The 132707-nt window shown below is 39.7% G+C and overlaps 8 protein-coding genes across 9 annotated transcripts in view; 3 read left to right on the forward strand and 5 right to left on the reverse strand.

Annotated features, from left to right (window-relative positions):
• Positions 1–45797: 45797 nt before the first annotated feature.
• suclg1 (succinate-CoA ligase GDP/ADP-forming subunit alph) lies at positions 45798–60710 on the reverse strand. Its single transcript, XM_053677583.1, has 9 exons — positions 60555–60710; positions 58696–58802; positions 57424–57540; positions 57081–57293; positions 56623–56680; positions 56053–56136; positions 55816–55967; positions 49572–49760; positions 45798–46879 (listed from the first exon to the last, which is right to left on the reverse strand). The coding sequence occupies exons 1-9, from the start codon at positions 60586–60588 to the stop codon at positions 46853–46855; spliced, it is 981 nt and encodes a 326-aa protein (XP_053533558.1). The 5' UTR covers positions 60589–60710; the 3' UTR covers positions 45798–46852.
• A 1163-nt stretch (positions 60711–61873) lies between these two features.
• cisd2 (CDGSH iron sulfur domain 2) lies at positions 61874–65205 on the forward strand. Its single transcript, XM_017460914.3, has 3 exons — positions 61874–62063; positions 63390–63604; positions 64682–65205. Exons 1-3 carry the CDS (start codon positions 61961–61963, stop codon positions 64769–64771), a joined length of 408 nt encoding a protein of 135 aa, XP_017316403.1. The 5' UTR covers positions 61874–61960; the 3' UTR covers positions 64772–65205.
• A 2115-nt stretch (positions 65206–67320) lies between these two features.
• LOC128629436 (hepatocyte cell adhesion molecule) lies at positions 67321–77762 on the reverse strand. Its single transcript, XM_053677584.1, has 6 exons — positions 77687–77762; positions 77011–77346; positions 68158–68451; positions 67929–68041; positions 67758–67832; positions 67321–67610 (listed from the first exon to the last, which is right to left on the reverse strand). Exons 1-6 carry the CDS (start codon positions 77745–77747, stop codon positions 67545–67547), a joined length of 945 nt encoding a protein of 314 aa, XP_053533559.1. The 5' UTR covers positions 77748–77762; the 3' UTR covers positions 67321–67544.
• Positions 77763–78945: 1183 nt separating this feature from the next.
• Positions 78946–80719, reverse strand: LOC108261625 (natural killer cell receptor 2B4; the record flags this gene model as incomplete). The annotated part of the gene is made up of 5 exons (XM_053677588.1): positions 78946–79239; positions 79387–79461; positions 79558–79670; positions 79787–80080; positions 80371–80719. Coding segments are annotated over 5 exons (909 nt in total), but the record flags the coding sequence as incomplete, so codon positions are not given.
• A 2161-nt stretch (positions 80720–82880) lies between these two features.
• Positions 82881–98424, forward strand: LOC108260515 (uncharacterized). Its single transcript, XM_053677363.1, has 10 exons — positions 82881–83098; positions 83549–83884; positions 84354–84631; positions 85640–85775; positions 88104–88247; positions 93108–93443; positions 95323–95616; positions 95933–96046; positions 96132–96202; positions 96344–98424. Exons 1-10 carry the CDS (start codon positions 83011–83013, stop codon positions 96413–96415), a joined length of 1869 nt encoding a protein of 622 aa, XP_053533338.1. The 5' UTR covers positions 82881–83010; the 3' UTR covers positions 96416–98424.
• Positions 98425–103763: 5339 nt separating this feature from the next.
• Positions 103764–106824, forward strand: LOC128629438 (putative C-type lectin domain family 20 member A). Its single transcript, XM_053677586.1, has 4 exons — positions 103764–104568; positions 104701–105042; positions 105761–105852; positions 106024–106824. The coding sequence occupies exons 1-4, from the start codon at positions 104232–104234 to the stop codon at positions 106108–106110; spliced, it is 858 nt and encodes a 285-aa protein (XP_053533561.1). The 5' UTR covers positions 103764–104231; the 3' UTR covers positions 106111–106824.
• A 4070-nt stretch (positions 106825–110894) lies between these two features.
• On the reverse strand, positions 110895–113729 carry LOC124626561 (C-type mannose receptor 2). Its single transcript, XM_053677585.1, has 4 exons — positions 112957–113729; positions 112483–112824; positions 111770–111861; positions 110895–111598 (listed from the first exon to the last, which is right to left on the reverse strand). The coding sequence occupies exons 1-4, from the start codon at positions 113291–113293 to the stop codon at positions 111494–111496; spliced, it is 876 nt and encodes a 291-aa protein (XP_053533560.1). The 5' UTR covers positions 113294–113729; the 3' UTR covers positions 110895–111493.
• A 13997-nt stretch (positions 113730–127726) lies between these two features.
• LOC108260516 (macrophage mannose receptor 1) overlaps positions 127727–132707 on the reverse strand; it is a 7443-nt gene continuing 2462 nt past the window's right edge. The window contains exons 6-11 of one of the 2 annotated variants that reach the window (XM_053677582.1): positions 132565–132677; positions 131542–131588; positions 129813–130217; positions 129339–129680; positions 128532–128623; positions 127727–128360 (exon numbers count right to left, since the gene is read on the reverse strand). In XM_053677582.1, coding sequence (XP_053533557.1) covers positions 128256–128360; positions 128532–128623; positions 129339–129680; positions 129813–130217; positions 131542–131588; positions 132565–132581 — 1008 coding nt within the window. In that variant the 5' untranslated portion in view covers positions 132582–132677 and the 3' untranslated portion in view covers positions 127727–128255. Of the gene's footprint in view, positions 128361–128531; positions 128624–129338; positions 129681–129812; positions 130218–131536; positions 131589–132564; positions 132678–132707 lie in introns of those variants that run through there. The other variant, XR_008393786.1, reaches the window with a different exon arrangement.

A 132707-nucleotide genomic window follows, 5' to 3' on the forward strand; every position in this document is an offset into this window, starting at 1 on the left:
TCTATAAAGCATCACTGACTTCGGTTTCCGTATTTTGTCTCGAAAACAGGAAAGAATCTTCCTTTGCATGCAAAACGTGAATTCTTCTCCGTCTTCTTTTTAAAGTTTTCTCCCCGCCTTTTGCCCTTTCCAGACTGAAAGATCAATCTCATTTGAATTCCGGGCATTTATTTATTTAAAAACACTCGTCAAAAAGTGCTGGCTTTCTGTCAGGTTTGTAATTAAAACAATTTTACAGCAGGTTGCTTTTAACACGCCTGCGAAAACGCAGGCAAGCGAGCGAACACTGCCGGGGTGACATTTACAAAGCGTAATGGAGAGAGATTTTTATCTGTTATATATCTCAGCACTATGGCAAAATCTGAAGCCCAGCAAACAGATGTGAGGAAGAGGCCAAGGGCATTTTAATGCTATGACAGAGTTAATTCCTCTGGCAGGCTTTGGTGAGGAAAGAAATTATCTGATGTGTGAAAAATCTGAAGTTTCGATCAAACACACAATACGCCGTCTACTACGTTTAATGCGATGTAATGATTTGATGTGTAACATTTGTCTAAAATACAATATGTGCGAATAGAAAATGTACAAATAAGTCTGTAGCATTCTTGCCTAGAATCGCTGTGAAAAAGAAAATTCTACTCAATACTAATTGGGCATTTAATACGGAGTTAAAATGTCTGTTCTCTGAGGATCCATATGCATTTGTGCCAAAACAATTAGGATGCATTTCTCAGTGTTTGTTATTGATTAGAAATTGGAACAAGACATACAGCCTGTTTCTCCATCTGTCAAAAAGCTTCTGAATAAATGCATTTTTCACTCTGAGGGTGAACGTTTTCTTATTTAACAGCAACTTTTCTTATTCGACATTCTTTTTTTGCCCAGGATTCAGTTTTGTTTATTTGTTAAAGAACAACACAAACGTGTCATCCATTTAAAATGACCCTCTAATATCCGCAAAGTTACTACCTGTTTCCACTTACGTTATAGCAGTTATACGCAGCTGATACTGGAGACTCCTTCCATAAGTGTTAAATAAACATCTCCTTACACATCTTCACCATACCAATGATTACAAACGATCAAGGCTAGCTCCAGACTATACGGATATTTAAAACAAGGGATTTAAACAGTGAATAAGACTGAGAAAGGAAAACATGTCAACAGAAACAAAGACATTATATGTGTACATTAATTCCTGTGTACCTTCAAGTTTTTTGGGGGTTTTTTCCATGCAAGCTTTGCTTCACTAGTTTTAAAAGCTGAAGAGAACCAGATCTTAGTCTTGATAAACTAATCACGTTCTGTGGGAATATAAAAAAATGGCTTTGGCTCAGATTCAGACCTCCAATTCTCACCTGACACCTGTGAAGAGATGAAAATGATGGCAATATCTCTGCTATTCCAGTCTGTTGCTTTATCTCTAACAGTGCAGTAGATTAAGATGGTGCTTTTTGGCAGGTAGGTAATTGGTCTCGTTATTGGTATCAAAGTAGAAAGCATGACCAATGTGGATTTGCCAGGTGTTGAGCAATGGGCCGGTCATCTTACACACTAGTTACAACTTCACAGAAAGTTGGACAATCGTGGAAAATCAGAGCTTCTCCTATAGTTTTGGACAAAGGCGAGCCAAGACCAGTTGGGCAAGATCAAATCAAGTATAAGGCCAACAGTGCGCCAAGACAGGGGCAAGACTGAGTCCAAAACAAGACCACAGAGGGGTAAGACCAAGTAAAGACTAAAACCAACAAAGGTCAGGACCAAGTCAAGACTAAAAGGAATGATTGGCAAGACTGTCAAGACTAAGACTAAAGGGGAAGGACTAAATCAAGACTAAGACTAAAGGGGGCATGACAAAGACCAAATGAGGCAAGCCTGAATCAAGACTAAGATCAAAGGGGGCAAGACAGAGACCAAAGAGGGCAGGACTGAATCAAGACTAAGATCACATGGGGCAAGACCAAGACCAGGTCAAGACCTGATCTGAGCAGAATCTATAAATAAATAATATCCTGTGTATTCTGAACCTGACTTAGTGGCCCAGCTCACTTCCATTACAAGATAATAAGAAATGTCCACGCTACTTTTCATTTCATTGTGCTTCCCTATTTCCCTTTCTTGCTTACCTTCCTTGCACAAGAAAGTGTATCAAATGAGACATCAAATAAGACATTACATGAGCTGCTGTTACTCACTTATTGATGGTCCATCGCAAAGCTGCACTGCGTACATTTCTCGAACGTGCGTCAGTGCGTAATTTAGTTGTACCCATTCCTCTCTCAGTGTTTGTGAGTACCACTGGCTGTACAAACATTAAATGTCACTTTGAAAGTGGAAGCGAAGAAAAAGCACAAACCCGGAAGTATGAAATTGCCTGTTGCGTTTATAAAAGAACTGTAACTTCCTTACAGCTTGTGAAAACACTTAATAGCATGTAAAGGGAAAGGATTGATGGCCAAACTTTCAGCCTACATAAGATTCTTCTCTATCAAAGTCTCTTTGATAAACGTTTAACCATAGCTTTTAAATTACTAATTTATTTTTTTTAATGTATCATTTGTTATACTTTATTGGTGGGGAATTTAGACCGTATGCTTACATCATGCAACACAACAAAACGACTTTCACATATCCGCCTGTATATCCTTACTCCAGCCTCCAATCTCTTCAACATCGTTGAAGTGTGTGTAAGGGCGTGCTACACCCGTAAAGCTGGAGTGTATATTGAAGCACCACAGATAATCATAATTATCATATCATAATTGTCCTTAATAATCATAAATTACTGGAAAAAGAGCATCTTGTGGAACTTTTGAAAAACTGGCGGACATTTTCATCCAACCCATTTACGAACCCCTAGGGCTTGTTGCGAAAAAAAATTTTTTTAAATTGTAAAAAGGCACAATTGTTGAACTTCCATTCCCCCAAAACCATTTATATAATTATAACATCCTTCAAGATGGATTGATGGAGTTCTTGGTTCTGCCGTGATGGACAGGGTATATATTTGTGGTTCTCCACTTATATACGTATATGTATAAATATGGTTCTCCTGCATTGCTCTTAAAAGTAGTGAATTATACAGTGTATGAAAGACAGAAGGAATGACGTGGAACACATTTTCTAAACATTATTTTGTGCTTGTGTGTGTGTGATTGCATGCATGTATATGTGTATGTATGTGTGGGCTTTTTTTTTATTTAAATAGCAGAAGTGCAGCTCCACCAAGTGGCTGTGCTCTACATAGACATTAGCAGAATGCTTCAGATTAAAATACACAAATCACATTCCCAAAACTGCTATTAAGGCCAGAGAGGTGCTTTAGTTACATTATTGCCTTGGCTGTTATCCAGAGCTCCATCCGTAACCATGTTTCATTTTTTTAATCATGTTTGCTTTTGAAGAAAAAAAAAAAAAAAAGCAAAACCCACAGGGTTGGGAATCCTAGCCTGCACTCTCAAGTCTCCATTCTCCTCACAGATCCTACACATAAACAGTACAACCATGATGAAGTGCCATATTGAAGGTTTTCATCCTGAGCCTCTCAATTCACTTCATAACAGACGATCAATCGATATCTCGCTTCCATCCGTCTCTCGGATTTCAATCCTGGAGCAAGCTGCAGCTCACAAAAACATTTTTCTCTTTGTTTGTTTGTTTTGTAAAAAAAAAAAAAAAAAAAAAAAAAAAAAATGATCAGTTGCTTTAGAAAAGGTGCCAAGTAACAAGAATGGATCTTTAATGTATTTCCAAATCATTATCTTCAATTGTAGTGATGTAGTGCTCAAGAACTCATTTATGGTCTTGGGTGAAGTTGCACTCGATTTTGACTCAACCGGAAGCATTAGTGAAGTGAGGTTTTCTAAGACAGCTCGTGTTAATTTAGCTGATCATTTGAGTCAGATTCTCTGTCTTGAACTTGAACTCGAATTGTTATGGTCTTGGTCTTGTATCAGTCTTCCTCCCATTGGTATTAACTTGGTCTTGACTCTCTTTTGGCCTTTCCCGAGTCTTGCATCACCCTCCTTTGGTTTTATACTTGTGTCAGTTTTGGTTTTGGTCTTCACTCACTCTTGCCACTGGTGGTCTAGGTCTTCAATCATTTACACCCTTTATTATTCTTGATCCTGACCCTATATTGGGCTTAATTCAATCTTGCCTTTTTTTCAAGGTCTGTATTCTTGACTCGATCTTCCACCCATGTTGGTCTTGGTCTTGATATGGTCTTGCCCATCATTGGCCTTATTCACGATTCTGTTAAAATACTAAACTATTTGTTTTGACTCGGTCTTGGACTTGTTGGTCTTGACAAATTTTTGACCTTTGTCTAACCTGATCTCAACTCTGTCTGGTCCTTTATTGACCCAGGCCCCCCCGAATCCCCGACTGCTCTGAAACAGCCCTTCTGTATTCAGTGTTGTTTGTCTTAATCTTTACTCAGTTTTGTTCTTGTTTCAGTCTTGCCCCTGTTGTTCTTACGCATAACTCGGTTATGGCCTTGACTTAGTCTTGCCTCATTATTTGTCCTGGTTTGACTCTTTCTTCCCGTACTGTTGGTCTTGACGCCCTCCTTTCCCACATTCATTTTAGTATTGACCCAGACTTGCACTTCTGCTGGTCCTGACTCGTTCCTTTCCTCCATCGGTTTTGGTTTTGACTCAGACTCGACTGGTTGATCTCGACTCTGCCTCGCCTCAGGCGGTCTTGAAATCAGCACAAATTTTGATCCATTGTAGAACCTCCTCTGTTGGCCAGAGAATGGTAGAGTATACATTTCCCTCAACAAACTGTGTATGCCTCTCGTCAATATTACCGAATACCCTGCTATTATTATTTCTCTGTTTAATTTCTCTGTCTTTGGCTTTATCGTAGCATCAAGGCAACCCACCTTGCTGAAAATGCAGAACATTATAAACATCAGTTTGGTTCTGAAAATGTATTTGCTTCAAAATCTTAAGGGAAATAAATAAAGTAACGAAAATAAAATAATAAAGATGAGGCATTATGTTGCAGCTGTGTGGGTTTTCCCATGGCAGAATCGAGCACAACGGGACAATAAGCACTAATATACATTCCATTAAAAGGCATATACTGAATACATAATTCAACAAGCCGCAGCAATATGTCTGTCCTTGACTCTACATTGAACACAGAAGGGAAATATTTTCTATTTCCCACGGCATCACATGAGACTCGAGACGTCCCTGCTTTACAAAACAACAGCAATATAAATTCGAATGGTTTCCACTACAAATACCATTACAAACCATCACCTAATGATTAAAACCATTACCATTATTGGTCCTTAATAGAATCCACTAGACATAATACGCCAACAATAGAAGTCAACAAATTACCAGTAGAGACCCACAGGGACCATTACAGTTTCCATTAAAACCAATAAAACTCCTATTATAAACCGTTACAAATTCTATAAGAGTTTCTGTTGTTGTTTTTAGCAGGGATGACACGCTAATCAGCAAATGTAGATCATTGGCAATATCAAAACAACCTAATATCCTTTTCCCCGTCTAACATCTGTATAAATATGTCTCGGCATTGTCTTAACAGTTGCGATGTTTTGATAACAGTGTGTCCTTTTATGTTGTCATCAAATCGCTGATTCGACTCAAGAGAGAGTTCGACGTGTCTCTGAGAAGTGACAAAAAATCAATTGGGAAAATTGTCAGTTTCAGCTAAAAAGGACTGACAAATACAGCGCCCTCCACTAATATTGGCACCCTTGGTAAATTTGAGCAAAGAAGGTTGTGAAAAAAATGTTTTCATTGTTTAACCTTTTGATCTTTTGTTCAAATAATTCACAAAAATACTCTGCTCTGTTGGATATCAAACAATTACAAACCCAACACAGGTTGTGTTTTTCACAGCCTTCTTTGCTCATATTTACCAAGGCTGCCAATATTAGTGGAGGGCGATGTAGTTTCGCAGCAGGTACAAGTGTTTTTTTTTTGTTTTGTTTAGTTTTTTTAGCTTTTGGATAAGGGGATGTGTTGGAAAGGTTTATTTCGACCAATTTAAAGTAAATATGTCATGCTGGGTAGTGTTACCTCACGTCTTTCTCATCGTCTAAAATACTACTAACACTGCCGAGCATTTCATACCGTGAAATTGTCGATGATAACAAAAACATTGAAGCAAACGGGATAAACACTGTTAATTATTCACGAAATGTGCCATAAAAGAGAAAATATCGTGACTCGGATCCCATTTGAATCATTTAGCGCCGTTAAAGTGGAATAGCTTTAGCGCTAATCAGTGATCCATGGGGCTGTAAATGCTGGGAATCGAAGAGATGAGTGCCAAAGTTAAGATTAGCTAAATCTCAGGGATGTTAGCTTTCCACCAAGACTGGACAAAGCATTTGCTCCATTACAGCAGTAATTGTGTTTAATAGCGTGTAATAAAACTGCATTTTAGTGCTTTAATTGAGATTAGAGCTGCATGGGAATATAGGACTACCCTGGATGTTGATTAGCTTAATTCCCATATTTCATATTCATCATTAAAATAAAAAAAAAAATAAAAAAGCAAATTGGCTAGAAATGGTAAGCAGTCCACCTCAGCTATCTTCTCTCTGAACGTAGGACGGGAATAAAAGTATTTATAATTATAGCGCTATAATCTCAATATAGCTACAATCTCTCTATGAGACGAGAAGTAGAAGAGAAAAACAAAAACAAAAAACCATGGTCAGCTGTTTGGAGATAAATGAGGAGAAAACATCTAATCCAATAATGGCCTTTATTAGAATGTTGCTATATTAGAATTGTTTATGCATTATTTAGGCTACAAAGCAATTTCAGCTCATTTAACACGCATGGAAAGGGACCTTAATTTGATTAGGCTTGCGAAACTTTTATTTTGTTTTTGTTTTTAGCAAAGCCTGTTTTAAAAGTGGATATGCTTGGAAAAGCAGTTTGTACACTTTCCTTCAATAAACATTTCAAATAAAACTCCTCCAATTTACGGCTCAGTTGTTGCAAGACTGTTTAAAACGATTACACCTCTCATAAGTAAAAGGAAAAAGATCCGCGTAGTAAACTACAGTGGCATCTATACGAACTATAAGGAAATGATTTATGGCCGTCTCCGTCTCTGTATCGTGACTTCAAATTCTTCTCCGTTTTAGCGAACCGATTTTAGGTCAGAAGAACATTTTCTGTCTAAGGGAACTTGCTAGTTTTCTGGATGTTTCGAGGAGATTTATTAACTTCAACACAAAAGTTTCGGTCTAATTAGGGATGCTTCCCCAGCAGCCTTCCAGGAACGTTATGAAACAGATGCTACGCTCAGATGGGGTTGTGTTTTCTGTAAGATGTTTATTCAACATTTATGGAAGGAGTCTCCGGTGGCAGCTGCTATAATGTAAAAGATCCACAGCATTAAATGTAACTACGAATACTAAAAAAAAAAAAAAAAAGTATGATCTGTCATTCCTAAATAAATAAATAAAGTTGTATAAAATGCTTTGAGGCAGTAACAGTAACTGCACTTTATCACACCACTCCTTTAGATGGAAAATGTCACCTCAGCTATACAAGGAGTTGATTTTTAAACAAATCGTTACTTCCTGTACCTTGCTCTATTTCAGACTCGCAGGAACAGCTTGTGCTGTCAATATTACAGGAAAAGGCTGAGAAACTGACAACTTCTCCACAAAGGAAAGTTTCTTCTACAATCGCATTAAAAACAATATGGTGGAGCTCGGTGAGTTCTGTGTAGCCTGAAAGACTTCGACAGTGGAAAGGGGAAATAAATATATATATATATATCGTTTTTTAATAAATAGGAAAGTTTTTGGATTTTTCCATCTCCAGAAGTCAGCAGAGTTCATCAGCTGGCACTCAATCGCTGTCCTCTTCTGAATCCCCGTCCAAACTTGTCTCAGAAAAACACGAAGCACTTCTCCAAGAAGCCATTTTCCCCAACTCACAAAGCAACAGAAGAAACCAATTCTCCTCCAGTCCAATGCTTTCAGAAAATACACCAAACTTTATCAAGTGTGAAGTTTTTCCATCTTCCAGAAAGCCAAAAAAAAAAAAGTGGAATACTGGGACCCAACAGGCGCAGGAGAGAGGGAGATGGATTAGTTTTGCATGGCACTGAAATGAGAGTCTTGTTTCTCGTGTCAGTCGTTTTATTTTCTCCCTCGGCAGCCTCCGCACGCCACAGCCTGTCCGAACAGAACTCTCTCGCTCTCTCTCCTGCCAGGCTGAGAAATGTGGCGTCATTCACAAATCCATAAAAATCTTCTTTTCGGAGGTCAGTGTCTTTTGATGTACGGAAGCTGTGTGCTGCCATGCATGAAATAAAATAAAAATCCCATCGATATCACGTTATTATGAGAAAAAAAAAACATCACTTTATGTTGCCAAATATTGTGTTAGAACAAGTGGAAATTCATAACCGCATATTAAATGTCTACAGGCTGGGTATGTTGTTACGGAAAATGCTGTCTTGATTCTGTTAAATACTTTGGCTCAGTGTGGAGTTGAGCTGGGAAGCAGGAACCGCCTTTGGCCGTACAGGAACCCTTCATGCCCATCAATCATAATTACGCACTATTTCCTCCAAGCAATGCAATAACTGTCAAACTTACGCAGCATTTCTTGTAGTAACGTGATCCAGGGGTACATGTTCTGTCAGGAAGGTATTACAGCAAAGCGAGATCTCCATCACTTCCATGTAAGAGTAAGAGAAAAACTCCGGTGACAGTTTAAAAATGTCCATGCTGACACTGTGTTGCATAAGTATTCACACCCCTTGAACTTTCCCACATTTTATAGTGTTACAACTCGGAATTAATTGGGATTATATCCCTTGACTCGACATAACGGAGCCCGTTTTATTGAAGTGTCAGGAAAAATCAATATGGCTTGCAAAATTTGTTACAAATGCAAAGCATACAAATTGCATAGCAGAAATATCTTGAATGTGGGCAAATTGATCAATTTTTTTTTACTATGAGATTATTATAAATTAAATATAAGATTATTCAGACTATTTGTAGATGCTTTTCACTCTTTCTTCAGTCTGTTAGCAGATAGTTTTGCTTCTTTCTAGAAATAAATGCTTAACATTAGAAATTGAATTCATCTGGACATTAAACAAGACTATTTCAAGATTGGCGTTAGTACGAAATGTCTAGAAATAGGTTTTAATAAACATATACAGTGCTGTGAAAACTTTTCTAACAACTCCATCAATATCTAACTTTGTTTGCTAGGAACTGTGCATTTGCTTACCTACAGTATACACCTACCTAGAAGAGCCTAAACGTTAGGATTTGTCCAGAGAGAAAAGAGGAAAAGAGGCTTCCTGGAGCAAATGCACGAAAACTCTTTTCCTTTATACGCAATCTTTACCAACGGGTCGACTTGGTGCCAAAGGAAAACTGCTCATTCTGTTCCTTGTAATATTATAGACATGGAGACATGCACTATATTAAAAATAATACTTACATAACAGACCCAAAGTCACAGAGATACTGCAGTAATAAATATATTGCCCCACTTCTCCTTACAAAACTAATCCCATCCCGGTAGGGCTTTGAGGGCTTATTTAAATTAAACCAAAAGTAACAGATTCCCACGACATTATATTCGGAGAGATATTAGGAGCGAGTGAGAGAATAAGGTTTTTTTTCTTCCTCATTTCATGTGCTAAATTATTCAAATTTACATCATTCAGACATTTAAATCATTGATTGAATCTGATCGAGTACCCTACTTCTAATAAAAAGCGCACACCCTTGCTGCACGATCTGACTCGTACTGCTAAAATACAAACAACAAAACCAAAAAAACCCCACTTTGCGTTTTTGCATTTCATCCCCATTCTCTATCCACTGCGCATTTCGAAAGAATTCATGCCTTAAAAGCAGTAATGATGCTCAGATCATGAGCTGCAGCAGATGAGAAAGCTGTGTCGTGTTGATAAGCTTTAGCAGACGCTTTAGTCTCGCTACAGCTGCTATCTGCTAGGAAACATGCTGAGGAAACACACTGCTGCATCCACACGAGGACCTGCACTGGGGTTTATATATATATGAAGCTAGTGGAATGGATAGTACGCATAGATATGGATAGAGGTTTCTACATTGATGTATAGTATATATTATAAGTTCAGAAGGGTGCTATAAAGAAGCTCCATCCAACATGTGCTGTGTATGAAATAAATAAACAACAACCCAACAACCAAAAGAAGAAGAAAGGGATATTCTTCAAGTATACTGCACTGAAGATTTTCATGAGCTGGATGTTCTCCAGAGCCATGGGCAGTTCAGGTCTCAGAGGAACTCGTGGAAAAATACAAATGAAACTGAACCTTGTGCTAGATATATATACTGTAATTGTGTCTAGAGTATAACCTAGGTTTAAAGCACAGATTATAGACATGTTGGAATGTAAAATAAACGTCAGAATTCATTTGAAAGGGTAAATGTGTTGTTTTTTTGTTTTTTTTAAATCTGTTAGCATTCAACATACAATAGATATTTTACTGACACAATCTTGTGAGAATATGACATTTGTATGACATTAATAAAATAATGTCTTCAACTAGCGAAAACAGGTTTCTGTAAATTTAATACCTGCCCTTCAGTCTTATTAAACATGCAATCGCCGTTCCCAAAGTGACTTTCAGGACGCCGTAATGACTTCACTGTTATCTGAGAATCATGGGTGTCACGGCTAATCAGCATCGGGACATTCAGTGAATCTGAAATAGCTTGAAAGGCTTGAAATAATGGCTTTGCCCCCATGTAGAGGTCAGTATATATTAAGTAGGGTGCCAATAAATATAATAACCAAAGTGTCCTTTTGATCAAATCTTGTTTAAGACAATTGTGTCTTTTTCAGAAGATTCGCCTAACAGACGTGAATAGAGGAACATTTAGCTATTGCTGATTTTTTTTTTTTTTTTGGGGGGGGGGGGGGGGGGGGGGGGCTCTGGATGAAACCACGACCTTCATCTCATAACTATATGGAGTTGAACATTAAAAAAATGAATATAAAATATATAAAATTATAACAGTATCAAGGCCGGCTGCATTGCTGTCATGACGGAAGTCGCTACTGAAACTGCAGTAATTGAAATGTCAGAGCTCTACAATGCAAAAAATGCTGTTTCATACACGGCCTACAGAGAATCCTCCAGGCATAAAGCCTGAGAAGAAGAAACGAGGGCCCCTCTCTCTCTCTCTCTCTCTCTCTCTCTCTCTCTCTCTCTCTCTCTCTCTCTCTCTCTCTCTCTCGCTCTCTCTCTCTCTCTCAGCTTGTTGTTTCATCGTTGTCGTTCTCTTTGTTGTTTGCTCACTCAGAAAAGAGCTCTAACTTTACGGCACAGAAGAAAATTCCCTCAGCGCAAAGAAATGGAAAAGGAAAAAAGAGAGAGATCAGATCTTACTCTTCTTTAATAACAGCTGAAAGCAGGAAGAGATGGTTGGCTTGAGAAGAGACACTAAGAGAAAAGAGAACTTATTAAAAAAAAAAAAAAAAAAGATGATGGAGGCTAACCAGAGCTTCCCAACATGCACAGTACGACATCGGATAGATCCAGCTTGACCCTAACGTTTAAACCCTCGACAGTAGTCTGGGATTGACTCGTCAGGCCCGGTGAGCGCCGCACGTTCATCATCGCCGCGTTGAGACGTTTAATCTGTTTCACTCGGTGCTCCGCAAAGCCGAGAGAACACGCTGCGCTTTCCCTACCATTTCACACATTAGAGCTGAGGCCATGCAGATCTGTGTGCCTTCTGTGACGAGAATCAACAACAGAGCACCAGAGAGGAACGTAATTAAACACAGAACCACGCTAAAACTCACTCAACCTCACACTATTGAAGGATTTCTTATAGAGGACAGAGAAATGCATTACAGCACTGCTAACCAACATGACTCTAGATGCCTTCAGATGTCCATCAGGAGAGTGATTCTCTATATGTAGACGTCTTCTTGGAAGCTAAGAACCCTTAATTATCCCTTTTGTCTAAGAGTGTGTGTATTAACTGAGTAAGTGTGTGGCACAAACTCCAAATTATGTTCTTCTGAGTACCTAGAACCCACCAGGATTCAACATTTAGCTGTTGGTACTTGGTACGCTGTTAGGAAAAGGGTTCTATAAGAGCTTTGTGACGGTTCTCCAAGGGTACCAATCACGAAGACTAGCTTAGTGATCGCAGAAAGGAACGCAAAATCAAGCAAACGCTCAATATTCTGAGGAGCTTGCAGCTTTCGTTTTTTTTTCTTCTTCTTCAAAATAACCGCAGATTTGGGCCAAGACGCGTCATGTGACGTCATCATAACACGCATTCAACCAAAGACTCCTTCGCTTCACGTGCATCGAACGGGAGTACAACTAAAAGGTCTCATTTACTAACAAGCATCATTGCGAAACTCCGCAAATTGCGTCGCAAGTTTTGAAAAAATCTGCAGCAAAATCAAGCTTTTCTGGCCACAACGTTCACAAACTACACTCTGTGAAATCCTGTATTGACTGATCAGTTGCTGTAAATGCCTGAAAGGATGTGAAAAGCTACATGAAGTTTCCTGTCCGGAGTTAGAAGGCAAAGTTAGATTTTGTACTTTTCTCCCAACTTAATTCCAGTGGAATAGAACAAAATCTGAACCACATTATAATCACTCAGGAATATAATCTGAATTTATAATAAAGCAAACGGTCCAACAACAACGACAAGAACAGCTAAACAACTCGGCCTGGCTCGGTGTTTAATAATGCATTGTTGAGTTGAGGTCGATTTCGTATCGAGGTCTCCATGACTGATTAAATAAAAACCCTTTTGGATTTTGGACACTGATGTAAATCCCAAAGCCACAAAATACACTCCAGACTGTTCAGAACAATGAGTAAGAACATGTTTCACACACCACACTATTACTCCACCCTGGACACATTTACTACATGGTGTTACTCGACACGCCACAAACAGGATGAATGACAGCTGAAATATTGCGGACAGTCTTGTGCCACGTTATCAGGCACAGACAAACAGCCGCTGTCAAAACTTTAGCAGCTAAACGTAAATATCTGCCAGGTGACAGATCTACAGAGGCACACAGGTTAAACAGTGTTTTTAGCAGAAAGGGTCGTTTCAGTCTGGACACTGCGCGGATGAATCTTCTTTATGTCACTAGAAACAAGAACAATTAATAGGACGACTTGCAGATTTGAAGAGGAGCACCGTCCGATAACTCACACGTGTTACCCTTTAAAAAAAAAAACAAAACAGCTCATAAAACAAGACCCAGTGGGAACCTTCAGCTCGACTCGGCGCCGCTCAGGTTGAACCCTTTTCATTTTGTTGTTACTGAAATTATTTACGACTTATTGACCAGTCAATAGGGACGAATAAAAGCTAAACTCCAGTTGTCAGTTATTGACGTCTTGTAGAAGGAGAAGGGTATTTTAGTTTTGTTATGAATCGGTAATCATGCATTCAGTCGAAGTAAAATGAAACGGAAAAAAAAAAAAAGCTTCTATAATCAAAGTCCTTCGGAAAATAGAGCAAGCTGAGTTCATAATTGGAATTAGAAGGATTTTCTACAGTACGTCAGACCATGGGGTTTAATAGCACAATCTTCTAACCTTCATCCAAGGACTAATTTACAATCCTGGATGGCATAGTTCGAGCTTCCCGGTTATAAGGACATCCTCCATTTTCTACCAGCAGCGCTGGTCAATAACGTACACACGCACGCGTTATCGTTCAAAACCTCACGCAGTGGGAATCCTCAGCTCGATCAGCGGGGACGCATTTCGTTTTATTATTTTTGAATTTATTCATGACTTACTGATGAGTCAGTGGGGCGGGGGAAAGGTTAAATTCCAGCTGTCAGTTATTGATGTCTCACAGACGGAGAAGAGATTTTTTATTTTTTATTTTTTATGAATCAGTAATCATGCATTCAGTCGAATCGAGAGTTTCTGATATCTACGGGGAATACTGCTGAGTTCATAGGATTCTGTGGATGTGGGCTGGTCGGGGGTTTTGTTAGCGCAATGTCCTAAACTTATCAACGGACCAGTGCCTGCCTTTAAAATTTACAGGAGTGATTTAAGTCCAAAAGTCATATCAGTATTCACAGAAAGAAAAGTTGGGGGTATTCAGAGTCGGGTTACGTAGCCCAGAAAATTATTACGTGGATTTCCTGAGCTCCACATTCAGATTAGGGTCATTCCATCTCACGTCACCCAATGCTCTGCTGTTTTTCATTTTCCCCAAATAAATTTAAGTGATTATTTATATGTATCGGCATTGTACTGTAAAAATTGCACTTTCGAGCCCCGATAAAAAAATATTAATAAGATAAGTCTCAAACCTGAAATGTTCTGCGTGCACACTATACTTACCCAGGTACCCCCTAAAAAATTACGACTGAGCCTTCACCCCTTCCTATTATAAACTGACCCTAAAAGTAGAACTGTGAGCAATCTTGAGCATTACATTTGGACTTAAGTTCTAAGTCTAAGGAACAATAACGTGCAGTGTTTATATATGTCCGTGTACCTTGTAATGAGCTCTAGAGATCAGTTTTCTTCTACCCTATTCGTCCTCTCTTCTAATTTCATACCGATATAACTGACACCTGAGTAAAATTCACAGGCCTTTTCTTTTGTTGTTGTTTTATTTTTATACATATTGGTTTGGAAACACAATTTCAAGTCAATTATGACGGTTTTACACAAAAACATTGCTCTAACCTTAAAAACATGGCCTCTGAAGTACATTTAAAGTATTTGCTTTATTACAAGATGACAGCATGGTCAGACAAAGCAATTCATTCTATAACTATTCTATTAGCTACTTATTTTTTATTTATGGATACTATTTTGTTTTTGTTTTGTTTTTTTTTTGTTTTTTTACTCGGATTAAAAACCTATGATTGGAGTCTGAGCATCAGAGAGTGGTAAGTGGGCAAGGCCAGCCAGCTGAGGTCTGTACAGTCAGGTACAGTGGGTGGGCAAACTGGTATTGTTGGACGAGAACAACACTGGAAAACGGTAGTGACTCATTTTCCATTAGCCGTGTCTGTTGTTCTCCTCCAGCACCAAGAGCACTTCTGTTTTTCCGAGGCTAAAAGTTCTGATGACTCAATAACACAGTTGAGGAGGTGGCAGCAGTAGAGGACTCTCACAATACGAGAAAAACACACGTGAGGTGTGATGATTTTCTCTTTTCAGGAATCGGTAATGTAATCAAATTGCAAATTGAAAGTAGTAATTATTCATCTGTAGTGGATTACTTTTTTTTTTTTTTTTTTTTTTGAGCAACTTACCCAACACTGGTTATAACAATGCCATGGCACTAATAACATGGCTATGTACAGTATATTATCTTCTATGTAAAAGTCCTCTTTTTTATTTTTATTTTTTTAGGACTAAAGAGAGCATTGCAGATAACATCAGACAAGCTATAACATCAGTAGTCGTAACTTCAGTCACCTAGACAGCAGCTGTTACCTGATCATTTAAAATGGTTTGTATAGGGTTATATTATTTTTTGCTTATGAACAGCGTATGGACGTGTAATGTAGTCTTATGAACACTGCTACAGAAAAGTTCTTCTAGTAGAACTTCAAGTAGAGTGAATATACGGCAGATTTGCTTCGGTCATGCTACAATTTATCATGGTAGTGCTGAGGCAAGTGCAGAAAAAATTGTGTGTGTGTGTGTGTGTGTGTGTGTGTGTGTATACGTGACTATGATGCATAATAACCCGACTATTACATTCAACTTAGTTTTGATTGTTTCAAATAGGGCCTGAAATTGCAACACTTGGTGTCGGCGACGAGCTCATTTCAGAGACTTTATATTTGGTGTCGCAGTCAATGCTGAGGTGTTATTTTTTGTTTTGTTTTTAATAAAGATGCAGTAATTGATGTGTGTGTTAGTGAGTGTGTATGCCAGGCACGAAGCGAGGCTGTCTCCGTTGTCAAAAAAGGGAGTTAACGTCCGTTTGGAGGATGAGTGTGTCTGAGAGAGAGGAGTGGCGGTGCTGGTGGTGGCGGGGGAGGGGGGAGTGGAGGGAGGGGGGGTGATCAGTGAGAGAGGAGACTGCTAAAATGGCAGCGATGGTGTGGAGATGAAAATTGATTTATTGCTGCGGTGATGAGGAGCGGCATGCCTGACGCTCTGGGGAAGTGGACTGCAGCAACATAAAACAGTGCTTTTGATAGTAATTGCTGTGGGGATCTCGCAAGACCCGCTAACATCACGTCACGCTGAAATTTATGCATCTCAGACGCAGAAAACCAGTCTCATTTTTTTCGCCTCTGTCGAGTCATTTGGGGATCTGTGCTGGGGAGCATGTAGCAGGCCGCAACAAGCCGACGAGCTCGTTGTGAATTCTGCAGGAAAGAAAAATTCATCTGAATCTCTGTATCTTTTTGTGATTTACAGATGAACCTATTGAACTGTCACAATTGTACACAATCTTTTTCCTTCAGAAGAGTGCCGGTCCATCTTGGGAGTAACATCCTAAAGTTTTCCCATCCGGGCCGTAGATCACAGATCCAGCACAACCCTGACCAGGATAAAGTGGTTAATAATGAAGTGAGTGCTCATGTCCTGAACTTTTTACACCAAGAGTGTATTCCTGCCTTGTTCCCAAAAGCTCCAGATAAAGTGCCACTGACCCATCACCATCACTGACCCATCACTAAGGGTGTATTCCAGATTTGTGCCCAAAGTTCCAGGGATAGGCTCCAGATCCACCCTCCAGCACCACAATAAAGCACTTACTGAAGAAGTGGGTACTGAAATCCTGAACTTTTCCTTTCTGTGGTTTCTCATGTCCGGTGTTCGTAGAACAAACCTCAGATCCACCACAACCACAACCAGGATAAAGTGCTTACTGAAGAAGCAGTGACTCAGATCCTGAACCTTTCACATCAAGGGTGCATTTCCAGCTGGTACCCAGCTTTCCCAGGGTAGACTCCAGATCCGCCACATCCCTGTCCAGGATTTGCAGTTACTGAAGAAGAGGTTACTCAGGTCCTGAACGGTTTCATATGAAGGGCATATTCCTGTCTGGCGCCCAACATTCCTGAGACAGACTCCGGATCCAACCACCATCACCGTCACAGTGTTCGTGGAATACACCCAAGATGTACTACAACCCCAACCAGGATAAAGCATTTACTGAAGAAGTAGCTTCTGAATTCTTGAACTTTTCCCATCCGGGGTGTAGTCCTGTCTCTGGATACACTGACCCTGACCAGCATAAAGCATTTTCTCAACACAGCCTGGTGAATTTCCCAGAAGATTTCCAAAATCTTTAAGGTGCATGTAGACATTCTAGAGATCTTCACAACTTCGCCATAAATGTTCAATGACGGTCATTTGAACCTTTTATGTAAAGTCTCCACACTTGCACACACTTTTGTGATTTGGAAATATATAAGAAGTGTATCATGTCCAAACCACTCCAACGTTTTAAACACCATTATCCGGATCTTTTTTACTCCATTAAGTGTTGCTCGTCTCAATCCAACATGGCTGACGGTGACAGACGTTGCAGACGTCCGTCTACACTTTCTACAAATAAACAGGTCAGTCCGTCAGACTGTAACACACATTAGCCTTTATTTCTACCGATAAGACATACTTTAGCAGATAAAAACCCGACTGCACACTAAGGCCAGAGGTCAGTGTGTCTATGCGAACACATTGGAACGGTGGTTCTATGTGTCATGAACACTACTTATAATACATTATAGGCACGGTGATAAACTATAACGCACTTGATAAGGACTTCATTAATAAGTGTACAGTGTGTTAGACCATTGTCTTAAAACTCCTAAAATGTCTGCCGGTGTTGCTGAAGTGATTTAAGAGTTATTTTATGGGGCGATGTTTCTGACTCCAGAGTAAATTACAGAGTGCGCACTGTAGCCGTGCAGGACAGCAGTCGATATCACTGATTCAGCTGTGGCGTCTGCCCAGAAAGTCAGAAACACACACACACACACACACACACACACACACACACACACACACACACACCGTATATATTATATTATAGAATATAAAATAATACACTAGAAAACTCCAAACAGCAGTAGGATTGTTCTTTGCCAGATTTACCTTTAAATAGATTTGTAAAATGGGATGCAAAGCGGTTTTGGGCTGTATTATAATTTCTTTACATAAATAAAGAGTCGAATAGGATTAAACAGAGTAGAAAGAAAATCCAATAAATAAATAAAATGTCAAATGGAAATAAATAGAAAGAAAAGAATATTTGTAAAAATCTGCTAAATACAAATTAATTGATTAATTAATTAATCTACAATAGAAATAAATAGCGCGAATATTTTTAAAAATGTGCTAAATAAACACAGATAAATCAATAAAAAATGTTAAATATAATTAAAGTAATATATGATGTAAACATTATAATTTCTGATGAATAAATAAACAATTTGAGTGTTTTAAAAGTTTAATAAACATTTTATTTAAAAAAAAACTCCTTTAAGTGAATGCCTTTTCAATTTGCATAATATTTGCATATTGAAACAATTTTTTTTTTTTTAATCGACATATTTAGGACTCAAGTCGCCTGAATATCAATGTATGTTATTTTTGGCAGAATTTATTTTCACATATAAATAAATTCAGATCAATGAACGTTTTAATTAGTTCATTTTCACTACGCGTTGCAGAAACATGTCAGATGTGCAAGCAAAAGTGATTACAGTTCAAACAAACCTCACAGTCGGTCCCTGGTCATTTATCATGAGGATGCTTGGCCTTAAAACTGATTCGGAGAATTGAGTGTGTGAAATAAAAACTTTGAAATATTGTCGATTATTGCGACTCAGTGTGGAGAATCGCTGGAAACGCTTGCTTGGTGAAGAGAAACAAAAAGAAACCTTAAGCATTGTGAGTAAAAGAAATAGAAACAAGACTGGGGATTTGGGAATGCATTAATGCGAGTCTTCAAGTCTGAAATAAAATCAAATCAGACTGAGAATGTGCAGCAGCAACGCTGGTCTGATTCCCAGTGAGCACTTTAATCTCGCACCATTCCCGGCTCAGATCTAATCTTCCTGTAGAAGCTCTGGATAACGGAGATTACACCAAAAACAAACAAACAGCCAATTAGCACGTGTTGTACCACGTTTACCTCCAAGATTTGTTTCATAATAAAACTCTGGGTTTATTTCTTCAGTTTAAACTTCTGTCATCGACACCGCTGTCTGTTTTCACTTTGGTTGCGCACTTGCTGATAGTGGTGCATTCGTTTCCTCTCTACCCGAAACAGAGTAATGCAGCGGCGCTTTAGTCCTGTAGACTATCCAGCTCTGGGAGTCAAAAAACAATAAAGAACATTCTTGTTCTTTTTGCTATTTTTTAAATGTTTTTTTCTAGCACCTGTTGGTCTTTCATATGGAAAATATTTCTCTTTGTGAGACTGAGGTAGGCTGCTCCACTGGAGTGGGCATTTTTCCTCATTAGGTTACACAAGCAGTCTATATCTATATATATATATATCTATATATCTATATATATCTATATATATATATATATATATATATATATATATATATATATATATATATATATATATATATATATATATAGAAGAAAGCAGGAGACTTTATTTTATCCCCAACGCTACCATGAACATCTTCACAACCAAGCTTGTGATTGCCCCAACCAATTCATTCTAAGCATCGGATACGTTTCACTAGCATGCTAATCTCATCACCCTCAACTCTCGATCGATTTAATTGCCTCAAATAACAACAAGGAAGAAGAGAAACTAGCTCATATTTTGTCTCGGGTTCTGATCGTTTACCTACTTCGCCATAGTGTATGCACTGGGACTTTTCAGCATGCAATCTTCTTCCTGTTGTCGTGAAAACTAGCTTACCATCTTAACAGCGCCACCTGCTGGACTGGAGCATTCGTACACAACTGCCAGAAAAGGTGCTTCTGTTTTCGCACAACCTTCACAGAGACTTTTAGACTTTAGACTTTAGACGGTATCCGGTGTTCCTCACAAGAGAACGAGTGACCCATTGAGTCCTTGACAGGTTCTTTCCTCGCCTCTGTCGCCTCTGGCTAAACCTTAATCTATAGCCGGATTTCTGATAAGCCGCTTGCTCTCTGGTGGCAAACACTGGTGGTCACTCCGAGTTGTCGGAGGCACGTTTGACCACTCGATGTACAATCGATCTGCGGATGTGTAATTAATAGAACGTGAGGCTGCTGAGAAATGCCTTATTAAACCAAACTTCATTTCAGTGTGTAGAACCTAATGAAAATTTACAGCAGCAGGACTCAGCACTAGGAAGCAAATCGATTTCCATTTGTAAATGTTAAACATGTTCGAAATTTATGACTTACGGCCGTCTTTAAAGCAGAGTCTTACTGACTTCTGTATTCTGATTTTCCAAGAAGGTTAAAAAAAAAAAAAAAATTATTTAAGGATATATTTATTGAACATGGAGTTACTGTTACCACGCTGAAGCTGATTATTTTCCTATAATAACACATCTCTAAATATTTTATTTCTCTTATACCACAGCAGTTTGCCAACAATTATGTTTTATTAAAGAACGACAGCTCATAGTTTATATCCGTTTATCGTTACATATAACACCGTGGAACGTCTGAGAAACCAGTTCCTGTTCTCGATTACATTATAGCAGCTATAAACTGTTGTTCCTTCACCAGTCTGTCTTTTTCCTCTCTCTTTTGATGTTAATAAGACGGGGGGTGACACACGCAGCTTGTCATGTTAAGGAGAAGCCGTAAAGCGTAAACTTCTTGTCTTTTTTTTTTTAATATATATTCTAACAGGCAAACAAAGTAAAAACAAACAAACAAAACAATGTTCAGAACATGTCATGAAGCACAAAGAACCAAAACAAAGAACCAGCAGGACTCAAATACGAACACTAATCAAAAGCCTAACACAGAGCATGTGGGTGTAATCAGAAGAGCAATAGCATGTGACAGGGTCATGTGATTTGGATGCAGTCTGTGCTGTGAGGCTGATGGGAAATGAAGTCCAAAGTGGCCATATTGTGAAACCTCTGTGGTGAAAAGTTACAGCTTTATCTCTGACTGTTACAAAGTGCTGACACCGTGGACTCCTTGTTCAATAAACGTCTCTCTTTACTTCAAGAAAACCTCTCTGTGCTTCCATAGAAACGATAACGTATTTGAACGAGTGCATCCGAGCAGAACGTATTAGCTCAAGCACAAGCTACATCGCTTTCCTCAAACTATTCTTGAATTGTGAATATGTTTGTCCTTTGTTCTCTTTGTTTTGATCAGATTTTATTTTTATTTTTTTTTAAAAAGAAAAAAAGAAAGAAAAATAAGTTGTGTAAAGCATGCCAAGCGAGGCAGAGCTGGAGGAGAAAGTCCACAGTTGCCAAGCAACAGCAGCCCTAACGAACTAGGCGGTGACAGTGCAGCGGCTGAGTTAATACGAACGTGCAACGAGATGAACTTCCATTTTGCCCATCTAGTAAAGGGTCTTTGCGAAGATTGTTCATTTCTTCGTAACCCTCCCCCCACGTCGCATCTCACAAAACCACGAACGAGGACGCAAATGTTCTCAGTTCTGTCTTGATCACGGTCATGAGACAATCGCTTCAAATTCTTGATTAACATTATGATGTTTAATGTTCTGGATGGATTTTGCACTGCGTCATGATGTCTGCGCATCATTAGTTTCACTCCTCCACCCCACCCGTCCTGTCTTTAGATTAATGTCTCCATCTAGTGCCAGCTCCTCGGAGCAGCCCTCAGAGGCCTTCAGGGAACCGGGATGAAGTGCAGAGCTCAGGTTTATGTCCCTACTGTAACCCCCCCAGCCCCCGCCCCCTTCCCGCCCCTTTTTTTTTGGTGGGGGAAATCAGACGCAACAGGAAGCTGCACTTTTCAAAACAGATAAAGGGCATGTGTGACATGAACATGGCATATTTACAGAAAAACAGAGCGAGAAATCTGGGATTTATATTCACACTACCTCTTAAGTGTCCTTCTCTGGCCTTTTCACGCTCAGGTCAGACTCTAGAGCCGCTTGCAAATTCAGGTCTCGTTGTCGACAGCTCATCGTCTCTCCCTAAAGGCGACTTGATCTCTACTGACATTTTCAGTGGCTTATCTCCGCACTTTACCTTCACCGCAGCCAGGAGCCCAGCTTAATTATACATTTACTTCAACTCAGTTTGGACCTGGAGTTTGCTGAAACTTGTATAACACAAGAGAACTGACTCTTTTTGAGAAACATACCTCAGGTATTTAGAAAATAAATTGAGACCGATGTTTAGAAAGAGATCAATCCTTTAATTAAAAAATCAGTAAAAGAGAGACTTCCTGTCTGGTTATGATCCCTATAAGAGCAGCTATAGATGACTCAAATGACTTCCATAAAAGCAGGCCATCTCTGGCTGAAGCTGCTGTTCTTCTCCACCACTTATAACGATTTACTGCTCTCCTATATCTTATTAGTCTTAGAGGTGCATTGTAAAGCCATGTGCGAATATGAAAGTGCCGATTCCGACGCAGCGACATCGTTCCGCAGGAGTCACGTCGCGGGGCGGTTAATCTATTTTGCTGGGAAATTGATCGACGAGGGCATTTTTGGTAAGTGCCCTTTTTAATGTCCTCCATTAGGGTGGATCAGGGAGATATGTCTTTATCTGGCGGCTCCGGAGAGACAGACTCGATGCCGATGACCTTGAGGAGACAGGAACACGTCACTCGTTCGAGTCGTCTCCCCGGAGGCCTCGGATCTCCGGAGCTGCCTCGCTCTGACACGCCAATGAGTATTGATCTGAGGGAGCGACTCAGCTTAATGATGCAGAATTATAATTGAACCAGCTGTCCTTTTTCCTGTGTAGCATCTTCTAACGTATGCTAACGCTACACCGGGGCATGTTCACACGTCCTGCAAGGCCACGTGGACGTCAGAGCTGATACTACTGAACAGTTTGCAGAAGTAGACGTAGAGGTAATTAATGATAATAACGCCGCGACTGTGCTCTATGCCATATTTTAATAACTCTTAGCTCAATGTGCATCACTGAGCACTAATTTCTTATCAAATACAGCAATTATTCAGCACTAATTTCACTTATCAGTATGGTTTCATGCAAAAATTATTATTATTATTATTTATTTTTTTACTTTAAACCACAGGATACACAAGTGGCAGAACTAAACAAAGCAAAGACAGTGAAGTCCAACTTAGCATTTATCAAGATTCTATTTTTACGTATTAAGTATTAAGTTTTGACTGTAGTAACTAAGAAATACACACTAAATAAATAAATAAATAATCTTACCTTAGCATTTATTGTCAATGTGACCTGTACACCACCGAAAGCTCCTACAATGGGCACGTGAGCATCAGAACTGGACCATGGAGCGATGGAAGAACTTGGCCTGGACTGATGAATCACGTTTTCTTTTACATCACGTGGAGGCCGGGTGTGTGTGCGTCGTTTACCCTGGGTAGAAATGGCACCAGGATGCACTATGGGAAGAAGGCGAGCTGGCGGAGGCAGTGTGATGCTCTGGGGAACTTAACGCTGGGAAACCTCGGGTCCTGGCATTCATGTGGATGTTACTTTGACACGTACCTCCTACCTAAACACTGCTGCAGACCACGTACACCCCAACAGGACTTGAAAATGATCTGCTGCTGACGTCTTGGTGCCAGATACCACAGTAGACCTTCAGAGGTTTTGTGGAGTCCAGGCCTCGACAGGTCAGAGCTGTTTTGGTGGCACAAGGAGAGGAGGACCTGCACAATATTAGGCAGTTGGTGTTAATGTCACGACTGATCGGTGTATATCTGTATAAAATAAATTGAAATATATTCTATAAATGCTGTAAATTGCTCTAATAAATACAAGCTGATGGGAAACAATATTGAACCCTGTGCTACATTGTGAAAAGGTGATCTACAATTCCTCAGTACATTCAATAGGAGTATTTGTAATCAGCGGCTGTCTCGGTTAGAAATGATGATACATGGGTTACATCCAATCATTACTCCACAAATCCTGCTGTCCACTGATGAAATATGAAGAGGGTGATGTGCGCATTAAACTCAGCCTTCAATTTCCAAATCATTACATAATGAGCTGCAGTGGGCACCGAGGATGACAAGCACGGCTTATTATTATTGATCTGCCAAGTGTGTGTGTGAGGGGTGGTTTGTGATCCATCAGAATTTCAAACCCTTTCATCTAATGTACCTGCGGGGGCAATTATCAAAAACAAGCCCACTTTGATCCAGCGCAGTCAGCTGCAACCCGTGAAGGGTTGGGATGAAGTACTGGAAAGGATGCAGAGATAGGAAAGAATAGAGTGAAAGATGGATGGAGTGACGGGAAGGATGGATGGAGCATTAGGGAATAGTATAGTGTAGGGAAAGATGGATGGAGTGATGGGAATGAGGGACAGAGTTATGAGAAAGATGGATGTAGGAATGAGAAGGAAGGATGGAGAGATGGGAAGGATGGAGGAAGTGATGGGAAGGATGGATGAAGTGATGAGAAAGATGGATGGAGCAATGAGAAGGATGTTTGGAGAGACGGGAAGGATGGATGTAGTGATAAAAAGAATGGATGGAGTGATAAAGACTGATGGAGTGATGGAAGGAAGGTTGGAGTGAAGAGAAAGATGGACGGAGTGATGAGAAGTATGAATGGAGAGATAGGAAAGAGGGAGCATTGGGAAAGAATAAATTTGAGACAGACAGATGGAGCGATGAGAAGGATGTCTGGAGTGATGGGAAGGATAGATGGAGCGATAAGAAGAACGGATGGAGTGAGGGAAAGTATGGAGCATTAGGAAAGTATGAAGACATGGGATGGATGGATGTAGTGATGGCAAGGATGGAGGACGGTCCAAACAAAAATAATAACGAGCCATAATTCGTACACCATACCGACTCCGCTGACATCCCGGTTTAGGCCACGCCCACTGCGGGTTTAAATCTGAATACAGATACACACAGTGGCGCACATTTCCATCCACTTCCCAACACCTCACTATGTTTCTCCTTTAAATACACCATGTATTCCTTAATCCAGTCTAGTTTCGTTTTTCTATCTCCAAACTCCACAGAGAGACGATAGCGGATTCGTACGGTTCAGGATAAGTCCACCAAAAAGGATTAAATGGGAAAATTGGGACTCTTGCTATAAATACTACACTCTCAGAATGCTCAAGTGTGCTAACTGTAGAAGAAGCTAGCAGCGTAAAGGCCACAAAGAGCAGGAGAGACGTGTCTGTGCTGCTAATTGTCTCATTTTCCTCTCATGTCTCATGGTCAGGATGATAAATGAGTGGCGCGGGGTTCATGGGGTTTTGTGCAGGCAGAGAAAGGGATTATCCTGGCTTCTGGGAAAAGGAAAAGAAGCAGCAAGCTGGACGGGTGGAAAAAGAGAGAAAAGGCTAACGATGTCTCAGTCAGTGCTGCCAGTCACAAAGACGGACACCTGCTTAATGTCTGAGTCGGCGAGGAATGCAAAAAATATGGTACAGCTCAAAGCTCATTGATGCAAGGATTACCATTTTCAATTCCCTTCAGGGTGGAGGTGTAACGATGGCACGTGGCATGGACATGAGTTAAAGCCGGTCATCTTATTAAACCGGATTGTGCTGCTTCGAGTAAAAAAAAAAAACAACCTCTGGATCTAACAAGCTCTACATTCACAGAATGAGATATCTGAGATCATTTACTTGTTTTTCTCTTTTTCAGTGTTACATTATATATATATATATATATATATATATATATATATATATATATATATATATATATATATATATATATATATATATATATATACATACACAGTCATGTCAATAAGTACTTGGACAGCTATACAATTTTCGTAATGTCCAGAACCCATGGACATCACCGAATGCTGAGTTTCCTCCCTTGAGATGCTTCGCCAGGTCTTTACTGCAGACTCCTGCAGCTGTTGCTTGTTTGTGGGTGTTTCTGCCTTCAGTTTTGTCTTCAGTAAGTGAAAATCATGCTCAATTGGGTTGAGGTCAGGTGACATTTAATTACGTTTAATTTCTTTGCCTGAAGAAGCTCTTGGGTTGTTTTCGCGGTACGTTTTGGGTCGTTATTCATCGGTACTGTGAAGCGCTGGTCTATCAGTTTTGCAGCGTTTGACTGAATCGGAGCAGAAAGTGAAGCCCTAAACACCTCAGAATACATCCTGCTCCTTCTATCAGCAGTCACTAGATCAGTAAACACCAGTGATCCAGTTCCACTGGCAGCCGTACACGCCCTTGCCATAACACTGCCTCCACCATGTCGGACAGATGATGTGGCTCACGAGCCTTTCCTTTCCATCTCCATGCTCTTCTCTTCCCATACATCTAGTACAAGTTCATCTGGCATCAGAACTGGTCAGGCTTTGTTAGATTTTTATTTATTTATTTGTTTATTTATTTTAGCAAAGTCTAATCTGTCCATTCTGTTCTCGAGTGGTACCGGTGGTTTGCATATCTTGACGCAAACCATCTGTATTTATATTCATCATGAATATCGGGTACATCGTGGTATCAAGTATCGTGATGTGATATTTTGGTCCGTCTCATCCAGCCCTAGTTTACAAGACAGATGAAAGAATTTTGCGCCGATGACGCTAGCGCAGCCGTGAGGTTGTTTCCTCGAAAGACTCATCAGCGTGGGCTGAGCGCGCGGCAAGAAGAGCAGCTCCTTCAGCGTGAGGAGAGAAAGACGAGAAGGTCAAAAAGACCGAGCACAAAGGGTCAAGAGCATAATCAGTCATGAAGAAGGAGCATGTAATGGGAAAGGAACATGTTTTACACGTACACACACACACACACACACACACACACACACACGGTGCTTTGCTAATTCAGAAGATATGGCTTTGATTATAGTATCATAACAACGCACTAAGCGTTTCTTATCTTACTGGGGCATATATAATACTGTACATTTCACTCATAAACGCACCCAAAGTGTTTTTTTATTTTTTAAAAATGCATCAGAGCAGATAAAATGGCAGGTGAGTCATCCTCGTGCTTTACAGCCGCACTTCACAGATTGAGGTCGCAGTTTCATGCTGACAAACACGGATCTTAATCTCATAACGATAATGGAAGTGAACAGGATGGTGGAATAGAGCGCTTAGTGGAGGGGTGTGTGTGTGTGTGTGTGTGTGTGTGTGTGTGTGTGTGTGTGTGTGTGTGTGTGTGTGTGTGTGTGTGTATTCTCACACGAAGCCACAAGTTAAAACCCCACACGAAAGCAGTTGAAGCCGAAGCTGTGTCCTCATAAACACAGCACACATTTCCACAACCTCGGATTTCAAGTGCAGAGCCCGTAATGTTTTATTATTTTATTAATGACTTTGTCGGATTTTAAATGAGTTGAAAATGACAGGAAAGTCATGTCTGGCGTAGACGGAAAGGCGAGAACGGATTAGAAAAGGAGAAGTTTCGCCGTATTAGTGTGGAATCTGAACTCTAATGCAGAGTCGCGTCCATTATCTGGCAGGCGATGCTAACATTCGTATTATTCTTTTCCCAGTTCGGGTCTTGGATCTTGTCGTTTGCCTTTTCCGAAATCAACACAGCTTTCAAAGAGTTGTGCTCTTGGTTGATGATGCAAATTTCCATATATAACAGGTTTAGTGTGTAGTACACACATCAGGTTTGGGGAAATCCTATAGCTGTTCATTTGTAATATCCAGTGAACTTGGTATTTGGGCAGGTTTATTGATGAAAAGTGCCAGAATCTCGAGCAGCAGCTAAACGCTCTAGCAGCTCTGATCTAATTTATAGAAAGCCGACCGTGTTTCCTCGCTCTACCCTCAGCGCCGCTTTATCAAACACGGCTAACAATGCGTAACACTTAACCACACAACCAACCGCAATTCTTCAGCTTCCTGTTTATTACGGGAAAAAATGATAAAGGAAAAGATAGTCACGTAATCTACTTAGGAGTCTGAACTTTCCATAATCCGTAATCCTTCCTCGTACCGGTTCCTGCAGTCGATCCTGTTATTGCGTATTCCTGACAAAAGCCAAACATCCAAGGTTGTCTCGTCAAAACGAGTTATAAAACCCGTCAGAACTTCAGGTTTTTTTTTTTTGGTTTTTTTTTAGCCACAGCAGATGGTGAGAAAGTGCAAATCAGGACAAGTCGAGGAGACAGAAAACCTTGAAGTTTTACGACCCAGCATCCATCATTTTAACATAGCAAATACGGCAGAGAGCACCAAATAACGGGATGGAGAATTTACGGGGCTGTGGGAAAATGTTTGGAATCCATTGGGAGAATTAGAGCACTCGCTTTGGGTCCTCGAGCTGGAACGTGCTGGGTCAGCTCAGGTCAGGTCGACTCGGGTTGAGTCAGGTTATCTCTAACCCTCCAAAACATCCTTGTTTCCAAATGATGTCACACACACACTCATGAGCTGTGTGTCTAAACCTTTCCTCTGCCATCGTGATTGGTGTCATGAACTGCGTCTCAAATAGAAAAGCATTTTTACTAACCTAGAAAATCCAGGCTACAGCGTTTAATCACATGGTGCTATACTGCCCCCACTGTTTACATTAGTATTGCATCACATTGATGTTTTACATATGTTTCTGAGTACACGCCAAGGCAAAACTCCAAATGACTGTGTGCATGTACCTTTAACCCCTAGCTACAATGTCGTACCAAGTCGGTACAGGATTTCACAGAGTGCTAGTCGAATTGGCGAAATCGCAGACTTTCGCAGTGATGTTTGTTGGTAAATGCGACCTTTCAGCTGTACTCATGTTCGAGTTCTTCGGCTGAATGCGTCTCGACCCAAATCTGCGGAAAATCTGCGGTAATTTTGTCAAATCGCAAGCTCTTCTGAATACCGTGCCGTCTCCTCGAATTTCGTGTTAAAAGGGACTGAAAAATCTTTGATTTTCTTAGAACGTCTTCCTGAGAATGTCTGTTCGTGATTTCCAGGCTGAATTCGAGCTCAGCCCTACGTTCATTCTTCACATTAGTATTCCTCATCTTCCTCAGTACTCCAGCTTTCTGTCTTTTCCTTAACCTTGTGTTGGAAATCGCACCGCTCAAGCCCTGCTCCAGAACTTTCACCATAATCTCAGAGCCGTGATAAGGTGTTTCCTGTAAATAAGCGTGAGCATCTCTAATGGCTGGCTTTATGAGCGTCCCTTCTCCATTCCCTTCCTCCCTTAAAGAGCGATCGGCTTTGAGAGATCGAAACGATAATGCTGGGGAATATAAATGGGGGCTTGGAGAAATCTCATTTAAAGTCGCAAAGGGGGAACCGTAGCCGTGTAAACAAAATTCTATTTCACATTGTTAAAAGGTAATTTGTCTCCATCACAGCGGGCAGGGCTTTCATAAATAAAACAGTGGATCTTTCAGGTGTGTGCTCTGTTTATCCGCTGGTCCTCGCTTCTCTTTTTATTTATTTTTCTTTTCTTCTTTTTACTTTCTGCTCTTCAGAGTTCTGAGGCAGAGTACGTGAAAAAACAGCTAAAGGGGTTCTGGGAGTACTGGACTGAATTAAAATCTCATCTCTTAACCCCTTCATGCTAGCAAGACAAAGCTGAGGGAAAACAGCCAGATGTGACGCGCGTGGATTTCGTCGACACATGACCTTATTATAGAGTTCAGAAACAAGTCTCTTTATAGACACCAAGGCTTTTTGGAGGCTCATCGGGAATCGGGAAAAGACTGTAAGCTGACAGGAGAAAGAGTCACAACTACAGCCATTTCCATACCCGAGACGGGACAAAAGACTGTCATTTTGGAGATGTTTTTGATCAAATTTAGCCAACATTGGTACAGCATTTGGTACATTAGTGCTCCTCGAGCAGCAGTACTAGTTGAGAGAGAGAGAGAAGGTTAAGAAGTCATAAAGAAAGACATCCACCATGACAGAACATCTTATCCTCTGAAGTGCGTGTGAGTCATTGTTATAATCACAATCGGAAGGTTGCTCAGGAACGTTAGCGTATTTCACCGCGCCTCACGCGCCGGTCGTCTCCGGCCGGACGCTACTCTGATTTAACGCACGCATTCAGAGTTAATGTTACTCTACGTGTCTCTGTAGACAATCAGAGCTCCGGGATTGTCACACTAAATCAAGTCAGGTGTCTACATGCAAAACCAATTATGAAGATCTACGTCGATTACGTCGAGCGGGCGAGGGCGATGCGAGAACACGGCGAGGTTTTATCGTCCAGATTCGGTACGACCGAGGAATAAGACGCGTACGGCTCGGCGTTCATCGCTAATCATCATTTTGTGACTTGATTTCACCGCCAGTGGCGTTAAACTTCATTTAAATCTGAAGCCTCGATGTTTCTGCGGCTTTTATTGTTTATTTATTTATTTTTTTAAAAAATCTCAATCGCACGAAATTGTTCCACACGCTCTTTGGCCGTGGATGTTGGTCGGTAAATGAGACCGGTAAATGAGCTGTACTGGTGTTCGACGCAAGTGAATCGAAGACGGCTTTGTCCGAATGCGCGTTGCTATTGCGTCACATGACATGTCTTTGTCCAAATCTGTGGTAAATTTAGAAAAATCGCAAGCTCCTCCGAACATTGTGGAGTTCGCTTGATTTTGCGTAAATTTCCGTGATCACGAAATCACGGAGGGACTGTGTAATGGGGGATCAGCCCAATTATTCGTCTAATAAATACCGAATTCTGGCAATCAGCCAAAAAAAGTCAATATATTTTATTGAAATGAGATGAAAAAGTTTTTCTGTCGATCTTTGCTCCATTTGGGTAAAGCACTAAACGCCATTGTCTGGTTTATAAATATGTACAAGCTGTGAGATTTTTATAGAAAGGTATTTTTCCAGAATTAAAGTTAAAAGTGAAATCGTTTACACTTAGTCTTTATGATATTAGCCTCGCTTGTGATACACAGCAGCATAAAGCCTAAAGTGCTAGCTTTATCTCCTAAATGCAGTAGCGGCTTTGGCTGCCATTTTTATCCATCCAGGATGTCACTGCACAAACGGAGATAAAAAAAAAAAATTTAAAAAGAGAATGAACGACAGATTAAAGATGAAATGTGAACTGATTTCAAAAGTAACTCAGAAGTGATTGTTTTCTCTCCATTTTTTTTCCCATGGCCAAGAGCTCCTCTTATCTCCAAAATAAAGGCGCCCCGATGCAGACTCACTCAGGCGCACCTCAGAGAGCCGCCAATCACGCTAACTTTCCGCGTTCGGTTGGATTTCTGCAGCCGTCAATCCGAGTTTCCGTGTGGAAGTGCGCTAACGTTCTCTACAGGATTAAACTCCGAGTTAAATTGGCTGCTTGGCTCGAAATGAGCTGAAATGATGTAGGTCTGTAGAAAAGGAGGAAGAGAGATAGAGAGAGAATTACATCTCCAGCTCAATGGGATGGCAGCAAACTTGGGGGAATTATTTATTGTGGGATAATTAAATGCACTGCGAAGCTTTAAATCAGCTAAATAAATTGCTTTTCTCAATTATTCCCACTCCATTTTACATCCTCCTGCAAATCGCTTTACTTACACGTGACTTCATCTTTAGTATTTCAGAGTTTTTTCCCCCCCTTGGGATTTCACCGAGAGAAAGAAAAAAACATCAACCAGAGTTTCTTAGCAAAAAAAAAAAGAAAAGAAGGAACGCATTAGTCATATCAAGTACCTCGGAGAAGATCGCAGAACTTCAGAGAGGTGCGGGAGTTTCTCAGAACACGCGAGTCATGATGTGACTGAACTTACGGTGTCTAAGTCAGTAATGAAACTTAAAGCTACAGCGGTACCTCTGGCACTGGAGACTCCTTCCAGAAACGTTAAATAACATCTCCTTACTCCAACTAGTGTTTTATTCCTTACTACTAGACACGTTTGATGCTTTTCACCAGGAATTCTAAGGAATTTAAGGCACAAGCTGTTTGCCTGGAAAGAAAAAAAAAACATATATATATATATATATATATATATATATATATATATATATATATATATATATATATATATATATATATATATATATATACATATATATATAATTTAGTGGCATGTCTTCCATTCTCTCCGTTAAAATCTTCTGGATCTGTAACGAAATCAATAATTTAAAGAACGTTGAAATGAATAGAACTGTAAAAAAAAAAAAAAAAAAAATACATAAAAATCATTAGATCCTAGTGGAGGAAATAATTAGAACCAATTATCATTAGAAGGTGAAAGCTGGCTCTCTGAAATTTAAAAAAAATATTAAGATACATACAACCTGGAAGTTTACTTTAGCGGTGTGGTGCTTGTAAACCGATTTTCCCGATTCAGATGGAACACTATTTGAGTGTGATATGCTATAAATCTTAAATATGAGAAGAAGGAAAAAAAAAAAGAAAAAAAAAACGAAACATTTTTCTGCTCAAAAATTAGATTTAAGCAGCCCACCGGAGGTCATGTGACTGTTCCGCTGCGCACAAAGCGTGAATCCTAATCAGTTTAGAAATGCAATTTTACCGAGATATCAAACAACGTCATATCGGATCAAACCTCGTGACGTGAGATGGATCGTTTCTAACTACAAATCTGCAGTGGACGATAAATCCATCGATCACCGGCTCATAATCTTTCTCGTGTGATGTATTGAATCACGTCCTGTCGCGTTTGTCACGTGAACGTTCCACCAAGCAGAAAGAAATCCAATCATTTCTTTTAATTCACTTCTGGATGTCAGCAGATGAGCAGCCTAAAGCCGGCTGGTGTTTAGTGACTCGCTGGAGCACAGCACAGTAGACCAGAAGCTTCGACGCTCTTCAGTTTGACCCTTTGGCTAATAAACACAACAGAATTCATCAGGCAACAGCGTACCTACATTTTTTCACTGTCAGTGAAGTAGCACACGTTATGAAAGCTGATAGCATTGCTTAAGGAAAGTAGAGCAGTGAGTGGTTTCTCTCTCTCTCTCTCTCTCTCTCTCTCTCTCTCTCTCTCTCTCTCTCTCTCTCTCTCTCTCTCTAAGTCCTAGACCTTTATCATGGTCCAGTAGTCGCAGGTGCTGCTTCGGCAAGGATTTGTTTACTCTGATTTTGCAGAAAGTTGTCGACCAACAACTCTGTGCTTTTTTTTAAACAAGTGCAATGTAATTCAGTTTGTTTTCCTGTAGCTTCAAAATACTAAATCAGCGCTGGTGAAAGCGGTAAATGACCGTCTGCTTGCTTCAGATCATAGATATGTTTCTGCTGTTGGTGCATCTCATTTCTTTAACTGTGCCCATTCATTTCCTTTCCTTTCCCTCCAAGGGAGTCAGGAATAGACGAGAGGAACGGAATCGAGCAAAAACGTATTTTCCGGATGAGACGTTCCAGATGCTCACGTTAAAGCGACGTGGGTGAATTCATATAATCTGCATTAGCTACACCGTTTATTCAGAACACACACTAAATTATCCTTAACATGACTACGCCACTACATAACATGCTTAAAACGTTTATCTCAAACGAGATTTTTCTACTTTTTTGGTTGAAAATAATACTTAAGAAAGCGTTATTTATTTATCAGTGATGTAAAAAAAAAAAAAAAAAACAATCGAAATCATCATGTTCCTGAAGTTCATGTTTGACACACCAGCTCAGATCAATCCCACATCACCACACTTAACAGTAGTACAGCCAAAGACACGCCCACAAGTTTCAGAAGAGCTGCAAGCATCAAATAGAAGAATTATTTTACCTTTAACGATAATCGGCTGCACTGACACACCGAGCCCTGGTGACCCCAGCACTTACATCAGACAAGATCGTATTAAAGGAGAGTTTCGCTCTTTCACCTGCTTCACGGTAAGTGTGACCACGACATTCATATATTTAATGAAGCCCGTGGCGGATTTCTCCTTCGAGAGAATACAGATGGAGGCAGTGTGGTGTTGGGCGTGACCCGCATGTCCATGAATTCACCTTTTTTTTCCCTTAAAGGACGGAGAAAATATATTTGAAAAGAAATCCCAATATTTGCTTCATCAAGAGGTCATTTTCTCCGAAGCTGTTATTTTATACGTATTATTATGAACAAACTACTGAGTCGAAGGCACACCGGGTAGTAAGAGTTCCCTCACCCAAAACACCGGCTTTAAACAAATGAAAATAGATGAATCGCCAAAGGGGAAAAACAGTAGTCAGGAAGCAAAAAAAAAAAAAAGAAAGAAAAGAAAAGAAAAGAAAGAAAACCCAGGAATTACCATTCTGACATTTTTTCACACAGACAGGAAGTTATTTAATATAATTTACCAGTGCAATGTTCCCCAGGGACATGAGGTTATATATAAATGTATAAAAGTTTCAGTGAACTTTTGTTTCAAAGAGTTTCTTGAGAAAGTTTCAAGTCTGTTTTATGCTGTTTATTTATGTATAAGTATATATTTAATCCTGAATTTATTGCAGCGTGCTTGGGGGATCTGTAAGGCGTGCTGACCTGTTTTACACAAGGACACAGGGGTAGACAAATCCAGAGATTAGAAAATATCGATTTCCTACTGTTCTTGTTCTCAGGAGTTCATTATGTTTGAAGGCATCTTCTCCATGTAGTTCAGTTCATGTTCTGAAGACTTTTGCCCTGTCTGCTATTTTAAATTGAAAGTCAAACAAATCAGAAAGTAGGATATGACAGCATGAAACCCATCCATCCATCCGTCCGTCCATCCGTCCATCTTCTACCGCTTACTCCTCCTTCAGGGTCGCGAGGAACCTGGAGTCTATCCCAGGGAGAGCATGAAACCCAACTGTTTTAAATATAATGTATATGAATATATACTTTTCAGCCCTATACAGAAATAAATCTATAACTCTTTTTTACTTAATAAATATTTACCCATTTCTAATGCATATATATATATATATAGGTAGATAGAGAGAGAGATACAGCGAATGCAGCGAGAGAAAGAGGGACAGAGAGAGAGAGAGAGAGGGGGGGGGGGGGGACAGAGAGAGAGAGAGAGAGAGAGAGAGAGAGAGAGAGAGAGAGAGGGACACAGTGGAAGCAGAGGGAGAGAGAGAGAGGGACAGAGAGAGAGAGAGAGAGCGAGAGAGAGAGAGACACAGTGAAAGCAGAGCGAGAAAGAGGGACAGAGAGAGAGAGAGAGAGAGAGAGAGAGAGAGAGAGAGAGAGATACAGTGGAAGCAGAGAGAGAGAAAGAGGGACAGAGAGAGAGAGAGAGAGAGAGAGAGAGAGAGAGACACAGTGAAAGCAGAGCGAGAAAGAGGGACAGAGAGAGAGAGAGAGAGAGAGAGAGAGAGAGAGAGAGATACAGTGGAAGCAGAGAGAGAGAAAGAGGGACAGAGAGAGAGAGAGAGAGAGAGAGAGAGAGAGAGATACAGCGGAAGCAGAGAGAGAGAAAGAGGGACAGAGAGAGAGAGAGAGAGAGAGAGAGAGAGAGAGAGAGAGATACAGTGGAAGCAGAGAGAGAGAAAGAGGGACAGAGAGAGAGAGAGAGAGAGAGAGAGAGAGAGAGAGAGAGAGATACAGTGGAAGCAGAGAGAGAAAGAGGGACAGAGAGAGAGAGAGAGATACAGTGGAAGCAGAGAGAGAAAGAGGGACAGAGAGAGAGAGAGAGATACAGTGGAAGCAGAGAGAGAGAAAGAGGGACAGAGAGAGAGAGAGAGAGAGAGAGAGAGAGAGAGAGAGATACAGCGGAAGCAGAGAGCGAGAAAGAGGGACAGAGAGAGAGAGAGAGAGAGAGAGAGAGAGAGAGAGAGAGTATTGATTGGAGAATTACAGGTCTGCGTGATGGAGCGTCCAGTTGAGAGCCAGAGAGAAGGCATGATTAACGTCAGCCCAAAGTTCTCCTGGATCAATCTGGAGCCTGAGTGCAGGAAGAAAACGCATTAGTAATGTTTCTCAGCAGTCTGTAGTGAAGTTTAGACTTCGGGCGAGAGGCCACTCGGAAGGGAACTCGAGATAAACGCCCACGCTGAAAACCGGCTCTTCACGACGGCCGAGCGACGTTGACATGCAGTTGATCCGGCAGTACAGCAGCGACTGACACCTCCTGTGTGAATAAACACACCTACACGGCCTTCACGACCACCACCACGCGCCGTGTGCGCAGCTCACGCACACACTGCGGTGAGGAAACAATAACACGAAGACCAGTCTGTCCTTAACATGATGTCCATTTATCTTTAAACATTTTACACAGATGCACTCAAGCACCGCTGCACCACACAAAAAGTAGAGTAAAAGTTCCAGAAGTTACTTATAAATCCCCGGGACTGGAGACTCCTTCCATAAAGGTTAAATAAACGACTCCTTAGCTCATGAAAGCGTTACCGTACCAACCACAACAAATCCTGGAAGTCCCTATGAATGAGCTGTTACTATAGAAAGTATAGAAATACTATAGAAATACTACAGTTCCTGTAGTATTAATTCGCTGATGAATCGATTAATGCATGAATTAAGAATAATTGAATTTAATCGGATTGGACCACGGAGCAGAACGGGGGAATTAAAGTGTTGGTTCGTTTCAGGTATTACCGAATTGCTCATCGTTTACGTGTTATTACTTTAACATTACATCTATTTCATTTTCAGCTGAAAAGTTGATGTCTCAGTCGATGATGAAATGAGTGAAAGACTTTTCTATTCTTTTATCTTTTAAAAAAAATTTTTTTTTTTAGAGAAATGTTAAATGATTCTAGGCCATTTGAGCCTCTGGATTCCTGCGATGCCGAATGTGCACCTTCAAAAACAGCCAAAAATTACAGCAAGTTGCTTTTCAGCTCTGACAAAGTGAAGGGTTTTTTTTTTTTTTTTTCCTTCTTTCAATTTTAAAGTTACTGTGTCCTTGGGTAGAACAGAACAGAATCATTTTCTATCTCTGGATGTCACGCTGGCGAGTAAACAGAAGCAAAAAACAAACGATTCGAGGGCATATCTCGAAGTCCAGGCTCGGAGATTGATGTGAAACTGGAGTTTTTTAAGTAGCGTTAAAAGAAAACGTTACGCCGCGAACGGTCGTGCAATGCATCTTTTCTTTTTGATTTTATTATTATTATTTTTTTTTTTTCCGCAGACAGGAGCCCGGTGCGGAGCCGAGCGAACATTAGGCTACACAAACAGACCGGTCCGGTGTCTTCGGGAAAGATTGCAGTGCTGATTGCGCTGTGAGTAAATCACCACGTGTCCTTGTCAGGGAAGTGGAGGGAAGCCGCGGACGACCGTTAAGCCAGCGGGAGCAAAACGAAAAAGCCCGATTGGTGCTCGCTTTCCTCGCGGACGCGCTCGTTCATAATCATAGCCAGTCGTCTCGGCCTCCTCGATTTTTAATCGTCGTCCCTCTTCTCTCTCACGCTTTTTTTTTTTTTTTTTTTTTGATTAACAGACACTTTTAAAGATTGCTCTGGAAGATGCGCCAAAACTGCTTATGATAAATGACGTACTCACAAAACACCAAAGGAGACATAAAGCAAAGCCACAGTGTGAACCTGTGATGACTCTTTCTGGGGTCTCGTTTATTCATCCAACAGCAGGCAATCAGGACCGGGCCGGGCCGGACCGGACCGGACCGGACAAGGTGCTGGTTTTATTATTATTTTCCCTGCATGAAGTGATCAGAAGCTGGTTTGCTGGTTGGCGAAATATTCTCGTGACATCAATCACCTGGCACGTCTTTCCGAGGCATTTCCAGATTAGTTTCCTCTCCCATAAAAACGACCATCTATTTCCATCAGGATGACGGAGTGAGCGCTATAATTACGGTTTACAAACCTGTAACGTCGTTATTATGACACTTCTGATGCATTAACATCCCGCCCGCACGCCTCGGGGCCAAACCTGTTTAACTGCGTAAAAACCAACAGGCGCAGCGAGAGCGTTATCACCAGCATTAATTCTACATTAGCGCCTCGTGTCTCGTCTGCTTCCCGACTCGCCAGGCTAATTGAAGATCCCCCAGCGAGCACTTACACTCCTGTTTAGAAAATAGATCTGCAGCAGGGTTCATAACTGCACCAAGCTGCAGCTCCAGATCTATGTGCAGATATGAACTCTGAACGTCAGGAAAACATAAATAAGACCCGAGAACTTTTTTTTTTTTTTTTTTTTTAATCCATCGATCGTTCTCCAGAGTCTCGCACGTCCAAGGAGGAAGAGGAGCGCGACGAAGATCTACGGCGACTCGGCTCTCGGGTTGAGACGGGACTTCTGATTGCAGCAGGAGTCATTAAGCGATATAAATCCTGCATTCCTGGGTTTTAGAAGTACAAAATGTCACGAGGGCAACCCCTGCAAATATTTATGTACCTATTCACACTTGGCAACAGTCTGGCGGAATTAATGCAGGTCCGGATCCTGCCACGGCGTGATAAATCAGGCTTTGCTCCTGCAGAAGCTCTTCTCTCAGACTAATTTACCAAGTTAATGCCCTAAAAATGATCCGCAGATCCTCCTGATTGGTGCCGCCACAGTTCAGCTCAGCTCTGTCGGGACGAATGATTCGTCTGTGCTCGGGATGTTCTCGTAATTTTATTGACTGAAAGCCTCTAGATTCAGATTTGATCGATAGCCGCAGTGTTGCTCAGTTCCTCGGATAAGCAGCGACTTTTTTCGGTCTTTTCTTTACTGGGTTATTGGGGTTTTGTTTTTAGTGACTAATTTCATATTCCTACTAAATACTAAATTATATTTAGCTACATGCTACATTAGCTAGCTTAACTGTCGCATATTCTATACATGCTGAATAACTAAACATTGTCGCGATAAAGCCTGGTGTGGTAGTACGCCTGCGTACACACTGAATCCGGTTTTGAATCGAATAACTAGGAAAATATTGGACGTTTGCGCTGGAGCTGCTCTGATCTCTCACATGAACACGGAGCTGTTAGCGAAATTAAAACGAAAGGCTTCGTGTTTAATCCTGTCCCGTACCGACTCGTAACTCGTGTAACGGTAACGTTATTTAGCATTTACGGATGCACACGGCCTGATGTGTTTATGATGCGATTACAGCGGCTTTTCTCTGCAGCAGATATTTTATTCATAATTCATGTTCAGCGAGCGACTCGTCCAGAGTCCTAAAGCTTTTCCGCCGCTTCTGAAGCTCCTGAAATTCTTTACTAAAAACTCTGAAAAACATGAAAATTCTGTTTTCAGAAGCCAGCGGATGGATTTAAAGAAAACTCACAGGAAGAGACTGTATACTTCACGCGTTTTCCCTCTTTCTTCACCGCCGCTGCATTCAACGCCACGAAACGTATCTGCTGTTTTCATTCGGATCTCCACGTTTCATAGAAATTCCAGTCGTCATAAAAACAGCTGGAAACGAATATTCAGTGACATAACCTCGCACAACATCTGTATTGCCAAACTTTATGCACAAACGAAGACGTAGGAAACTGATGACCACTAAACCGGTAGGAACCGTAGGAAGCTGATGATATATATATATATATATTAATATAAAAACAATTCTGCATTGAATCTCAGAATCCTAAACATTTCTTTAATACTTAGTTGTTATTTTTATTAAATGAAAAAAACCTGCAAAAAGTAAACACAATTTCAAAAATAAAGTAAATAAGCAAAACTAAGAAGATAGAAAACCATTTTAATAAAGAATAATTCCAACTCTCTCTCTCTCTCTATATATATATATATATATATTAAAATTATCATGAATACTCAAGAGTAAACATTTCTTTATTACTAGTTAAAAAGCAAAAAATTATAAATAAAAGGCAAAAATTTATATTTTCTATATAAATTTAACTTTCCATGCGTCCTCCAGGGAGCCTGGCGCCTATCTCAGGAGACTCTGGGCGCGAGGCGGGGTACACCCTGGACGGGGTGCCAATCCATCGCAGGGCACAATCACACACCCATTCATACACTACGGACACTTTAGACACGCCAATCAGCGTACCATGCACGTCTTTGGACTGGGGGAGGAAACCGGAGTACCCGGGGTTTCCTCCCTGAAGCACAGGAAGAACATGCAAACTCCTCACACACAGGGCAGAGGTGGGAATCAAACCCCCAACCCCAGAGGTAACCACTAAGCCACCGTGCCTGCCCACAGCTGTATGTCGAGTCAGATATAAACATCTGTAGACTCTTGTTTCTTGTAAGAATTTAATGATTTCAATTGGAAAACTTTTCAATTTCGTTGACCCTCTCGAGACCAGTACTGTAATACTATGGTCTTGTAATTAATGCTTATAAAGGAAATAGTTCTTCAAACAGGAAGTAGTTCGGGAGGAGAATAATACCCGACTGTCCTCATAAGAAGTTACACAGAGTAGTTGGAGGAAAATAATATGAGGACAGTGCGGTCATGAATGAAACAGGAAGTACTCTAACGCGGCTCCAAACTCTGAACTTGGTGCGGAATTTAGTATCAATTGTTAAGAATTTGCAGGGCCATGTTGGCTCGGGAGATATCGCATGAAGACGGTAGGATATTCTTCCTAAATTTTTGTTGGTGAAGCTCGACTGAGACAAATCCTCCGGTTTGACCACCGAGCTGCAAGACGAAACTCCTGCATCGGGAGATCTGTGATGGACGGGCATGTCTCGATCGACGACCGCGCTCCAAAGTCTCCAAAGAAAAAAGGTAGAAGAAGATCATCGAGGCAGGATGACGGAACGCCTCGTACGCTTTCTTTTAATTGATCAATCTCCTTTGCGTCACATTAAGTTGAATCCCGTCCGTTTTTGCCGCTTGATGAAATCACCCTCGGTTAAATTGCATTAGCGATCGATAGTGCTCGACCTCGGCCGCGCCGTACTGGCGTGTGATACGCTCGGCTGCTTCAATACCTTTTTGATGTTTCCTGGCAGTGCAAACGTGTAATGGTGTAATCACAGAACGAGTACAGAGAGCAGCCAAGGGAGCTCGGGTGCATCCATCCGAGGTGTAAAATCTCAGCAGATATATCGCGTGCTATCATAACAGACACCGGAGAGGAGCCAGGAGCACTCATTCTGTATTAGCGCTGCGTCTCGGACCTTTCACAGTTAGTCTGTCTCATTAATTCCAGAAGCTATGAAATAAAAATGACCAGGGGAACAAGCCAAAAAAGTTTGAGTGAGAGATCACGTAAACGCCTTACTTCTGCATTCGGCTTGTCTCCATCCGAGTGGAGGTGATTAGGTGGAGAGAGAGAGAGAGAGAGAGAGAGAGAGAGAGAGAGAGAGAGAGAGAGAGATGTAAGATCAGATTGGTGATAAAGAGGAGCGCAATGCGACGATGATGCGATCGATAGACCTCGGTTATCGCTCTGCGTTTGTGTAAATCGTTCATGAGATCATTTACACATGAAACGTGGTGTCCATGAAAATCCAGTTAATCGGGAAAAAACGCTTCACTCGACTTTGTGTAAATTAAGACGGCCTTGAAAAATGTAATGTTTCATGTAGGGAAACATTTCGTTTCAGAGTTCCTTGTAGAACCTTGAAGCGTTCCTCCACAGGGAACCAACTGAAGAACCTTCCTGGGTTCAATCTGTGAGCGTTAAACCAGGCAGGAGAAAAGTAATTCCTTTCAATTTCGTAGAATTTCTCTTGGCGTACGGCAAGAACGTGATCTAGGAGTTTTTCCCGGATGTTCAGATTGAGAAAGTCTATATAAATTAAACATATTGTTATTATTACTTTTATGTTCATGCAGCGGAACAATGTCCTCATCATGGTCATCGAATTGCTCCTTAAGCTTTGGTCATTTTGTGCCTAAACTCAGATTCCAAATCTAAATGCAGGCAAAGTTTTCACCCTCGTAGCAGATCTTCTACATCATGGAGACATACAGCTGATGTTCAGGGAACTATTTTGAAGAAGGCACTTAAACCCACAGTTCTCATGATCGTACGCTGCAGAACATGGGTCAGGTTCGTCAAGGTTTTTTCTGTAAAACGTCTCAAAACTGGTTTTATGTCAGCACCGCTGCATTCGATTTACTCGTGATGGGTCAAGGTCTGAAATACACACACACACACACACACACACACACACACACACACACACACACACACACACACACCAAACAAAACCTGAACTGAAAAGTAAGAAGCAATTAAAGGTTCTGAGGGAAAAAACCCATACAGTAGATCAGATGTGTGATGAACCGGTCTCACCGACAACTACAACGCAATCAGGCTTGTAAAAGGAATCAATAATTATTCCTAACATTTTCCTCAAACATGGTAATATTAATAACTTATGAGGAAGCGTACTGTAGCCAGAACGGTCAATGTTTCATCCTTTATCACCACTGTGCTAATTTAAACTCGATCTATTTTACACATTCAGTGGTGCTCCATTAAAAACTGGAAGGAGAACAGCAATTACGGCCCAAATGAGTCTAATTTCTACTGTAGTTACATTCCTCCAATGTCTTAGGTTTAATGCTTCCAAAAAAAAAACTCGGACCAAAGTAGCAGGAAAGAGAAAAGAAAGTTTTCAGTAATGTAGGTATAATGACCCTTATTCTTCAAAGCTGTAGAGAAACCAGTGTTAATTTAAGCATCAGGAATGACACAGGAAATGTTCCAGGTCTTAAACAGCTTGGAATTAAACAGTAATGTGAGAGCAGCGGTGCGGACTAACACCAGAGTGAGTCATGTTCAAAGGCCACTTCTGTAAAATGAAAATAAAAGACATTTAAAAATGAAAACAAGCGATATTCAAACACTTCAAATGAGTTTCCTTTTTTATACAACGGCCTAAAATACAGAGGACTAGATCTAACAAAAGTTAAAACTTAACTTTAATAAGAAATAAATGTCACATTACATTATTAACTTAAAATTGACTAACATTAAAACAGTCATAATATTGTGTACGTCCTCCTCCCCTTGTTCCACCAGAACAGCCCGGACCCGTCGAGGCCTGGACTCCACGAGACCTCCGAAGGTGTGCTGTGGGATCTGGGACCAAGACGTCTGCAGCAGATCCTTTAAATCCTGTAAGTTGCGAGGTGGGGCTTCCGTGGATCGGACTTGTTCGTCCAGAAAATCTCAGACACTAGATCGGATTGAGATCTGGGGAATTCGGAGGCTGAGTCAACACCGTGAACTCTTTGTCATGTTCCTCAGACATGTTCCTTTGTCATGTGTGTCAGGGAGCGTTATCCTGCTGAAAGACGTCACTGTCATTAGGGAACTCGGTCTGGAGCAGTGTTTAGGCAGGTGGGACGTGTCAAAGTAACATCCACATGAATACCAGGACCCAAGATTTCCCAGCAGAACATCGCCCAGAGCGTCACATTGCTGCTGCCAGCTCGCCTACTTCCCATAGTGCATCCTGGTGCCGTATCTTCCCCAGGTAAGCAACGCACACACACCCAGTCGTCCACGTGATGTGAAAGAAAACGTGATTCATCAGACCAGGCCGCCTTCTTCCATCGCTCCATGGACAGTTCTGATGTTCATGTGCCCATTGTTGGAGATTTCAGTGGTGCACAGGGGGTCAGCATGGACATAATAATACAGGAATTCTGCAATTCATTCATACAAGTCTTTTTTATTTTTCTGTCATCTATTTAATCTCATTTTACGTGCAATTTTATTTATTTCTGTATTATCTTGTCTCACAGCTATTTTGAGGTGGAAAGGTTAAACACATTAGATTTACCCTAACATCACCCTGCGTTATTAATATGAAACTCTGCACCACACTGTACTCTGTAAACTCTTCCTACAGGAAACAGCCGGAGAATAATTTGGGACTCTTTGTTCCGACTCTTTTGTGTGTCGAGGCTTTGGCTGACATTAATCCAGTTTGTAGCTGTATCTGTGCCAGGACTTTTTGACGTTATGAACTTCTGGTTGCTGTGGTGCTTAAAACCACAAGAGACAGGAAGGTATCTCTAGCCGACGCGGTACAGTGGAGCCCTCTGAGCTGGAAAACAAATAAAGCCTCACATTCCACTGGCAAAGTTAATTATGCTAATTCCTCAAACGCTGATTAGGAAGTCAGTGGCAGTGCCGGCTGCAGGAAAAACACAGATAACGCCGAGATGTGAGGAGGAAGAGAACCGAGAACGCACTCGCGCTCCGTACCAAACAGCTTTACACAAGGGGTTTTAAACAGTATTGTCGTGAAGAAGACGCCATTTTGGTGGCATTACGGTTTAGCCATTGGTTAAATCCCGGTTCCTGTCCTTACACACTTCTCGATCAGGGCATGTGAGGTTTGTTGGATGAATTCTTTAACAGAAGAAAGGGTCGAGTTCAACCTTCCTGAAGGAGAATCAGTATAGTATGATCTAGCTCATCCGGCTAAAGTGCGTCTAAAGATAACGTCCTTAAACGCTTAAAGCTAGCTCATATCAATGCAATATGCTAATCAACGCTAACGTCAGATTCCACACTAACTCTAAACATTGATCAACTTCACTTTAAAGTCTTTAACCAATCATGTTACAGCTGAGGAGACATCAAATATCCATGAGACACCAATTCATAAATTATGAACGGAAACGTTGGACGAGAGTATTTGTTGAATGTAATGAAGAAACCCAAAGTACTAAATGTATTATGGATAAAAAGTTGCACTCACCAGTTGGGTCTAAAGACGTCCTTTGTTTTTTTTTAAAATGGACAGATTGACACGTCATTTGTGTTGCATATAAATTATATAAACGATCCATTTCAAGAGAGGCCGCAGGAACCACGGCTCTAGAACAAACCCGAGATCCAACACGGTGGAGACGTGAAAGAGATCGGAATTCTCACGTCTGATCACAACTTCCGCATTTTCCCTAAACAACACTACATTTCACCACCGAAAGCAAAGTGTACAGAGCGATTCACTGGGTAATGACTGAAAAAGAATTCTTCTACATCTATTTTTAAATTTCACCCCTTCTTAAAAAGGTTTCTCCTCTTCTTTAACACTCTTTATGATCAGCGGCTCTACAGTACAATTCATTCCTAGAAATGTTACAAATAAATTTGCACCACAAAGAAATTAGTAAATTATTATTATTTTACGTATTATTTATATCAGTGATGTACGGGTTCCTCGAGGGCGCTTTGGAGAGTTCACGGTTCCTGCTTGGTGTTAACTGGTTCCTCCTGAAGGACACGCTGAAGAACACGTTACAGCGATACAGTCAGTAATCTCTGAGCCCCTGCACAAAACTTACCTGGGAGAAAAAGCCTCAGAACTCTCCTGATCTCTCATTTCACTTTAGTAGGTGATGATTTAAACAGCAGGTTTGAATGATTTTAATGGTTTATTCCAACAGTTGCAGCTGTGGAGATTCCTCCTATAGAGCTACAATTTCAGTTTTAACGCCATGTTTGATCAGAATCTGATCTTTTGTTTGTTTGTTTAACCTTCTTTAGTTCAATAATAATTGAAATGACTGAATGTTTTTGTTTTTTTCTTTTGGACCATGTTTTTGAATCGTCCCTGTCCGTGGGTCTCGTCCACATCAACCACAATGACTTACCTGTTTTTTGGCTGTCGTTGTTTTTTTTAACATCCATATTATCTTTTTTTTTTTCAGAAAACACTCCGTTCATTTGAGATTTCTCCATCAAGCACAATTAGCTAGGTTTTTTTTGTTTTTAAATCACTTTAATCAGATTTTTGGATACCGTGGAATGACAGGGTTCTTTGCACACTTCCACTACAATTAAAGCATGGTGGAGTCGGGGTTCCTGCTTCCACCACAATCAGCCTTTTAATCACTTTCTTCCTTGGACAAAAGGACAGAAAACCAACACCCCCCCCCCCCCCCCCCAATCTTACACTCGTATTAAAATGCCACATCACATCATTATTACAGGCCATTATTTATCCGTTCTCTATAAATCAAAGCCCGTGTCTTTCGGCGCAGAGAGGAGACAATAACACCCCGTGAATATTGTGGACGTCTGATTGTTATCGTAGTTCGGCAAATTTGATTTTCAGATGTTCTGAATTTTTTTTTTTTCCCGTTGACATTTTGATGAGTGGTTTTCGAAAACGCGCCTGGCAAAGATCGAACCGGCGCATTCATTCCTCCGCGGAGGAACAGAAAAGAAAAAAGAAAGAAAGGGAAGGGAAAAAAAAGAAAAGAATGGTGAACGCATGTCATTAAGAGGGAAAGATACAATCTGTGGCAGTGCGGCGTGTCAGAATTAATAAACACGTACGTGAGAGCGCAGAGGCGTTCTAAAAGCCTCTAACACACGGGGCACGAGGCGGCCATTTTCAATAACACACTCCAAATTGGTTGGAATTGAGAGCGAGCGCGAGTGACGCTGCTGAATGGCCTCGTGAGCTGACGAATACGTTCAGAGACGGCTGTGGAATTGGATAAATATACAGACGGTACGGCAGAGCGTCCCGGAGCGATCAAAGCGAGAGCTGGTGTGTTCTCCGGCGATTTAAATTCGAGCTTCAAGCTTTTCTCAACTGTATCGAACTGTTTTCTGACTCGTGTGGTGAGGAAACAGGAACGGAGACGGATTCACGTGAAAACTAGTGGTGCCTCGACACGTCCGCACAAGTGAAAGAACAAAACCCGTCACACTGAGGAGGAAGTGCAGGAAATTGAGTTATATTATATATTTCTGCAGTAATGAGACTGATGATGGACGAGGTGGAGGTGGAGGTAGAGATGGAGATGGAGGTAACGCACACCGCCCCTTCGCTCACCTGCGACGTTAACCTTAACGCTAACGGTTATAACTTCACGTTACCGTTGGATATCTCACTGCGATAAAAGAACAATCTGGTTCTGGAAAATTCTCCAGAAGATGGAGATTCAAGACTGGAGGAAAAAAAAACAACAACAAAAAAAAAAACACATAAACACTGCTGTGGCACCGACAAGACTCGTCCACGTTACAGCATCTTCCTCTTCTCGAATTCCTGCGCGGGACAGAAAAACAAAACAAAAAACATTCTTGAAGTTTCCTTGCTCACACAGTCACCGCAAATCACAGGTTTATATTAACGCACAGGTTCTCATGCGGTACGGTTTCTATAGCAACAGCCCGCTCGCAGCGAGTCGCACGGCGGGCGCGCCACATCCGCTTAGACTTCTTTCAAAATGAAATGTATTATTTAATATTTATGGAAGGAGTTTGCAGTCAAAGCTGTAACTAAGTGTAACTAAGGGAACGACTGTTTATAGCTGCTATAACACACACACACACACACACACACACAAACTTTTGACTGTTTAATGCAAGCAAGAACTTCTTTCGCTGACGTTCCACAACATTAACCAGATTAAAAAGTACGACGTGACGTTCTTTAATAAACAAATATACGGTAATCGTCCGTAAACTGCTGTAGCGTAAGAGGATTAGAACACTTCCGGGACGCGCTTCATGTCCGGAGCCTCACGCGTCTGCGTCATGGATTATTCTCCTACAGAAGGACAATCCTGCAGTCAGCTTTTCCAATTTTCCGCTGGCTGGGTTTTAGTTTTGTTTGGAAATGTCCGGTTTTTCAGGGTCTCTCCACATTTCAGCGTGATAACGGCGAAAAAAAAATCTCTACAGCTGTACGGTAAGTTTTGGCACCTCTGGATAGGCAGAGCGGTGTTTAATGCAGAAAATCAGACTTTGGTGTGATTTGAGGGTTTTAAGGGACGAGTCGTATAGGTTTAGAGTTGTCCATTTTTTTCCACCAAGAACACAAAATAAAAAAAGAAAGAAAGAAAGAAAGAAAGAAAAAAAAAAGTGGCGTTCTGATGCAACATAAAACTGAACATCGATCCCTGAGGTACACACGGGATAAAAGTGAGACTCTTCTGGTGTAATGCTTTAGATTCCCGAGCACGAGTGAAGACACAGAAAAAGACAGAGAGAGAGAGAGAGAGAGAGAGAGAGAGAGAGAGAGAGAGAGAGAGAGAGAGATATGACTGGAGACCATTACGCTGCAGTGCAGTTATTTACATAGTCAATTTAGTAAGAGTAACAGCTGCGGGGCGAGCCGAGACGCTTCCGAAAACACATTTTCCCCCAACTGGCTCGGGTGGAATTGTGCATTTCGGTCGAGAATTCCCTTATGCAAATGGCATTTATCAGGACAAGAGAGTATGGTGCATAGAAAATGGAGAGGATCTGAGAACGTGCGAGGTTCTACTGCCATCTAGGGGACATCAGAGGAACAACCGGGGCGACGATGGACGGGTTTTGATGCCGAATTTGTAGCTGAAGTGTGGGTACATGGGTTACGGTTTATAGAAGTGTGTGTGTGTGTGTGTGTGTGTGTGGAAAGGTCAGAGATAAAGGGCGTCATTACTGCAAGCACATAATCAGAGAGAGGTCAAGAGAAACTCCAAAAGGGAATTACAGCAAGTCGATGCTGGTGTGTGTGTGTGTGTGTGTGTGGTGAATGTGTGTGTGAGAGAGAGAGAGAGACAAACACATAATTAAGATGAATCTAACTGAATGCGTTGGTAATGCGTTCCCGTTATTAGCACACGGCGCTGTTTTGCGGAGATTAACCCGGCCAATGAGATTAGGAGAGATGTACGAGGACGAGGAGCCGCCGAATAAATAACGGGGAAAGCCGTTTTCATCATCCTCGCTATGTTTACCGATCAGACGCCGGAGAGGAGTGGAGAAATTGAGCGAGACGCTATCGATGCACTGGAACTCGCAGCGTTCACAGCCGCTCATAACGAAGGAGCGGAATGATGAATGGGTTTAATACACGCCGTCTCTTTTTTATCCTTCCTGTTAAAAAACTAGAAGATGAGATAAAGATGTTTCTCGTTTCCTGTTTCCTCAAAACTCGCTTTCACTCACCATCAAAAAAGCCACCATGGATTAGCTACAGGTGACGTTTTTAATTGCCTTATATAATTATTTATTTATTTTTCTAATAATAAAAAAAATCTTTAAATTTTTTTTTTTTTAAACTGTATGATGACTTCTGATCATAGTTTCTAACTCTGAACATAAAGAAAGAAAGAAAAATAAATAAATTGCTAGGTAAATAAATAAATAAACAAACAAATGTAGATAAATTGATAAGTGAGTAAATAAATTAATTAATAAATAACTAGATAAATAAAAAAAAAGAAAGAAAGAAAGAAAGAAAGAAGGAAAAAACAAACAAATTAATAAAACAATCTTGGTGCTTTTATAAATATAATAATAATAATAATAATAATAATAATAACAACAATAAAAAATAATATTAAAATAACTAAATAAATAAATGTTTTAATAATAATAATAATAATAATAATAATAATAATAATATTATAATGCAAAAAGTGGAAAATTAGGTCGCTTTCAAAATATAAATAAGAAGTATGTAACTATATATTTATTTGTAGCGTATGTAACTATTAGGTAAGCTTAAGTACCGAGTCTTTCTACGCGTTCGGGATCGATGTTGTTCTCGATAAGGAGCTCCGGAGTTGATAGCGGAGTCTGCAGGTGGGTGAGTGACTGCTGCTGATGTTCATGTTGTAACGGTTCGTTATATTAAAGGTGAAGGTTATTAGAGTTTTAATCATAATTCACGCAGAATAAATACAGCGAGGTCGGATGTAAAAATCTAGTGGAATCCTAAGTGATGTAGCGCGTTCCAGTCTCACCTTCAGCATGGTACTCCCCAGCTGGGCGGGGGACATGCTGACCACCACGCCGGCGGACTGCAGGGCGGCGATCTTCTCTTTAGCCCCGCCCTTTCCTCCTGCGATGATGGCACCGGCGTGACCCATCCTCCTGCCGGGGGGCGCCGTGAGCCCGGCGATAAACGACACCACCGGTTTAATGTTAGCACCCTACACACACACACACACACACACACACACACACACACACAATTAAGCACAATACCGAAGATATTACTTTAACTAAAGCGTGTTCGTGCGTTACAGAACTGAGATCAGCTCCGAGGGGAAACTGGAACGGAATATTTTAATATTCAGCGGTAAGTGGCTGAGAAAACTCGGATCCTCAGCAGCGTTTCTTCTTTTACTTCCTTTATTTATTTTTATATATAAACACACAGCATTCCACCACTGTTTATACAAGAGGCCATTGCGCATAATACCTCTCCAGGCACTCAAGATCCAATCTAAGTGCAGTAAATCCGCACAGAAACCTTAATTGATTGCCGTACGAGGCCAAATTACTTTTTCCCGCCATTCTAAAACTCATCGGATTTTTTTTTTCTTCTTTGCTCAAAAAATAAATTCCATCCCCGGTGTAAAAATACGAGCGTGAACAATGCGTGGTGATGAGCGTGAGCCGATCGAGGCTTCTCTACACCACCACACACGACCCCCGCTTCAGCTCGGGGTAATCGGTCACGTCCGAGCTGATTAGCTGCTGGGCCGGGCTTGTGCCGACTGATGGATCGATACGTTTGGCGGTTGGAGACATCCACTGTTTTTTCTGCCCTCGTCGAACGGTCAGCGTTTCACTCTGAATAACAGTGGTGTTAAATCAGTCCCTACAGGATTTCTGCAATCTCAGAAATCAATGCAAAACCAAGCAAACGCTGCAATATTCGAAGGAGCTTGCAATTTTTCAAAGTCACCACAGATTTGGGCTGAGGTGAGTCATGTGACATCATCACGACGCACATCCAGCCAAAACCCTCAAAGATTCACGTGCATCGAACATGAGTACGGCTAAAAGATCTCATTTACCAACAAACATCACTGCTGCTTTTCTAGCTCCGCCCACACACCCCTGTTCGGTTCGCTCGCTAGTCCCTCGGTGTCAAGCGGAATATAAGCAGACGCAGGTACATAGTAACCTTCTACCGAAATCTCAACTCGTCCTCAACTCAGACGAAGTCTGGAGTTCACTTCCCGTGCAGTTCTCCAGCACGTCAATCTAAACAAGTGGAGCATTAATTAGACCCCCAGCGGTGGATCCTCAGCGCACAGAGAGAGCTCAATTAGCATTAATACTCCAGCCTTTTGTTCTCCTTCACAGCTAATCAGAATTGCTTTAATAATAATAATAATACACAGAGTGGAGGTGTTCTCCTCCACCTCCACCTCGCCACCGGAGGACCGCGCTCGCCGCCTCGCTTTAATCTGCCCAAGATTAACATCGCAACCAATTACGGGGCCCGAGCGCCGAGGGAAACGTCTGCAACAAAACACCGCTGCGTGTTATTTCTCCTTTCTTCTTTTAAACAACGTCTGTTGTTCAAGTCGCTCCAGTCAACCGAGTCTTGTTTGGAAAATGAATTACAACAGGTTGAAGGGGAGCAACTGGGAGTGTGAAGGTGCAGGATTAAAGGAGACTTGTTTTGAGCCGACAATAATAACGCTACAGGGCCTCCCACAGACTTCCTTAAAAAGACCCAGACACGTTACATCAACAAAGCTTTATTTAGACTGGGGACACAAGAGCCTCCTGGCAAGAGGGGAAAATATCGTACTGCATACTGACAAAGAAGAGAGACGTCATACAGAGAGACAGAGAGAGAGAGAGAGAGAGAGAGAGAGAGAGAGAGAGAGAGAGAGAGAGAGACAGAGAGAGAGAGAGAGAGAGAGAGAGAGAGAGACAGAGAGACAGAGAGAGAGACAGAGAGACAGAGAGAGAGAGAGAGACAGAGAGAGACAGAGAGAGAGACAGAGAGAGAGAGAGAGTGACAGAGAGAGAGACAGAGAGAGAGACAGAGAGAGAGAGAGAGAGACAGAGAGAGAGAGTGACAGAGAGAGAGACAGAGAGAGAGACAGAGAGAGAGAGACAGAGACAGAAAGAGAGAGAGACAGACAGAGAGAGAGAGAGACAGAGAGAGTGACAGAGAGAGAGAGAGACAGAGAGAGAGAGAGAGTGACAGAGAGAGAGACAGAAAGAGAGACAGAGAGAGAGAGACAGAGACAGAAAGAGAGAGAGACAGACAGAGAGAGAGAGAGAGACAGAGAGAGTGACAGAGAGAGAGAGAGACAGAGAGAGAGAGAGAGTGACAGAGAGAGAGACAGAGAGAGAGACAGAGAGAGAGAGAGAGAGAGACAGAGAGAGAGAGTGACAGAGAGAGAGACAGAGACAGAGAGAGAGACAGAGAGAGAGAGAGAGAGAGAGAGAGAGAGAGACAGAAAGAGAGAGAGACAGACAGAGAGAGAGAGAGACAGAGAGAGTGACAGAGAGAGAGTGAGAGAGAGAGACAGAGAGACAGAGAGAGAGACAGAGAGAGAGAGAGAGAGAGACAGAGAGAGAGAGTGACAGAGAGAGAGAGGGAGACAGAGAGAGAGACAGAGAGAGAGACAGAGAGAGAGAGAGAGAGAGACAGAGAGAGAGAGAGAGGGAGAGAGAGTGACAGAGAGAGAGAGAGAGGGAGAGAGAGAGAGGGAGAGAGAGAGAGAGACAGAGAGGGAGAGAGAGTGACAGAGAGAGAGAGAGAGAGAGGGAGAGAGAGAGAGGGAGAGAGCGCAACAACAAACACGTCTTTGTTAAGTTTTGTTGTTAACCTGTCAGCAAAACCGCTTCTCCCATCACACCTCACGGATAATAAAATAAATAAATAAATAGATAAATAAATAAATAAATCCAGAGCAGTTTCATTTGTGAAGTCTTAAGAAAAGCTTCAACTGCTGGCTTTTTTTCAGTCTGTTCTAACTTTATGAACATATATGTGGAATCGTTAAAAGGGGAAACAAGAGGTCGTTGTACCGTTAAAACCTCCTGCAAGTTCCATAGCTTAATACGTCCTCCTCTGTACAAAAAAAAAGAAAGATGATTTCTTTAACCGAGCTCCAAAGACGGCTGTGGACGGGACAGGATCTGTGACGTCACATGGGCAAACACATTTGCACATGACTGCCCCTACAGCAACACCGCCGGCCCCGCCCACTGGCGCTCAGCCGCTGAAAAGAGTTGATAATTAATTCATAGTCAAAGATATTAGCCAATCACAGCAGTGGGTGGTGACGCATTAAAGTCTTAAAGGTACAGGGCACAAAAACTGATCGTTTCAGTCACAGGGTGGAAAAAGGTCATAAATTACTGAAGTTTATGGGGTTTTTTTATGTATAAATGGCAATGAAATCGACAGGTTTTGTTTCTCCTTTAGAACAAAAATCCATCATGGCTGCCACTCGAGCGTCCAATTGGATCTGTACTGAGTTTCGGCACTTATTTCTTCTCCTCCGCTTAGTCAGACGATCTCTGCAATCTTCCATCTTTCCATTAGAAAGCCCAGAAAGCCATTTTTCTTTGGCACAATCAATGGAGGTTAACATTAATGAGCACATGTCAAACCCGATAATGATCACGTGACCGCCGATCGCTCTTCACTTCCTCCACATTGTTCCCGAGCGGGCCACCAATAACGAGCTCGGTAACTAAATGACACGTAGGTGTGAAAGGGCTCTGAGTGCTCCGAGTGGAGTCTGTAGGTTTTCGGTTCCAGGACGTCATTCTCCCGCTCGGGTGTTCGACAGACTCGATAATTAACGACAAAGAATGACTGCTGCACTTTCCTCCATTTACTTTCCCCATGAAAGCCAAAAGGTATAACGGTTGAAGCTGTCACTCAATCACCCGTGGACATGTTCTTTATATGTTAAAAGCCTCCTTGTAGAACCCTGACAGATTCTGGGAACTGAGAGCTTTTAAAAGTTCTTCTGAAAGAAAAGTTGATGCAAAAGATCAGGAAATTTTTTAAAGTTTTATTTAAAAATGTTTAAATAACCCAAAGGCCTACACTCTTAACAAGCGTTCTATTTAAAGATGGAAAGGAAGATGGAAATTAAGGTGGAAAGAAAGCAAAAAGAATGCTGGAAAGAAAGCAAGCAAGCAAGAAAGAAAGGACGGAAGAAAGAAAAATGGAAAGAAACAATTAAAAGAAAGATCGAGGAAAGGAGGAAGGAAAGAAAAGGGAGAAAAATATGGGAAACAGAGAGAGAGACAGAAAGAAAGAGAGAAAGAAAGAGAGAGAGAGAGACAGAGAGAGAGACAGAGAAAGAGAGAGAGGGAGAGAGAGAGGGAGAGAGCGAAAGAGAGAGAGAGACAGAGAGAAAGAGAGAGAGGGAGAGAGGGAGACAGAGAGAGAGACAGAGAGAGAGACAGAGAGAGAGTGTGAGAGAGAGAGAGAGAGGGAAAGTGAGAGAGACAGAGAGAGAGAGAGAGAGACAGAGAGGGAGAGAGAGAGAGTGAGACAGAGAGAGAGAGAGACAGAGAGAGAGAGAGAGAGAGAGAGTAAGAGAGAGAGAGAGGGAGAGAGAGAGACAGAGAGAGAGAGAGGGAGAGAGAGAGAGAGAGAGAAAGAGAGAGAGAGAGAGAGAGAGAGAGAGAGAGAGAGAGAGAGAGACAGAGAGGGAGAGAGAGAGAGAGAGAGAGACAGAGAGAGTGAGAGAGAGTGAGAGAGAGAGTGAGAGAGAAAGAGAGAGAGAGAGAGAGAGAGAGAGAGAGAGAGAGAGAGAGAGAGACAGAGAGGGAGAGAGAGAGAGAGAGAGAGAGAGACAGAGAGGGAGAGAGAGAGAGAGAGAGAGAGAACATGCCGCAGTGGGAAGTGAATCGTTGGTTTTATTAATTCACGGCTCTGATAGAAACGTTGCTCTGACGGAGCCGTTGTGTTTCTGGAACTGAGAGAAAGTTGGAGATGAAAGTGAAAGATCTTCCAGCGGAATAAACAGCGGAGATTTAATAACTCACACTGACGCCCTCCTCGAGTCAGATCTCAGGACTGGAATCTACGAGCTCTCTGCTCCGCATTATAAGTGGAGTAAAGATCACATCTCGGGAGCGGAGAGGTTCCTCGGCGGTTTAACAGAGGTCAGGGGTCAAGCCGAGGCTCGAGGCGGCTCTAACACACACACACTGACCTCTTAATCCCCAGAAATCCTGAAGTGAAGCAGTGGGCTACGTTTCAGAGACTTTCTGGCCTTCAGAACAATAAAGTATCCCGTGGTGGATCTGGTCTGGTTCTGGAGCGGGTCTTCGGTTCGGTCCGCTGTGACCGCGCGGTGTTTAAATTCACACTGAACTCTTTTCCTTTGTTTTGTCCAGCGATCGATTTAAAGGTCAAACTGCAGCCGCTGAATAAAACATCAGAGCGGTTTATTTCATCAGTTATTAATCCTTTATTCATCTTCGATATTCTCCAGAATAACGCTTCAGACAGAGAGAAGTGATTTTAACCTGCTTTCTACCTCAACGTCCCCGTCACACATCTCTAACTTTACCTTTAACTTATAATCACTCCATTTATATCATTTAAACCTCGCCGCCTTCACACCGCCATCTCTCTGCACTTTCTAACCCTGATTTCTTTCATCTTTCTTTCATCTTTCTCTTTATTTATTTCATCTTTCTCCGTTTCATCTCTTTCTTTTTTTTCTTTTTCTCTTTCATCTTTCTTTCTTCAATCGTCTAGCCATCACAATTTGGCCCTTCTAATTATTATTATTATTAGATTATTATAATATTATTATTCTCAAAGTCACTCAGGTCCTCACTCTTGCCCATTTTTCCTGCTTCCAACGCATCGACTTTGAGAACTGACTGTTCACCTGCTGATTAATAAACCCCTCCCCCTCGCCAGGTGCCACGGTAATGAGATCAACGTTATTCACGTCACCTGTCGGTGGTTTATGTTGTGGCTGATCGGCGTATGTTAATATTCACGTTGTAGTTTGTGAAAGTCCGGGGAAGAGAGACACCTGCACGTGGTACTTAAACCCTGATGGATTTCTTTCCTCCGTGTAGTGAAGCGTCTGCGTTCCGCCATTTTACATTCTCGTTATGAGAGAAGAATCTCAGTGTGAATGAGCGTCTCGCCTGCGTACGTGTGTAGTAATGAATAATTAAGAGTTTTGAGCTAATACGAACACACGCGTGCGGCGCGCTGGGGGACGTGTTCCTGAGACTCACCGTGTTGTGCTGCTTCAGAAACTCGGCTGCGTTCTCCTCGGCGTCGCCCCCGATCTCTCCGATCAGGATGATGCCCTCCGTTTTCGGGTCCTGCAGGAACACCTCGAGACAGTCGATGAAGTTTGTGCCGTTAAACGGATCTCCGCCGATTCCTGAAATTGAACAGCGCCGACTTTAAACACAACACAGATGAGGTGGAGAATAACCCGTCGTGAAGGAGTGCGAGCTGCTGCGTACCGACACACAGAGACTGGCCCAGTCCCACCTGCGTAGTCTGGTGCACCGCTTCGTACGTCAGGGTGCCCGACCTCGACACGATGCCTGAACAAACACATCCACACGGTTACGTTAAAATAAACAATAAACAAATATACACTTCCTTTGTTTTGTCCAGCGATCGATTTAAACTGCAGACGCTGAATAAAACATCAAACTCGATTACAAGAGCGGTTTATTTCATCAGTTATTAATCCTTTATTCATCTTTGTTATTCTCCAGAATAACGCTTCAGACAGAGAGAAGTGATTTTAACCTGCTTTCTACCTCAACGTCCCCGTCACACATCTCTAACTTACCTTTAACTCATAATCACTCCATTTATATCATTTAAACCTCGCCGCCTTCACACCGCCATCTCTCTGCACTTTCTAACCCTGATTTCTTTCTCTTGGTTTCTTTCATCTTTGTTTCTTAGCTTCTTCTTTCTTTCTTTCTTTGATTCATCTTCCATTCTTTCTTTCACCCTATAACTGGACAGTGTGAGGTCAGTTTGTGTTAAAATCCGTTGTGCGTAGCGTTAAAACTCACCGATTCTTCCTTTCTTGTGAATGTGTCCGGGCATGATCCCGATTTTACACTCTCCGGGCTGGGAATAAAGTCATAAAGTCATTAATCACATTCTGGAATTACAATACAATTCGATAACTCGGTTTAAACGTGGTCAAAAGAATCAGACCGTAAAAGTGAGTGAACGTTAACGACGTCACAGAGCGTCATACAGAGAGAACCGTCGGAGACGATACACAGCAGAAAAACCAAAACTCACGGGTGCATCGCAAACTACAAGAGTTCAAACGTATTCTAACTCGTTCTTACAAAGAGAGAGACAGAGAGAGAGAGAGAGAGAGAGAGAGAGAGAGAAAAAGAACCCTGTTATGTAATCACGTGTGCGTGTAAATCATTTAGACGTATAAACTCTATAGCTAATGGAAGCTGAGAAGTTGTGGGTTGTTAGTTGGTCCACTGGGCGGCGCTGTAGCTCTTACGTTGATGACGCCGGGGCAGTTGGGCCCGATGAGGCGGGTGACGTTCTGGCGGAGGAGCCTGTGTTTGACCCGCACCATGTCCTGCTGTGGGATTCCCTCCGTGATACACACCGCCAGCGGTATCTCGGCGTCGATGGCTTCTATGATGGCCGCCGCGGCGAACGGAGGGGGGACGTAGATCACCGTGGCGTCGGCGCCTGTCCCCTCCTTCGCCTGGAAACAACAGGCACAGAACAAATTGGAGCGAAACGTCAAGCACGCGCTAACCCATGCTAATCCACGCTAACCTGCTGCTAGTCATATTAACATTGTAGTCACGGTTACAATAAACACACGTCATTACCTCCTTCACAGAGTTGAACACCGGCAAACCCAGGTGAGTTTTCCCGCCTTTTCCAGGAGACACGCCTCCGACTAACTTGGAGCCATAATCCAGAGACTGCTGACTGTGGAACGTTCCCTGCACGCAGGACGGAAACAGACCGCTAACAAATGCTAACAGAGGAAGTGTGTCGACGTACCTTATCGGAAACAATTAAATGATCATTAAATCCAGAACACTTTTACTCTTTTACAGCAAAGACACCGGCACGATTAAGTGCAAAAGTTTGTACACCCTTACGGCAAGATGCAGAGGATTTATTACGGCTAACGAAAAATGGTTCAACGGTTTCTAAATTAAGCGCTTAGTTATTTTTACTCTGTGCACACCAAGTGTGGGAATCGTAGCACGTAATTCGATCCTAGTTTTTAATTTCGCTTCTCCGAGTGGATTACGGCCTCGAGTGGATTATAAAGCCGTAGCTTGGCTAATCTTTAACTTTCCTCCTTTGTGGGCGTGTTAATCATTACAAGTTCAGTCAGGTGAAGTGTGGAGCTCGTAACCCTACAGCCGTAATTGCTCGTCCCCAAGGACGAAAAATTAATTAATTAAATAAATAAATGGGGGGGGGGGGGGGGGGGGGGTAAGTGTGTGGGAAGTCATCACTTCTCATCCTCCCTCATTTAGAGCGACACCACCGACACTCGAATCGTCACTCATCTGCCTACTAATTATCCTGAGTGCTCGTTAGAGCTTCATCTAATAACCTTGTATAATAGAGAGAGAGAGAGAGAGAGAGAGAGAGAGATTTTTGAGGTGTGTGTATACACAGCGGTTGTGCAGCACCACCTTGTGGTCACTTTGTGTAAACACTTCACTCGGAGTCCAAAAAACTGATTTATTAAAAAATTTACCGGATGGAGCTGGTTAATGTGATTTAAATATATTATACAGTTCAGACTGTAGAGATTCTGCACCTCCTGAACAACAATACATGAACGAGTGAGTGAATAAATAAACACGGCAGCTGCGTCCTGATCGACTGCATCACGCAGAAACGTTTACGTTGATATAGTAACGGTGTTTGATGCTCGTGATTGTTACATTCACAATAATATTAACGTTAGATTTAATTCAGAAAGTACAGCATGTTGATACACACAGCACTCCACTGCAGAGTTAATTAAATCATAATACACGCAGCTCCGGTGCTTGGCCCAATATTAATGAAATAGTAATTAGCAGTGAGTCAGGCTGCTGTTGTTGTTGTTGACCGTGTTGTTGTTTACGAACCTGTTTTCCTGTGAAGCCCTGACAGATGACTTTAGTGTCCTTGCTGATGTAGAGACTCTTCCGTGTGGCCGTGTAACAGTGTCTCACTCCCACCTGCTGCTGCTGCACTGTACACACACACACACACACACACACACACACACACACTTTATTATATTTGCTTAAGTTTACAGAGCTGGTTAAATAAAACTAAAACTAACCCTAGAGATCCTGTAATAACACACAGAATATCAGAACATTAACAACACAATAAGAAAAAGGTTCAGAGCGGAGTCTTAAATCACGTACTGTGACAACACTGACCGCGTTCGACTCCTAAATGGCAGTATGTTGAAACGAGAACCCCAAACGTACCCGGATGGTCTACTGTTTCCGGTGTTTATCCGTGGACACTTTCTCAGCTGATATTACCCACAACCCCTTGTGCGAGGGAGGGGGAGGAGGACTTTTGTGATGGTTTGATAGCTTAGAGACTTAGTTAAAACAAAATTCGACTAAAAATAACTAAAAAAATAAAGAAAGTAATTTCAGTTTTTTTTAATTATTTTAAAAACAAGTTGATTTAATAATTGAGCTATATTTATAAATTAAACAAAATAAATAAAACGCAAATTAATTCATTAATAAGCGTCTCGTACGTCAGTTTGGAGACCTGGTTGATTCTTTTTTTTAATTATTATTACCTTTTATTACATTTATACGAAATATAAAACAAATACTAAACACAAACAACAATTTTCATCATTTTAATTGAATAAATAAATTCAACTAAATATACAAATACATCCATTAATTAGTTAATTAATTAATTATTAACCTGTTATAAGTCGATAATTAAATATCGTTATAGCAATAATTATTTCCAAATAATTAATCTGCTTCTTGACTGAAGTTTGGGAACCGTGACGTTCTATCAGCATTAAATGCAACACTAAACGGATAAAGAGTACTCAGTGAAGTCGGCGGCTTGCTGAGGTGGAAGAGGAATAAAACACTGGGGAGGAAAATAATCCACTCCGAGGAGGCGATAAGAGAAAACTAAACCAAAGTCCAAAGTCTGAGCGTCTCACAGACACGAGAATTCATTTCCAAACTCGTTTATTTCATAATCCTTTATAAATATATTTATTAATGCTGTTTTCCTTTATTTAGTTAGTCATTGTTTACTTTTTAACTTATATAGCTTAATTTACTTATCTAATTTAATTAAAATATATATTTATAGTTAAATACACAAATATATTACAAAAAAAAGATATTCCTTTCCATATATTTTCCATCAACTCACATGAATTTAATTGAAATGAACTTTAAATAATTAAAACTGTCATTCAGGTTGTACAGAAGTGTAATGGAAGTGGGCTCGATCCTAAATCCCTGCCTCCTCCCTACACTAGTGCACGAGACCGTCTTTACTAGCGCTACATTTCTGAGCCCTATCTAGTGCCCTAGCTTTCACACAGCGGTGCCGTTTGGGATTCTGCCTTTAAAAACTAGCAAATAAATACAGTAAATCTATAGCTAGAAACGGGTTAGCTGGCTAATTACTGAAAATACGAATTTAAAAATATTTTTTTATATATATATATATATACATATATTATGCGTACGTCAAAAATGTGCATTTGTAATCACTTGAAAACACAAATGAGCAAAATACAAAACTCGACAGTAAAGGTGAAAGTTCATCAGTTCACCGTGGCCTCAGTAGCGCTGCTTAGCCGGTTAGCAGGTCAAGCTAATAGTCATGCTAATCCTGTAGCCGCGAGGGATTCAGGGACAAAATGGCGACGAGGTTTAGAAATAAAACGTAAAGCTGAAATGCAGTGGGAAGTGTAGTAAAGAGCTTATAAACTTACAGAGGAGCCGCGCTAGCAATCTGCAGTGAGACATCCTGGGTCACTCAGCAATGACACACGCGCACGCGCACACACGCACACACGCGCACGCACAGACGCACTAATACACGCACGCACAAGTGTCTTCTCATGCGCCTGATTCGCGTGCGGTTTCTTTTCCCACCTGTTTCTCGAGAAAACTCCGCCCTTCCATTTGGGTTGCCAAGTGCACGAACAACGTTTATATTTGTGTTATAGTCCAAATTACAGTTTTTATCTTATTATTTTGTTATTATTATTATTATTATTGTTATTATTATTATAGTAATATTATATATAATTATATAGTTATATATGTAGTTATATTCTCTCAGCCAATAATAGCACAGGAGGCGGGGTTTGTCGGAATACGGGTATTAAGTAACAAATATAATATTAACTTTCCACGTAAAGACGTGTTGGATGTTTACATTTTGCTTCATTTCTTTATTAAATATTAATCTATTTATTCAATAAATCAGAGTAAATTGTAAATAAAATGATAGATTAGCGATACAGGAGATCTGGAAAAGACCCAAAATGCGCAAGGGATTGTGGGTAATAAAGTCCAATGACGTTGAATATGTTTTCTTTTAAAATTATGAAAAATGGGAACATTCAGGAGAAATCATGGAGTGAGTGATCTCATTTGATTTGCGGAAAGTAGGAAGAAAATTAAAAAGTCACTTAAACAGCAATATCTATATATGTTTTATAACCAAGGGTTGCCAGATATGCGTGACAAAATTTCTTCAAAAATAGCTACACACACACACACACACACACACACACACACACACACACACACACAAAATATATATTAAAAATATATATATTTGCTTCGAATTTAAATAGATCATGATTATCATATAAAACGTATTTATAAGTGATTTACTAAATAATGAATTAAATTAAAGATATGACTAAAACGTAAGTTGGACTAAATTAGTTATTTAGATGTTATCGTCCATATTAAATAATTTATCCCCAGTATTTTCAGGTAAAATATGAAAAATAAAACAAATATTATTTTATTGTGAGAATGTTAAGAGATGTAAAAACAGTTCGATAGAGGTCTGAATTTTGCGCACCTGGCAACCAGAGCATCGCGTTTGGGAAAAAAAATAGGTGGGCCGTGCCTGAAAATCTGAACCAATCAGAATCGACCAGCTCTGTAGACGCTGATTGGTTGGTAGTTTTCCTTCGCGTCTTCCTCCGTCTCTGATTCTCCATCTCGGTTTACGTTCTTGCGCCGCGTCCCTGTGCTCCGAGTTACGTAAAGAGCGCGGGAAGCGCGGCGGAAGTGACGACATGCCATAGAAAGTGACAGGAAGCATCTCGCTTCAGTGTGAATTTAAACCTGGACGCAGAAAAAGGAGTCACTCAAGATGGTGTTAGAGACGATTTCGAAGATTATTAAATTTCAGCTTCCGGCGTATCTGAAGAAGTTACCGCTTCCGGACACCATCGGAGGGTTCACGAAACTGACAGGTGAGCGGCTGTGTGTTTTCTTTTCACTTCTACTGTACTTTCAACACAGCGACAGGAAATAAAGCGCATTTTTACTCTCTCTCCTCTGCATGCGTTTCATTTGCAGCATTAACATCCTGACTTTTCTTTATTTTGTTACACATTACAATGAAACTTCACGTCTGCAAGCTTAGAAATATGCAAATGAGGCGATGGCCTACGTATTAAATATGCATCGCGTATTTGCATATCACGACAGTATTTTTAAGAACTTTTATTACATTTTATTTTATTTTATTTTAAAGGTGCACTAGACATTTATTATTATTATTATTTTCTTATTTGTGAAAATGACCTGGAAAATGTGAAGAACATGACACAAAAATAATGATTTAAGCCATGAGCTCAGCACAAGTGTATTAATTCTGAGAAAACTCGTTTAGGAAATGACTTCCGGTCCGGAATGTTGTTTATGTTTGGATTGGAGTCCTGTCAGTTATTTTAGAGATCCTGATACTCAGTGAGCCCCTGTAGATCCTGCGGATGGTGAATACGGGGTGTGATTAAACACCCAAGGTTTATAAATGTGCAATGCAGAAGTAAAATTATAATGTTTTGCCTGTTTTTAAATCCATTGTCTTAAAGATGAGGAATAATTATAACATGTAACCGATAAGCAATACATTGATGTAACGGGGGACGATATGGCTGCATGATACATCATCACGAGTGTAACGTTCGATAATATTCAACACCAATAGCAAAGGAAATTACAATATGTAAATGAGGTTAATGCAAATGAAGGCAGGGTTTTGGGGGTGATTTTTAGTATTTTTTAGTGTTAGTATCGTTTATAGTTAATGCTGTTATAGTTAATGCTGTGGAACGTCCATGAAACGAGTTCGATCCTGTCTAAACTTGCGTTATTGCAGCTGTAAACAGTCGCCCTTTCATCAGTGTTTCTTTTTTTCTCTCTTGTATTCATTGTAGCTTGTCATGTTACTGAGACACTGTAAAGTTGTGCCAGGTTTTGTGGAACGTGTGAATGTCCACGTCCAGTGCGCAGAGAGAGTTAATACTGAACATGCGAATGTTTGTTATGGCTTCATTAAATATAAGAACCAATCATGTTCCGGTATGCAAATGAAGGCTGTGTAATGCTGGTTTACTAAAGGAAAATGGGCGGGGCTTGTGTAGAATCTGGATTTTATTTTTAAAAATGAGTGTAAAACAGTCAAATTGACTTGACCGTGGCATGTTTCTGAGGAAATTTGATTCGAGACTGCTTTTCTGGTTTAACCCCCGTGTATCTTTTCTCTGTGTGTGTGTGTGTGTGTGTGTGTGCAGTTTCAGAGTGGCTCCGCCTCCTCCCCCTGCTCGGGATCCTGGCTCTTCTCGGTTACCTGACCATCAGGCCTTTCCTGCCCAAAAGGAAGAAGCCGAGAGACTGCCTCATCAACCTGAAGATCCAGAAGGAGAACCCGAAAGTGGTGAACGAGATCGACATCGAAGACCTGAGGAGCACCAACGTCTGCTACTGCCGCTGCTGGAGATCCAAAACGGTGGGAGAACGTCCGAGCAGTAGCGATCCGAGGAGCGCGTAACTTCCTTTCTTTAACCTCGTGTATAATCTCGTTAATACATTATCAATTCACTTCATAAAGATTTGCGCGTTTTTGAGTAACATTTTATTTTCCTTTTCGCTATGTAATAAATCTGATTCGGGGCGGAGCTACGTAAGAGCGATGTCACGAAACAATCTCCAACACTTTGAACCAATCACATTCGCTATGCAAATTATTCGAATGTGGCCGCGTGGTGCGTGAGTACTTATAGCGACAGACACTGCGCGCTCAAGTAGCTGCACAACTTCGCTAATTTTAACGATAAACAGTTGGTGGTTGTCATGGTAATGTTTACAGATAGAGATTTCTGTCTGAAAATGCAAAAACGATCCGACGTTGTCTGTTAATGCTGGGCGACACGACGGTACTGCGGCGTCGATACTGTGATCATTTCTGCTAAAGTACACAGAAATATCGCAGCTTTCCTTAGTGTTCTTATTACCGTTACAAATTCCGATTAAATATCGTATGTGCTCACTACACAGGGTGTACCAGCAATGTTTTACACCGGTTTTTATTTATTTATTTATTTATTTATTTTTATATATATCGTATTTTCCCCCCATGCTAACGAAAATGAAAGTATTGGCACCCCCGATATTTATTATACAAATTATTTAACGATTATACAATTATGAACAGTTGTAATTTTGTTATGTGATTAATGTGTTGTATTTGTTTAAAAGTGCATTTGACGGTAATGGAATTTGATTCGTTCTTACTGTTTCACGCCGTCACTTTCAGGAATGTGTTTCGAGGGAAATCCTAAATGAGGAAGTTGTGTTTATTTGCATATCACAGCGCAGCGGGCTGTTAGAGTTCAGTTTCCTGTTCTACATTACAGTCTGCGACAGAAAAATAAATACAAATAAATCCCCTTTGCACCGGGTTTGGGTTTATCATCTGAAAAAGAAAAAAATAAGTCTATAATTACATTTAAAAAAGAGCACAGAGTTTATTATCAGCTGTGAAATGTTTCATATAGCCTACTTTTGTCTTCTTTTTTTTTTTCAGTTTCCTGTTTGCGATAAATCACACATAAAGCACAACGAGCTGACCGGGGACAACGTCGGGCCGCTGATCCTGAAGAAGAAAATTCTATAATTTTATTTAAAAAGGAGCTTTTTGCTTCTTTTCCATTTTTTTGTTTAAGTTTGTAGAAATGATTGGCGTCTCTACAGTGAGCCTGCTGTACTGTGTTCTGTGTGTGTGTGTATGTGCGTGATCAGACGTCTTTCTTTTTGCCAACGTCTCTGTATTGTGTTTACAATCCGGAGACAAAAATACTAATAATTTGTGCCTTAGATGTTTTTTTCTTGTACTGCTTTCAAATATTTCTTTCTTTCTAAAGTGCTGAAAAAGTGCAATATGAAATAACTGGACCACAACTTTCATTCGAATAACATGACCATGTGAACCGTGTCGATCGTCGTGAAACAATCAGTAGTGTGCTGTTAGCGTACCGAAACCACTTTGGAAAAAAAATTAATAAATTTTCAAAATTGTGTAAAAAATAATAATAAATACTATACAGTGTTGTTTTTGTTTGCTTTCTTGCTACACAATTGTCCTGGTTTAAAAATGAAACTATTAATATATATCTGCTTCAATATCATCCATGTTCTATCTATCTATTCTTATACTTCATGCAGATGTTAAACAGCCAAATGCAAATTATTGGCACCCTTCTTTAAAGAAGCGTTGTGGTTGGGAGACTCGACAAACGGTCTAATAGGTGTGAAAATCTCTCAATGCTACACAACGACATTCTAGACAAGTGTGTGTGTGTGTGTGTGTGTGTGTGTGTGTGTGTGTGTGTGTGTTTTCTGCGTTGTGGTGAAAGTTTAGAGAAGGACTTTATATGACTGAAGGTCAGATATCCTCATTCTTTTGGCCATATGCGTAGGCTATCTTTCTTTCCCTTTCCTTGCTCTTTATTTCTTTCTCTTTCACTTTCGATTTTGTATTAAACCCCGTGTAAAAGTTTGAAAGGCAGCTCAGATAAAACGTGTTTGGGTTTTGAGAGAGAGAGAGAGAGAGAGAGGCACGTCCACGTTATTGCTCCGCATGTAAAAGAGGGAACAGTAACACTGCAGTGGTGGAGAAGGTAAAATACAGCTCCTCATTTGACTCTGATTTACATTCTGTGATGACTTTTAAATATCAAAAAGAGGTTTTATGTGTCTCTACTGCACGGACGGTGTTTTTTCAGAACAATAAACACACACACACACGTTGATCTGTTCTGTCTGGGGTTATTTATTTATTTATTTATGCCTGATAGCCGTTTTTCACTCTGTAGTATGTAAGTCCCAATTGACTCTGTGTTGGACATGTAGTGCACTATGTAGGGTGTGATTAGTGAGAATGTTCCAGAAGCAGCCGTGCGAGCCCAAGCCATGACGCTACCTCCACCATGTTTCACAGATGAGCTTGTATGTTTTAGATCACGAGCAGATCCTTTCTTTCTCCACACTTTGCTCTTTCCATCACTTTGGTAGAGGTTCAGTTTGGTTCCAGACCTTTTGTGGATCATCTCTGTATTTCTTTAAGAATTCCAATCTGACTTTCTGATCTTACTGCTGATGAGTGGTTTGCATCTTGTGGTACGGCCTCTATATTTCTGCTCTCGAAGTCTTCTTCGAACGGTGGATTGTGAGACCTTCACTCTGCCCTGTGGAGGTTGATGGTGATGACACTGACCGTTGTTTTGGGGTTTTTCTTCACAGCTCACAATGTTTGTCATCAACTGTTGTTTTCCTTGGCTGACCCGTTCCATGTCTGTTGTTAGTACACCAGTGATTTCTTTCTTTTATAAGACATTACAAATTGTTGTATGGGTTATGCCCAATGCTTGTGCAATGCCTCTGATTGATTTTTCTCAGCTTCAAACTGCCTTGCTTTTCTCCCATAAACAGCTCTCTGATCTTCATTATGGTTTATCCTTTTTCTTTTTAAAAACAAATGCACAGGTGACACCTAGGGCTCAAACCTAGAGTAGATGTTCACAGCTATTAATTCTTTAAACAATCAACCTGGGCTGCAAGAAACACCTGTCAGTCACCTCTTCCAATATTTTTGAGCACTTGAAAAAAAAACGAGTGGGTTCAAACAAAAGGTTGTGTGTTTTAAGTTGTAAACACATCTAGATGTAAATATGAGGAAATTAAATCAGAAATTGTGAACAATCATCTCATATTTATCTTGATAATATGTGGGGAAAAAATCCCTTGCTGTTCCGTACTTTCTGAATGTTCTGCCTGGAGCACAATCCTTCACACCCAGGTCATGATTAACTTTGTGCTCTGCTGCCACTTTGTGGTCAAAGTTTGTATTGCACATAAAACATGAAAATGGTGGATCTGTTTTTACCACAGACTGGAGCACACTTCCTGAGTAAAGTAATTACATCACTCCAACAATAATTGCGAATAAACTTTTTTTTTTTTTTTTTTTTGGGGGGGGGGGGGGGGGGGGGGGGCGTTGTTTAAAATAGTACACATATACAGAATATTAGCTTCTGGCACACAATAATAACAAGAGTGACATTAATAAATGAACTCAATATGATTGATTAGTCTACTGCACTAAACAAACTTCAATTTATATGTATTTTTTTATTATTATTTTTTTTTTTTTTAAAACTGAAACTTCAAATGATAATGTGAATATAAAGAAGCATTTTTTATTTGATTATTTTAACCACCAACAATATTAGCTCAGACAGGAATCAGTCAATAGAGTCTGAAATCTTCTTCCTCTAATATCAAACTCCCTAATGTCTACATGTTATAAACATGGAAGAGGCTTACATATCACAGAGTCCATTTCTGACTAAATTAATTCAACTATTCAAGATAAAAAATTACGAGAGCCTCTACACCCCTGAATACAGCACGAAGGTGTTCTGCTCTCGATCGTCCGTTGTTCTGGGGTTTTCTTCCTGTAAGACACAGCGGTATATTTCAGGATCTGAATCAGGGCGAGACTTTATCACTCCTGTGGAACAAACCTGATTTTTCTTCCCTGCTAAACCCACTAATGCATTTCACATCATGATCACGCTCAACAGTTTTATTTAGATGTTTACCTTTTTAACTCCCTCTGCACTGGGAGCTGTAAATTTCACCTCAGTGTAAGTCAGTTCCTCAAGTTTTATTAGAAGCTGAAGACACACAAAAAAATCAGATTCATTCTACTAAACATGGCAAACAAAAAGACTATATTAGATACAAAAACAGAAAGAAGAAGCTTTTCTTGCCTTGTTGTTTTTTCTTTTTGGCCAAACGCACACAGGTATGGATATTATTAATAACAGGAAAACTCCAGCAGATATCAGGACAGGAAGCAGTGAACGGGAACGATCAGTTTGTCCTGTAAACATTATAATATAAACATAAATGTTGGGAAATTATTTGCTCCAACATGAATATTCATTATTCTATTAATTACCAGAGCAAAGTGATGATAGTGTAGACTCTCTGACGTACCTGAGTGATGATCACAGAGCTGTGCGATGTTGAGAGAAGATGATTTATTACTGACAGGGTTTGCAGACACACAGATATAAGTGTTGGTGTTATTATCATGGTGTTGTATTTGAAGTGAGAGATTGAGGGGAACACTGAGATCTGTGTTATTGGTGATGGAGATTCTCTCGTTCTCTCTGTACCAGGATAACGTCACATCTTCTCCATTCTCCACAGTGCACAGGGGGGAACACGCCTCTGTGGAAACCACACTTTGATTTTCTCTTTTTATTATTACTGGAGTCGATACTGGAGCTAAGAAACAGAAGCACAGATTAAACACTTTAGTCTGTAAAACAAAATGGACGCTACTGTTTGATTATACAACAGAAACAACAGCTTCATCTAAAGAGCATGTTTACCAAACTCTTTACTCATTCCCACTCAGTGTAGAAAATCATATTCCAAGAAAATTCCACAGCCGAATTCCCAGATGTTTATACGTCGTGACTCCTAGGTGTCTGAGCTCTGATTGGCCTTCGTGTATTGATGAAGTTATGAGACTGAACATGGACAGGAAGGAGACATGAAACACTTTTACTCACCATAAACTCTGACACTGAAAGTCCTGGATGAGAGATGTTCAGTGATGACCTGTAATAAATAAACTCCAGAATGGTTTCTGCTGATGTTCCTGATGGTTAAAGCTCCACTGATTCTGTCCAGCTGCAGTCGCTCTTTAAATCTCTCACTGATTTCTGTAACAGTTTCTCCTTTAAACACCTGACTAAACAATATATTTTCCTCTGCTTTCTCAGGTCCATAAAACCACAGAATCCGACCATCACTCTGAATTCCAGTTATTCCAGTATGGAGAGTTATAGTGGTTCCTTCCACTTCCTGCAGTGTGACCGTCTCGTCTCCAGCTGCACACAGTAAACCTGCACCACAGCTTCAGCTTCAGATTAATCATTTCACTCACAATCATAATCACAGACAGTCCATTAAAACTATACCGTGCTCCAGATTTGTGATTTCAGATGATGTGATTTGTGGTTTTGTGAAATCAAAATCTCATCATTTTTCATACAGTGGGTTTTTATTTTATAATGTGTAGCTAATCTTTACCACTCTGAATACACTGGACAGTATACTCAAAAATACTCTGCATTTTACATTATACAGCAGTGCTATAGTACCTAATAATGTGTGTGTTACAGAACATATCAGATTCTGTGGTTTTATGGACCTGAGAAAGCAGAGGAAAAGATATTGAACAGTCAGGTGTTTAAAGGAGAAACTGTTACAGAAATCAGTGAGAGATTTAAAGAGCGACTGCAGCTGGACAGAATCAGTGGAGCTTTAACCATCAGGAACATCAGCAGAAACCATTCTGGAGTTTATTTATTACACGTCATCACTGAACATCTCTCATCTAGGACTTTCAGTGTCAGTGTTTATGGTGAGTAAAAGTGTTTCATGTCTCCTTCCTGTCCATGTTCAGTCTCATAACTTCATCAATACACAAAGGCCAATCAGAGCTGAGTGTAGTCAAACTGCATCATGAACATCACTTACAGATGAATCTGCTCTGAAATAATCATTTGTACACCACAGTGCTGTTGAATTCTGGATTCTGATTGGTCAGAAGGTGTTAGATTAAAAAATTAACAGCTCTGAGAGTAACACAACTTCTGAATTCTACATAGTGTGAATTTCCACACTATCTACAGTAGCGTCATGATCACCTACATTCCACACGTGACACTGCTAAACAAATGCTAAACAATTAAAGAGAGAAAACTCAGAACTTAAGTAGGGAAACTAATCAGGTGAAATACAACTCAGCTGTACACGAACAGGAACTCAGCCAGACAACAAAAGAGGGTGAAGAACATGAGTCAGGGCTCCCTCTGGTGGTCAGGGGGAGATTGTCCATGGTGGACATGACACTAACATATCACAGACCCACGTCCGAGACACGTTTCCCGTGGTGTAGCCAGGAAGTACTTCGACTTTTTCCCAATTTTAGACATGTAAAAAGTAACTAGTAAATGAATTACTTAAACTGTTTAGCACCAAACTACTTATTTACTCTTATTTAAGTAATTTTCTTGATTATTACTTTTGGTACATTTGGTTTAAAATAAGAAATATGGCTAGTATGTACTTTTTAGATTAAAAATAAAAATACACCAAAGGAAACATTACAATCAATCCTTTAAAGGCTGAAAGTCCCGGATTGAGTGTCTGGTTATGTACAGAGAGGAAACAGGAGCAGAGAGAAGAACAAACTGAGGTTAAATGTAATTACACACTGTGATGAGAATGTTTGAAAATATAAAATGTGCTCACCATAAACTCTGACACTGAAAGTAGTAAATGAGAGACGTGGAGTAAGAACTTGTAATAAATAAACTCCAGAATGGTTTCTGCTGATGTTCCTGATGGTTAAAGCTCCACTGATTCTGTCCAGCTGCAGTCGCTCTTTAAATCTCTCACTGATTTCTGTAACAGTTTCTCCTTTAAACACTGGATTAATCAATATCTTTCCCTCTGCTTTCTCAGATCCATAAAACCACAGAATCTGAGCATCACTCTGAATTCCAGTTATCCCAGTATGGAGAGTTATAGTGGTTCCTTCCACTTCCTGCAGTGTGACCGTCTCGTCTCCAGCTGCACACAGTAAACCTGCACCACAGCTTCAGCTTCAGATTAATCATTTCACTCACAAACATAATCACACACAGTCCATTAAAACTATACCGTGCTCCAGATTTGTGATTTCAGATGATGATGTTTTGAACTCAGAAATGTGAAAATATTACACATCTGGGAGTCTGATCTATTCTGTAGCGCATATATTATTATCATACACTACAGCAGTGGATCTCGAACGTTTCTCAGCCGCTGAACCTCCACATTTTACTAAATGTCCACGTACCCCTTCTTCACGACTAACTTATTTCCTAAAACTCTTTATATTTACAGCTCCAGCTTCTTGTGTTGTGAAGGAAAGACACAAACTTACAGCACAGCAGGAGAAGAAGAGTCCTGAGAGTCCTGATTTCTGATAAAATATTCCGCAGCATTGTTTCGCTCCTCCTCAATGTCACTGTCAGTGAAGAATGTTGTGTTCAGTGCAGTGATGTTGCTGCTGTACACGACCTTCCCTTACTGTTAGCTTAGCGTCTTTACTGTCCCACATTCAGCAGACCGCTGGGCGGAAGTCCTGTCTCGGCGTTCGGTCTGTACACGCTCTCTACACACTTTCCTCTCACCAGTGGAGATGTTCGTTTGATATGAAACGGCTTTTTCACACGTGTTTAGTCGACACCGGGTTCTAACGATTCTAACAAGCGAGATATATAAAATATTATGTACTTGTAAATAAAAGTGTGTTATTTCGTGTCATTTCAGTAATCATTATACCCAGACTGTTGTAGGAATTCCCAGTAGCTGAACCCTGAAGACTGGCCTGAGCATAAGTTTGTACACCCTCATGTAGCCATTATTTTACATGCTTTATTCTTATATGTACATTTTAAATGAGTATAAGGAGGCTGTCCACCATCACCACTTCCCCTTTACCGCGTGTGTGAGACGGAGAGCTGAACACTGAGAGCCAACCACAAACCTCTGCACCAACTAGAACAACTGTCACTGTTTTGTTTTTTCTTTTCTCTGTTAATAGTTGAACATTGTGTGTGTATTTGGAGGTTGTGCATTACAGATGGTAGAAGATGGGAACACTGAACACTTGTCAGTATTTATCTGAAACATTTTGGTACCTGAGCTCTTGTTAAAGATCGAAACACTTCTCAGTTCTATAGAGTTGTGTCCCGTCAGCTAGGATCAGCTTGAAATGTGTATCTGTATGAAGGTTAGCTGAGCAGTGTACAGGTGAAATGATGAATCTACATTGTCATGTCAGTATTAAAGCTTCTATGTGATGCAATTTTAAAACATCTCATCAATACCTCTATCATCTATCACTCCCGCCATTTAAAAAGAAATCTCCAAAATCCCTTGGAGGATGTTAAACCATACAGAGCCTACAGGGGGCAGCACGGCGTCAAGCAGTCGTCTATTAGCACGTATAGCATGACAAATAATGAACCGCACTTAAAGCGTTCGTAAAAAATTAAATAAAAACACCCAAAACTGTATACGGTCACATAGTGAAGACGAACCGTATGTTGATACGTGAAATTCCGGAGGGACGTCGGACAGCGTGGCGCGGTGACGTAATGACGCGGGCTGTTCATGTAATTATGTTCTATAACATATAAAACAGGAACATGACAGGAGTATTCTAAAAGCGACTCATGTACACACCTTAATCACATTATTATCTTACTCAGAGTAACGTCAATCATTAGATTACTGCTGTCCATGTAAACGTAGTCATAGACTGTAGCTGCTGTTTTGATCGTATCTCATTACGGTTTATATCAATCGAATCACAAGACTCTTAGCTTTCCAATGATACGAGTACCTTTTGATTTTATGGACCTGAGAAAGCAGAGGAAAAGATATTGAACAGTCAGGTGTTTAAAGGAGAAACTGTTACAGAAATCAGTGAGAGATTTAAAGAGCGACTGCAGCTGGACAGAATCAGTGGAGCTTTAACCATCAGGAACATCAGCAGAAACCATTCTGGAGTTTATTTATTACACGTCATCACTGAACATCTCTCATCCAGGACTTTCAGTGTCAGAGTTTATGGTGAGTAAAAGTGTTTCATGTCTCCTTCCTTTACATGTTCAGTCTCATAACTTCATCAATACACAAAGGCCAATCAGAGCTGAGTGTAGTTAAACTGCATCATGAACATCACTTACAGATGAATCTGCTCTGAAATAATCATTTGTACACCACAGTGCTGTTGAATTCTGGATTCTGATTGGTCAGAAGGTGTTAGATTAAAAAATTAACAGCTCTGAGAGTAACACAACTTCTGAATTCTACATAGTGTGAATTTCCACACTATCTACAGTAGCGTCATGATCACCTACATTCCACACGTGACACTGCTAAACAAATGCTAAACAATTAAAGAGAGAAAACTCAGAACTTAAGTAGGGAAACTAATCAGGTGAAATACAACTCAGCTGTACACGAACAGGAACTCAGTCAGACAACAAAAGAAGAAGGTGAAGAACATGAGTCAGGGCTCCCTCTGGTGGTCAGGGGGAGATTGTCCATGGTGGACATGACACTAACATATCACAGACCCACGTCCGAGACACGTTTCCCGTGGTGTAGCCAGGAAGTACTTCGACTTTTTCCCAATTTTAGACATGTAAAAAGTAACTAGTAAATGAATTACTTAAACTGTTTAGCACCAAACTACTTATTTACTCTTATTTAAGTAATTTTCTTGATCATTACTTTTGGTACATTTGGTTTAAAATAAGGAATATGGCTGGTATGTACTTTTTAGATTAAAAATGAAAATACACCAAAGGAAACATTACAATCAATCCTTTAAAGGCTGAAAGTCCCGGATTGAGTGTCTGGTTATGTACAGAGAGGAAACAGGAGCAGAGAGAAGAACAAACTGAGGTTAAATGTAATTACACACTGTGATGAGAATGTTTGAAAATATAAAATGTGCTCACCATAAACTCTGACACTGAAAGTCCTAGATGAGACGCGTCCAGTGATGACCTGTAATAAATAAACTCCAGAATGGTTTCTGCTGATGTTCCTGATGGTTAAAGCTCCACTGATTCTGTCCAGCTGCAGTCGCTCTTTAAATCTCTCACTGATTTCTGTAACAGTTTCTCCTTTAGTTACCAGACTGTTCAATATCTTTTCCTCTGCTTTCTCAGGTCCATAAAACCACAAAATCTGAGCATCACTCTGAATTCCAGTTATCCCAGTATGGAGAGTTATAGTGGTTCCTTCCACTTCCTGCAGTGTGACCGTCTCGTCTCCAGCTGCACACAGTAAACCTGCACCACAGCTTCAGCTTCAGATTAATCATTTCACTCACAATCATAATCACACACAGTCCATTAAAACTATACCGTGCTCCAGATTTTTGATTTCAGATGATGATGTTTTGAACTCAGAAATGTGAAAATATTACACATCTGGGAGTCTGATCTATTCTGTAGCGCATATATTAGTATCGTACACTACAGCAGTGGATCTCGAACGTTTCTCAGCCGCGGAACCTCCACATTTTACTAAATATCCACGTACCCCTTCTTCACGACTAACTTATTTCCTAAAACTCTTTATATTTACAGCTCCAGCTTCTTGTGTTGTGAAGGAAAGACACAAACTTACAGCACAGCAGGAGAAGAAGAGTCCCGAGAGTCCTGATTTCTGATAAAATATTCCGCAGCATTGTTTCGCTCCTCCTCAATGTCACTGTCAGTGAAGAATGTTGTGTTCAGTGCAGTGATGTTGCTGCTGTACACGACCTTCCCTTACTCTTAGCTTAGCGTCTTTACTGTCCCACATTCAGCAGACCGCTGGGCGGAAGTCCTGTCTCGGCGTTCGGTCTGTACACGCTCTCTACACACTTTCCTCTCACCAGTGGAGATGTTCGTTTGATATGAAACGGCTTTTTCACACGTGTTTAGTCGACACCGGGTTCTAACGATTCTAACAAGCGAGATATATACAATATTATGTACTTGTAAATAAAAGTGTGTTATTTCGTGTCATTTCAGTAATCATTATACCCAGACTGTTGTAGGATTTTCCAGGAGCTGAACCCTGAAGACTGGCCTGAGCATAAGTTTGTACACCCTCATGTAGCCATTATTTTACATGCTTTATTCTTATATGTACATTTTAAATGAGTATAAGGAGGCTGTCCACCATCACCACTTCCCCTTTACCGCGTGTGTGAGACGGAGAGCTGAACACTGAGAGCCAACCACAAACCTCTGCACCAACTAGAACAACTGTCACTGGTTTGTTTTTCCTTTTCTCTGTTAATAGTTGAACATTGTGTGTGTATTTGGAGGTTGTGCATTACAGATGGTAGAAGATTGGGACACTGAACACTTGTCAGTATTTATCTGAAACATTTTGGTACCTGAGCTCTTGTTAAAGATCGAAACACTTCTCAGTTCTATAGAGTTGTGTCCCGTCAGCTAGGATCAGCTTGAAATGTGTATCTGTATGAAGGTTAGCTGAGCAGTGTACAGGTGAAATGATGAATCTACATTGTCATGTCAGTATTAAAGCTTCTATGTGATGCAATTTTAAAACATCTCATCAATACCTCTATCATCTATCACTCCCGCCATTTAAAAAAAAATCTCCAAAATCCCTTGGAGGATGTTAAACCACTCAGAGCCTACAGGGGGCAGCACGGCGTCAAGCTGTCGTCTATTAGCATGTATAGCATGACAAATAATTAACCGCACTTAAAGCGTTCGTAAAAAATTAAATAAAAACACCCAAAACTGTATACGGTCACATAGTGAAGACGAACCGTATGTTGATACGTGAAATTCCGGAGGGACGTCGGACAGCGTGGCGCGGTGACGTAATGACGCGGGCTGTTCATGTAATTATGTTCTATAACATGTAAAACGGGAAGATGACAGGAGTATTCTAAAAGCGACTCATGTATACACCTTAATCACATTATTATCTTACTCAGAGTAAGGCCAATAATTACATTACTGCTGTCCATGTAAACGTCATAGACTGTAGCTGCTGTTTTGATCGTATCTCATTACGGTTTATATCAATCGAATCACAAGACTCTTAGCTTTCCAATGATACAAATACCTTTTGATTTTATGGACCTGAGAAAGCAGGAGAAAAGATATTGAACAGTCAGGTGTTTAAAGGAGAAACTGTTACAGAAATCAGTGAGAGATTTAAAGAGCGACTGCAGCTGGACAGAATCAGTGGAGCTTTAACCATCAGGAACATCAGCAGAAACCATTCTGGAGTTTATTTATTACACGTCATCACTGAACATCTGTCATCTAGGACTTTGGTGAGTAAAAGTGTTTCATGTCTCCTTCCTGTCCATGTTCAGTCTCATAACTTCATCAATACACAAAGGCCAATCAGAGCTGAGTGTAGTCAAACTGCATAATGAACATCACTTACAGATGAATCTGCTCTGAAATAATCATTTGTACACCACAGTGCTGTTGAATTCTGGATTCTGATTGGTCAGAAGGTGTTAGATTAAAAAATTAACAGCTCTGAGAGTAACACAACTTCTGAATTCTACATAGTGTGAATTTCCACACTATCTACAGTGGCGTCATGATCACCTACATTCCACACGTGACACTGCTAAACAAATGCTAAACAATTAAAGAGAGAAAACTCAGAACTTAAGTAGGGAAACTAATCAGGTGAAATACAACTCAGCTGTACACGAACAGGAACTCAGCCAGACAACAAAAGAAGAAGGTGAAGAACATGAGTCAGGGCTCCCTCTGGTGGTCAGGGGGAGATTGTCCATGGTGGACATGACACTAACATATCACAGACCCACGTCCGAGACACGTTTCCCGTGGTGTAGCCAGGAAGTACTTCGACTTTTTCCCAATTTTAGACATGTAAAAAGTAACTAGTAAATGAATTACTTAAACTGTTTAGCGCCAAACTACTTATTTACTCTTATTTAAGTAATTTTCTTGATTATTACTTTTGGTACATTTGGTTTAAAATAAGGAATATGGCTGGTATGTACTTTTTAGATTCAAAATGAAAATACACCAAAGGAAACATTACAATCAATCCTTTAAAGGCTGAAAGTCCCGGATTGAGTGTCTGGTTATGTACAGAGAGGAAACAGGAGCAGAGAGAAGAACAAACTGAGGTTAAATGTAATTACACACTGTGATGAGAATGTTTGAAAATATAAAATGTGCTCACCATAAACTCTGACACTGAAAGTCCTAGACGAGGCGCGTCCAGTGATGACGTGTAATAAATAAACTCCAGAATGGTTTCTGCTGATGTTCCTGATGGTTAAAGCTCCACTGATTCTGTCCAGCTGCAGTCGCTCTTTAAATCTCTCACTGATTTCTGTAACAGTTTCTCCTTTAAACACCTGACTGTTCAATATCTTTTCCTCTGCTTTCTCAGGTCCATAAAGCCACAGAATCTGAGCATCACTCTGAATTCCAGTTATCCCAGTATGGAGAGTTATAGTGGTTCCTTCCACTTCCTGCAGTGTGACCGTCTCGTCTCCAGCCGCACACAGTAAACCTGCAGCACAGCTTCAGCTTCAGATTAATCATTTCACTCACAATCATAATCACACACAGTCCATTAAAACTATACCGTGCTCCAGATTTGTGATTTCAGATGATGATGTTTTGAACTCAGAAATGTGAAAATATTACACATCTGGGAGTCTGATCTATTCTGTAGCGCATATATTATTATCATACACTACAGCAGTGGATCTCGAACGTTTCTCAGCCGCGGAACCTCCACATTTTACTAAATATCCACGTTCCCCTTCTTCACGACGAACTTATTTCCTAAAACTCTTTATATTTACAGCTCCAGCTTCTTGTGTTGTGAAGGAAAGACACAAACTTACAGCACAGCAGGAGAAGAAGAGTCCCGAGAGTCCTGATTTCTGATAAAATATTCCGCAGCATTGTTTCGCTCCTCCTCAATGTCACTGTCAGTGAAGAATGTTGTGTTCAGTGTAGTGATGTTGCTGCTGTACACGACCTTCCCTTGCTGTTAGCTTAGCGTCTTTACTGTCCCACATTCAGCAGACCGCTGGGCGGAAGTCCTGTCTCGGCGTTCGGTCTGTACACGCTCTCTACACACTTTCCTCTCACCAGTGGAGATGTTCGTTTGATATGAAACGGCTTTTTCACACGTGTTTAGTCGACACCGGGTTCTAACGATTCTAACAAGTGAGATATATACAATATTATGTACTTGTAAATAAAAGTGTGTTATTTCGTGTCATTTCAGTAATCATTATACCCAGACTGTTGTAGGATTTTCCAGTAGCTGAACCCTGAAGACTGGCCTGAGCATAAGTTTGTACACCCTCATGTAGCCATTATTTTACATGCTTCATTTTTAAACGTGACCTTTACAGATGAGTATAATGATGATGTAGATGATTTGCATCCGGGGATTTATTTTAGTGTTGTAGCATTTTTTTAAAAATCCACAGGCTTTTTGTAAACAAAAAAGTTTCTTATAATGTTGATGATTTTGCAGTCTAGTCCACCATCACCACTTCCCCTTTACCGCGTGTGTGAGACAGAGAGCGGAACACTGAGAGCCAACCACAAACCTCTGCACCAACTAGAACAAGTGTCACTGGTTTGTTTTTTCTTTTCTCTGTTAATAGTTGAACATTACGTGTGTATTTGGAGGTTGTGCATTACAAAGATGTGAACTTATCAGGACTAAATTCAAGCTGCTATGTGATCCATTTTAAACATAGCAGGGAAAATTATTGCAGTTTGGGTGGGGAAATAGAAATGAAATTAGATTTTATTCATACAATGCTGTTGACTGTACATATTTTCACAAAACAGCTTTACAGAAGTCCAGATAGAGATTTTGATCCCTAATGAACAGGTCAAAGGAGACAGTCGTGAGGGGAAAAACTCCCTGTGATGCTGTGAAGAGGAAACTTTGAGAACAACTAGACACTAAAAGGAAATCCATCCTCTCCTGAGTGACTCCTGATAGTGTGATTATAAATCATGACTCCTCTACAGCTATAGACTGTACCACTGTCACACAGTACTGAGTGTGTTTAAAGGATGGTCATTATGATCATCAGGGTCTTTTATGATTACAGAAGAGTTTTTTAGCTTTAAATCTCCAGTATCCAATACCAACAATATTAATTCAGACAGGAATCAATCAACAGACTATGAAATCTACTTCCTGTTATGTCATAGTCACCTTTTTAATGGCTATTAAACATAATGTACATGCTGTAAAGATATAAATGGCTTTCATAACACACTGACCGTTCCTCACCAAATGAATTAAAATACTGACAAGAAAATATATATACAAAAAGGATGTATTGAATTACGAGAGCCTCTTCACCACTGAATACAGCACGAAGGTGTTCTGCTCTCGATCGTCCGTTGTTCTGGGGTTTTCTTCCTGTAAGACACAGCGGTATATTTCAGGATCTGAATCAGGGCGAGACTTTATCACTCCTGTGGAACACACCTGATTTTTCTTCCCTGCTAAACCCACTAATGCATTTCACATCATGATCACGCTCAACAGTTTTATTTAGATGTTTACCTTTTTAACTCCCTCTGCACTGGGAGCTGTAAATTTCACCTCAGTGTAAGTCAGTTCCTCAAGTTTTATTAGAAGCTGAAGACACACAAAAAAATCAGATTCATTCTACTAAACATGGCAAACAAAAAGACTATATTAGATACAAAAACAGAAAGAAGAAGCTTTTCTTGCCTTGTTGTTTTTTCTTTTTGGCCAAACGCACACAGGTATGGATATTATTAATAACAGGAAAACTCCAGCAGATATCAGGACAGGAAGCAGTGAACGGGAATGATCAGTTTGTTCTGTAAACATTATAATATAAACATAAATGTTGGGAAATTATTTGCTCCAACATGAATATTCATTATTCTATTAATTACCAGAGCAAAGTGATGATAGTGTAGACTCTCTGACGTACCTGAGTGATGATCACAGAGCTGTGTGATGTTGAGAGAAGATGATTTATTACTGACAGGGTTTGCAGACACACAGATATAAGTGTTGGTGTTATTATCATGGTGTTGTATTTGAAGTGGGAGATTGAGGGGAACACTGAGATCTGTGTTATTGGTGATGGAGATTCTCTCGTTCTCTCTGTACCAGGATAACGTCACATCTTCTCCATTCTCCACAGTGCACAGGGGGGAACACGCCTCTGTGGAAACCACACTTTGACTTTCTCTTTTTATTATTACTGGAGTCGATACTGGAGCTAAGAAACAGAAACACGGATTAAACACTTTAGTCTGTAAAACAAAATGGACGCTACTGTTTGATTATACAACAGAAACAACAGCTTCATCTAAAGAGCATGTTTACCAAACTCTTTACTCATTCCCACTCAGTGTAGAAAATCATATTCCAAGAAAATTCCACAGCCGAATTCCCAGATGTTTATACGTCGTGACTCCTAGGTGTCTGAGCTCTGATTGGCCTTCGTGTATTGATGAAGTTATGAGACTGAACATGGACAGGAAGGAGACATGAAACACTTTTACTCACCATAAACTCTGACACTGAAAGTCCTGGATGAGAGATGTTCAGTGATGACCTGTAATAAATAAACTCCAGAATGGTTTCTGCTGATGTTCCTGATGGTTAAAGCTCCACTGATTCTGTCCAGCTGCAGTCGCTCTTTAAATCTCTCACTAATTTCTGTAACAGTTTCTCCTTTAAACACCTGACTAAACAATATATTTTCCTCTGCTTTCTCAGGTCCATAAATCCACAGAATCTGAGCATCACTCTGAATTCCAGTTATCCCAGTATGGAGAGTTATAGTGGTTCCTTCCACTTCCTGCAGTGTGACCGTCTCGTCTCCAGCTGCACACAGTAAACCTGCAGCACAGCTTCAGCTTCAGATTAATCATTTCACTCACAATCATAATCACACACAGTCCATTAAAACTATACCGTGCTCCAGATTTGTGATTTCAGATGATGATGTTTTGAACTCAGAAATGTGAAAATATTACACATCTGGGAGTCTGATCTATTCTGTAGCGCATATATTATTATCGTACACTACAGCAGTGGTTCTCGAACGTTTCTCAGCCGCGGAACCTCCACATTTTACTAAATATCCACGTTCCCCTTCTTCACGACTAACTTATTTCCTAAAACTCTTTATATTTACAGCTCCAGCTTCTTGTGTTGTGAAGGAAAGACACAAACTTACAGCACAGCAGGAGAAGAAGAGTCCTGAGAGTCCTGATTTCTGATAAAATATTCAGCAGCATTGTTTCGCTCCTCCTCAATGTCACTGTCAGTGAAGAATGTTGTGTTCAGTGCAGTGATGTTGCTGCTGTACACGACCTTCCCTTACTGTTAGCTTAGCGTCTTTACTGTCCCACATTCAGCAGACCGCTGGGCGGAAGTCCTGTCTCGGCGTTCGGTCTGTACACGCTCTCTACACACTTTCCTCTCACCAGTGGAGATGTTCGTTTGATATGAAACGGCTTTTTCACACGTGTTTAGTCGACACCGGGTTCTAACAATTCTAACAAGCGAGATATATAAAATATTATGTACTTGTAAATAAAAGTGTGTTATTTCGTGTCATTTCAGTAATCATTATACCCAGACTGTTGTAGGAATTTCCAGGAGCTGAACCCTGAAGACTGGCCTGAGCATAAGTTTGTACACCCTCATGTAGCCATTATATTACATGCTTTATTCTTATATGTGACATTTTAAATGAGTATAATAAAATTGTATTCAATCTGCATCTGGAGAATTGTATTATGTAAAGACGATTAGTTTGGGTCGCAACATTAACTGTTAGTTTAGATTGGACAGAATAATCACTACTTTGGTCCTTTCAAGACTACAAACTACTAAGTTGATGATTTTGCAGTCTAGTCCACCATCACCACTTCCCCTTTACCGCGTGTGTGAGACGGAGAGCGGAACACTGAGAGCCAACCACAAACCTCTGCACCAACTAGAACAACTGTCACTGGTTTGTTTTTCCTTTTCTCTGTTAATAGTTGAACATTGTGTGTGTGTTTGGAGGTTGTGCATTACAGATGGTAGAAGATGGGAACACTGAACACTTGTCAGTATTTATCTGAAGATTATAGTTGGTCACCAGTTCATTACGTGAGCAGGAAGAATTAATAAGAAAGGAGATGTCATGTGCATTAGAAAAAGAGAGTGGGTTGATGGAGTTCCATTTGCGAGAACATATAGAAGTCGTCGCGTTATGTTTGCGTGTAGGAGTTAGAAGGCTGAACTCAATAAGCTTGTGATCAGAGATAAATAAAAGAGTGCCACAGAGGTGAGAGATGTCTAAGCCAGCAGTGCAATTAATATCTAAAATATGACCCTTAGTGTGGGTAGGGAAGTCTACATGTTGCATAATATTGGTGATGTGAATATTACAGCTCACAGTGCAGGGAAGAGTTAGAGGTAAATTGTCATGGCCCCTGTAGATTTTGGTAAATCACGTGTCATAGCACCTTCGTCTTTTAAAATGACCGCCGCCAAAACCCCACCATCTTCGTCTCCTCGAGCCTCACGTATATTCAATCCCAGCTTTTGCAAAACTTCAGCTCTGCTCAACTTGAGATCTCTTGAGCTTAACAGAGAACATGTCAAAACTATCCACATAAATTTAAAAATGAATTCCTTATATGACGTCGGTGTTGATCTTGCTGTCAGCCAGTCCTGAAGGAGATCTACACAGCAACCGTCCAGACTGCTGCAAGCCAGGCCTCTGATGTCCGAGGTCATCGTTGGTTGGCTTCGTTATGATGGTCATTATTATGAGGGTCTTTTATTAATTACAGAAGAGTTTTAAGCTTTAAATCTCCAGAACCTTTAGGCTACACATGTGGGCCAACCCTCAGCAGCAGTGAGTGAGTCTCAGAGGGCAGAAGCTCCAAGCAGAAGTAGAGCATCAGGATGGCTCTTGATTCACCCACACATGGCATTTAGAAGCTCCGAGATCCCTCGGAGCATGTTAGAGCCTCCAGGGGGCAGCACTGCCTCACTCACTTTCAGTAAGAGCTTTCTCAGCGTCACAGAGGATCTGGAGCCTAATAAAGACTCTTACCCCAGCAGCAGCTCCATGAGTGAACTGGCAAACTGCACTGTGCACAAAACTCTTCAGAGACGCTGACGTTCAGGACGACGGGGAAAATGGTGGAGGAATCCTTTCTATGGCTTCTGAAAATGATAAATATTTTAGCAGAAATCAGGAATCTTCAGGCTTTTCTCCTGCTGTGCAGTAAGTTTTCACCTTTCCTACACAACTGAATAAACTGCAGCTGTAAATATTAAGCTTTACTAAAAAAAAGTTATTCATGACAAAGGTGAAAGTGATTAATTTAAAAAAAACCCCGATTTGTAACATAAGCACTATGAAGAATTGTAATACTTTGTATGTTGAATATAACGGATTTTCCTCCGTCATAAACTGGATGTAAACAATGATACAGCAGTTTTGAGCTGTGAGTTAAATGATTCACTACAAAGTTAATGTTTTATGGGAGTTTGTTTGTCCAGAAGCTGAACACAGGGACTTTACAATTAACATGTTTTTCTTGTTTTTACTGATTTACCATTCTTAAGATTATAAAGACTTAATCTAATCATTTTTCATAAAGTGCATTTATTTTTATTTTTTTTGGCATTTTGGAATTGAAATGATTAATCTGAAGCTGAAGCTGTGCTGCAGGTTTACTGTGTGCAGCTGGAGACGAGACGGTCACACTGCAGGAAGTGGAAGGAACCACTATAACTCTCCATACTGGGATAACTGGAATTCAGAGTGATGCTCGGATTCTGTGGTTTTATGGACCTGAGAAAGCAGAGGAAAAGATATTGTTTAGTCAGGTGTTTAAAGGAGAAACTGTTACAGAAATCAGTGAGAGATTTAAAGAGCGACTGCAGCTGGACAGAATCAGTGGAGCTTTAACCATCAGGAACATCAGCAGAAACCATTCTGGAGTTTATTTATTACAGGTCATCACTGGACGTCTCTCATCTAGGACTTTCAGTGTCAGAGTTTATGGTGAGTAAAAGTGTTTCATGTCTCCTTCCTGTCCATGTTCAGTCTCATAACTTCATCAATACACAAACAGGAGTGTACAGTAGTCAAATTGCATCAGGAACATCATTTACCGATAAATCTACCCTGAACTATTCATATTTGCACCACAGCGCTGTTGAAGTCTGCCCCATTACAGGAACTGACATGTTCCAATGAAATAGAACTATAAATTAATCAACTCCAATAATAAGAAATCACAGAGGAAAACGAGGTGCGGTTTCCCTCCTGTGCTCTGTGGAGAATGGAGAAGAAACCTAGGAGTCATGAGGAATAAACCTCTGGTTATACGGCTGTGGAATTTTCCTGGAACAGGATTTTCTGAGTGGAATTTCTAATAACGAATCAAGAGTTAGGCATACATGTTGTTTAGATCATCAAAACCATTTTGTTTTACATACTAAAGTGTTTAATCTGTGTTTCTGTTTCTTAGCTCCAGTATCGACTCCAGTAATAATAAAAAGAGAAAATCGAAGTGTGGTTTCCACAGAGCCGTGTTCCCCCCTGTGCACTGTGGAGAATGGAGAAGATGTGATGTTATCCTGGTACAGAGAGAACGAGAGAATCTCCATCACCAATAACACAGATCTCAGTGTTCCCCTCAATCTCCCACTTCAAATACAACACCATGATAATAACACCAACACTTATATCTGTGTGTCTGCAAACCCTGTCAGTAATAAATCATCTTCTCTCAACATCACACAACTCTGATATCCCAGTTATATCAGAGTCATTTTAAACCTGTGCACTAATTTAAAATTACTAAATCTACAGTGTTCTTACAGTAACGCAAACACTGCTAGTCTCATAAAATCTCTCAATCATGGCAAACAGCCCTTCTGAACACTTGTCTAATTGATATTCGAAAAGATAAACTCACCTGACGGGTAGATGAACAATCAGAAGAGTCTCACGCTCGAGCAAAGTCTTTAGAATAGTTGGGTGAGTTTGGTCTGTGTTACCCGTGTGGTCTCTCAGAGAGGATAGAGGAAGTCAATTGTAATTGAAATGTTAATTGAAATATATTTCTAAAGAGTATTTCATAGCATAGAGTGAGTGAAGGGGAACCAGTGACAATTCTGAGCACAAATAATAAAGAGTTGCGTTCTGCCTGTAACACAATCCTCCACAACCCGATGATTTGCTTTGAGCTCTGCTTCCACCTTGTGGTTAAAGTCTGTATTGCAGAATCAAAGTGCCGACACACTACCATCCCTCCATCTACCATACCTCACTACCAGTTTTCAGTACTGATGGAGCCGTAAGAGCGCAAGGAGCACGATGACCTGAGAAAAACTGAATAAACATTTCATTTAATATGATTTAATTCTATTTTATAAAATACACACTGATTTATTGTGGTGAGCAAAATGGCATAATTCCAGCATGATGCTGTTTTATCTTTAAAACAGATAATCCCTTTTTATTTATTACAACAAACACGTAAATAGAAATAATGTTTGTCTATATTTCCCGCTTTCAGTCGTCTCTTTAGAAATATAAATGTAAAATAAAGGCCTTAAAATAATCAAGAGCAATGTGTGTACATAACAAACCTGCAAAATTCTATGGTCAAAATTGTTTTTAAAAAAAGAAAAAAAGAGAAGTCACAGAAGAGAGTCAGAGGAGACATAGAGGAGACAAAATAGAGTTGTAGAAGAGTCACAGGGGAGTCACAAAGACACCCCACTCGGGGTTCTTGGGTCTCCTCAGTAGGCGTGGTCCACACAGGCCGATGAGCAGCGCTCCGAGTGGAGCAGTGATGAGGATGGAGAGAACGGCCACGCTCAGCACGTCCATACCAAAACGCTGACACTCCTCATCCTGCTTCACACGCGCCGTGTCCAGAGCCGTCGAGCCAATCGCAGCCTGCCGAGAAAGACAATCAGCCAATCAGCTTGCAGCGTTCACTTTACCTTCATTTCCTGTTCCCTGATTAGTACAAACCACTGACTCAGGACATCTCTATTTACTCTATTTACACACATAAATAACACCATATATATATATATATATATATATATATATATATATATATATATATATATATATATATATATATATATATATATATATATACACACCACCCACTCGGAGCTAAAGTTCCTCCCAGGCTCCGCCCTCCGTTTATACCTGTCTCAAACTCACTTCGGATTAGAAAACATCTACTCATTGATTCTTCTGAGGGAATTTAAGAATCTTTAAAGTGGAGGACTTTGATCGATTTGAGGACCACGGGCTGGAGGAGGTAGGATTGAGGAATCATTGGAGTTTTGGGGCTCGCGCTTTGCGTCGTCTTCCGCGTTCACCTGAAAGTGAAAGTGTGTGTGTGTGTGTGTGTGTGTGTGTGTGTGATTGTGAACAGGTAAGACTAATCAGAAGGTAAGTGACTGTTCACTGGGAAACAGATCATGTTAAGGGTCTACAAATTCCGACAGAAATTCAGAATAGCTTCTGCGGGTCTGTAAGTAGGGGGATGGGGTTTGGCAGGTTTCTCTTTCCTAAAACAGGTTTAAAGGGCGTCTGGTTACGATTTGAGGTGTGTACGGGGAATGCAGTTCTACAGGAACTTTTATATAACACAAGTGATATGTATGTGGCTGAGAAGTGCAAAACAACACAAATATATAAAAACAAAATAACAAATTATAAACACATGAACGAATCCGAAAACCTGTTAACAAGTACATTTTGCGAATGGATTAATTACCGCTGATTTGACGACACATCTGTCAATCAAGATATACCGGAAGTTTAACTTTAAACCATTTTTTTGTCCATAGCGAAATTTTAAAATGTTAGAAAATAAAAGTTTATATTGGCAAGAAATGAGACAATGGAATTTGTTAAGCGCTACTCTGAGGAAGGACATTCATATGCCGTGATTTTGGATATGCTATTAACATACCAGGAAATAAAGATTAGCTTGCGCTCTCTAAAATACACCGAAAGACGCAGGTCTGTTTAGAGGAAAAAATATTCCCCATTAAATGAAGTAAGGAATGTTTTAAGATCAGAGCAGACTCTACACAGCTAACCTGTTCCTGGGAACACTGAACTGTAAAGCCCCCGTCCTGTCCAATCAGAGAGCTACCCAGCTAACAATTTTCACTTCTCAGAAACTATATTTGTAAGGTTTATGTTTGGTTAGCCAGGAAAGTTGTATATTTATTTGTTTGTTTGTTTGTTTGTTTGTTTGTTTGTTTTTAACAGAAATAGAATGTTGTTTTGAGATTTGCAGAACGTTCCCCCAATGTTTTTTTAATATTCCCCTAACATTCTCTTAATGTTCCCTTAATGTTCTCTTAACATTTGCTTAACGTTCTCATAAAGTTCCCATAACATTCTCTTAACATCCCCATAACGTTCCCTTAACATTGTCTTAATGTCCCCATAACGTTCTCTTAACATTCTGTTTTAACGTTCCTATGATGTTCCCCTACGTTCCCCTAACATTCTCTCATCATTCCCACTGTTCCTCTGAGGTTCCCTTAATGTTCCCATAACGTTCCCCTAACATTCTCTCATCATTCCCACTGTTCCTCTGACGTTCCCTTAATGTTCCCATAACGTTCCCCTAACATTCTCTCATCGTTCCCCTGATGTTCCTCTGACGTTCCCTTAATGTTCCTATAATGTTCCCCTAACATTCTCTTAACCTCAATCTTCATCTTTTATTGTAGTGTATATTGTGTAGTGCTGTCAATCTCTAGCAGTCTTATTGAGCAAAGAGGGAAAGAAAACAGTTTATTAATGCTTACACAATTATTTAAATAACATTTTATTTTAGTCTACTTCATACTCAACTTCTACAAAAGACATTGATATGCTGGAGCATACCAAAGGTACTTATGCTCAGTCCAGCCCAGTTTTCAGGGTTCAAATACTGGACATTCCTACAACAATCCATGTATAATAATTACTGAAATGATACAAAACATCACAAACTTACAAATAAAAAATACATTATAGTTAAGACTAAATTGAAAACTAACGCATTACATTTCTGTGGAATTATAAAGTCATTATAAATGATTCATTTACTGAATTTAATCTCTTGCTTTTGCTCCAGGTCATAGCAAATGTAATCTAATCAAAAAGAAATCCTGTACTGACTTCACAGTGCCAAGACGTGAACTGCCCAGCAGTTTGATTGATGTGAGCCAGGAAAGACACTAAGCTAACAGTAATGGAAGGTTGTGTAGAGCAGCTCCAGAAGTGATGCGTTCTTCACTGACACTGATGTTCCAGAACAGCAGAAAAATGGTACTGAATATTTCAGCAGGGATCAGGAGTCTTCAGGCGCGTCTTTTCCTTTTGTCCTGTAAGTATGCACCTTTCCTAAACAACTGTAGGCGACTTCAGATGATGTCTTTTCCACTTTGTTAATAGCATACTTTGAGTCTTTACTTTCTAGTGTTTAAATGAACATTCACCAGCCTGAGTAAGGAAAAAGAATTCATTTTGATGATCCAGTCACTCCATATTGGAAAATGTACTGGAAAATACTACAGTGCAAAAGGGATATCTTAGCAAGTAACAGTATCTTGAATATCGGCAAATTCAACTAATATTTCTCTATTTGATTGATTTTAAACTAATCTGAGTAAGTCTGTTGTGTATATTTTGACCCATTTCAAGTTTGGAATGGTCTTATTCAATTGCTAGATTGCTTGAAATTAGAAAATATGTATAAAAATACAGTGCTGCCCCATCCTGATTTCTTCTGTTTTTGTGTATATACTAACCAGTTTTAGATTTTCAAATGAAATACAACATAAAACAAAGGCAATCTGAGTAAACACACAATCCAGTTTTTATTATTTCTTTTTTTTTACTGACGCAAAAAAAGGTTATCCATCACCTATCACTCATGTGAAAAACTAGTTGCCTCCTTAAACTTAAAATCTGCTTAAAAAACTGCAACCAAACACTTCTGATAACTGGAGATCAGTCTTTCACAGCATTGTGGTGGATTTGTGACCCACTCTTCCTTGCAGAACTGCTTTAGTTCAGCCACATTGGAGGGTTTTCAAGCAAAGCATCCCCACACCATCACACTTCCACCACCATGCTTATTGTCACGGAACGGGACTGGAAGTGGATGCAGATCAAAGTCTTTATTACACACGTAACTCAACAAACAAAGAAAACACGGTCTTCACAGGAAAACGAGAAACTGGAATCATGGCATGAAACGAGAGCAGGCATGAAACTAGCATGCTAACGCATTTGCTATCATATGCAAACATAACTTGCGTTACAAACAATAGTACTGCACGAAGTGCACAGTAACCGAGGGGTTTAAATAGCCAACATAATCAAACCAAAGCATGAGCACCTGGGGCAAATCAAAGACATACTCCAACTTAACCAAATGCTCAAGCAGGAAGCGAGCGAACCAAAACAAAGTCACGTGTCCAGTCCAAGGCTGTGCCGCAGTGCCATCTGCTGGCGATGGCATTTTTTTTTTTTTGTGGAATTCTGTGTTTGGTTTACGCCAGATGAAACGGGACCCCTGTCTTCCAAACAGTTCCACTTTTGACTCATCAGTCCACAGAACATTTCCCCACAAAGTTTGAGGATCATCAAGAGATGTTTTGGTGAAATTCAGACGAGCCTTAATGTTCTGCTGGGTTAGAAGTGGTTTTCACCTCGCCACTCTTCCATGGATGCCATTTTCCCCCAGTGTTTTTCTGATAGCGGAGTCATGAACAGTGACCTTTATTGATGTAAGAGAGACCTGTAGGTCCTTTGATGTTGTCCTTGGCTCTTTTGTGACTTCCTGGATGAGTAGATGCTGTGCTCTTGGAGGAATTTTGGAAGGTCGGACACTTCTGAGAAGATTCACTACTGTGCTGTTTTTCCATTTGGGGATAACGGTTCTCACTGTAGTCCTTTGGAGTCCCAGAGCTGTTGAAATAGCTTTTTAACCCAGACTGATGTATTTCAATCACCTTCTTCCTCATAATTTCTGGAATTTCTTTCAACTTTGGCATAGTGTGTTACTGGGTAAGACCTTTTAACCAACTTCATGCTGCTGAAAAAGTTCTATTTAAGAGTTGATTTGATTGATCAGGGTTTGCAGTAATCAGGCCTGGTTGTGTCTAGTCCAGTTTAATAGATTTGGGGAATTCATAACTGCGGGGGCAAACACATTTTCACACAGGCCCAGTTGGTATTGGATAACTTTTTTGCTTCAATAAATAACATTATCATTTAAAAACTGTATCATGTGTTTATTCGGGTTGCCTTTGTTGTATCTTAGATTTTGTTTTCATTTCTGAAACAATTCAGTACGAGATCTACACAAAACAGAAGTGATCAGGATGGGGGCAAATACTTTCACAGCACTGTACAGTGGGTTTCGTAGTTTTCTGTTTGTTATAATATTTCTACAGGCAATGTTTGCTTCATTATTTCCTTTGTTCATCACCTGCTAACATTTATTTATGTTTTGCAGTGTAAGCAATATACAGTATTTGTAAAAACACGTTTCTCCAGCGTTATTTAAATACACACTCACTGTCAGCTTCATTAGGAGCACCTGTACACCTGAGGCTATAGTGAAACAGGTTTACTGAAACTATGCAATTGATGATTGGATGAAGGCGATCGTTTTTTCAGTGTTCAGCTGTCCATTTTGGGTTAGTCCGTGCCCATCCTAGCCTCAGATCCCTGTTCTTGGCTGACAGAAGTGGAACCCCAATGTGGCCTTCTGCCAGTGTAGCCCATCCGCCTCCAGATTCAACATGTTGTGCTTTCTAGGATGTTTTTCTGCTCAGGATGGTTTTAGTTACTGTAGCATTCCTGTAAGCTGGAATCAGTTTGGCCATTCTAGTCTGACCTTTCTCATTAACCAGGCTTTTCCATCTGCAGAGCTAGTGCTTACTGGATGTTTTTGTTGTCTGTACCATTCCCTGTAATCTCTAGAGACGTTTGTGTCCTTGGAGATCTGCCCCTTGTGAAATACAAACATGGCATAATCAAAGTCATGGAGATCATATTTTGATTCCCCAATTTTGATGTTTAATGTGAACATAACTCTTGACCTGTATCTGCATGACTTTATGCATTGCATTGATGACTGTTTGACTGATTGGAAACTGCATGCAGCTGTGAATGTGCATGCTCAATAGATCTTTTAAAAAAAAAAATCTCAATTTGGAACATGCTTATTCTGCTTGCATAAGTATTCAACTTCTTTAGACTAGTACTTGGTAAAAAATGGGTCTGGAATGTGCATATGCAACACCCCCTTCAGAAACTGGGATTTACGGAACCTTTGCCCCTTCTGTAGAGCCACCCTCAACATTTCGGAAACACTGGGAATTAGCAACGCCCTGGCGATATGTAGAGAATTACAATGTGGAAATCACTCCTCTCATACTCGCGTAGCCCCATAATAACTGCATACATGCTTCTGGGACATGAGAAGTATTAAAGCATAAGAGCATTGTTATAAGTTTATTTAAGAGCATTTTTATAAGTTTATTTATTTATTTGTGTAGACTGGTTAATTAGTCTGTTTTTATGTATTGTTATATTTATTGCTCCAATTAACTATTTGCAGTCTACATTTTAATCCCCTCTCCAAGCAAAATAGTAACTTATGCACTGGTATTAATTGTGGGTAATTATAGGCTGGGTTAGGGTTAGGATGTGAAGTAATTTCACACATTCACAGATTTATTGATAGGCTACAGAATAATATAAATAGGCTAGAGAATTATGCATTTACTATGGCACAATGGCATTTCTGGTATTGTTAGAAGACCTTGAACCGAACAATAAGGCAATAACGTGGTTTTAGACACCACAAAGATTTCCTTGCCATGACAACTGGTAAAGAGCTGATTTAATTTCCAAAAGCCATTCTTTTGGAACTAAGTGCTGAGATGCTCCCAGGTTTTGAGAGACTAGCGTGCACCTGTCCACTTCTTAACAACCCTTTGATGGGTCAGTGATATCCCATACTTAAGCTCCATCATGTCAGCTGTATTGATTGGCATAATTAAACTGACAAGTCGGTACATCAGAGTTTCTTACACACTGAGTGAAGAGGCCAACCTCAAAGCCCAATCTGAAGCTAAGCAATGCCCTGTTTCCTAAATTTAATCAAAGCAATTTAATTGTAAACATGAATACAAACTATCAAAGAGCCGAGGAGACAGTGACTCTCGTGTTCAAAACTAACTATACTAATATATGTTTGTTTGTTTGTTTATTTATTTATTTATTTATTTATTTATTTATTAAAAAGAAAAACCTGAAATATCACATTGAGTATTCAAGTATTCAGACCCAATAACTCAGTACTTAGTTGAAGCACCTTTGGCAAAGTCTTTTTTTTTTTTGGTGTTATGTAACAAGTTTTGCACACTTAGATCTTCTTAGATCTTCTCATGTCAGGTTGGACCATCGGTGGACAGCCATTTTCAGATCTCTAGAGCTGTTCGATTGGGTTCAAGTTTTGGCTCTGGCTGAGCTACTTAAGGGCTTTCACAGAGTTGTTCCTAAGCCATTCTTACGTTGTCTTGGCTGTGTGCTTAGGGTCATTGTCCTGTTCAAAGGGGAACCTTCGTCCCAGTCTGAGGTCCGGGGGCACTGTGAAACAGGTTTTCATTTAGGATATTGCAGTGTTTTGCTGCACTGTGTGTGCGTGTGTGCGTGTGTGCGTGTGTGTGTGCGTGCGTGCGTGCGTGCGCGTGCGTGTGTGTGCGTGCGTGCGTGTGCGCGTGCGTGTGCGCGTGCGTGTGTGCGCGTGTGTGTGCGCGTGTGTGTGCGCGTGTGTGTGCGCGTGTGTGTGTGTGCGCGTGTGTGCGCGTGTGTGTGTGTATTGGTATAATGTATAAGTCTGGCTTGCTTCCTTGTTATTTCAGGACAAACATTAAAAAAACTCATGATGTATATAATTTACTAAATAAGTAAATACTTATTTGCTTTTACTCAGATTTCATAATTATGTAAATAAGTATTATTATTTATAAAGCACATTTACAGAGAACAGTAGTTACCAAAAGTGCTGTAAGTAAATAAGAATATGTGTAATATTTTCACATTTCTGAGTTCAAAACATCATCATCTGAAATCACAAATCTGGAGCACGGTATAGTTTTAATGGACTGTGTGTGATTATGTTTGTGAGTGAAATGATTAATCTGAAGCTGAAGCTGTGGTGCAGGTTTACTGTGTGCAGCTGGAGACGAGACGGTCACACTGCAGGAAGTGGAAGGAACCACTATAACGCTCTATACTGGGATAACTGGAATTCAGAGTGACGCTCAGATTCTGTGGTTTTATGGACCTGAGAAAGCAGAGGAAAAGATAATGCACAGTCAGGTGTTTAAAGGAGAAACTGTTACAGAAATCAGTGAGAGATTTAAAGAGCGACTGCAGCTGGACAGAATCAGTGGAGCTTTAACCATCAGGAACATCAGCAGAAACCATTCTGGAGTTTATTTATTACAGGTCATCACTGGACGCGTCTCATCTAGGACTTTCAGTGTCAGAGTTTATGGTGAGTAAAAGTGTTTCATGTCTCCTTCCTGTCCATGTTCAGTCTCATAACTTCATCAATACACAAAGGCCAAAAAGCTGTAACAAAGTTTTCCATCATCTTCAGGACAGAGGAATGTACTCTTTGTTTCTCAGTAACAATACCTGCTGCATTTTTTCCCATCTTATTAACTTATTAACTTAAAAAAAAGAGAGGCTGGTGAGAGAATGACAGTTTATAGCTGCTATAACGTAGGTGAGTTCCATCATCAATAAAGATTAGTGAGAATGATCCAGAAGCGGTCGTGCAAGCCCAAGCCATGACGCTACTCCACCATGTTTCACAGATGAGCTCGTATGTTTTGGATCATGAGCAAATCCTTTCTTTCTCCACACTTTGGTAGAGGTTCATCTTGGTTCCAGAACTTTTGTGGACCATCTCTGTATTTCTTTGCGAATTCCAATCTGGCTTTCTGATTCTTACTGCTGATGAATGGTTCACGTCTTGTGGTACGGCCTCTATATTTCTGCTCTTGAAGTCTTCTTCGAACGGTGGATTGTGACCTTCACCCTGCCCTGTGGAGGTTATTGATGATGTCACTGACTGTTGTTTTTGGGTTTTTCTTCACTGCTCTCACAATGTTTCTATCAGCTGTTGTTATTTTCCTTGACTGACCTGTTCCATGTCTGTTACTCCCTATATCAGTGATTTCCTTCTTTTTCAGGACATTACAGATTGTTGTTTTGGTTATGCCCAATGCTTCTGCAATGCCTCTGATCATTTTCCCTCTTTCCTCAGTTTCAAAATGGCTGCTTTTCTCCCACAGACAGCTCTCTGCTCTTCAAATTGATCCTTTTTAATAATAAATGCAGTCTGACAGGTGAAACTGAATTCTAAAACCAACAGTAGATGTTCACAGCTATATATTGTTTAAACAATCAATCTAACATATTCATCTTTTGATCTCAAACCCAAATGTCTTCAATCTACAGCAAAAACAAATGAATCGGGCTTGCCGTTCCAATAATTTTCGAGGGGACTGTAGTAATTTTAATATTTCTGAAATGTAAAATATATTTAATATTAAAAATTTATAACAGCTATTATGTACAGGAGTGTCAGTGACGTTATATTGATCACAAAACAAGATTACTTTGACTTTATTATTTCCTGTTATGTAAAACAGCCTGTAAAGTTACTGTTTAATATTCATTTTAATTCAATGACATTGTAAGAAGATAAAAGGACTGGAGATGTTGAATTTGTACAGAGGCAGCATTACAATGTCACTGACCAAATACTAACGGACCTGACTGTAGTTGACTGGACAGTTAGAAAAGACATCAGATAAATCCAAAAAGTCGGCAAAAAATGTTTATTTGAATAAAAATATATCTTAAACATCAAGCACAACACTTTTAGTATTACATCAACAGAAAACAAATTCAGGATGTCCATACAGGCAGCCTGTTCCTTGGCAACAAGGTAACTGATTCCTAATTAGTCAAGACAACTTACATCTTAAATTAATAATAAGCTGATTTTCTGGACAGATCACCAAGACCTGTATTGCTGCTACAGCTGATAAACTCAACTCCCTAAAGTGAAGACTGTCCTCTGTTAATGGGAGCAGAGTATAATAACAGTGTTATAGCAGTTTACACATTTCAATAGGTTTCATTTAATCCTTTACAAACAAATGACAAATGTAACTGTAATTCTATGTAATTTAATTACATTTTTACCCTGTTCTTTTAATGCAATTGTAATTATGTTTGTCTTTAAAAAATTACACTGTGACAACAGGTCTTAAACAATGTCACCTCAAATACTGTTCGTCAAATAAGTTATTGTTACTCGATGTTTCTTTTTTCCCCCCCTCTGTTTCTGTTTCTGTTAGCTCCAGTATCGACTCCAGTAATAATAAAAAGAGAAAGTCGAAGTGTGGTTTCCACAGAGGCGTGTTCCCCCCTGTGCACTGTGGAGAATGGAGAAGATGTGACGTTATCCTGGTACAGAGAGAACGAGAGAATCTCCATCACCAATAACACAGATCTCAGTGTTCCCCTCAATCTCTCACTTCAAATACAACACCATGATAATAACACCAACACTTATATCTGTGTGTCTGCAAACCCTGCCAGTAATAAATCATCTTCTCTCAACATCACACAGCTCTGTGATCATCTCTCAGGTACGTCAGAGAGTCTACACTATCATCACTTTGCTCTAGTAATTAATAGAATAATGAATATTCATGTTGGAGTGAGACAGGCGTGACTGTCAATATCAACATCAGTAGTACACTGAGGAGTCATATTACAGGTTTTGAGCCAAGAAGCTCAAACAGAACAGGTCTTAGTATGTGTTGTATAACGGTCTCAATGATATGATGATATTAACATAATATTGACATTATCATGATGAATTATGCCATGATACACTTTTCTGACAAAAATATATAAAAAAAGAAAATAACTTTATTATATTTATAATTATAATGTTTACAGGACAAACTGATCGTTCCCGTTCACTGCTTCCTGCCGTGATATCTGCTGGAGGTTTTGTGTTATTAATAATATGTGTAACGTTGTGGATTTGTCTGAAAAAGAAAAAGCAGCAAGGTAAGTAATGCATCTTTCTGTTCCTGTGTTTAGTTTTTACATTCGGCAGGTTTCATGAAATTGAATCTGATCTGTGTGTCTTTAGTTTCTGAGAAACCTGAAGTGACTCATGCTGATGTGAATGTTACAGCTCACAGTGCAGAGAGAGTTAAAGAGGTAAACATCGAAATATAACTTCTGAAAATGATGATGATGTGAAATTCAGTAGAGGTTTTAGCATAAAAATCAGGTTTGTTCCACGGGAGTGATAAAGTCTCGCCTGATTCAGATACTGAAATATACTGCTGTGTCTTACAGGAAGAAAAACCCGGAATAACGCAGGTTGAAGCGGAGACTGATCCAGTGGTGTATGCAGATGTGAGGAGATAAGTCAACATCTGTATATCCTTTTTATTATTTTAATGAGTTTTATTTTTTTAATTGAACATACTTCTGTTCACAATTGGTGAGGGGATCCAGATAATTCCATGCATCAATATATCCTCTTTTGATTAGTAATAATATGTAATTATTTAAAAAATATAGTAATAATAATAACTGTAGTAGTAATAATAATAATAATAATAATAATAATAATAATAATAATAATAATAATGAGGACACCTGAAACTGAGACGTGAAGCCAGCCGCGTCTTTTTGAAACCGCTGCTCATGCTGTGTCTCGGGGCGGAGTAACGCACTCAGAGAAACTCACTGTCTGCCGTCTTTGCATGCATGAGCTCAAAGACACCCATGATTGGCTAGTGTTGCTGTGGATGACAGGGGATAGGCCCGGTTGTCTCACACTCCCACCGGCTGCACTCACACTGCACTTTGCGTTCCAGGCCTGAGCACGCTTAACGCCATTATGATGCGGCTTTTTGTTTTGAAGGAAACTATTACAATGGAGTCCATCATAGTAACGCTACTTATCTTATAACATACTTTTTTAGGTTAGATTTTACTTGACAATTGAATGATTATTTTTTTGACTGTTGGTACGTCTTCTTATTGTTTATGATTTGTATGTATAAGATTTTTACGGAGGCAGCTGACGGCGGCATGTTTCGAGTTTCGTGCTCAGCCACGGTTAGTGATGACACTAGATGCGTATCATGCCTGAGTCCAATTGAGCCATGCCTGAGCCCACCTCTACAAGCACGGTATGGAGCAATCACACTAGTCAAATGAACTGGCTTTTGGGGGTCAAACGGGTGCGGCATCGTCAGCTTTCAAACACAGAACATACTGTTTTATGGATGCTAACTCACACCCACTACATCACACACTAACTAAACACAAACACCTCCAGCAACAGACTGAAACGTCTGCATTGTACTAAGGAGTAGGGTTGCACGATATACCGGTACTACGATAGTATCGCAATACTAAAGCTTCAAAATACTGCTGATGATACTGTACTTTTTAAACAGTAGTTTTGTCAATACAGTAGTACCGTAAGTAATGTATGTGCAGCAGTTAATAGTATTTTTGCTAAAATGATACATCTCACTGCTTTTGCAGAATACACAAGTTAGTAATGCTTCATGTAACCTAAATCTTTAATGATTTTCTGTTTGCTAATAAGCGAGCTAACATCACGCTAACCGCTGTGTGAAAATACTATATTAGCTGAACCGAGCTAATGCTATGCTAAACGTTTTGTGTAAATACTAAAATTAGCTGTGTTTGCTAGTAAGCAAGCTAATGTTCCCAATTTATTTAATTTTTTTTTTTTGGAGTTAATTTCCAAATTTAGTTATTTATTCCTGATTTTGTGTTCATTCTTGGTTCTCTGAGGACAATTCCCACTTGATTTCATTGTTCAAGGGAACAGTAGATGAAATAAGTTGCACATTGAATTAATCGCCAATCGTAAGCTTGTTCTCGAGTTTTTCCAGCAGCCAGTTATTCATTCTCATTAATAACGTATTCGGAGGAAAATTCAGTTTACCTGTATTCATTTATATTTATGTATTTCTGTAAATTTGGTTCATTTTAAAGATTTGAATTATGACTTAACACAATATTGTGTGGTATCACGATACTTCAGCTGGTATAGTATTGTTTATGGTATTGTGAGAACCCTACTAAGGAGTGTCTTGTTTACCAGAATTGAGACTCTAGAGTATTCTTACCTACAGCAATCCTGACCACCCCATTGTCCAGACAGAACCAGGACTAGAACCTTGTTGGTGGTGGGGGTGTTATTATTGTTGTTTTTGATGATGTTAATGATGATGTTGGTGATGCTGTAATTGTTGTTGTTGTTGTTGTTGTTGTTGTTGTTGTTATTATTATTATTATTATTATTATTATTATTATTAATTGATTGAAACCTTTTAATATTTCTTGAATATTTGAACATTTTGTTTAAATAAACATCATATTTAAATATATTTTTCGAAATGAGAAAATATTATTACAAGACAAGAGCACGGCTAATAATCTCTCTCTCTCTCTTAATAATTAATTAAAATGATGCTGATATTTTTCACTGTTCATTAATTTTCCCCAACACAGCTTGCTAAGTATTATATCCACAGTTATGTTAGCCTACATGTTTATTAATTCATTGACCTTTCATTTTCCCACCTTTATACTTAAGAAAGCATATTGTTTGTAGGAGATATGAGATAAGTGTAACGTTATTCTATATTATAGAGGTATTTATATTTACATTATATTTACACTATGGCCACCTGAAAGTGAATTTTTTTTTTATTAATTATTTATTTCATTATTTTATTAGCATACTTGTGGAGATCAACGTGTAATACATGACAGTGAAATATGACTTGGAATAATATTGAAAACAGGTTAAGATAAACGTTAAAGCGTGTCCCCTGAAAGCACAGGTTGCCCCTGTCCGCCCCTCGGGTTTTCTCCAATACACAACCTACGCTCAGGTCAGTCACTAAACTCAGACTTGTGAGATGCGGCAATTTAATCTTCCAGAGCAGCAATTTCCACAATAAGAAGGAGAAAATATTACAGGTCATGGAATATTACAGGTCATACATGGTGTTGCTACATTTCTATTTTGATAAAAGTTCAATAATTTGGTGCAATCATAAATGTTTGATTTTTAACGTTTTATAAGTGAACTAAGTCCATGGTTCTGTTGAAAATTTATAGAAATTGTTCCATAACTGATAACAAAATAAATAATATTTCTAAAAAATGTTTAATTTGTTTCTCTTTGCTCCAGTCAAACTGCTGAGTTACAGAACAAACGTTATATACCGTATATACAGTGGATCTGACACCTGTATGTTTTCTGTGGGAGTTGGTAGTTTTGTGGTGAAAGTTTTGCCTCTTGTTTGGGCAGATGCTGTTTCAAACCCAGCTACAGGTTTTTGTGATGTTCAAAAGGAAACCCAGATGACCTTGTTTTACATCTGTGCAGTTTCCTTTAGGTCAGGGTTCCATTTGTGAAGGTCAAAAGGTCTATAAAACAGGTTTCTTGTTGAGATCCTGTAGCTCATGTGGATGAACATCGCCTCTGGGTTGAGAGGTTGCTGGTAAAAATAGACATTTTACCTGCAGTAAACATCTCCAACATCTCAGCATTGGAGTGTGATAGGAACACAAAACCTGCACTGCTGTGTAAAGCCCGTATACTTTTTTGTTTGTTTACGCGTACGTTAGCGTATACGCACAGTGGTACGCATAGATTTCAAAGTAGATTTAAATAGATTTCAAATTTGCTTGTATTCTCTCATTTGTAAGTCGCTTTGGGTAAAAGCGTCTGCTAAATGAATAAATGTAAATGTAAAGTAAACTCCATTTGACATGTACGCGTACACACGCTGTCGACGCATGCGCATTACGACAACATGCACTACCGCTCCTGGCCTACAAGAGTCAGTACAGAGCAGTAAAGCAGGTGTTCTGGAGTGAAGGACGACAAAGAAGAAGAATCACAACAACACGAAGAAATCTGGACGAGAAAGACACGCTGCTTCTTTTGTAGTTACTAGAGGAAGAAAAAAATAAAAAAGAGAGAAACAGAAGGGCTGCGCGACCACTCAACCAGAAAAGAGCTTACACTCGTTTCTGTTACATATTGAAATTTTACCTTTATTTTATTGTAACATTTTTGACTCCAAATAAAAATACTCAAATAAAAAATTTAAGAAATTACAGTTTTCACATTAAACTGTTGTGTCTTTACTGTTAAGACTGGAACACAACCATTTTTAATTATTTAATAAATATCAGGATTTATGCACTGAATAAATTCACTTTTTGCTCGAGTAAAATGTATTAAATTTATATAATTGTTTTGATACAGAAATAATTTAGCTTTAGGACAAAAGTAAAGTTCTTTTCAGAGGCCAGGTCTCCTTGTCTTGGAGCGGTGATTTACATCCAAGTGACAATTTGCATGAATTTGTTTTTACCTCAGAAGCTTCAAGTTCCAGATAAACACAATGCAAATGAAAGTTCAGAGGAAAGGAACTTCAAGACATGACTAAGCATTCTCCTTTCCAATGGTGAAATCATTTAGATGACGGAATGTTTTAAAAGAATGAATTGGTTAAATCATGTAATTTTATTATAAATATATTTATTTATATTCTTAGTTATAACCTACTGTTAGATTTTAACCTTATCTAACTTTGTTGCTTATTTAGTGATATGATTTTTGCCCTGTATTTGATCATTTCTGTGACATCTTTAGTGCAATACAAAAGCTGCACAGTTTGGACAGCACGTCTTTCATGATGGACTCCATGTGGGTTAAGTGGAAATTCTGAATTGTCTCTGCACCTTTATGTCATCACGAAACCCAATGCAAATGAAACTTTCACAAGGGGAAAGGATCATTTACTGAGCTATAGGAAGAGAAATTTCATTTAAACTCAAACATTTCAACTTTGTGTGTGTGTGGGGGTGGGGGGGGGGGGGGGGGGGGGGCAAACTTATATGTTGTTCCAGTGAACAGGCTGCCATCATCCCATACTTTAAACATCCCACAGCACAACATTAAATCCATCATTAAAAATGAGAGGAATACGGCTTAACCTTGACTATGAAAAGAGAGGGGATTAGTCAGAGAAACAAGCAAGAGGTCAAGAGTAAGTCTGAAGGAGCTGGAGAGATCCAGATCTCTGATGGGAGCAGCTGTTCCCGTATATTCCCAACTACAGCTTGGAAATGCCATAAAACGCCTTCAGTTCCAGGTTGTAACACTAGAAGTTGTGATAAAGGAACTCCAAAAGAAATCTAATGTTCATTTAAGTAATTGGAAAAGCAGGATCAGGTCACACAGATCTGAAACTAAGTATCAAACATCAGCATAAAACATGCTATTCTTATTGTCAAAGTCACGATCAGTTTATAATCCTTATTACTACAGTGCAGTCAGTGTGTCTGTACCTTCTGTGTAGATCTGCTCTCAACTTGAGGCCTGTTTCTCTGCTGAGATCAGAGGTTGAATAAGGGGAAGGGCAATCAGTGAGTATTTCCATGTTGTAGTTTTTTAAATATCAGACTCGTACCCTAAGGAAATCAGGTTTCCACAATGTAAATTCCTGACGTTCTGTTATCGTTGATGAGGCTCAAGAAAGGTTTGCATAAGAAATCTGAAATGTCAAGATTTTCCTACCCAGATACGATTTACAGAACATCACTTGCAGCAAAGATCAGAAACGTACAGAGCTACTGAAGAAGCAACAGCCTTCAAATCTTCCCTTCACAGGTATGAAGTGTTTCACTTGTTTTTACGTGCATGGGGAAAAGCATATCCTGTAAGATATTGATGATAAAACACTGCACAGTCTCTGAAGTGATCAGGAGTCCTGTATGAACATTTCTCTACATTAAAAATGAGTCGTATGCAGACGCCGTGATTTACGGTAAAAATGTGAGACTCGGTTGGACGATTATTGTGTTGTCTATTTGATACTTTATATTATTTATACTTTATAAATATTCCTTATATTCTATTTCAGTCCTAAAGTTATGTCTCTGGCAGATTAAGATACACTGAGATTATGGCGATATTAGCATAAAAATATTTCTATTATTTAAACGATTATTATTGTGGGATTTTTCCTTTTAAGGTCTTAGACTTCATGAATGAATTGTTGCTTCTCTTCTTGTTTGCACATTAATCATGATGAGATGATCTTGTAATGTTGCCCCTGTCAGTACTTTTAAATGGGCACAAACCTTCTGTGACTCCCACAGCTACTTGTCCATCGTGAAGATAACTCTTTTTCTTTTGTGTCTCACTGGAAAGTGGATTTTATTTATTTATCCACTCACTGCAAAAAAATCTAAACAAGTGTAAATATCTTGAACAAAGGAAAAGTTCTCATATTATGAGATTATTATTTAACAACTTTTAAGCGTATTTCCAGACACTTTACATTCCAGCTTAAAATCGCCTTCATTGTATTGGCTGATAATTTAGCTTCTTTTAAAAAATACATACAATATATCTGTATATATGTATTTATACTGTATATATGTATATATATATATGTGTATATATGTATATATATATATATATATATATATATATATATATATATATATATATATATATATATATATATATATGTGTGTGTGTGTGTGTGTGTGTGTGTGTGTGTGAGAGAGAGTGTGAAAAATCAACGACAACGACCTTACTTACAACAGACACTAGACCGAGCGCTATACAGATGTGAGTTAAATACTAGTGCTGCATTGTGCATAAACCTGCTCCAGGTGTTTGTGATCATGTGACTTGGTGAGTGACGTGAACATGAGCAGTGCTGATGGATGCTGTAGTCCCGCAAGCTTATCGGCTCTAACCTGACACCTGATCATGATCATGATGGAAAGCTTGATTAGAGAATCATTTACAAAGTTGCACAAATAAATCACTTTGTATTTGATACTTACAGACTTTTATTTTGTCCTTCAGACTGTGATTTTTTTTTCTGACTCCTCAGCTGTCCGTCCATCATGAAGCTGAATCTGTTTCTCCTGTTTCTCACTGGTGAGAGCATTTTTATAAACCACTCATTAATATTACACACATTAATATTGCACTTACCTCTAACCCTATTTATATCTGATTTTAATAAACTGTAAATAAACAATAACTTTATATTACTCTGCCTTTATCATTTGCTGTCTTTTTATTTTTCAATTTCTAACTTTCTCTATTTTACTGACTTTAACAAGTTTAGTAATTTATTTATTTTACTCATAAAGTTTTATTTATTTTTTTTACTCTTACAAAACTGTCACAAACTACTATAATTCTTTGATTTATTTATATTTGTTTTAGCTAAACTGTTCACGTCTGGGATACCGGTAGTTTCAGCACTTACTGAAATCATTTCAAATATTTATAATAAATTTCATGAGAAATTATAGAATTATAAAAAAATTTTACTCATGAATTATTATTATTTTTTTTACTCTTACAAATCTGTCAAACTACTATAATTCTTTGATTTATTTACATTTGTTTTAGCTAAAATGTTCATGTATGGTCTACTGGTAGTTTCAGCACTTACTGAAATCATTTCAAAAAATTATCACTAATTTCATAAGAAATTACAAAATTATATAAAAAATAAATAAATATAGCTTCGAAATTAAAGTCATAACATTTAATTGATAAACTTTGTAAAATAAATAATAAAAGTGATTTGGTGAAGAGGCTGGTAGATGAGATGAAGCCCACCAGAGGCAGTTCCTCCCTGGACCACGAGAGGGCACCGACACTGTGTCGAACTCCTTCTTCTGTTGTTTCCCCATTTCCTGTTATGATCAGTCACACCGGTGTTATATTTCTTATTAGAGTCCTTATTTAAGTTCCCTGTGTTCCCTCTTTTTTTGTCGGTGCATTAAGTTTGAGTTTGAGTTTGTGTTTGTGTTTTTGTGATTAGTGAGATTTTGGTTATTGTTTGCCCCGTGTTTAGTTTTAGGGTTTTCGCACAATAAGATTTTCATTTACATTTATTCAGTTCTCTGCATGCAGATTTATTTTATATGCCGTGTGCACTGAACTGAACTGAACTGCAGGATGGAATTGTTAATTATACATTGCTAATTCTTTAATTTAGCCATTAGGATTGTCTATATTCAGATATTCACCAGTTAAAGTTCACTGTGTGTTTCATAAAATATAATATCACCAGCAGGTCTGGTCCCAGTCACTGTATCCGTCCTGAGAACCGTCCCTCACAATTATAACCTGATGATGACACCGGTGACCTGGCCTGTTGCACAGAATTACTGCAGGGTGATGTACACTGACCTGGCAACCATCCTAAGTGATACTGATTGGCTACGATTTGAGAAAGAAGCAGCAAGTAAAGGTCTGACAACATCTGCCTGGGTCGGATTGTACAAAGACATCAATAGCTGGCGCTGGTCCTTAAACGATCTCCCACTGACAAGTGTCACTTATACCAATTGGGGCACTGGACAGCCTGATAATGCTGGTGGAAAAGAAGCATGTGGTCTAATAGGTTACCTTAATTCATGGTGGGATGAACAATGTACACTACTAAACTCCTTCATATGCTACAATGGTGAGTCAATATCCTGATGTTAATTTGCCTAGTCTTGGTTTGATGGCTGGTTTTTCACATTTTGGGTTGTATCTTGGTATCATATTGTCTGTGAGACAGAGACGTGACTTTTGTTTATTTATTTTTTCACAGCTAATTTCAGTGGTGCTGCCAGGTTCATCGGCATCAGTAGTCCTCTGCTGACCTGGACTCAAGCTCAAACTTACTGCCGAACACATCACACAGACTTGGCCAGCTCTCTGAACAGCTCAGACGACGACATGTTACTGCAGGTGAAGAATATCCAGGGTGATTCCTGGATTGGGCTTTACAAAGACACTTGGAAGTGGTCAGACGGGACCAACGCTTCAAACATCCCATGGGCTCCTGGACAACCTGATAATGCTGGGGGTTACGAGGACTGTGCAGTGGTTAATAACGGACTGTTCTACGATGAACAATGCACCAACCTGCACTCTTTCTTCTGTAACACCAGTGAGTCTTCTGTTTTCTCTTATTCTAATATCACATCAAAAATGTATTAAGTTTTGTCTTTGTCATTTTCTGTATTTTCTTTGGAAAAAAAAATCAGATTTTTGAAAATCTTTAGATGCCAAAAGAAGGAAGTGAAAATAAAATGCTATGATATAATAATAATAATAATAATAATAATAACAAATGCTCCTTTTTATGCTTATAAACACCTTCATCTACAATTTGTTGGTGTTCAGTGGCTTCTGGGTAAACTGTCTCTCAGAAATGTACCGCTATATCGAGCAAACTTCCCTTGAGATAATAAAGTAAAGGGATGGTTGATGAGAGCTCATTAAAATATTTGAATGCAGCAGAAAGTAGCTCACAGTTCACGAGCAAATGACGGCACAAGAAGACGAAAGGAGATGAAGTTCAAATTAAACACAATTTGTTCTCATTTGGTGCAAAGTCATTTAGAAATATGATTGTGAAATTTTACTGTATAAAAATATAAATATACCATAAACAAAATGATAACGTAATCAAATCTAACACATAAAGGAGTGTCTGTGCAATTAATGTTCATTTAAGATTGAACTCGTTAAGCCATATATCATAATATTCATTCAGACGGTGCAGTGTCCTGAAGAGGGAAAACTTTACATTATGGAGAAATTAAAGCGTGTGTGTGTGTGTGTGTGTGTGTGTGTGTGTGTGTGTGTGTGTGTGTGTTACACAGTTTACCCAGCGAGGGGTCAGATAATGAGACTGCAGGTGAAGTCTGATGGGAGTGTGTTTGATCCTGCTGTGCAGTCGTCCATTTTAGATCAGGTGAGTCACATGATGTCTGTGAAATTTGGAGAAACCCATATTAGCATTTCTTACTCTCAAATTTCTTTTATTCTCAAGAATTTTGCTCCTTTTATTATTTCTTGTCTTCTCGGTGACACGTATTCCTTTTCTTTTTGGCTTGAGTAATTAAATCCTGATTCTGATCCTCAGATCAGACAGAAACTGGAGGAAAAAGGCATGTTGGAGAACACCACAGTGACCTGGAAGGTGCAGCCAGATGGAAACATCTTCCACTAGAAAAAGGATGATCTGTAACGTCTAAACGCTCACCTTCAAGTCGAGCAGATTCCAAACTGACTGAAATGTTATTTAACCTACAACATTTAAGCTTTAATCAGTAGGCAGTGTCAGAGGACAAGATTAGCCAGAAGTAGAGGAATAAACGTATTTAATTGCTCTGATTGGAACACGCCCACTTTGACTTTGCAACCGAAATTTTAAAGTCAGATTTCACTGCAACTTTTTAATATTGAACATGTTCAGCTTTTGCTGCAAGAGGCCACTGAACACAGTGATGAGGAGAAAGTCAGAGAGGGTATGTTCAATACTGGGTTTAATGCATCAGTGTGTTGTAGTAAAGAATAATTCTTATATAGAATATAGTGAATGTAACAGAAGCTGTAAATACACTGTGTGTACTCTGAACAGTCATATATAATGCACTTGCCACTATTACTGTCATTTATTTCTTCCACATCTACAGTTATAAATATATACTCATTTCTTGTATTGTTTCTATTTTCTGTATCTAAAGGCATTAATAATATACATTAATATCATCAATAAACAATTTTAAATATAAACCTCTTGTAACTATTTCGTAGTCAGAATTCAGAAAGGTGTTCTATAAAATGTAATTCTACAGATAGTATGAACTGCAATACTTACATTGACCAGAAGTCGGCAGTAGAACAATCAGTAACACAAACAAAACTGGAGGTGCTACAGATCCAAACACCAGATTTATTTCATTAGTAAAAATATACTTTCATGTAGACACATGCACTGAAAATCCTATTAGAACAATCATCATGACCACCATGACAGGTAAAGATCCTCCTACTTGTTCATCTGAGCAGGTGATGAGGTTTGCATGTGACTGCTTCCAGTCTGCCTTGCTTTTATAACTTCTAGAAAAAGAGCCACTGAGTTTGTGGAGTCTAATTTTCATCGGCTGTGACGTGCAACTGCTGAAAGTTCAGAATGTTAATTTGTTGTATTTTGGATCTCTCTGATTTTAAATAGTAACTGGGTTGGTTAGTTGGTGTGAATCGCTCAATCACCTGCTTCATGCCAACATCTGAAGGCAGCACTAGCTGAGTAACAGAAGTGTTGACTCCAAATCCCAGCACAGGCTCTCTGACTGCTGGACATAAGGAAATGTGGACAGTTTTGCACTGACATTAGGATTTAATGTAGTATTTAATTTGCAGGTTTGATTTACCCTCAACTGTGTAATAAGACACTCTTTCTGGGTCAGCCACTTCTGGGAAGGTTCACTACTGTGCTGAATTGTTCCGGTTGGAGATAACGGCTCTCACTGTGGTTCTTTGGAGTCCCAGAGCCTTTGAAATAGCTTTGTAACCCTTCTCAGGGTGGATTTTGCTGTTAAACGTCAATATTACTAGAATATGGTGATACTTGTCCCATAATGAGGGTTAGGATGAATGCAATTGCAGTTAAGAGCTTTAATAAAGATTATAATATCCAGAGCACATGGCAAAAGACATAAATAAAGACCTGCAGCGATCCGGCAATCAGACAAACAGGCTAGAGCAGGTAAGGCAGAAATCAACCCCCAATGCAAAGCAGACTCAAACCCAGAATAAGCAAAACAATGGCAGGGCTTGGTAAAATATAGAAGATGTGACTGAGCAGTCTCTTAAGTAGTGTTTTGTGATTGTCAGTGTGATCGGGAACAGGTGTGTGTGATTAGTCCTCAGGAGAAGGTGCCTTGTCTGTGTTCCATTGGGAGTTGTAGTCATCGGCCATGTTTGTAGTTCGTGGTGCATTATGGGAAATTGAGCTGCTAGTTTGCTTTGACATGACAATACCATTAATCTGTGAAACTGCTAGTTATTTATAATCCTGTAGAATTTAATATTGGTGCATCCAGAGTGTGAACTTGGACCCCTCTAAAACAGCCCACAAGTAAACTGTATGCAAAGAACCTCTAGAGATGGTCTGTATGGTATGTTTGGGTTCATTTTGTCATCCAAGACAGGAAGAATAGATGTTTTTAATAAATTTTACTAGCAAACATGCTCCTCTGAGGTTGCGTTTAGCTGTAAGACAAGCCCTCACATTTGCTTCTACAAAGAACTTCATATTTAACCTGGAGAAAAAGTCACCAGTCTACACAGCACAATCCAGGAAATGTTTATCATTATGAACTTGTGGCTCCACAAAGCCAGAGCTACGCACATTCAATCCTAATCCTACTTTTGTAGATCTGCATCTGGGACGAGGCCTGTTGCTGATATTTTATTGCATGATATGCACCGTAAAGCTACGCTGGTGAATATACAGCATGAATATGGCCAAGTTAAAGACGTCTGTACTTTTTACAATCCAATCGTGTAATTCAGCCTGGTGTTCCAGTACTGTATGAGCCTGCTGTGTCATCACTGGAGGACTCGAGGAGGCATGTTTACAACAGCTGTGTCATTGCTTACATGATTTATTTTGGCTGGAGTGTTCCTTTAAGGTTCTTGTAGAAGTGCTTGGTGTAACTAGATGCTGTGCAGTATTTTGGTGTATAAGACTAAGCTGATCCAGCTGAAAGGTTATATGGTGGAGTTTTCTTTTAAATAGCTCAAATTCATGTTTCCTGTCTTGGCAGCAATCTGTGCTTGATATGTGTAAATTTTACACACTGATGAGCAAACGTGGCACGATGACGGCTGAAAAAACCAAAGCAAATAAGAAATCTCCTCAAACTTCAGGCAGCTAACATTATTTACAGCAAAATGCTTTCTTTTAAATGAGTATAATATAATCACCGCTCCACAAAACACTTTCTGTTTCTGTACAGTTTACAAGAATTTAAAAAATAAAAATAGAAATGAATAAGAAATAATTACAAATAAGAAATAAGACAAGAAATATGAAATATATGTACAGGAATGTGCAAAAAGGGGTACAGAATGTGCAGAATGTTACGTGTAGTATCAGTACAAAGCGCAGTGTATCAGTGGATTGCAGTGTGACTGGAGAGTCTTTATGGAGTCCTAAAGGATCTGTATGGTGGACATTTCCGTGTTGAGGAGTCTGATGGCCTGAAGGAAGAAGCTCCTCCTGATCCTCTCAGCCATTCATGTCTTCAAAACTGTACAATTAATTAATAAAATAATTAAGAATAATGAATAATTAATAAAATACCTCTGTGTATGTACAAAATGAAAGAATTGATGAACTTTGGTGTTAGAAAATGATTATTTGGGTCATATCAATCCTCCACAACCCGTTCATGATTTGCTTTGTGATTCGCTTCCACCTTGTGGTCAAAGTCTGTAGTGCACACAACGCATGAACATGTTGCTGATGAAACCAGCTGCAGAATATTAACTTTAATCATGAAATATTAACAAGAGTGAGTTTGATAACTGATCTGAGTGTGTTTCCTGCTGTGGGTCTCAAAGTGTGCAGGTCCCCCACTGAGTCTAAATCTATGATCGCAGCACAATAATATAGTAAACTAGTAAGTAAAGTAAGTAAAACTTTATTTATATAGCACTTTGAAACCAAAGGCTACAAAATAATTCACTGTAATAATAATAACAAAAAGTAAAATAGAATTAAAAGTAATAGTAAACACATGAGTTGTAAGATGCTGTCGAACACCTCAGTTGAGCAGGAACATTAAATATATAACGGAAGGCTTTACAGAAGCACATTACTTTAATAATTTACCGCATACGCTGAAAAAGCACAATCACCTTTTATTTTCAGCCTAGCCCTAGACAGGGAGAGTAAACCTTGATCAGATGACCTTAATGACCTTTCACTGCTGTGCAACGGGCCTGTGTGAAAATGTATTTGCCCCCCATAGTTACTAATTCCCCAAATCTATGGAACTGCGTTCATAATGGGGTTCAGCTGGACTAGACGCAACCAGGCCTGATTACTGCACACCCTGTTCAATCACATCAACACTTAAATAGAACTTTTTCAACAGCATGAAGTTGGTTAAAAGGTCTTACCCAGTAACACACTATGCCAAAAATGAAAGAAATTCTAGAAATGAGGAAGAAGGTGATGGAAATTCATCAGTCTGAGAAGGGTTACAAAGCTATACAAAGGCTCTGGGACTCCAAAGAACCACAGTGAGAGCCGTTATCTCCAACCGGAACAATTCAGCACAGTAGTGAACCTTCCCAGAAGTGGCCGACCCAGAATGAGTGTCTTATTACACAGTTGAGGGTAAATCAAACCTGCAAATTAAATACTACATTAAATCCTAATGTCAGTGCGAAACTGTCCACATTTCCTTATGTTCAGCAGTCAGAGAGCCTGTGCTGGGATTTGGAGTCAACACTTCTGTTACTCAGCTAGTGCAGCCTTCAGATGTTGGCAGGAAGCAGGTGATTGAGCGATTCACACCAACTCACCAACCCAGTTACTATTTAAAATCAGAGAGATCCAAAATACAACAAATTAACATTCTGAACTTTCAGCAGTTGCATGTCACAGCCGATGAAAATTAGACTCCACAAACTCAGTGGCTCTTTTTCTATAAGTTATAAAAGCAAGGCAGACTGGAAGCAGTCACATGCAAACCTCATCACCTGCTCACCAAACAGATGAACAAGTAGGAGGATCTTTACCTGTCATGGTGGTCATGATGATTGTTCTAATAGGATTTTCAGTGCATGTGTCTACATGAAAGTATATTTTTACTAATGAAATAAATCTGGTGTTTGGATCTGTAGCACCTCCAGTTTTGTTTGTGTTACCGATTGTTCTACTGCCGACTTCTGGTCAATGTAAGTATTGCAGTTAATATTAATTGTAGAATTACATTTTATAGAACACCTTTCTGAATTCTGACTACGAAATAGTTACAAGAGGTTTATATTTAAAATTGTTTATTGATGATATTAATGTATATTATTAATGCCTTTAGATACAGAAAATAGAAACAAAATACAAGAAATGAGTATATATTTATAACTGTAGATGTGGAAGAAATAAATGACAGTAATAGTGGCAAGTGCATTATATATGACTGTTCAGAGTACACACAGTGTATTTACAGGTTCTGTTACATTCACTATATTCTATATAAGAATTATTCTTTACTACAACACACTGATGCATTAAACCCAGTATTGAACATACCCTCTCTGACTTTCTCCTCATCACTGTGTTCAGTGGCCTCTTGCAGCAAAAGCTGAACATGTTCAATATTAAAAAGTTGCAGTGAAATCTGACTTTAAAATTTCGGTTGCAAAGTCAAAGTGGGCGTGTTCCAATCAGAGCAATTAAATACGTTTATTCCTCTACTTCTGGCTAATCTTGTCCTCTGACACTGCCTACTGATTAAAGCTTAAATGTTGTAGGTTAAATAACATTTCAGTCAGTTTGAAATCTGCTTGACTTGAAGGTGAGCGTTTAGACGTTACAGATCATCCTTTTTCTTGTGGAAGATGTTTCCATCTGGCTGCACCTTCCAGGTCACTGTGGTGTTCTCCAACATGCCTTTTTCCTCCAGTTTCTGTTTGATCTGAGGATCAGAATCAGGATTTAATTACTCAAGCCAAAAAGAAAAGGAATACGTGTCACCGAGAAGACAAGAAATAATAAAAGGAGCAAAATTCTTGAGAATGAAAGAAATTTGAGAGTAAGAAATGCTAATATGGGTTTCTCCAAATTTCACAGACATCATGTGACTCACCTGATCTAAAATGGACGACTGCACAGCAGGATCAAACACACTCCCATCAGACTTCACCTGCAGTCTCATTATCTGACTCCTCGCTGGGTAAACTGTGGAACACACACACACACACACACACACACACACACACACACACACACGCACGCACGCACGCACGCACGCACGCTTTAATTTCTCCATAATGTAAAGTTTTTCCTCTTCAGGACACTGCACCGTCTGAATGAATATTATGATATATGGCTTAACGAGTTCAATCTTAAATGAACATTAATTGCACAGACACTCCTTTATGTGTTAGATTTGATTACGTTATCATTTTGTTTATGGTATATTTATATTTTTATACAGTAAAATTTCAGTCATATTTCTAAATGACTTTTTGCACCAAATGAAAACAAATTGTGTTTAATTTGAACTTCATCTCCTTTCGTCTTCTTGTGCCGTCATTTGCTCGTGAACTGTGAGCTACTTTCTGCTGCATTCAAATATTTTAATGAGCTCTCATCAACCATCCCTTTACTTTATTATCTCAAGGGAAGTTTGCTCGATATAGCGGTAAATTTCTGAGAGACAGTTTACCCAGAAGGCACTGAACACCAACAAATTGTAGATGAAGGTGTTTATAAGCATAAAAAGGAGCATTTGTTATACATTAATAATTACTTTTTACTTGAAATTAGAAGCAATAGCAGAGAAAACAGAAGACTCACTGGTGTGACAGAAGAAATAGTGCAGGTTGGCGCATCGTTCATCGTAGAACAGTCCGTTATAAACCACTGCACAGTACTCGTAACCCCAATAATTATCCGGTTCTCCAGGAGCCCATGGGATGTTTGAAGCGTTGGTCCCGTCTGACCACTTCCAAGTGCCTGTGTAAAGCCCAATCCAGGAATCACCCTGGATCTTCTTCACCTGCAGTAACATGTCGTTGTCTGAGCTGTTAAGAGAGCTGGCCAAGTCTGTGTGATGTGTTCGGCAGTAAGTTTGAGCTTGAGGCCAGGTCATATAAGGACTTCTGATGCCGATGAACCTGGCAGCACCACTGAAATTAGCTGTGAAAAAATAAACAAACAAAAGTCACGTCTCTGTCTCACAGACAATATGATACCAAGATACAACCCAAAATGTGAAAAACCAGCCATCAAACCAAGACTAGGCAAATTAACATCAGGATATTGACTCACCATTGTAGCATATGAAAGGCAGTAGTCTTGTACATTGTTCATCCCACCATGAATTATAGTAACCTATTAGAACACATGCATCTTTTCCATCACTATTATCAGGCTGTCCAGTGCTCCAATTGGTATAAGTGACACTCGTCAGTGGGAGATCGTTTAAGGACCAGCGCCAGCTACTGAAATCATTGTACAATCCGACCCAGGCAGATGTTGCCAGACCTTTGCTTGCTGCTTCTTTCTCAAATCGTAGCCAATCAGTATCACTTAGGATGGTTGCCAGGTCAGTGTACATCACCCTGCAGTAACTCTGTGCATCAGGCCAGGTCACCAGTGTCAGCATCAGATCATATTTGGGAGGGACGGTTCTCAGGACGGATACAGTTACTGGGACCAGACCTGCTGGTGATATTATATTTTATGAAACACACAGTGAACTTTAACTGGTGAATATCTGAATATAGATAATCCTAATGGCTAAATTAAAGAATTAGCAATGTATAATTAACAATTCAATCCTGCAGTTCAGTTCAGTGCACATGGCATATAAAATAAATCTGCATGCAGAAAACTGAATAAATGTAAATGAAATCCTTATTGTGCGAAAACCTTAAATCTAAACACGGGGCAAACAATAACCAAAATCTCACTAATCACAAAAACACAAACACGAACTCAAACTCAAACTCAAACTTAATGCACCGACAAACAAAGAGGGAACACAGGGAATAAGGAGTCTAATAAGAAATATAACACCATTGTGACTGATCATAACAGGAAATGGGGGAAACAACAGAAGAAGAAGTTCGACACAGTGAGTGTCGGTGCCCTCTCGTGGTCCAGGGAGGAACTGCCTCTGGTGGGCTTCATCTCATCTACCAGCCTCTTCACCAAATCACTTTTATTATTTATTTTACAAAGTTTATCAATTAAATGTTATGTCTTTAATTTCGAAGCTATATTTATTTATTTTTTATATAATTTTGTAATTTCTTATGAAATTAGTGATAATTATTTGAAATGATTTCAGTAAGTGCTGAAACTACCAGTAGACCATACATGAACATTTTAGCTAAAACAAATGTAAATAAATCAAAGAATTATAGTAGTTTGACAGATTTGTAAGAGTAAAAAAAATAATAATAATTCATGAGTAAAATTTTTTTATAATTCTATAATTTCTCATGAAATTTATTATAAATATTTGAAATGATTTCAGTAAGTGCTGAAACTACCGGTATCCCAGACGTGAACAGTTTAGCTAAAACAAATATAAATAAATCAAAGAATTATAGTAGTTTGTGACAGTTTTGTAAGAGTAAAAAAAATAAATAAAACTTTATGAGTAAAATAAATAAATTAGTAAACTTGTTAAAGTCAGTAAAATAGAGAAAGTTAGAAATTGAAAAATAAAAAGACAGCAAATGATAAAGGCAGAGTAATATAAAGTTATTGTTTATTTACAGTTTAGTAAAATCAGATATAAATAGGGTTAGAGGTAAGTGCAATATTAATGTGTGTAATATTAATGAGTGGTTTATAAAAATGCTCTCACCAGTGAGAAACAGGAGAAACAGATTCAGCTTCATGATGGACCGACAGCTGAGGAGTCAGAAAAAAAAATCACAATCTGAAGGACAAAATAAAAGTCTGTAAGTATCAAATACAAAGTGATTTATTTGTGCAACTTTGTAAATGATTCTCTAATCAAGCTTTCCATCATGATCATGATCAGGTGTCAGGTTAGAGCCGATAAGCTTGCGGGACTACAGCATCCATCAGCACTGCTCATGTTCACGTCACTCACCAAGTCACATGATCACAAACACCTGGAGCAGGTTTATGCACAATGCAGCACTAGTATTTAACTCACATCTGTATAGCGCGCTCGGTCTAGTGTCTGTTGTAAGTAAGGTTGTTGTGGTTGATTTTTCACACACACACACGTATATTATTTTTTTTTATAAAGAAGCTAAATTATTTGCCAATGTAATGAAGGTGATTTTAAGCTGAAATGTAAAGTGTCTGGAAATACGCTTAAAAGTTGTTAAATAATAATCTCATAATATGAGAACTTTTCCTTTGTTCAAGATATTTACACTTGTTTAGATTTTTTTGCAGTGAGTGGATAAATAAATAAAATCCACTTTCCAGTGAGACACGAAAGAAAAAGAGTTATCTTCATGATGGACAAGTAGCTGTGGGAGTCACAGAAGGTTTGTGTCCATTTAAAAGTACTGATAGGGGCAACATTACAAGATCATCTCATCATGATTAATGTGCAAACAAGAAGAGAAGCAACAATTCATTCATGAAGTCTAAGACCTTAAAAGGAAAAATCCCACAATAATAATCGTTTAAATAATAGAAATATTTTTATGCTAATATCGCCATAATCTCAGTGTATCTTAATCTGCCAGAGACATAACTTTAGGACTGAAATAGAATATAATGAATATTTAGAAAGTATAAATAATATAAAGTATCAAATATACAACACAATAATCGTCCAACCGAGTCTCACATTTTTACCGTAAATCACGGCGTCTGCATACGACTCATTTTTAATGTAGAGAAATGTTCATACAGGACTCCTGATCACTTCAGAGACTGTGCAGTGTTTTATCATCAATATCTTACAGGATATGCTTTTCCCCATGCACGTAAAAACAAGTGAAACACTTCATACCTGTGAAGGGAAGATTTGAAGGCTGTTGCTTCTTCAGTAGCTCTGTACATTTCTGATCTTTGCTGCAAGTGATGTTCTGTAAATCGTATCTGGGTAGGAACATCTTCACATTTCAGATCTCTTATGCAAACCTTTCGGAACGTCAGGAATTTACAGTGTGGAGACCTGATTTCCCTAGGGTACGAGTCTGCTTGCTTAAAAAACTACAACATGGAAATACTGACTGATTGCTCTTAGTCAACCTCCAGATGCTTTCCCTTATTTTAATTCTTTACTGTACTTGGATTACGCTCATTTTAATCCCCACACTTGCTGATAATACTTTGCACGTTCAGATCGGTCTTCTTTGAGCTCTCTATTAAATACACTGTTTAAATGCTGTAACATCTTAAACATGTACAAGGAGTACATATAAATTACTGAATACTGAAATGAATATATTTTAATTTCAATGAAGTTGTTTCAAAGTACATACAGTGGGGTCCAAAAAAGAAAAATAGAATCTTGGAAACATTTCAGAATTCTTTAGTAGTTGCTACGTCCTGGTTTTTCTTTAATGACCGCGTGCACTCGAGCTCAAGACTCCACAAGTTTGTGTAAAAACGTATGATCCACGTCAGAACAAATCCATCAGTGTCGTCTGAACAGGTGCTTCAGTGGAAGAGATAAGAATTAATATAGAGTTCAGGTGATCCATAGCACAAATTTGCTTCAAGTTAAATGGTGACCTAGAAACAGTTCAGAATCTCTTGTAGTAAATATTGAACACATTGAAATTTCACCTTTTTAATCCAAAATGCAATGCGTTTAAGGTCAAATAAAAAAATGTAATAAATTTCAGTTTTCACACTAAACTGCATCTCTTTGGGTTTGTGTAGTTTCACTATCTGTTGTTTCTTTACTGGTAAGACTGTGCAACTTTAGTGTGTGACATTATGAATTTTTTAATAAATATCAGGATTTATGCACTGAATAAATTCACTTTTTGCTCGAGTAAAATGTATTAAATTTATATAATTGTTTTGATACAGAAATAATTTAGCTTTAGGACAAAAGTAAAGTTCTTTTCAGAGGCCAGGTCTCCTTGTCTTGGAGCAGTGATTTACATCCAAGTGACAATTTGCCTAAATTGGTTTTTACCTCAGAAGCTTCAAGTTCCAGATAAACACAATGCAAATGAAAGTTCAGAGGAAAGGAACTTTCAGTTCCAGATAAACACAATGCAATTGAAATTTCAGAAGAAAGGAACAGGAAATCTGACTTAGTATTTTATGTAAAGTATATGTAATATGTTCTCTTAAATCTGACTGACCACGTAAGTAGTTATATCATACACTTTCTGTCAAACTGTCAGTCAAAGTAGTGTGTGCTGACCGTCCATCAGACGGTCTCTTCCTGTCCAGAACTACAACGAGGATCTTAATTCTTCTTTCATTAAGTCATGGTGGTTTGGAGAAGGAAACGAGTGCAGAGTATTTTATTGAGAGTGAAACTCATGTGAACAAAGACTAGGACTATGTACAGTAACATAAACACAAACAAGACAAGACATGGAATAAACATGAACATGGCATGGATCAGAAAATCAACCACAACAACCTTACTTACAACAGACACTAGACCGAGCGCTATACAGATGTGAGTTAAATACTAGTGCTGCATTGTGCGTAAACCTGCTCCAGGTGTTTGTGATCATGTGACTTGGTGAGTGACGTGAACATGAGCAGTGCTGATGGATGCTGTAGTCCCGCAAGCTTATCGGCTCTAACCTGACACCTGATCATGATGGAAAGCTTGATTAGAGAATCATTTACAAAGTTGCACAAATAAATCACTTTGTATTTGATACTTACAGACTTTTATTTTGTCCTTCAGATTGTGATTTTTTTTCTGACTCCTCAGCTGTCCGTCCATCATGAAGCTGAATCTGTTTCTCCTGTTTCTCACTGGTGAGAGCATTTTTATAAACCACTCATTAATGTGCACTGAACTGAACTGCAGGATGGAATTGTTAATTATACATTGCTAATTCTTTAATTTAGCCATTAGGATTATCTATATTCAGATATTCACCAGTTAAAGTTTACTGTGTGTTTCATAAAATACATCATCACCAGCAGGTCTGGTCCCAGTCACTGTATCCGTCCTGAGAACCGTCCCTCACAATTATAACCTGATGATGACACGGGTGACCTGGCCTGATGCACAGAATTACTGCAGGGTGATGTACACTGACCTGGCAACCATCCTGAGTGATACTGATTGGCTACGATTTGAGAAAGAAGCAGCAAGCAAAGGTCTGGCAACATCTGCCTGGGTCGGATTGTACAGTGATCTCAATAGCTGGCGCTAGTCCTTAAACGATGTCCCACTGAATGTCAGTTATACCTACTGGTGCAGAGGACAGCCTGATAATTCTGGTGGAAAAGAAACATGTGGTATAATAGGTATATATGGTGAATGGTTGGATGACCAATGTACAGAACTAAACCCCTTCATATGCTACAATGGTGAGTCAATATCCTGATGTTAATTTGCCTAGTCTTGGTTTGATGGCTGGTTTTTCACATTTTGGGTTGTATCTTGGTATCATATTGTCTGTGAGACAGAGACGTGACTTTTGTTTATTTATTTTTTCACAGCTAATTTCAGTGGTGCTGCCAGGTTCATCGGAATCAGAAGTCCTCTGCTGACCTGGCCTCAAGCTCAAACTTACTGCCGAACACATCACACAGACTTGGCCAGCTCTCTTAACAGTTCAGACAACATGATGTTAGACCAGGTGAGGAATATCCAGGGTTATTCCTGGATTGGTCTTTACATAGGCACATGGAAGTGGTCAGACGGGACCAACGCTTCAAACATCCCATGGGCTCCTGGACAACCTGATAACGCTGGGGGTTACGAGTACTGTGCAGTGGTTAATAACGGACTGTTCTATGATGAACAATGCACCTACCTGCACTATTTCTTCTGTCACACCAGTGAGTCTTCTGTTTTCTCTGCTATTGCTTCTAATTTCAAGTCAAAAAGTAATTATTAATCTATCTAAGTTTTGTCTTTGTCATTTTCTTTTTTGAAAAAAAATGTTCATGCTGTTATCATGGATAGATTATTGTAATTCATTGTACTCGGGTCTTCCTCAGTGATCTCTTGCTCGTCTCCATATGGTTCAGAATGCAGCCGCAAGGCTGTTGTAGTAATAATAATAATAATAATAATAATAATAATAATAATAATAATAATAAATGCTCCTTTTTATGCTTATAAACACCTTCATCTACAATTTGTTGGTGTTCAGTGGCTTCTGGGTAAACTGTCTCTCAGAAATTTACCGCTATATCGAGCAAACTTCCCTTGAGATAATAAAGTAAAGGGATGGTTGATGAGAGCTCATTAAAATATTTGAATGCAGCAGAAAGTAGCTCACAGTTCACGAGCAAATGACGGCACAAGAAGACGAAAGGAGACGAAGTTCAAATTAAACAATTTTTCACTTGGTGCAAAAAGTCATTTAGTAATATGATTGTGAAATTTTACTGTATAAAAATATAAATATACCATAAACAAAATGATAACGTAATCAAATCTAACACATAAAGGAGTGTCTGTGCAATTAATGTTCATTTAAGATTGAACTCGTTAAGCCATATATCATAATATTCATTCAGACGGTGCAGTGTCCTGAAGAGGGAAAACTTTACATTATGGAGAAATTAAAGCGCGTGTGTGTGTGTGTGTGTGTGTGTGTTCCACAGTTTACCCAGCGAGGGGTCAGATAATGAGACTGCAGGTGAAGTCTGATTGGAGTGTGTTTGATCCTGCTGTGCAGTCGTCCATTTTAGATCAGGTGAGTCACATGATGTCTGTGAAATTTGGAGAAACCCATATTAGCATTTCTTACTCTCAAATTTCTTTCATTCTCAAGAATTTTACTCCTTTTATTATTTCTTGTCTTCTCGGTGACACGTATTCCTTTTCTTTTTGGCTTGAGTAATTAAATCCTGATTCTGATCCTCAGATCAAACAGAAACTGGAGGAAAAAGGCATGTTGGAGAACACCACAGTGACCTGGAAGGTGCAGCCAGATGGAAACATCTTCCACAAGAAAAAGGATGATCTGTAACGTCTAAATCAGGGATCTCAAACTCAATTTACCTGGGGGCTACTGGAGGTAGAGTCTGGGTGAGGCTGGGCCTCATCAAGTATTCCACAAAAAAAGGATTTCAAGTATTCCAAAAACAGTACAACCGATCCAATCTTCTTAATCTTTAGTAATAACTATTCAGAAGATGCAGAACATGAACGGTTCTTCAGAACATAGGTTTCTCTTACTTCCTCCTACTCCTTGCTGCCAGAGACTTGGCAGCGCTTCCTCTTACACAGCTGAGCCACATTTGGCTTGAGGGAGGAAGCAACTGAGACCCTCAGTATGGCTCGAAGATGCTCATCTGTAAGTCTGGACCTGAACTTTGATTTATTAAAGTTCATAGTGGAGAAGAGCTTTTCGCACAGATAGGTGCTCCCAAAAAGGCACATGATTCGCTTGAACATCTTGGAGAGCTCAGGGAACGTGGGGGGCAATTCTCTCATAAATTGTCCAAGCTTGTCTGTTTTTCCACTAACCTCCCTGAACTTGGCTTTGAGTTCAGAACTGCACTGCAGGTCTATTAGCTCCAACTGAACCACGGGGGGGCATCTTCCACATCGAAGAAGAAGGGGTCAGCAAAAATTTGAAACGTGGCTCTGTGTGTCTTGAAGTCTGCAAACCTGTGATCAAATTCTTCCTGTAGCTTTAGAATGGTATCAGCATACTTCTCACCACTGAATGGTGTGCCTGAATCCATGAGCGCCTTGCATGCTGGGAAATGGCAGAGGTCTGTCTGAGAAAGCTGGGCTTTCCATAACACAAGTTTTGTGGAGAATGCTCTGACACTGTCATATGCAACACTGACAAGCTGGCCCTGGCCTTGTAACTTCTTGTTCAGTACATTCAGCTCCTGTGTGATGCCAACAAGAAAAGCTAAGTCCATTAGCCATTTGGGATCACTTAGTACAGGAACAGCCATCCCATCCTTATCCATGAAGGTTTTCACTTCTGCTCTCAACTCAAAAAACCTCTTCAAGACGTCCCCCCTGCTAAGCCAACGTACCTCGGTGAAGTAGAGCACATCCTCATATGCTGACTCTATTTCCTCCAAAAAGGTGCGGAACTGCTGGTGCTTTAAGCCCCTGGATCTGATATGGTTGATGCATTTCACAACGTCAGACATCACATTGTCAAACTTAAGGCATTTGCTACAAAGGGCCTGCTGATGGATAATGCAGTGCAAAGCAATGGCCTCTTCCACACCCTCCTCTTCCAGTTTTCTTTGAACAAGTGCCACCAGTCCATTTCTCCTCCCTGTCATTGATGGCGCTCCGTCGGTTGTTATTCCAGCAAAACTCTTCCATAGTAAGCCGGCATCCACAATGGCATCACACAGCTGGTGGAATATCTCCTGACCGGTGGTCTGGCCACGCATTGGAATTATTGTGAGCAAATCCTCCATCACGTCAAAATTGTCATCAACACCACGGACATATATTGCGAGCTGCGCAGTGTCAGTGACGTCTGTGCTCTCATCAAGAGCGACTGAGTATGAATGGAAATGTCTAGCTTTCTCACGCAGTTGATCGTAAATGTTATCCGACAGGTCAGAAATGCGCTCTGCCACTGTGTTGGCTGAAAGGCTGATGTTGCTAAACTGACCTTTCTTTTCCAGACAGACTATACTTGCAGCCTGTAACATGCACTGTTTGATGAACTCGCCGTCTTTGAATGGCTTTCCCGCCTCAGCAATCATCTCACTCACCATGTAGCTAGCTTCGACTGCTGCACCACTCTCTTTGCTTGCTTTCTTGAAAAAATCTTGTTGCCTCAGTAGACATGTTTTAAGTTTGGCGACCCGGTCCTCTCGCTCATCTCCCTGGTATTTTGCATACTCCTCAGCATGTCTAGTTGAGTAATGACGTCTGATGTTATACTCCTTGTGCACCGCAACTTTATCTGTGCATATTAGACACGTCGGAATGCCCCTGTGCGCTACAAAAAAAATTCCGTTTCCCACGTCTCCTGAAATTGTCTGTGCTCATCGCCAACCTTTCTCTTCACAGCAGGTTTTGAAAAAGACATGACTGGGTGACAAAAAAAACAAACACGTATTTGCACTGGGTAACACTCCCAAAACACGTTTCAAGTGACCAACGTTGATAATTCGTGTTGTCACAAGCCTGAGCTATGGTAGCCCACGAGTGTTAAAAAATATAAAACACCCAGGGCAATGACTCACGCAGGTGCATGTGAGAAAAAGTTAGTGGGGGCGGGCCGCACTAACAAGCAGCTTTGATTTCAAGTAGGGGGCCACAAAATATTGTTCCGCGGGCTGCAATTGGCCCCCGGGCCGCGAGTCTGAGACCCCTGGTCTAAATGCTCACCTTCAAGTCAAGCAGATTTCAAACTGACTGAAATTTTATTTAACCTACAACATTTAAGCTTTAATCAGTAGGCAGTGTCAGAGGACAAGATTAGCCAGAAGTAGAGGAATAAACATATTTAATTGCTCTGATTGGAACACGCCCACTTGGCCACAGTGGAGGATGGGAAATGTAGTCACTGGTTTGCTGTGACATGACTCAGAATTCAGAAAGGTGTTCTATAAAATGTAATTCTACAGATAATATTAACTGCAATACTTACATTGACCAGAAGTCGGCAGTAGAACAATCAGTAACAAACAAAACTGGAGGTGCTACAGATCCAAACACCAGATTTATTTCATTAGTAAAAATATACTTTCATGTAGACACATGCACTGAAAATCCTATTAGAACAATCATCATGACCACCATGACAGGTAAAGATCCTCCTACTTGATCATCTGAGCAGGTGATGAGGTTTGCATGTGACTGCTTCCAGTCTGCCTTGCTTTTATAACTTCTAGAAAAAGAGCCACTGAGTTTGTGGAGTCTAATTTTCATCGGCTGTGACGTGCAACTGCTGAAAGTTCAGAATGTTAATTTGTTGTATTTTGGATCTCTCTGATTTTAAATAGTAACTGGGTTGGTTAGTTGGTGTGAATCGCTCAATCACCTGCTTCATGCCAACATCTGAAGGCTGCACTAGCTGAGTAACAGAAGTGTTGACTCCAAATCCCAGCACAGGCTCTCTGACTGCTGGACATAAGGAAATGTGGACAGTTTTGCACTGACATTAGGATTTAATGTAGTATTTAATTTGCAGGTTTGATTTACCCTCAACTGTGTAATAAGACACTCTTTCTGGGTCGGCCACTTCTGGGAAGGTTCACTACTGTGCTGAATTGTTCCGGTTGGAGATAACGGCTCTCACTGTGGTTCTTTGGAGTCCCAGAGCCTTTGTATAGCTTTGTAACCCTTCTCAGATTTCTCAGGGTGGATTTTGCTGTTAAACGTCAATATTACTAGAATATGGTGATACTTGTCCCATAATGAGGGTTAGGATGAATGCAATTGCAGTTAAGAGCTTTAATAAAGATTATAATATCCAGAGCACAAGGCAAAAGACATAAATAAAGACCTGCAGCGATCCGGCAATCAGACAAACAGGCTAGAGCAGGTAAGGCAGAAATCAACACCCAATGCAAAGCAGACTCAAACCCAGAATAAACAAAACAATGGCAGGGCTTGGTAAAATATAGATGATGTGACTGAGCAGTCTCTTAAGTAGTGTTTTGTGATTGTCAGTGTGATCGGGAACAGGTGTGTGTGATTAGTCCTCAGGAGAAGGTGCCTTGTCTGTGTTCCGTTGGGAGTTGTAGTCGTCGGCCATGCTTGTAGTTCGTGGTGCATTATGGGAAATTGAGTTGCTAGTTTGCTTTGACATGACAATACCATTAATCTGTGAAACTGCTAGTTATTTATAATCCTGTAGAATTTAATATTGGTGCATCCAGAGTGTGAACTTGGACCCCTCTAAAACAGCCCACAAGTAAACTGTATGCAAAGAACCTCTAGAGATGGTCTGTATGGTATGTTTGTGGTTCGTTTTGTCATCCAAGACAGGAAGAATAGATTTTTTGAATAAATTTTACTAGCAAACATTCAGCCTGGTGTTCCAGTACTGTATGAGCCTGCTGTGTCATCACTGGAAGACTCGAGGAGGCATGTTTACAACAGCTGTGTCATTGCTTACATGATTTATTTTGGCTGGAGTGTTCCTTTAAGGTTCTTGTAGAAGTGCTTGGTGTAACTAGATGCTGTGCAGTATTTTGGTGTATAAGACTAAGCTGATCCAGCTGAAAGGTTATATGGTGGAGTTTTCTTTTAAATAGCTCAAATTCATGTTTCCTGTCTTGGCAGCAATCTGTGCTTGATATGTGTAAATTTTACACACTGATGAGCAAACGTGGCACGATGACTGCTGAAAAAACCAAAGCAAATAAGAAATCTCCTCAAACTTCAGGCAGCTATTATATACTATATATACTATATATATATATATTATATACTATATACTATAGCTATATATACCATTAGATTTCTAACCTTTTATAAGCCCTTACTTTATATAAAAAACACACACAAAAAAGCCTGAAAAGTGATCAGTTACAGCTTTCAAAGCGGACTGGATCACAGACTACTGACACAAGGGTAGTGCGAGCAGGTTAGAGCAGCAGAAAATAATAATAATAATACAATACTTAATACAATAATTATTGTAATTCATCTGTTTATATCACTGTGAAGTTTACATCTCACGTGCATAATCAGCTCACTGTGTCCTAAAGTGTCATGATCAAATCAAGCTGATGAACATCTAACCCAGTATTATGATTTTCACTACATAATGATACAGTTCAGGTCATAAGTGTACATACAGAATCTGCAACATTAACAAAAATGTTAAGCTAAAAAAAGAAATTTCATAGAAATGGCATTTTGTTTTTTATTTATTCCTGCCCTGAATAAGCTATTTCACATAACAGATGTTTACATTTAGTCCACAAGACACAATAATAACCGAATTTACACAAACGAACCAGATCAAAAACGTACATACGCTTGATTCTTAATACTGTGTGTTGTTACCTGGAGGATCAATGACTGTTTTTATGGTTTCATTTATGGTTTACTGTTTTGACCGGTCTCAAGCTATTCTAACAATGAGGGTAAGCACTGAACATGTATGACATGGGTGACACAGACTGATTTATGTATTACTTTAACTTTCCCTTAGAATCGAGACTCCTTATTTAAACAAAACCAAACACTGGCCCATCCTCCTCAAATTTCAGCACAGAAAGGAGGTGAAGGAGTTCATCAGGTTGCCTTTAGTGAGGAACAGCCATGTGTCAATAATCAGATATTATATTAAACATTCCGCATACACGATATTATCATGGCTGCTTTATAAAATCATCACTGCCTCTACTTGGTAACTTGGAGGCAGCATTTTTGAGCAGTGAGATAAAATCTAACCCTTTGTGGAAAAAAAGGAAAAATGTAGAGGAATCTTAATCATAATTATTTCAAAATGATGGATCTACAAAGGAACTACAGAATATTATAATCATAAAGGAAGATCTACATGATGTATTAAAGTCCAGAAACAGGTCATTTTTCATTATCAGGGATTAACGTGTGACACAAGCCTTCACGTTGGACTCTACAACTATAAAAACAAAGAGTCCTGTTTTACCTAGGAAAAGAAGTGTCACCTGACACCAGCCTTCAGTGTCACAGGTCTAAATGTCACAGAAAGAGTATCGTATTACACAGTTGTGTGCATAAAAGTCTGCTAAATTAATATCAGATTAAATGTTTTTGTCAGTGCAGAACTGTACATTTACACGGCACTTAAACAATAAACAACTATACAAGATGCACGTAAATGGCATCACATTGTTGAAATAAAATAAGGTTTGTAAATATCATTCATCATCAGCCCACTTGCAGGTAATTTCAATCAAGGAGTGACAGTGTGTGTTAGATCATCATTTCAAACCGATATCTCCATTTCTACTGCTAAATCTCACCCCACACTATTTCCATGGTATTGTGTACATCCTCACAGTTCCTGGCATGCAGTCGAGCCCAGAATCAGCAGTTCCTGACAAAGCTACAAACGTCCAGCAGTCAGAGTATAAATGTTGGGAATCGGAGTCAGCACTTCTGCTAGTGTAGGTATTCTTCAGTTGTTGGCATGAAGCAAGTGATTAAGTGATTCCTGCCAAGTAAGCATGAGACTGTGAATGTGGTGGCCGAGCCATATTATGAAGACCAGGTTACTATTCAAAAGCAGGTAGATTCAAGATACAACAAAATAACACGTCAAAGCTGCACAATACCAAACCACAAATGGATGCCATTTTTGCCCAGTGTCTTTCTGATAGTGGAGTCATGAACAGTGACTTCTATCGATGCAAGAGAGGCCTGTAGGTCCTTTGACGTTGTCCTTGGCTCTTTTGTGACTTCCTGGATGAGTTGTTGCTGCACTCCTGGAGGAATTTTGGAAGGTCAGCCACTTCTGGGAATGTTCACCACTGTGCAGAGTTTTTCCATATGGAGATAACGGTTCTCACTGTGGTTCTTTGGAGTCTCAGAGCTTTTAAAATAGCGTTGTAACCCTTCCCAGACTGGTGTATTTCAATCCCCTTCTTCCTCATCATTTCTGTGATTTCTTTCAACTTTAGCATAGTGTGTTACTGAGTAAGACCTTTAAACCAACTTCATGCTGTTGAAAAAGTTCTATTTAAGTGTTGATTTGATCGAACAGGGTAAGGATTCTTACACACCTTGCAATGTAAAAGAAGCACATTGTGACTATAGGAATACATTCATCCATCCATCTTCTATACCGCTTACTCCTTTTCAGGGTCACGGGGAACATGGAGCCTATACCAGGGAGCATCGAGCACAAGGCGGGGTACACCCTCGACAGGGTGCCAATCCATCGCAGGGCACAATCACATACACACTCACACACCCATTCATACACTACAGACACTTTGGACACGCCAATCAGCCTACCATGCATGTCTTTGGACTGGGGGAGGAAACCGGAGTTCCCGGAGGAAACCCCCACAGCACGGGGAGAACATGCAAACTCCACACACACAGGGCCGCAGTGGGACTCGAACCCCCGACCCTGGAGGTTTGAGGCAAACATGCTAACCACTAAGTCACTGTGCACTATTTGAATACATTTTCTTGGCAAATAAAAAGTAGCTCTGTTCTCCAGTGTTGGATGAACACGTAAAACAAGCCTTCGCATTGGACTCTACAACTACAATAACATCAGAGTCCTGTTTTACCTAGGAAAAGAAGTGTCACCTGACACCAGCCTTCAGTGTCACAGGTCTAAATGTCACAGAAAGAGTGTCTTATTACACAGTTGAGGGTAAATCAAACCTGCAAATTAAATACTACATTAAATCCTAATGTCAGTGCGAAACTGTCCACATTTCCTTATGTCCAGCAGTCAGAGAGCCTGTGCTGGGATTTGGAGTCAACACTTCTGTTACTCAGCTAGTGCAGCCTTCAGATGTTGGCAGGAAGCAGGTGATTGAGCGATTCACACCAACTAACCAACCCAGTTACTATTTAAAATCAGAGAGATCCAAAATACAACAAATTAACATTCTGAACTTTCAGCAGTTGCATGTCACAGCCGATGAAAATTAGACTCCACAAACTCAGTGGCTCTTTTTCTAGAAGTTATAAAAGCAAGGCAGACTGGAAGCAGTCACATGCAAACCTCATCACCTGCTCACCTGCTCAGATGAACAAGTAGGAGGATCTTTACCTGTCATGGTGGTCATGATGATTGTTTTAATAGGATTTTCAGTGCATGTGTCTACATGAAAGTATATTTTTACTAATGAAATAAATCTGGTGTTTGGATCTGTAGCACCTCCAGTTTTGTTTGTTACTGATTGTTCTACTGCCGACTTCTGGTCAATGTAAGTATTGCAGTTAATATTATCTGTAGAATTACATTTTATAGAACATCTTTCTGTATTCTGACTACAAAATAGTTACAAGAGGTTTACATTTAAAATTGTTTATTGATGATATTAATGTATATTATTAATGCCTTTAGATACAGAAAATAGAAACAAAATACAAGAAATGAGTATATATTTATAACTGTAGATGTGGAAGAAATAAATGACAGTAATAGTGGCAAGTGCATTATATATGACTGTTCAGAGTACACACAGTGTATTTACAGGTTCTGTTACATTCACTATATTCTATATAAGAATTATTCTTTACTACAACACACTGATGCATTAAACCCAGTATTGAACACACCCTCTCTGACTTTCTCCTCATCACTGTGTTCAGTGGCCTCTTGCAGCAAAAGCTGAACATGTTCAATATTAAAAAGTTGCAGTGAAATCTGACTTTAAAATTTCGGTTGCAAAGTCAAAGTGGGCGTGTTCCAATCAGAGCAATTAAATACGTTTATTCCTCTACTTCTGGCTAATCTTGTCCTCTGACACTGCCTACTGATTAAAGCTGAAATGTTGTAGGTTAAATAAAATTTCAGTCAGTTTGGAATCTGCTTGACTTGAAGGTGAGCGTTTAGACGTTACAGATCATCCTTTTTCTTGTGGAAGATGTTTCCATCTGGCTGCACCTTCCAGGTCACTGTGGTGTTCTCCAACATGCCTTTTTCCTCCAGTTTCTGTTTGATCTGAGGATCAGAATCAGGATTTAATTACTCAAGCCAAAAATAAAAGGAATACGTGTCACCGAGAAGACAAGAAATAATAAAAGGAGCAAAATTCTTGAGAATGAAAGAAATTTGAGAGTAAGAAATGCTAATATGGGTTTCTCCAAATTTCACAGACATCATGTGACTCACCTGATCTAAAATGGACGACTGCACAGCAGGATCAAACACACTCCCATCAGACTTCACCTGCAGTCTCATTATCTGACCCCTCGCTGGGTAAACTGTGGAACACACACACACACACACACACACACACACACACACACACACACTTTAATTTCTCCATAATGTAAAGTTTTCCCTCTTCAGGACACTGCACCGTCTGAATGAATATTATGATATATGGCTTAACGAGTTCAATCTTAAATGAACATTAATTGCACAGACACTCCTTTATGTGTTAGATTTGATTACATTATCATTTTGTTTATGGTATATTTATATTTTTATACAGTAAAATTTCACAATCATATTTCTAAATGACTTTTTGCACCAAATGAAAACAAATTGTTTAATTTGAACTTCATCTCCTTTCGTCTTCTTGTGCCGTCATTTGCTCGTGAACTGTGAGCTACTTTCTGCTGCATTCAAATATTTTAATGAGCTCTCATCAACCATCCCTTTACTTTATTATCTCAAGGGAAGTTTGCTCGATATAGCGGTAAATTTCTGAGAGACAGTTTACCCAGAAGGCACTGAACACCAACAAATTGTAGATGAAGGTGTTTATAAGCATAAAAAAGAGCATTTATTATTATTATTATTATTATTATTATTATTATTATTATTATTATTATTATATCATTTTCTTCTTTTGGCATCTAAAGATTTTCAAAAATGTCTTTCTTTTCAAAGAAGACACAGAAAATGACAAAGACAAAACTTAATAATACATTTTTGATGTGATATTAGAATAAGAGAAAACAGAAGACTCACTGGTGTGACAGAAGAAATAGTGCAGGTTGGCGCATCGTTCATCGTAGAACAGTCCGTTATTAACCACTGCACAGTACTCGTAACCCCCAGCATTATCAGGTTGTCCAGGAGCCCATGGGATGTTTGAAGCGTTGGTCCCGTCTGACCACTTCCAAGTGCCTGTGTAAAGCCCAATCCAGGAATCACCCTGTTTATCCCTCACCTGCAGTAACATGTCGTCGTCTGAACTGTTAAGAGAGCTGGCCAAGTCTGTGTGATGTGTTCGGCAGTAAGTTTGAGCTTGAGGCCAGGTTAAATAAGAACTACTGATGCCGATGAACCTGGCAGCACCACTGAAATTAGCTGTGAAAAAATAAATAAACAAAAGTCACGTCTCTGTCTCACAGACAATATGATACCAAGATACAACCCAAAATGTGAAAAACCAGCCATCAAACCAAGACTAGGCAAATTAACATCAGGATATTGACTCACCATTGTAGCATATGAAGGAGTTTAGTTCTGTACATGGTCTGTCAATCCATCCAATATATCCATTACTGTCACCTATTATACCACATGCTTGTTTTCCAAGACGATTATTAGGCTGTCCAGGGACCCAATTGGTATAAGTGACACTCGTCAGTGGGAGATCGTTTAAGGACCAGCGCCAGCTATTGAGATCATTGTACAATCCGACCCAGGCAGATGTTGTCAGACCTTTACTTGCTGGTTTTTTCTCAAATCGTAGCCAATCAGTATCACTTAGGATGGTTGCCAGGTCAGTGTACATGACCCTGCAGTAATTCTGTGCGTCAGGCCAGGTCACCAGTGTCATCATCAGGTTATAATTGGGAGGGACGGTTCTCAGGATGGATACAGTGACTGGGACCAGACATGCTGGTGATGATATATTTTATGAAACACACAGTAAACTTTAACTGGTGAATATCTGAATATAGATAATCCTAATGGCTAAATTAAAGAATTAGCAATGTATAATTAACAATTCCATCCTGCAGTTCAGTTCAGTGACAATAAGTAAGTCAGTGATTTAGTTGGGCCTTGTTTTCTTTCCTCGCTTGTAAGCTCCTTCCTCTGAGGGTCTGAGGAAAAGATACCAGAATAGGAAACATGTACAGGAGGAATTGAGGAAATACATGATTGCCAAATCAGACCTCGCTTACTGACGTGACTTTAGTTATTGACGACTTGTTGCACATGGCCTATAAAATAAATCTGCATGCAGAGAACTGAATAAATTTAAATGAAAATCTTATTGTGTGAAAACCCTAAAACTAAACACGGGGCAAACAATAACCAAAATCTCACTAATCACAAAAACACGAACTCAAACTTAATGCACCGACAAACAAAGAGGGAACACAGGGAACTTAAATAAGGAGTCTAATAAGAAATATAACACCGGTGTGACTGATCATAACAGGAAATGGGGGAAACAACAGAAGAAGAAGTTCGACACAGTGAGTGTCGGTGCCCTCTAGTGGTCCAGGGAGGAACTGCCTCTGGTGGGCTTCATCTCATCTACCAGCCTCTTCACCAAATCAGTTTTATTATTTATTTTACAAAGTTTATAAATGAAATGTCCGTCCGTCCATCCATCCATCTTCTACTGCTTACTCCTTCTTCAGGGTCGTGGGGGAACCTGGAGCCTATCCCAGGGAGCATGGGGCACAAGGCGGGTGCCAGTCCATCGCAGGGCACAATCACATACACACTCACACACCCATTCATACTAATTTAAATGTTATATCTTTATCTTTAAATTCCAAACTCTCTCTCTCTCTCTTATATATTACACATATATATATAAAATTTCTCATGAAATTAAGGATAATAATTTGAATTTGAAATCATTTCAGTAAGTGTTGAAACTACCAGTGGCTCAGACGTGAACAGTTTAGATAAAACAAGTATAAATAAAACAAAGGAGTATAGTAGTTTGTGTCAGTTTTGTAACAGTAAAAAATAAAATAAAATAAAAAATTTCAGTAAAATAAATAAATAGCTAAACTTGTTAAAGTCAGTAAAATAGAGAAAGTTAGAAACTGAAAAATAAAAAGAGACAGCAAATGATAAAGGCAGAGTAATATAAAGTTATTGTTTATTTACAGTTTAGTAAAATCAGATATAAATAGGGTTAGAGGTAAATGCAATATTAATGTGTGTAATATTAATGAGTGGTTTATAAAAATGCTCTCACCAGTGAGAAACAGGAGAAACAGATTCAGCTTCATGATGGACGGACAGCTGAGGAGTCAGAAAAAAAATCACAATCTGAAGGACAAAATAAAAGTCTGTAAGTATCAAATACAAAGTGATTTATTTGTGCAACTTTGTAAATGATTCTCTAATCAAGCTTTCCATCATGATCATGATCAGGTGTCAGGTTAGAGCCGATAAGCTTGCGGGACTACAGCATCCATCAGCACTGCTCATGTTCACGTCACTCACCAAGTCACATGATCACAAACACCTGGAGCAGGTTTATGCACAATGCAGCACTAGTATTTAACTCACATCTGTATAGCGCTCGGTCTAGTGTCTGTTGTAATTAAGGTTGTTGTGGTTGATTTTTCACTTAAATAGAACTGCAAAAAAAGCCACCAAATCCCACAAAGAAAATCACGTGTCATAGCACCTTCGTCTTTTAAAACGACCTCCGCCAAAACCCCACCATCTTCGTCTCCTCGAGCCTCACGTATTTTCAATCCCAGCTTTTGCAAAACTTCAGCTCTGCTCAACTTGAGATCTCTTGAGCTTAACAGAGAACATGTCAAAACTATCCACATAAATTTAAAAATGAATTCCTTATATGACGTCGGTGTTGATCTTGCTGTCAGCCAGTCCTGAAGGAGATCTACACAGCAACCGTCCAGACTGCTGCAAGCCAGGCCTCTGATGTCCGAGGTCATCGTTGGTTGGCTTCATCATGATCGTCATTATTATGAGGGTCTTTTATTAATTACAGAAGGGTTTTTAGCTTTAAATCTCCAGAAACTTTAGGCTGCACATGTGGGCCAACCCTCAGCAGCAGTGAGTCTCAGAGGGCAGAAGCTCCAAGCTGAAGTAGAGCATCAGGATGGCTCTTGATTCACCCACACATTTAGAACCTCCGAAATCCCTCGGAGCATGTTAGAGCCTCCAGGGGGCAGCACTGCCTCACTCACTTTCAGTAACAGCTTTCTCAGTCACAGAGGATCTGGAGCCTAATAAAGACTCTTACCCCAGCAGCAGCTCCATGAGTGAACTGGCAAACTGCACTGTGCACAAAACTCTTCAGAGACGCTGACGTTCAGGACGACGGGGAAAATGGTGGAGGAATCCTTTCTATGGCTTCTAAAAATGATAAATATTTTAGCAGAAATC

The sequence above is a fragment of the Ictalurus punctatus genome, chromosome 29 (genome assembly GCF_001660625.3).
Source record: "Ictalurus punctatus breed USDA103 chromosome 29, Coco_2.0, whole genome shotgun sequence".
Lineage (NCBI taxonomy): Eukaryota > Metazoa > Chordata > Actinopteri > Siluriformes > Ictaluridae > Ictalurus > Ictalurus punctatus.

Excerpts from the sequence above, each read along its gene's own strand:
- suclg1 (XM_053677583.1), bottom strand. The coding sequence starts at position 60,588 with ATGTCTCACTGCAGATTGCTAGCGCGGCTCCTCT. Across the intron at positions 56,137-56,622 it reads TCACAAGAAAGGAAGAATCG|GCATCGTGTCGAGGTCGGGC; the intron begins GTGAGTTTTAAC and ends GTGTTTGTTCAG. Across the intron at positions 46,880-49,571 it reads TGGGGAGTACCATGCTGAAG|GAATTCGAGAAGAGGAAGAT; the intron begins GTGAGACTGGAA and ends TGTCCCGCGCAG.
- cisd2 (XM_017460914.3), top strand. The coding sequence starts at position 61,961 with ATGGTGTTAGAGACGATTTCGAAGATTATTAAATTTCAGCTTCCGGCG. Across the intron at positions 62,064-63,389 it reads AGGGTTCACGAAACTGACAG|TTTCAGAGTGGCTCCGCCTC; the intron begins GTGAGCGGCTGT and ends GTGTGTGTGCAG. Across the intron at positions 63,605-64,681 it reads GCTGCTGGAGATCCAAAACG|TTTCCTGTTTGCGATAAATC; the intron begins GTGGGAGAACGT and ends TTTTTTTTTCAG.
- LOC128629436 (XM_053677584.1), bottom strand. The coding sequence starts at position 77,747 with ATGCTGCGGAATATTTTATCAGAAATCAGGACTCTCGGGACTCTTCTT. Across the intron at positions 77,347-77,686 it reads TCTTCTTCTCCTGCTGTGCT|GTTTACTGTGTGCGGCTGGA; the intron begins GTAAGTTTGTGT and ends GCTGTGCTGCAG. Across the intron at positions 67,833-67,928 it reads CAAAAAGAAAAAACAACAAG|CTTCTAATAAAACTTGAGGA; the intron begins GCAAGAAAAGCT and ends GTGTGTCTTCAG.
- LOC108260515 (XM_053677363.1), top strand. The coding sequence starts at position 83,011 with ATGGTGGAGGAATCCTTTCTATGGCTTCTGAAAATGATAAATATTTTA. Across the intron at positions 93,444-95,322 it reads TTTCAGTGTCAGAGTTTATG|CTCCAGTATCGACTCCAGTA; the intron begins GTGAGTAAAAGT and ends TGTTTCTGTTAG. Across the intron at positions 96,047-96,131 it reads GAAAAAGAAAAAGCAGCAAG|TTTCTGAGAAACCTGAAGTG; the intron begins GTAAGTAATGCA and ends GTGTGTCTTTAG.
- LOC128629438 (XM_053677586.1), top strand. The coding sequence starts at position 104,232 with ATGATGACACCGGTGACCTGGCCTGTTGCACAGAATTACTGCAGGGTG. Across the intron at positions 105,043-105,760 it reads CTCTTTCTTCTGTAACACCA|TTTACCCAGCGAGGGGTCAG; the intron begins GTGAGTCTTCTG and ends TGTGTTACACAG. Across the intron at positions 105,853-106,023 it reads AGTCGTCCATTTTAGATCAG|ATCAGACAGAAACTGGAGGA; the intron begins GTGAGTCACATG and ends TCTGATCCTCAG.
- LOC124626561 (XM_053677585.1), bottom strand. The coding sequence starts at position 113,293 with ATGCTGACACTGGTGACCTGGCCTGATGCACAGAGTTACTGCAGGGTG. Across the intron at positions 112,825-112,956 it reads GCCTTTCATATGCTACAATG|CTAATTTCAGTGGTGCTGCC; the intron begins GTGAGTCAATAT and ends ATTTTTTCACAG. Across the intron at positions 111,862-112,482 it reads CTATTTCTTCTGTCACACCA|TTTACCCAGCGAGGAGTCAG; the intron begins GTGAGTCTTCTG and ends TGTGTTCCACAG.